Below are 113978 nucleotides of genomic sequence, written 5' to 3'. Positions count from 1 at the left end.
GGATAATTAAATCAACAAAATTAAAATATAACTATATTGGGAGGCCCCCATGGGTCTGTCAGTTTGTCGTACTGTGGGGACGTGCATGTTGCTGTGGTGCTGGAAGCTATGCCAGCACTATTCAGATACTAGCAGGGTCACCCATGAAGGGCAGGTTTCAGCTGAGCTTCCAGACTAAGACACACTAGGAAGAAGGACCTGGCAGTCTGCTTCTGAAAAGAATTAGCCAGTGAAAACCTTATGAATAGTAGTGGAACATTGTCTGATATAGTGTCAGAAGATGAGCCCCTGAGGTTGGAAGGCACTCAAAAGACAACTGGGGAAGAGCTGCCTCCTCAAAGTAGAGTCAACCTTAATGACGTGGATGGAGTAAACCTCTCAGGACCTTCACTTGCTGATGTGACACAACTCAAAATGAGAAGAAACAGCTGCAAACATCCATTAATAATCAAAACCTGGAATGTGTGAAGTCTGAATCTAGGAAAATTGGAAATTGTCAAAAATAAAAGGCATAAACATCGATTGAAATTGCTAAGGATTTAATTTGACTTGGATCCACGATCAATGCCCGTGGAAGCAGCAGTCAAGAAATCAAAAGACGCATTGCATTGGGCAAATCTGCTGCAAAGGACCTCTTTAAAGTGTTGAAAAGCAAGACGTCACCTTGAAGACTAAAGTGCGCCTGACCCAAGCCATGGTATTTCCATCGTATCTTATGCATGTGAAAGCTGGACAATGAATAAGGAAGACTGAAGAATTGATGCCTTTGAATTGTGGTGTTGGTGCAGAATATTGTCTTGGAAGAAGTACAACCAGAATGCTCCTTAGCAGCAAGGATGGCGAGACTGTGTCTTACATACTATGAACATGTTGTCAGAAGGGATCAGTCCCTGAAGAAGGACATCATGCTTGCTAAAGCACAGGATCAGCAGAAAAGAGGAAGACCCTCAACAAGATGGATTGACACAATGGCTGCAACAATGGGCTCAAGCATAAGGATGGCTGTGAAGATGGCGCAGCGTTTCGTTCTGTGGTACATAGGGTTGTTATAAGTCGGAATGGACTTGACAGCACCTAACAACAACAACGGCATATTGGGAAGGTGCTATTGGGCAATGAATGTGGTGTGCAAGCACATGTGAAAAAGCATTAGACCTTCTTCCTTCCCAGAAGCAACTCCACATATAATTCTTAGTCATCTAGTGCTGCTATAACAGAAATACCACAAGTGGATGGCTTTAACAAACAGAAATTTATTTTCTCACGGTCTAGTTTTTTTAGTAGGCTAGAGGTCCAAACTCATGGCATCAGCTCCAGGGGAAGGTCTTCTGTCTCTGCGGGCTCTGGAGAAAGGTCCTTTCTGTCAATCTTCCCCTGGACTAGGAGCTTCTCTGTGCAGAAACCATGGGTCCAAAGGATGCCCTCTGCTCCAGATGCTTCTTTCTTGGTGGTGTGAGGTCCCCCTTCTCCACGGGCTTCCCCCTCCTATTATCTCTTGTAACATCAAAGGTGGTGCAGGCCACACCCCAGGGAAAATCCCTTTATATAGGATCCAGGGATGTGACCTTAGTAAGGGTGGTACAATCCCACCCTAATCCTCTTTAACATAAAATTACAATCACAAAATGGAGGACAACCGCACAAAACAGGGAATCATGGCCCAACCAAGCCAACACACATTTTTGGGGACACAATTCAATTCATGACAAATATATAATATGATTTAGGAAAGCCCAAAATTACAGTTATCTAAACTGGATGCTTATTTCTATCTCATATCAATGAAGTCCAGAAGAAGGTTGAGCAAGGCTCCAAGTAGGTGGGGACTCAGATTCCTTCCAGTCCAAGACTTCTACCTATTGCCATGGAGTCGATTCTGACTCATACCTGCCCTGTAGGGCAGAGTATAACTGCCCTGTCTTAGTTACCTAGTGCTGTATTAACAGAAATATCACAAGTGGATGTCTTTAACAAACAGAAATTTATTCTCTCACAGCCTAGGAGGCTAGAAGTCCCAATTCAGGGTGCCAGCTCCAGGGGAAGGCTTTCTCTCTCTGTCAGCTCTGGGGGAAGATCTTTGTCATCAGCCTTCCCCTGGTCTAGGAGCTTCTCAGCACAGGGACCCCAGGTCCAAAAGATGCACTCTGCTCCCGGCGCTGCTTTCTCGGTGGTATAACGTCCCCCATGTCTCTCTGCTGGCTTTTCTCTTTTATATCTCAAAAGAGATTGATTTAAAACACAACCTAATCTTGTAGATTGAGTCCAGCTTCATTAACATCACTGCCTCTAATCCTGCCTCATTAACATCATAGAGATAGGATTCACAACACATAGGAAAATCACATCAGATGACAAAATGGTGGACAATCACACAATACGGGAATCATGGACTAGCCAAGTTGACACACATTTTTTGAGAGACACAATTCAATCCATAACATGCCCCATAAGGTGAATCACCAACCTTGCAGTTAGCAGCAGAGCACTTACCACTGCTCCACCAGGGCTCCTTCTCCAGGGTTCTTAGGGGAATTATTTATCTGTCTTCAGGGGCCACAGACTGGAGAGAAGGGAGAAGATGCAAATGGCGCTACCTGCTGTCCTGTAAGGGGGTTTCCTGGAAGTGGCCACACTACTTTCTACTTGCACTGCTATGATCAGAAGGGGGCTCGAAAAGGCAGACTTATTCTTGATACCCCTGTGCCCAACTAATGTTTGGGGTTTCTTTTACTAAGGAAGAGGGAAGAACTGATCTGAGAGTGGGCAGTTAGGGGTCTCTACCGTGATCTAAAAGTGAAGATCACAAAACAGCTTTTTAAAAAGAGTATTACTATAAAATATAAGGAGCCCTGGTGGCTCACTCGGAAACCCTGGTGGCGTAGTGGTTAAGTGCTATGGCTGCTAACAGAAGGGTCGGCAGTTCGAATCTGCCAGGCGCTCCTTGGAAACTCTATGGGGCAGTTCTACTCTGTCCTATAGGGTCGCTATGAGTCAGAATCGACTCGACAGCACTGGGTTTGGTTTTTTGGTTTTTGGTGGCTCAATGGTTAAAGCGATCAACTGCTAACTGAAAAGTTGGTGACTTGAAACAATCAGTGGCTCCGCAGGAGATAGATGTGGCAGTCCACTTCCGTAGAGATTTACAACCTCAGAAACCCTATGGGGTCCCTATGAGTTGGAATCAACTCGACGACAGTGGGTTTTATTACTATAAAATACACAAGATCAGGATGGTTCAACATTAGAAAATCAATCAATGTCATCCACTGCAGAAATAGAACAAAAGAAAAGAATCACATGATCATCTCAATGGATGCAAAAAAGGCATTTGATAAAATCCAACACCCATTCGTGATAAAAACTCCCAAGAAAATAGGAATAGAAGGGAAATTCCTCAACGTAATAAAGGGCACCTGTACAAAACCAACAGCCAACATCATTCTCAATGGAGAGAGGCTGGAAGCATTCCCCCTGAAAATGGGAACCAGACAAGGATGCCCTTTATTACCACTCCTATTTAACATTGTGCTGGAAGTCCTAGCTACAGCAATAAGGCAAGAAAAAGAAATAAAGGGCATACAAATTGGAAAGGAAGAAGTAAAACTATCCCTATTTGCAGGTGATATGATCTGTATATAAAAAAGAACCCCAAATATTCCACAGGGAAACTACTGGAACTAATAGATTCAGCAGAGCAGCATACATACTTGAGTTTGTATTTTAAGTATCCTCTTCCTGCCAGCACTGACACCCCAGTTTCTGCCAATCTAATAGTACATGCCACAGTCTGCCATATAATATGCCTGAGCAATCTGAGTATAAAGTAGAATCATTTTCTAAATCTTTCTGTGCGGTGTGTTGGATAGCTTTTGTATGTCCTTTCTCTCCAGGGTCTTGAAACTCACCAGATGACTAGGTGGAACTACGTAAGTAAGGTGTATGGCACCCTTGTGGGGGTGGGGCCATGCAAATAAGGTGGGGATTGGTTCGTTTTGCTGCTAGGCTTAAAATTAACCATCCCAGAGGCCGAAAGAGGGGAACTCACTACCAAGAAAGAAGAGCTAGGAGTGGAGCTCGTCCTTTGGACCTGGGATCCCTGTGCTGAGAATGTCCTAGACCCAGGAGATAGAGAGAGACAGAGAGAGAGCTGTAACATCAGAGACAGCAAGAGATGGTGAGAAGCAGCAGCAGAGAGACAGTGGCAGCAGAGGCAGCAGAACCAGGAGACCAGCAGGAGACAGAATGGTAGGCTTCCTGGTCTACAGAGCAAGGTGGTTACAGTGAGTGTGCCAACCCACGGAGTGAGAGAGCTGAGCGCCTGTAGGCCAAGGCTTGCTGGCAGAGTGGGGTGCCTCTGGGCACTTATTGTTGGAGCTTAAGAGCTTTGTAACATTGCCCAAGTAGGGCAGAGGCTGGGCCAACAGGCTGAGGGGCCAAGGGCCAGAGAGAGGCCTGCCTGCAGGCATGGCCGAGAAGAGGCTGTCCTGTTCAAAGAACTGTATCCTGAATTGTAATCTGTTACCTCCCTAATAAACCACGTAACAGTTAAGTATGGTTTGTAGTACTGTGTGGCCATTTCAATGAATTATTGAACCAGCAGAGAAGTAGAGAATGCCATAGGAAGGATGGCTGGTGTCAGAATTGGTAAAAAGGCTTGAGAGAGGAGGTCGGTCTGAGGTCCCCCTCATAAGAATCAGCTTTGGGCTGCTGATGTTGATAATGATTCTCCTCCCCCTACTGAAGTTAGAGGAGGTCAGATACTGCCGACGCCACATAACTTTACGTTCTACGTCTGCCAGAAATGTACAAGTCAATGCTGAAATTGGCCAAATTCCTATAAGGACTAAAATCAGGGTTAGCTCAGAAGAATGGTATTGGGTAATCTAACCAAACAATACACTCTTTGTTCTATGAAAAGGCAAATACTCCCTTTCACTACCTACAACCCCAACAGCATGCAACAAACATGAAATGCAAATCTTTTGATGAAATAATGGCCTTGGCTGTTTTAAAAGTTAGTAAGAACTTTTCTTTCTCTGGGAATGCTCTGAGGTGGACAAGTTAAACTAGCATGGTTAATGTCACTCCTATTTACCCTTCCAGACACAGCTCATATGTCCCCTTATGCCTTCCTCAAACATCCCCACCACAGTAGAAAAGAACCTCTAGAGGTTCCTTTGTAGTACTTCTATTTTATGAATTATGCTATTGTTTGTTCTGCATATGACTGTCCGGCGTTGGGCTAGCCTGTGGCCGTTGAGTTGATTCCGACTCACGGTGACCCCATGTGTTTCAGAGTAGAGCTGCTCCATAGGATTTTCTTGGGTCCCTGGGTGGAGCAAATGGGCTTGCGCTTGGCTGGTAACTGAAAGGCTGCCAGTTCGAAACCAGTCAGCAGCACCACAGAAGAAAAGACCTGGCAATCTGCTTCCATAAAGGTTACAGCCAAGAAACCCTAGAAAGCAGTTCTACTCAATCACACATGTGGTTGCCATGAATTGGAATTGACTCAACAGCACTAGACAACAACAACAATCTTTATGGAAGAGATCGCAAGGCCTTTGTTCCACAGTGTTGGCCTGGGAGCCCCTTATTCTAAATTGTGGTATGTCTGCTGTCTAATAAAGTGTTTGGAATATAGTAAGTGTTCACTTAGTAAATGTTTAATTGATGAATGAAAACTCTATTGTCACCGCATATATCCTGGAGTGATCTTGGTCTGTGAGGTCTTCACAGTGTTGCTGCGGTGTGATGGGTCATTGTTATTTTTATTTATTTATTTTATTGTACTTTAGATGAAGGTTTACAGAACTAACTAGTTTCTCATCAGTTAGTATACATATTGTTCTTTGACACTGGTTAACAACCCCACTCTCTATGTCAACACTCTCCCTTCTCAATCCTGGGTTCCCTATTACCAGCTTCCCTGTTCCCCCCTGCCTTCCAGTCCCTGCCGTAGGGCTGGTGCACCCGTTTAGTCTTCTTTTGTTCCATGGGCCTGTTCAATCTTGGGCTGAAGGGTGAACCTCAGGAGTGATCTCCTTACTGAGCTGAAAGGGTGTCCGGGGGCCATACTCTCAGGGTTTCTCCAATCTCTGTCAGGCCAGCAAGTCTAGCCTTTCTTTTTGAGTTAGAATTTTGTTCTACATTTTTCTCCAGCTCTGTCCGGGACCGTCTATTGTGATCCCTGTCAGAGTACTCAGTGGTGATAGCTGGGCACCATCTCGTTGTACTGGACTCAGTCTGGTGGAGCCCATGGTAGATGTGGTCCATTAGTACTCTGGACTAATCTTTCCCTTGTATCTTTAGTTTTCTTCATTCTTCCTTGCTCCCAAAGGGGTAAGAGCAGTGGAGTATCCTAGATGGCTGCTTACAGGCTTTTAAGACCCCAGATGCTACTCGCCAAAGTAGAATGTAGAACATATTCTTTATAAACTATGTTATGCCATTTGAGGTAGATGTTCCCTGAGACCATGATCCCCACAGCCCTCAGCCCAGCAATTCGGTACCTCAGGCAGTTTGGATGTGTCTATGGAGCTACCGTGTCCTTGCCTTCTACAAGTTGTGCTGGCTTCCCCAGTATTGTGTACTGTCTTACCCTTCACCAAAGTTTTCACTTATCTATTGTCTATTAAGTGTTTTTCCATCCCCACCCCTCCCCTCCCTTGTAACCACCAAAGATTGTTTCTTTTTGTATGTAAACCTTTTCATGAGTATTTACAGTAGTGGTCTCATACAGTATTTATCTTTTTGTGATTGACTTATTTCACTCAGCATAATGCCCTCCAGATTCATCCATGTTATGAGACGCCTCACAGATTCATCATTGTTCTTTATCGTTGCGTAATACTCCATTGTGTGTATGTACAACAGTTTGTTTATCCATGCATCTGTTGATGGGCATCTAGGTTGTTTCCATCTTTTTTGCTATTGTGAACAATGCTGCAATGAACATGGCTGTGCATATGTCTATTGGTGTGACGACTCTTATTTCTCTGGGATATATTACTAGGAGTGGGATTGCTGGATCATATTTCTATTTCTAGCTTTCTAAGGAAGTGCCAAATCATTTTCCAAAATGGTTGTATCATTTTGCATTCCCACCAGCAGTGCATAAGAGCTCCCATCTCCCCACAGCCTCTCCAACATTTGTTATTTCCTGTTTATCTATTCGTACCAGTAATGCCGGGGTGAGATGGTATCTTATTGTGGTTTTGATTTGCATTTCTCTAATAGCTACTGATTGTGAGCATTTCCTCATGTGTCTGTTGGTTGCTTGAATGTCTTCTTTGGTGAAGTGTCTGTTCATTTCCTTTGCCCACTTTTTAATTGGATTATTTGCCTTTTAGTTGTAGAGGTGTTGGATTTTCTTGTAGATTTTAGAAATTTTACCTTTGTCTGATTTGTAATAGCCAAAATTTTCTTCTCAGTCTGTAGGTTATCTTTTTACTCTTCTGGTGAAGTCTTCTGATGAGCATAAGTGTTTAATTTTTATAAGATCCCAGTTATCTAGCTGATCTTCTGGAGCGTGTGTGTTGTTGGTTGTGGTTTGAATCCTGTTAAAGCCTTGGGCCTCTAGCGTTGATCCTATTTTTTCTTCTACGAAATTCATGGTTTTTGGCTTTATATTTAGGTCTCTTTTTTTTTTAATCAATTTTGAGTTAGTTTTTGTATATGATGTGAGGTATGGGTCTTGTTTCTTTTTTTTTGCAGATGGACATCCAGTTTTGCCAGCACCATTTGTTAAAAAGACTATCTTTTCCCCTTTTGATGGGCTTTGGGCCCTTGTTGAAAATCAGGTGATCACAGGTGGACAGATTTACATCTGGGTTCTCAATTCTGTTCCATTGGTCAATGTATCTGTCATTGTGCCAGTACCAGGCTGTTTTGACTACAAGAGCTGTATAGTAGGTTCTGAGGTCAGGTAGTGCGAGTCCTTCTACTTTATTCTTCTTCAATAGTGCTTTACTTATCCAAGGATTCTTCCCTTTCCATATAAAGTTAATAAGTTTTTCCATCTCTTTAAAGAATGTTGTGGGTATTTGGATTGGTATTGCATTGTATTTGTAAATTGCTTTGGGTAGAATTGTCATTTTCACAACGTTGAGTCTACCTATCAATGAGTATGGTATGTTTTTCCATTTATATAGATTTCTTCTGGTTTCTTGCAGTAGTGTTTAGAAGTTTTCTTTGTATAGGTTTTTTACAGCCCTGGTTAGGTTTATTCCCAAGTATTTTATTTTTTTAGGGGGTACTATAAATGATAAATACCATACTGTAAATGGTACTATAAACATTTTCCTGATTTCCTTTTCATCATTTTCTTTATTGGTGTATAGGAATCCAACTGATTTTTGTATGTTTATCTTGTATCCTGCTGGTCTGCTCAATCGATTAGTTCCAGTAGTTTTCTCATGGAGTCTTTTGGGTTTTCTATGTATAGTATCATATCATCTACAAATAGGGAGAATTTAACTTTTTCATTACCAATTTGGATGCCCTTTATTTCTGTTTCTTGCCTTATTGCTCTAGCTAGGACTGCCAACACAATGTTAAATAGGAGTGGTGATAAAGGACATCCTTGTCTTGTTCCTGTTCTCAAGGGGAATGTTTTCAGCCTCTCTCCATTAAGAATGTGGAGGTCATGGTCACCAGACCTTCTGTTAGCCCAAGATAGGAACCATTCTCAAAGCCAACTCTTTTTTTTTTTATATAATTTTTATTGTGCTTTAAGTGAAAGTTTACAAATCAAGTCAGTCTCCCCACAAAAACCCAAATACACCTTGCTACATACTCTCAATTACTCTGCCCCTAGTGAGACAGCCCACTCTCTCCCTCCAATCTCTCTTTTCGTGTCCATTTTGCCAGCTTCTACCCCCTCTCTACCTTCTTATCTCCCCTCCAGGCAGAAGATGGCAACATAGTCTCAAGTGTCCACCTGATCCAAGAGGCTCACTCCTCACCAGCATCCCTCTCCAACCCATTGTCCAGTCCAATCCATGTCTGAAGAGTTGGCTTCAGGAATGGTTCCTGTCCTGGGACAACAGAAGGTCTGGGGGCCATGACCACCGGGGTCCTTCTAGTCTCAGTCAGACCATTAAGTCTGGTCTTTTCATGAGAATTTGGGGTCTGCATCCCACTGTTCTCCTGCTCCCTCAGGGGTTCTCTGTTGTGTTCCCTGTCAGGGCAGTCATGGGTTGTGGCTGGGCACCATCTAGTTCTTCTGGTCTCAGGATGATGCAGTCTCTGGTTCATGTGGCCCTTTCTGTCTCTTGCCAAAGTGAACTCTTCAGACAGGGATTGGACTGGACTATAAGATAGAAAATGATACTGGTGAAGAGTGAGCTTCTTGGATCAAGTAGACACATGAGACTGTGGGCGGCTCCTGCCTGGAAGGGAGATGAGAGGGCAGAGGGGGTCAGAAGCGGGCCGAATGGACACAAAAATAGAAAGTGGAGAGAAGGAATGTACTGTCTCATTAGGGGGAGAGCAACTAGGAGTATATAGCAAGGCATATATAAATTTTTGTATGAGAGACTGACTTGATTTGTAAACTTTCACGTAAATCACAATAAAAACAAAAAGAATGATGTTGGCCATTGGTTTTGCATATATGCCCTTTATTATGTTGAGAAATTTTCCTTCTATACTTATTTTATTGAGAGTTTTTATCAGGAATGGGTGCTGGGCTTTGTCGAATGCCTTTTCTGTGTTGATTGAGATGATCATGTGATTCTTTCTTTTTATTTATGTGGTGGATTACGTTGATTGATTTTCTAATGTTGAACCATCCTTGCATGCCTGGTATGAATCCTACTTGGTTGTGGTGTATTATTTTTTTGATATGATGCTGAATTCTATTGGCTAGAATTTTGTTGAGAGTTTTTGCATCTATATTCATGAGAGATATTGGTCTGTAATTTTCTTCTTTTGTGGTGTCTTTGTCTGGTTTTGGTGTCATGGTTATGCTGGCTTCATAGAATGAATTCAGAAGTATCGCTTCCTTTTCTACGTTCTGAAATAGTTTGAGTAGTACTGGCGTAAGTTCTTCTCTGAATGTTTGGTAGAATTCTCCGGTAAAGTCATCTGGGCCAGGGGCTTTTTTTAAATTACCTTTTCAATCTCTTCTCTTGTTATGGGTCTGTTCAGATTTTCAACATCATTTTGTGTTAGTTTGGGTAGGTACTGTATTTCTAGAAATTTGTTCATTTCCTCTAGGTTTTCAAATTTGTTGAAGTATAGTTTTTCATAATACTCTGTTATGACCCCTTTTATTTCAGTTGGGTCTGTTGTAATGTCCCCCATTTCATTTCTTAAATGGGTTATTTTCATCCTCTCGTGTTTTTCTTTTGTCAATTTGGTCAGTGGTTTGTCAATTTTGTTGATCCTTTCAAAGAACCAGTGACGGATCATTTTTATGTGGCCTTTCTAGCCATGGTCTTGTAACTCTCACCAAATAACTGTGTGGGGCTATCCAAATGGGGTGCTTGTGGGATTTGATAGCTTGCTAATAGTGCAAATAAGTGCATGGCACCCTTGTGAAGGTGGGACCATGCAAATAGGTGTATGGAACTATTACCAATCGCCAATCTGACACAAGGGTCCTTGTCTTTTCCTGAGTAAGAATACACGTGAAAGACAAACTTTATCTTCAGCAAGCTTATTTTGCTTGAGTCAAGCAAAAGGAGTCAGCGGGGGACTCAGCGTCTCCAAAAGGCTGACTCAAAAATGGAAGCAAGGCTAGGAGTTATATGGGTTTGGTGGAGAGAATAGAGTAATGAATATTTAATGGACTTCTCTCAAGGGGCGAGTACTTCTGAGAATGGGGTGCATGTTAATTAGGTTGCATGCACATCTGGAATCTATGATGTGACCCGCTGATGTTCAAGAAGCAGTCCTCTCAGGAGCCCTTGACATCACTTATTATGGGATATAGCACAAGTGCACTGATCTTTGGTACTACATCCCCAACTTCAGAGGGCTAAGGAAGGTTAAACAGCAGTCACACATTGTTCTGTGCATACCAGAGCCTGTAAAGGGGGAAGGGACTAGAAAAACACTAAGAAGGAGATAGTAATTCATGGGTTGTTTCAACCTTATCTCTTGTTGACAGGGTGTGGTTCCTGTTTACTCAACTTCTAGATGGTAATCCTTTAACAGCTCTTTTGTTCCGCCAGCACATTTAACCCTATCTGTCTCAGAGCCCTAATGAGGGGATTGGTCAGTTTTGCCATCGTGCTAGGCTTAAAATGAGCCATCCCAGAAGTGGACAGGGGAGACTTAACTACCACCAAGAAGAGAAGGAGTGGAGTGCATGGTTTGGACACAAGTTCCCTGTGCTGAAAACCTCCTAGACCCAGGAGACAGAAAGAGTTGTAACACAAGAGACAGTGCAAGAAAGTGAGAAGCAGTGCCAGAGAAGTATCAGAATCAGAACCAGGGGACTGGCGTGAGATGGCGTGGTGGGCTTCGCAACCCATGGAGTAAGGTGGTTACAGTGGGTGTGTTGGCCCACGGAGCAAGAAAGCTGAGCACTTTTGGGCCGAGGCTTGCTGGCAGAGTGGGGTGCCCCTGGGCACTTATTGACAGAGCTAAATAGCTTGTAATACTTGCCTGAGCAGGTCAGAGGCTGGGCAGAGGGGCGAAGGGCCAAGAGGTTGAGGGCCAGAGAGAAGGTTATCTGTGGGTGTGGCTGAGAAGAGGCTGTCCTGATTAAAGAACTGTATCCTGAGTTGTTCCTGACCTTGAATTGTAACCTGTTAACTTCTCTAATAAATCACATAACTGTGAGTATGGTCTGTGAGTTTTTGTGGCCATTGCAATGAATTCTCAAACCCAGCAGAGAAGTAGAGAGTGCTGTGGGAGGGATGGCTGGTGTAAGGGATTGAATTATGTCCCCCCAAAGTACGTATCAGTTTGGCTGGACCATGATTCCCAGTATTCTGTGGTTTTCCTTCATTTTGTGATTGTATTTTTATGTTAAAAAGGATTAGGGTGGGATTGTAACACCACCCTTAGTCAGGTCACTTCCCTGATCCAAGGTAAAGAGAGTTTCCCTGGTGTGTGGCCCACACCACCTTTTATCTCTCAAGAGATAAAAGGGAAGGGAAGCAAACAGAGAGTGGGGGACCTCATACCACCAAGAAAGCACCACCAGGAGCGGAGTGCATCCTTTGGACATGGGGTCCCTGTGCCTGAGAAGCTCCTCGACCAGGGGAAGATTGAGGAGAAAGACCTTCCTCCAGAACCGACAGAGGGAGAAAGCCTTCCCCTGGAGCTGACGCCTTGAATTTGGACTTGTAACCTACTAGACTATGAGAACATAAATTTCTCTTTGTTAAAGCCATCCACTTGTGGTGTTTCTGTTATAGCAGCACTAGATGACTAAGACAGCTGGTGTCAGAACTGGTAAAAAGATTGGAGGATGGAGGTATGTCTGACCTCTGCCTCATAGGAATCGGCCTTGAGCTGTTGCTCTTGATTCTCCTTCCCCCTTGTGAAGTTAGATGAGGTCAGATGCCCCCGCCATGCCATTTTTACAGTTGCAGAGGGACATTGCCACCAGGAAACTTTCTAAGAGGTCCCATGAAGGGATATCACCTTGAGGAATTGAGCGCTTGGCTTCCATCTGTACAGATTCAGAAAGCTGACGGATCATGCATTGATCTACTCAGAGGCTCTTATGCTCCGTAAGCATCATTGAGAGCCTTCTCTGGGCCTGGCATTTTGCTGGATGCTGCGAATCCAGGAGTAACACGGGCACAGTCGTGACCCTCACCTCCTTGGACACCTTGCTGGGAAGAAGAGTGAATTAACCAAGCCATTCCACTGAAGAGTGGAGACTGGAATGGTACAGGAAGTACATTGTGCTAGAGATGCATAACATGGGGCATCTAAGATACTCTGGGGGCCAGCGGGCCTTCTTGGAGGGACTCTCTCTTCCAGGGGCAGATCCACATTAACCAAGCTTTCGGGCCAGATAAATAAGGTCAAAAAACCCCCCTATCAACACTGGGCAATGTAAGTGTCTCACAGAATGGAAATGTACACATATCCCCATCTTCTCCCTGTGGTCAGACCCATGTGGGAAGCCAGAATATAACGGGAAGTCTTTTGGTGAGGAAGAAATCAAATAGTTTCCAGTGTTTGAAGACATCAGGTTAGGATAACCTGGGGCCTCCACCCCCACTCTAGGGAAAACCTTGTCAGTGGGGCCATTATTTGTGAAGTCCACTTTTTGGCCAAGATTCTGTCTGCCAACATTGCTCGGATGGGTTCTGCCAGCCTGGCCTCTCCGATTCTTTCTCTTTTCTAGGTTTCCATTCTTATGATGGACACATTGCTTCTTAAGATTTTCCAACCCCTTCAATCATGTTGGAGGGTATGAGGAGGTCTGTACTTGACTCTCAGCAAAGACAGTGTAGCATCATGTGAGTGCTAATTTAAAGGCTGGCATTGACCCCACTCAGGAGTTCACATTCCAGGGACAGTCAGCTAACATTGATCAAACCACACCCAAACCCATTGCCATTGAGTCGACTCCCACTCATGGTGGCCCCACGTGTTACAGAGTAGAACTGAGCTCTGTTGGTTTTTCTTGACTGTAATCTTTATGGAAGCAGATTGCCAGGACTTTCTTTTACGGTGCTGCTGGGTGGGTTGGAACCAGTAATCTTTAGGTTAGTAGTTGCGTGCAAACCACTTGCGCCGCCCAGGACCTTTAACTATTCATCAGGGAGTCCATATTTCAGAAGCGGCCACCACAAATGCTTTGCTAAATAGCAAATTGAAGGTTAGAAATGGGGTTTCATTGGTGACATTAGCTTGCTGACCAGTACAAGAGATGTTAGAAATGACCTCATATTGGTGAAATCAGTGATATTCAAGATATGTGGGGTGGCTAAAATATTTGAGACTCTCCCCATCCTTGCATTAACAGAGTCTAAAAATCTAGCAAGTCCGAAGTCTGTTTCTTTATGGATTATACTCTAGGCTAAACCTTTAAATGGTCCCGTGTCCAGCTATTAACTCTGAAGATTCCATTCCCTGATACTGGTTATAAGCCAAAGGCATCCTATCCTGCCTCTATCATAGTGGCCAGTTGGCTTGACTGAAACTTTCATGCAAAATGATGCTCAGAGCACCTCAAAGGACAAGAGAGCTGGGACATCGTTGAGCTTACAGTCCTATGCATTGTTTTGTGCCTGCTTGCTCATGACTATTTAATAACGATTCAAATAAATGGGAACATATTCAGGTTATATCCACAGCCCTTGAGGAGTCTAGGGAGAATATTCCCTTCCTCCTCCCTCTCACATTGAGCAGCTGTGTTTTCCTGTAGTCTTTACTCTCCTGGAGTCCCTGGGTAGCACAAACATTTAAGCAGTGGTAGGCTACCAATGAAAGGTTGGCAGTTCGAACACACCCAGAGGTTCCCTGGGAGAAAGGTCTGGCAATCTACTTCTAAAACTCGGCCATTGAAAACCCTATGGAGTGCAGTTCTACTCTGACACACAAGCTGCTGCCATGAATCAGAATCGATTTAAAGGCAACTGGTTTGATTTTTTTGCTTTTTTTACTCTGCTGGTAGGCATAGTTCTTAACAGGCAGTGATTCCTGCAGCAAAAGTGAGAGCAATTAATGTCGACAGAACAGAGTGTGCCCCTTAAAGACTTGAAGATAAAGAAATGATGGCCCTTGAAGACCTAAAACTGATTCAACAATGGTTCCCAACACCAATAATGGATCCCAGCAGAGATAAGTAAAGTGCTTCACAGAGTCTAGGCAACGGCTTGACAGTACCCTCTTTGAAGGCTGAAGATGAAAACCTAAAGAAGGAACGAGTCTATCAAAAATGAGGTTAGTCTGACCCAGGGAAGAAGAGAGTGATGGTGACGCAGAGAGCCAGGTAGAAGCTATTATTCTTTTTCTCACATAACTTTGGAAGTTATATATCTCTTCTGCTACACTGTATTCCTTAGAAGCAAGTCACTAAGTCTGGCCCCCATTCAAGGGGAGGGGCAGTAACTCCACCTTTTGAAGAGAGGAGAACCAAAGAGTTTGTGGACAGACTTAAAGCCCACCAGGTTGTTGTGTGCCATCGAGTTGATTTCGACTCACAGTGACCCTATATGACAGAGTAGAAGTGCTCCATAGGGTTTTCCAGGCTGTAATCTTTACAGGAACAGACGGCCAGGTCTTTCTCCCATGGAGTGCCTTGGGGGGTTTGAACTGTCAGCCTTTTGGTTAGCAGCCAAGGGCTTAACCATTTGCATCACCAGGGCTCCTAAAACCCACCATCCAAAAACCAAACCTGTTGCCATTGAGTTAATTCCGACTCACAGCAAGGCTATAGGACAGAGTAAAACTGCCCCCATAGGATTTCTAACTTCACAAGGTGAAAGGAGAACCAAGATCAACATCAACAGTCCAAGGCTGATGCCTATGAGGCGAAGGTCAGGCATACCTCCTCCCTGCAGACTTTCTAACCAATTCTGATACCAACCATCCTGCTCACTGCACTCTCTACTTCTCTGCTGGGTTCGATAATTCATTGCAATGGCCACACAAAACTCACAGACCACACTTAAAGTTAAGTGGTTTATTAGGGAAGTTGTTGTTGTTAGGTGCTGTACAGTCAGTTCCGACTCACAGCGACCCTGTGTACAACAGAACGAAACACTGCCCAGTCCTCTACCACCCTCACAACTGTGGCTATATTTGAGCCCATCATTGCAGCCACTGTGTCAATCCATCTCGTTGAGGGTCTTCCTCTTTTTCATTGACCCTCTACCAAGCATGATGTCCTTCTTCAGGGACTGGTCCCTCTTGATAACATGTCCAAAGTATGTGAGACAAAGTCTCGCCATCCTTGCTTCTAATGAGCATTCTGCCTGTACTTCTTCCAAGATAGCTTTGTTTGTTCTTCTGGTAGTCCATAGTATGTTCAATATTCTTCAACAAACCCATAATTCAAAGGCTTCAATTCCTCTTTGGTCTTCCTTATTCACTGTCCAGCTTTCACAAGCATATGAGGTGATTGAAAACTGGTCAGGAGCACCTTAGTCCTTAAAGTAACATCTTTGCCTTTAAACAGGTCTTTTGCAGCTGATTTGCCCAATGCAATGCGTCCTTTGATTTTTTTGACTGCTGCTTCCATGGGTGTTGATTGTGGTCCAAGTAAAATGAAATCCTTGACAACTTCAATCTTTTCTCCATTTATCATTATGTTGCTTATTGGTCCAGTTGTGAGGATTTTTGTTTTCTTTATGTTGAGGTGTAATCCATACTGAAGGCTGTAGTCTTTGATCTTCGTCAGTAAGTGCTTCAAGTCCTCTTCACTTTCAGTAAGCAAAGTTGTGCCATCTGCATAATGCAGGTTGTTAATGAGTCTCCCTCCAAGCCTGATGCTCTGTTCCTCTTCATATAGTCCAGCTTCTTGGATTATTTGCTCAGCATACAGATTGAATAAGTATGGTAAAAGGATACAACCCTGACACACACTTTTCCTGACTTTAAACCACAGAGTAACCCCTCGTTCTGTTCAAACGACTGGCTCTTGATCTAAGTACAGGTTCCTCATGAGCACAATTAAGACTCTGGAATTCCCATTCTTCTCAATGTTATCCATAATTTGTTATGATCCACACAATCAAATGCCTTTGCGTAGTCAACAAAACACAGGTAAACATCTTTCTAGTATTCTCTTTCAGCCGTGATCCATCCAACATCAGCAATGACATTCCTCATTCCATGTTCTCTTCTGAATCCAGCTTCAATTTCTGGGAGTTCCTTGTCGATGTACTGCTGCAACTGTTTTTTAAATGATCCTCAGCAAAATTTTACTTGTGTGTGATATTAATGATATTGTTTGTTAATTTCCACATTCTGTTGGATCTCCTTTCTTTGGAATGGGTACAAATATGGATCCCTTCCAGTTGGTTGGCCAGATAGCTGTCTTTCAAATTTCTTGGTATAGATGAGTGAGCGCTTTCAGTGCTGCATCTGTTTGTTGAAACATCTCAATTGGTATTCTGTCAATTCCTGGAGCCTTGTTTTTCACCAATGCCTTCAGCGCAGCTTGGACCTCTTCCTTCGGTGATCAGTTCTTGATCATATGCTACCTCCTGAAATGGCTGAATGTCGACCAGTTCTTTTTGGTACAGCGACTCTGTGTATTACATCCATCTTCTTTTGATGCTTCCTGCATCGTTTAATATTTTTCCCATAGAATCCTTCAATATTGTAACTTGAGGCTTGAATTTTTTCTTTAGTTCTTTCAGTTTGAGAAATGCTGAGCATGTTCTTAGGGAAGTAACAGGTTACAGTTCAGGTTCAGGAACGTTCAGGATATAGTTCTTCCATCAGGACAGCCTCTTCTCAGCTGTGCCACAGGAAGGCCTCTCTCTGGCCCTTGGCCCCTTGGGCCTCTTGGGCGGGGGGCCCACTCAGGCAAGTGTTACAAAGCTCTGCTGATAAGTGCCTGGAGGCATCCCACTCTGCCGGTAAGCTTTGGCCTGAAGGCGCTCAGCTCTCTTACTCCATGGATTGCATACCCACTGTAACGGCCTTATTCCGTGGGCCGGGAAGCCCACCATGCTGTCTCCTGCTGGTCTTCTGGTTCTGCTACCTCTAATGCTATTTCTCTGTTGCTGCTTCTCGACATGTCCCACCATCTCTGATGCTACAGCTCTCTCTCTTTCCTGGGTGTAGGAGCTTCTCGGCACAGAGAGCCCAGGTCCAAAGGATGCACTGCACTCCTAGCTCTTCTTTCTTGGTGGTAGTGAGGTCTCCCCTTTCTGCTTCTGGAATGGCTCATTTTAAGCCTAGCAGGATAGCTAAACTGACCAGTCCCCTCGTTAGGGTTCCATACACCTTATTTGCACAGTCCCACCCTCACAAGGGTGCCATGCACCTTATTTACATTATTAGCAAGCTACTCAATCCCCTTAGTGGGCCACAACACACAAGCACCTCATTTACATAGTTCTACCCAGTCATTTGGTGAAAGTTATGAAGGTTATGGCTAGAATGGCCATATTAAGTAATTCACTGCACCGCACCAATGCTGTCAACCTTTATGGAAGCACACTGCCACATCTTTCTCCCGTGGTGAGTTTGAACTGCCGACCTTTCGGTAAGCAGCAGAGTGCTTAACCACTGCAGGGCCAGGGCTCTTTAAAACCCATCAAACCGTACGTTAGAAGATGTTATAAGAAACAGACCTCTAAAATTCCTATTTCTCCCAGGACCAGTAATACGTACGCTTTTCTTGAGCAATCAGTTTGTTTTTATTTAGTGATGCTGTGAGTCACCAGGGAAACCCTGGTGGTGTAGTGGTTAAGTGCTATGGCTGCTAACCAAAGGGTCGGCAGTTCGAATCCGCCAGGCGCTCCCTGGAAACTCTATGGGGCAGTTCTACTCTGTCCTATAGGGTCGCTATGAGTTGGAATCAACTCGACGGCACTGGGTTTGAGTGAGTCATTCTGTTGCTTTCCTCTTTTTCTCAGCTATCAAGAAATCCAAAATGAGAAAAAGTTGGCTCACCTCCAGCTTGTGTACAAAACCTTAAGGCATGTGCTTCTAAATGTGCTTCTACTGTACCATAATTTAACTAACTACAGTGGATTTCGACAGTCAGTTCCCTAGATGAGTTAGGAGGAGCATTACCGATATATTTATTCCACATCTCGCTGGGACTTTTGCCCTTAAGAAGGTGTCATTCTGGTCTTTATATAGTCTGGGTATGGGTCCATCATCTACCGCCATGTATGCTTCAAGCTATGCTCTAGGTTTGAAATTTCAAAGCTGGACTAAGGTGTTCCAGCCATGAAACAAAACAATGGCACCTTTTCCAAATTTACAGAAAAAATGAAAATTAATGGATGGAATCTCTGGAATAGTAAAATTTACTATTGCTTATGCTCTTATATTTTTGGTGCCTGCCACTATTTTGCATTCAACTATAGTTTAAAAGAAATGGTAGGGGATTTAGAACAAGTTTTCACACTGAATTATGTAATAGGTCAGGATTTCCTCGGGGTCTGTAACTTTCAGAAGTGCGGTCATTGGAGATCTGGTTACATTACATGAAAATCGGGAATATTCCTGAGGAACACCCCTCACCCTATCACATCAGGGAAAAAATCGATTCAGCAGACCGAGTTTATTGAAAAATCTAAGTGATGAAATGCTTGGCGGAGAAAGCAGGATCCATTCAACAGTTTTTTGGTCGCCAACTAAGAGCAGAGGAGAACTGTGCTAGCAGCCAGGGAGCTGGCCAAGGTGAACGTACGCGGCCCCACCCCACAGGAGCTCCGGACAGGTACAGGTAATGCTCTGGTGGCGGGGCAGGACTCTGGCAGGTGTCTGAGTCCGGAAATTCCAAATGTGAAAGCCATTACACCTCCCCCTTGAAAATCGCGAAGTACTTCCCCTTATCCCCAAATCACTTGGGGTCTCTGCCAAAGAACGGCAGGCGAGGCCCCTATCGGGTAACACAACAAAAACAAAAACCCAACAACTTGTCACTGATCCCGCTACTTCCCAAACAACGGACTACTAAACTTTACCCACTGGATGATAAACTAAAACCAAACCCATTGCCATGGAGTCGATTCCGACTCACGGTGACCCTATAAGGACAGAGGGAAACCCCACAGGGTTTCCAAGGCTATAATCTTTATAGAAGCCGACTGACACGTCCTTCTCCTGCGGAGCTGCTGGTGGGCTCGAACCGCGGACTTTTCTGTTAGCAGCTGAGCGCTTAACCACTGCGCCACCAGAGCTCCTCCACGAGACGATAACTAGTACCTTTGGGTATCGGGACACCGCCCCACAAAACTACACGTCCAGGTAGGCTGCCCGCGCAGCCAACCGGCTACGCTCCCCTTACCGGAACGCCGCACTACGCTCCAATCCCTATCCGGCCCTGCAACCCGTGGCCGCATAGCCCACTGGGACTTGTAGTACGCTCCCGCGTCCCTTTTTCTGGTCCGCGCAGACTCGCGCGGCCTCTGTCTGCCCTTCGGTCCTGCGGAAGCCCAGCCCAGGCTTCAAGGCTCCCCACCCCCATTCCGCACCCCTCCCTCGGGGCCCAACCTCCTCCGGTCACGTGAGGAGACTGGCGTGCGGCGATTGGCCGTGGGGGTTCGGGGGCGGGGCGCGAGGTCCTGCGGTTCCGTGCCCCTTGTCGGGCTGCTTGTTTGGCTGCTGCCGTCACCTCATGGCGACTCGGTTAGAGGAGGCAGCGCGGGGAAGAGGCGGCGGCGCTGAGGAGGCGACTGAGGCCGGACGGGGCGGACGGCGACGCAGCACGCGGCAGAAGGTCAGTCCGGGGAACACCCTGGTTGCTGCCGGGCGGGGGAGATCCACGGGGTGCCTTTTTCGGAGGCCACCTCTTCACTCTCCCTGATTACCTTTAGCGACGGGACGAACATCCGGTCCTCTTCCCTCCTGGGGCAGACGGCTGTAGGAGCAGGTGGGGGGGGGTGGGACAGCTGGGGCCTGGGGGCGCGCGGCTGGAGGGGGAGGGCAGGCAGGGGGCGCAGCCAGGTCTGCGGGCGCAGGGATGCGAGGGGGGCGCGCCAGGTGTGACAGCCACGTGCGGTCAGGGCCCCGGCGCCAGGTGTCCTCTCCCAGCTCTCGCTGTCCCTGTGCGCCCCGCGCTGGGCGCCTCCGTCGAGGGGCTGCCTGGGGTGCCGGGCGCGCCCCCTTGCCTTCGGGCAGGTGCGCATGGCGCGCTTGCGGGGTGCGCGCGGGCCGCGCCGGCGAGGCTGTTGCGCAGTAAGATAACCGCGCGGGAGCCTGGGCTGCGCGGCGCCCCCTTCCCCCCGCCCCCTGCGCTCCCCGCCACTGCGCGGGCGGCCAGCGGGCTCCGGGCTGGGCTGCACGTGGGGCCGCTGATGAGAGGTGATGCCGGGGCGCCTTGGTCCTGCAGCATGGGGAGCAGCATCGCCTGATCACCTGTCTTCCCAATCCAGTCTTTTTTCCCATTTTCTTTATTTTTGATTTTTCTCCTTTTATTTCTTATATGTAATGTGTAAAATATTACGTATTATATATATGTTACGTATAGGGAAGCAATGCGTCGGAATTCACTCAGTGGCACACAGCAACAATGTATATATATATGTGTGTGTGTGCAGTTTGTGTGTAAGCTTGAGCTCCTCCCAGACCCTGGCCTTTGGTCTGTTAATCTGGGAGACAGGCTGGACCGTTCCCCTTGCCTTACTTGACCCATGTCAAGTTTTCAGCTTCTCCCTGGATACAGGAAATAGAGACCTCTTCTGAATGGAAGAATTACACTTGTTCTGGAGTTCAGTGGGTGAAGTTCGAAAAGGATTGCGCAACAAATGGGCTACAGGGTACAGGGCCCAGGAGTGGAGAACTGCGGGGAAAGGGCCTGGGAAGAAGGAAACCCGGTTTCTTTTTTCTTTGCAGTTGGACATATTGAAACGTTCAACTTGTTGGACATCCTCCTTGATCACTCAGGGCTATTTAATGTTACTTAATTATGCATTTGAATACCCTTAAAAATCACTCCTGTATGAAATTACGAAATAATATTTTTCTAATGTGGCTAATGAACTTCCAAACGGAGAGAGAACAAAGGGTCTGGTTTGCATCTGAGCAACGTGTCAAGAAAAAAAAAAACCCGTTGCTGTGAAGTGGAATCTGACTCATAGCGACCCTGTAGGACAGGGTTTCCAAGGGTCAGCTGGTAGATTCGAAGTGCCGACCTTTTGGTTAGTAGCCAAGCCCTTGACCACTGTCTGTCTCTCAGATCAGGTATTTTCATGCCTTTCTGCATGAGGGTGTTACTACTTCTCAGTTACCTCTGTTTTTTTTCTCTTTGTACTCTGAAAGAAAGATCCAGAGCTTGCCAGACTGAAAAAGAAGCTGTGGACCAAATGTACTCTAGGGATTCAGCATTGTCACTTTGGACACTTCACTTATTCCCAGAGAGTGGGGAGTCAGTCTCAGTGTTTGATTTCATAGTTCCCCCAGGGGAGAACTCTGATAAAAAGCCACTGCAATTCAGGACATAAGCTCCCTTTTATGCCACTGGGATAAGGACAAAAAGTAGTTGAATTAGGAACAGAAATTTAATCAACTAGCATTTTAAACTACCAGGATAAGAGGTAATGACCCTTTGAGGCTCAGAGCTCTGGAAACAGCTGGATATGAATAACCAGAACCTACTCGTATCTGTACTGTCTCATTTTGGTAGAGTGACCTCATACTCCTCTCGTCTTTGCTGATGCTGTTCTGGGTGCCTTTTTCCTTTGGATTTCTTCCTCATCGAACTAGCCGATGATGGAATGGAAGTACATGGTTAAATCAGTTGCTATTTTTTTTTTATTGAGTCAGTTCCGACTTACGGTGTCCCCAGGTACGTCAGAGTAGAACTGTGCTCCATAGGGTTTTCAACAGCTGATTTTTTTTGGAAGTACATTGTCAGGCCTTCTTTTGAGGCACATCTGGGTGGGTTCAAACTGCCAAACTTTTGGTTAGCAGCCGACGTGTTAACCTTTTGCACCATGGAGGAACTCCAAATGCACGGTTAAGTATTAGTTTTTGAGTTTTCATTTTTTAAAAAATTCGGTGAATATCTTGTGTCTGCAAACATCACTTTTAAGTTACTTCCTTGTGGCTCTTAATTTTTTATTTCCTCTGGGTCACTGCCTTGAAAAAATATCCCTTAATTCTAACCTAACCTGTTCCTTCTTTTTCAGGGAGCAGAAATAATGTTTAACAAATTGGGTTGTAATTTTAAAAAATATTGAAGGAATTAAAGAATAGTGATTTTTTTTTTTTACATGGTTTGGCTGCATTATTCAACTTGAAGTGAGGAACAATTGGAGATGGGCTTTATTGATTCCTGGTTGTTTTAACCATGTATTTAGTCACTTTTGACCTGCTTTAGTTAATTTTAGCATTGTTTCTTAACTACATCCATTTGAATGGTCTCTGGAGTGACTTTTTTCTTCTAAAGTTAATATTACAGTACATTTTCAGGGTTCCCTTGAAGAATTGTCTAAAACTACACTAATACGGTAGCTGCTGGCCCCATGTGGCTATTTAAATTAATTAAAATGAATTCCGTTCCCCCATCTCATTAGCCTCATTTCAAGTCCTCAATAGCCAACGTGGCTAGTGACTACTGTATTGGACAGTGCAGATCTAGAACATTTCCATCATTGCAGAAAGTTCTGTTGGGCAGCACTGGTCTAAAAGGGATCATTGTCAAGTACTCTGAACATCTTTTTGAACGTCAGGCTCATCCATATAACTTCTTAAATCCCTACTTAGAATTTATCTTATAAGGATTTTGTATTTTGCTTGGGAATGTTAAAAATTTTCTAACTACTATTAAATTTATGTTTAGGCACATAAACCATTTGTAAGGATAAAAATACGTGGAACCTAGGCCTAAATTAACAAGGTGTCTTGTAGTATTTACAGTATGTGTGCACATACATTAAGTCTTTCAGCATCACTCAGATACTGTGGAGAAGTCCAGGCTGCTGTCCTTGCCCTCATTAACAGGTGAGAAACTGCTCAGCAAGGTCAAGTGATTTGCCCAGGGGGTGAAGCCGAGTCTGGCCCCAGTAATACCCTTTCATCTACACTACAGTAATAAGTAGTGTAGTAATGGGTAAATAGTATGGATTTGGAGTCAAGACTCTTGGCTCTTTAGCCCTGCAACCTGGGGCAGATTTCTCAGTCTTTCTAAGCCTCAGTTCGATCATCTGTAAAGTGGATGATGCTAATACCTACCACCTAGGATTGTTACGAAGGTTAAGAGTTCAGGTAACACACTGGGCACAGTGAGGGGTGTGGAGAATTTTACTTGATTTGGAGGGGAGGATATATAAAAGATACATTTTTCTTTTGCTTTTTGGGTGCTATTTTCTAACCTTACTTTGTATTCTTCCTTCTTCCCAGAACCTCTACGTGATAGATGTAATGAGGAAAAATCAGGTCAGGGTTTGGCAGGAGTATGTGGGTAGGAAGAAACCACTTCATTGTCTTGCTTCTCTTCCCCGTCTGAGGATGCCCTGAGCTTCCAATCTTCTGGCACAGTGATTGATAAGAAACAAAGTGATCTTCTCTTTGAAAATTGTTGTCAAATTTTATCCCCACACTTGGGTAAATTTCATTTTTGCATTGAGCCAAAGGAAAAGCAGTAATGAGAGCAGGCAAGGTGCAGCACACTCCTCTGATAATGCCACATTTGTGTATCGTACTATGCCACATTTACTCATTATGTTGTTACCAGAAGATGTTCATGTTGTTTTGTGTATCGCTTCTATTGGCCTTGACTGGAGCAGTTTTATTTGGAAAAGTATACGTCAGATCCAGAGGACACAAAACGAGGCGTGTGGGATTTGCTTTCGTGGGATTTCTTTATGAAAGCATTCACTGTAATAGATTTCTTTTAAATAGATAGCTGTTCAGACTTTATACTTTTTGTAGAGTTATGTTTCAGAGGAAGGAAATTTGAGTCCTCGCTGTTTCATGTCCTGTGCTAGGCACTTACAGTGTACATGTGTTCTGATATCTCCTCTCTGCCAGGTTGATGGTATCCCCTATACAGATAAGTCTACTCAAAACAGAATAAAGCCCCCACAACTTCCATAGGTAATGTAGCTTCTAGGAGGTGAAGTTTGCCTAGAGTTGGTATATACAGGTAGTCCCTGAATTACGACAGGGGTTCTGTTCTCATGATGACTCCATCCATAGTTGGTTCCAGTCTAAGTCGAATACCTCTTTTTTTTTTTAGTTTTCATTATTATTGCCTTTTATCACCAGTGTCTTTATAAACCCAGCAGTGTTTTGAACAGTAAATCATAAAATTGAATATCTTCGAGTGAACATCTGTGAATGATAACATCAGCAAATTACACGCCGCAACATGTTATTAATGATAAGATGGAAAAAAAAACACAGTCGTAAGTGCAGTTCCTCATAACTAATGCATTGTAAGTCGGAGACTACCTGTAGTTGTATAATTGATAGTGCTTACCTAGCATGTTTAACCTGATAGCTTAAAGAAATCCCACTGCCTCCTTTTTTTTCTTCCCCCTAAAATACTTCCTTTTTGTTTGGTTCTAACATGATTACTGGAAACCCTGGTGGTGTAGTGGTTAAGTGCTACGGGTGCTAACCAAAAGGTCAGCAGTTCAAATCCGCCAGGCGCTCCTTGGAAACTACGGGGCAGTTCTACTCTGTCCTATAGGGTCGCTATGAGTCGGAATCGACTCGACGGCAGTGGGTTTGGTTTTTTTTTTTTTTTTGGGTTAACATGATTATTAGTAACTTTTAGTTAATACAACAGATGTGACAGTATGTAAAACATGTAAAGTAGTATACATATTTAGTTTTCATCAACATAGAGAATTAGCTATGTTTAATGTTTTCCTGGTAGAGCATTTGTAGAAGAGGATAAAGTAGATCGGGTGATCTTTAAGATCCATTCAGATGCTGAGACTCTGTCTTTATGATTCAATCTGATTCCTAGTTGAAATTCTGTTGACACTTATAACTACTTAAATTTTACTACTCGAAGGAAAAGACATAAAAAAAAACCAGTGTTGCCTTCCTGTGCTATCAAAATAATTTTGCTAGTATTTATTACTTAAGGTGTTGACTTGCATTCTATGTGACTTTTCTAGAATGTCCCGAGAATGACCCTTGCTGTCCTCTGTCTCTCACCCTTTATTTGCTATGAGTAATATGTACTTGCTAAGCAACCACTTTTTTACTTTTCTTTTTTCCCTACTTGCAGAAAAGTCAAGATAGAGTGGTTTGGCAAGTAAGATGTACCAGTAGCTTAGAGACAAGTTTCTTTAAAGAACTTTTCTATTGAAATGTGAGCTGTATTAAAGATGAGAATGTACGTATTTTATAAAATGTCCATGTTTAAATATAAAGTTCCCTATGCTAGCAATTTATATTCATTGTATCTAATCTTCTTACAACTCTGGAAGGTTAGATACTATTCATCCCCACTGTACAGAGAAAAAACTAAGAGGTCGACCTGCCTGTGGGCCACACAGGAGATGTAGTAAGTGTTACATGCATATTCAAAGGTTGGGCTCTTTTGACTCCAAAGCCATCATCCATTCCATGTATCTCGTGCTCTGTTAACACATTTCTTGAGGATAAACCCAACCCAGTGCCCTCGAGCGATAGTAAGGGTCAAAAATATGTTCCTTATTGAATGTGAACAAAGCTTGGTGATAGGTAAAATGAGTAATAGTTTTTGCTAAATGAAAATATGAAGGGTGAAGTTGGGTGATTAATTAGAAGGTGCTAGAGATCTGGAATCACCTAGGGACTAGGAGAGTTTTGAGCTTTATAGACTTAATACCTTTTGTTTCATTCACTTAAGCCCTTGCTTGATCTTCAGATGTGTGATTTAGGAGGTGTGCTGTCCTATGACTCCCTGCAAGGGTACCTCCAAGTGAATTTGGATAAATTGAAAGGTAGAGTGGAATAAGCTGCTTGTTGTTTCAGGTGCCAAGTTTACAGAGACCCGTTGTAACTTCTGTTAAATAAAGTCCACACAACATGGTATTAACAAAGAACTAAAGTGGTCTGAGTAAGTAGGACAAGTGAAAAGAGAGGGCTTGATGTTGAAAAGGTGCATCATGACTGGTCCAGCTGGGGCTGGGGAAGGGTGACTTCATAAAATTGGGACGAGGATGCTCCACTTAGGTAACTCAGAGAAGTAGAGGGCCATTTTACATGTAGGAGCCTGTGGCTTTAGGGTGCTCATTGTGCGACCCAACCCCTGCCCTCTGCAAAATAGATCAGGCCAGGCATATTGAAACGGCTTTGGCTATTAGAATCTTTGGATTTTCTGATCTTTTTGCTGCTAAAAAAGATAGGTTTATAGGCTAATACAGGTATTTTTCAGATTGCAGGTAATCATTGAATGATTGCTTTAGAGCCAGAAGTGATTTTGCAAATCATGTAGTCCAGCAGCCTTTATTTTTATGAAAGAAATAGCCACAGAAGTTAAATGAAATTCAATACAGTCGTTTTTTAATTAAAAAACAAATCATATATACAGTCTAATATATTACATGTAAAAATAGAATAGTAGAACCAACTGCTACTACCATAGAGTTGAGGAGACTGAGGAAACTATCCTAACTAGACGTTTTCCAGACCCTTTTGCTCATTCTTGGGTCCTTCACTAGTGGGGAAAATCAGGTGCCCTCATCCATTTAATTTAGCATTGGCTTACCCACCTTTTCTTCTCATTTCCCTATTAATGCCTCTGTGTTCCCCCATCCTCTGTCACACTGTAACAATCACTTTAGATTCTTTTGCTGCCAACCAGTAGTAGTTGGGACAACTCTTAGAATTTACTTGCCTCCAATTTGTGTCCCTCCCCAGAAATCCATCATGGCTGTGGCTTCACGCATTTATATTTAGCCTGTAACAGCTTCACTGAGAAACAGTCCACACACCATACAAATCACCCATTTAAAGCACACAGTTCTGTGAGTTTCAGTATATTCAGAGTTGCGCAGCCACGACCACACATTTATTTATTTTTTATTGTTGAGAATATACACAGCCAAACAGACACCGTTCAGCAGTTTCTACAGGTACAATTCAGTGACATTGATTACGTTCCTCTTCAAGTTGTGCAACCGTGCTCACCCGCTTTTCTGAGTTGTTCCTCTGCCATTAACATAAACTCACTGCCCCCTAAGGTTCCTACCTCATCTTTTGAGTTGCTGTTGTCAGTTTGATCCCATATAGGTAGATCTTAAAAGAGCATAATGCTCAAGGCAGACCTTTTGTACCAGTTAAGCTGAGCTATTGTTTGGTTTTAAGAAGACTACAGGGGATATTTTTGGTTTAAGATTTAAAGATTATCTCAGGGCAATAGCTTCAGGGGTTCATCCATGCTCCATGGCTCCAGGAAGTCTAGAGTCCATGAGAATTTGAGATTCCGTTCTGCCTTTTTCCCGCTTTTGATTGGGATTCTTCTGTAGAACCTTTGATCAAATGTTCAGTAATGGTAGCCGGGCACCATCAGTTCTTCTGGTCTCATGGCAAAGGAGGCAGTTTGTTCCTGGAGGCAATTAGCCACACATTCCATATCTTTCTCCTGTTCCTCACTCTCCTTCCTTTGTTGCTCCACACACACTTATTTTTAACATAACCTGGGGAGAACATACTCTTTGGGACGTAATAGATAAGAATTTAGTGTCTGCTTTGCATGTTCTAGTTCCAAGACTTTGGACAAATTACTTTAAATTACCTTCTCACAAAGGCTGTTTACTTATCAGCTGTAAGCCAGTTCTGAGGATTAAATGAGGAAATATATCAAGTAACGTTGCCATCAACTTCTGAGTGAGCCAAGAACAATGAAGGCCTAGGGAAAATGATTTCTTCCAGCTCCCCCTCACCAGCTATTTGGACTACACTGATTGGTACACAATCACTTAACAAAAAGGGTAAATGAGGCTTATGTGTTGGGTATAACTGGCCAAGGAGCAGGTGGCATTCTTTCCCCTATTCTCCCACCTGGTCTCAGAGCACTTTCCTCAGAGGTGGATCTGCCTGGTAATTGGTACCAGGAATGGGCCCCTTGTAGATCATGTTTTGTCAGAGCAGGCCTTCTGTTCTCTCTCTGTCCCTGTTCCCACCAGTCCCAGGGCAGCAGTTCTTAAAACTTTTTGGTTTCAGTATCTTTTTACACACTTGAAAATTACTGAGAGCCCCAAAGAGCTTTTGCTTATATGGATTGTAGCTGAAAATACCGTATTAGAAATTAAAGCAAAAAACTTTAATTTTTTAAATTAATTCATTAAAAAAATGAATTAATATATAGCTGTGTAACGAATCACCCCAAAACTTAGTGGCTTGGAACAACATTTATTATCTCACAGTCTCTGCGGGTCAGGAATCTGGGTATGGCTTAGCTTGGTTCTCTACTTCAGGGTCTCACGCAGGCTGCGGTCATCTCAAGGCTTGACTGGGAAGGCTCACAGTACAAGCTCACACATGAGGTTGTTGGCAGGATTCAGTTCCTCAAGGGTTGTTGGACTGAGGCCTCATTTCCTCATCAGCTGTTGGCCTGAGGCCTCCCTTGGCTCCTTGTCGTGTGGTCTCCATGGGCATCTTACGACACGGCAGCTGGCTTCATCTGAGCTAGCAAGAAAGAGTTAGCAAGAGAGAAGGAATCAGTTTTTTGTAACTTAATTATGGGAGTGACATCCCCTCAACTTTTGCCCTGTTCTGTTCCTTAGAAGCGAATCACTAGGTCCAGCCCATACTCAAGGGGAGGAGATAATACAAGGGTGTGAATAACAGGAGGCTGGGATGATTGGGGGCCATGGTAACATAAGTAACAGTTTTTGATTAAAAAAAATAACTTTTCCAAAATCAAAGTTAGTGAGAAGAGTGACCCAGGTTTACATTTTTGCGAATCTTTTTTAATGAATGGCTTAATAGAAGACGGTTGAATTCTCGTAACTGCTGCTGCATTCAATCTGTTGCCATGTGCTCTTTTAGTTGAAGTATATGAAGGTAGTCTGGCTTCACACATACATGTAGTTGGAACAAGGAGGAGGATGTTAACGTACTTTTTGATTAATTCTGGAAATTCTTTGGTGGTACACCAAAACTTGACGAGTAGTAGTGGTTCTTAAAGGTTAGTTGCAATGTACAATCTGAAACGCTGTCAATGAACTTTTTGGATGGCTTCACTAAAATCCATTGGTCCATTTGCACTTTGAATGGGTCTTGTTCCCATGCATCATTTTGTAACCTAATTCATTAGTTGTCTGAAAAATACTGCTTTACTGAATTGTGTTGATCTTCCAAATGCTGGCACATTTTGTTATACAGTGTAAAAAAAATCACATTAGTTAATATTGCCACTGATGGCATGAGGAAAATCTTTAAGTTTTGGGAGGCTGTCAAGCTCATGGTTGAAAGCTCAACCAGTTAACCAGTAAATACTGTGAGTTGTTTACCTTGAAGTGACAGACTCGCTTCATATATTTTTGAGAAAATGTCTGCCGAATAATCCAAGTCTGAATAAACAGCAATTGTTCATCTTAAAAAAAAAAAAAAAACCCAAAAGTGCTGGATGTGAAAAGTGGTAGGTTCAGCTCATCATTCAAACAACTGCACTAGCGCTCTCCCTCTGGACAGCCATCATCCTTCAGGGTGCAACAGAAGTGCTTTATGTGTATTTCCCGTATTATCACACAGAATATTAAGATGTGTACTCAAGGGTTGAGATGAAATAAAATTAATAATATGCATTGCTTTAGCAAGGGCATTCTTAAGAGAAAATGCCTCCCCCACCTCCTCATGAGTGCATGGTGGTGAAGAAAACCATGACTGCTCCTTCTCTGGTGTGGTGTTCTAAGGGGCCAGCAGGGTGACTCATTACTGTTTGTGTCCCATCAGTGCAAATACCAATACCAAAAAGGGCAGATAGCATCTTAACTATTATGAAGGAGCCCTGGCAGTGTAACGATTAAGTGCTTGACTGCTGATGGAAAGGCCAGTGGTTTGAACCCACCAGTCACTCTGTGGAAGAAAGACCTGGCAATCCGTTTTCATAAAGATTTAAAGCCTTGGAAACCCTATGGGGCAGTTCTACTCTGTCCTGTAGGGTTGCTATGAGTTGGAATTGACTTGATGGCACCTAGCAACAACATTATGAGAATAGTTTTTGACCTTGCAGACCCCCTGAAAGGGTCCACAGACCATACTTTGAGAACCACTGCCCCAGGGTTTATTACAAATGGGATCTGCTTTTCCTTGTTCCATCTTCTCTAAGGCCATTCTGTTTATTATTTTTCATGGGCCTGTGTACTCCTAACACTTGCTCTTAAGAGTGTAGCATCCAAATTGTTAATTGTCCAACTGCTTTCTCTTGTTAACTGAAGCAGTTCAGTAATCCTAGCATTGGGATATTTTTACATTTAATTCCCGATGACCAGTATAAAATTAGGTCTTACTTGCTAAAGGCTTGAAGAACATTCCACACTAAAAGATAGTCATCATGATTCTTAACTTAAAATGTGGTTCTTTAGGACATCCACCATAGAAGCATCAAGCTCCATACTAGGCTTTTAATAAATGTAGATCTCAAATAGTAGCTTTCTTCCCTTCACTACCTACTCACCTTCTTCCTTAACCTGGGGCAATACTCTCACCATTTTAGAATTGTAAGGCTAAACTACAGAACGTATTTAAAATAATATCTGGATGTAGAATAATTAATAAATGTTAGATTTTTTTTCTTCCTCCCTTTCACTCAGAATTTAGCCATATACATTATGTTAACCTAGCGCTCTTTTGTATATTTAAATCTCAGACTCGAGTATTGACCATCTCATTCCACATGGGAATAGTTAATTATCCATAGAATCCATTTTTTTTAAACTGATAAAGTAACTTGATACATGTCCTAGCTGTAATAATAGAGGCCAGATTTAAAAGTGATATTTCAATTTTCAGAATTGTTTTAAGAAGGATGTTATGGATTGAATTGTGTCCCCCCAAAATACGTGTTGTAAATCCTAATCTCTGCCTGTGGTTTTAATCCCATTTGTGAATGGGTTATTTTGGTCATGTCAGTGAGGATTAGGGGGTACTGTGTGGTTTAAAGTCAGGAAAGGTGTGCCTCAGGGTTGTATCCATTTACCATACTTATTCAGTGTGTATGCTGAGCAAATATAATCTGAGAAGCTGGACTATGTGAAGAACAAGGCATCAGGATTGGAGAAAAACTCAATAACAACCTGTGATAAGCAGAAGACACAACCTTGTTTGCTGAAAGTGAAGAGGAGTTGAAGCACTTACTGATGAAGATCAAAGACCACAGCTTTCAGTATGGAGTATACCTCAACACAAAGAAAACAAAAATCCTCACAACTGGACCAATAAACCAGCACCATGATAAACAGAGAAAAGGTTGAAGTTATAAAGGATTTCATTTTGCTTGGATCCACGATCAACACCCATGGAAGCACAGTCAGGAAATCAGATGATGGATTGCATTGGGCGAATCTGCAAAAGATCTCTTAAAAGTGTTAAAAAGCAAAGATGTCACTTTAAGGGTTAAGGTGTGCCTGATCCAAGCCATTGTGTTTTCAGTTGCCTCATGTGCATGTGAAACCTGGACAATGAATAAGGAAGACTGAAGAACTGATGCCTTTGAATTGTGAAGAATATTAAATATACCACGGGCTGTGAAAAGAACCAACAAACCTATCTTGGAAGTACAACCAGGAATGCTCCTTAGAAGCCAGGATGGCGAGACTATAGCTCACATACACTGGATGTGTTTTCAGGAGGTACCAGCCCTCGGAGAAGGACAGCACGCTTAGTGAAGTAGAGGGGTCATCGCAAAAGGGGAAGACCCTCAATGAGATGGATTGACACAGTGGCTGCAACAATGGGCTCGAGCATAGCAACAATTGTGAGGATGGTGCAGGGCCAGGCAGTGCTTCATTCTGTTGTACATAGGGTCGCTATGCAACTTGACTGCATCTAACAGCAACAACATTATGTTAATGAGGCAAGATTAGGGTGTATTTTTTTATTAACTTTTATTGAGCTTGAAGTGAACGTTTACAAATCAAGTCAGACTGTCACATATAAGTTTATATACACTTTACTCCGTGCTCCCACTTGCTCTCCCCCTAATGAGTCAGCCCTTCCAGTCTCTCCTTTCGTGACAATTTTGCCAGCTTCCAACTCTCTCTATCCTCCCATCCCCCCTCCAGACAGGAGATGCCAACACAGTCTCAAGTGTCCACCTGATATAATTAGCTCACTCTTTATCAGCATCTCTCTCCTACCCACTGTCCAGTCCCTTTCATGTCTGATGAGTTGTCTTCGGGGATGCTTCCTGTCCTGTGCCAAGAGAAGGTTTGGGGACCATGACCGCCGGGATTCTTCCAGTCTCAGTCAGACCATTAAGTATGGTCTTTTTATGCGAATTTGGGGTCTGCATCCCACTGATCTCCTGTTCCCTCAGGGGTTCTCTGTTGGATTAGGGTGTATTTTGAGTCAGTCTCTTTTGAGATGTAGAAGATTAAACAAGCAAGCAGGAAAAGAGGAGATGGGGAAAGAGATGCCAGGCCACATGAAGATCGCTTAGGAGGAGAAACTCAAAAGAGACAAGGACCTTCTTCCAGAGCTCACAGAGAGAAGGCCTTCCTCTAGAGGCGGCACCCTGAATTCAGACTTGTAGCCTTCAAAACTGTGAGAAAATAAATTTCCCTTGGTTAAAGCCATCCACTTGTGGTATTTCTGTTATAACAGCACTAAATCCCTAAGACAGAATTTTGGTACCGAGAGTGGGATGGTGCTCTAACAGATACCTAAAATGTGGAAGTGGCTTTGGAATTGGGTAATGGGTAGAGGCTGGAAGAGTTTTAAGGTGCCTAATAGTAAAAGCCTAGGTTGCTGTGAAGAGACTGTTGATAGACTTATGGATGTCAAAGGTAATTCTGGTGAGGGCTCAGAAGGAAATGAGGAGAGCTATAGAGAAAATTCTTATCATCTTAGAAAACACATAATAGCACCAGCAACAAAATGTTGCTAGAAATGTGGACAGTAAATGTACTTCTGGTGAGAGTTTAAAAGAAAATGATGAACCTGTGATTGGTCAGTGGAGGAAGGGTGATGGTTTTTTATGCAGTGGCAGAGAACTTATTTGAATTACGTTCACATGTTTGGTGGAAGGTAGCACTTCTAAGAGATGAACTTGGATATCTGGCTGATGAGATTTCTAAACAAGATTTTAAAGGGGGTCATTGCCTACATGATCTCAGAGAAGAGAAGATTATTTTCAAGCCTTGAGAGCTAATGCAATTTGTATTACTAGGTTTTGGACTTGCTTGGTGCCTGTTATCCTTTCTTTTCCTCCAATTTCTCCCATTATAATGGAACTACTGTCTACTTTGTGTCTCTTCTCCCATTGTATTTTGGAAGTAGATAACCTGTGTTCTAGATTTCATAGGTTCTCTTTGAAGAGGACTTTTACCCCAGGATGGAATACGCCTAAAGTCTCACCCATATTTGATTTAGATGATTCAGAAGATGAGATCTTGGACTTGGAGTTAAGACTTTTTGGATGATGTGATGGGGTCAATGTGTTTCACATGTGGCAAGGACATGAATTTTGGTGGGCCAAAAGGTGGAGTGTTATGGATTGAATTGTGTCCCCCCAAAATTTGTGTTGTAAATCCTAATCTCTGCCTGTGGTTATAATCCCATTTATGAATGGGTTGTGTTTGTTATATTAATGAGGCAGGATTAGGTTATGTCGGTGAGGATTAGATTATGTTTATTATGTTAACGAGGCAGGACTAGGGTATATTTTGAGTCAATCTCTTAAGATATAAAAGAGATTAAACAAGCAAGTGAGAGAAGCAGAGATGGGGAAGGTGATATGCCAAACTACAGGAAGATGGCCCAGGGCAGAAGAGACAAGGACCCTTGAGCTGGCACCCTGAATTCGGACTTCTAGCCTCCTGAACTGTGAGAAGATAAATTTTCGTTTGTTAAAGCCATCCACTTGTGAAATTTCTGCTATAGCAGCACTAGGTAACTCAGACAAAAGAAGTAAGTGAGGACTGCTACAAAAGTTTGTGCTTAGTAGATTGTACTTCTACTATAATCTGTGGAAGACATGACTGTAAAGATTTGGAGCGACAGACCAGACCCATAGATAGGTCTCATTTTGCTTCTTAATGCCTTTGGAGAGGTAGACACTTTCAAAATATGTTTACTTGTTAGTGTGTTTTCTATCAGAGTATTCTCATCCTGAACAAACTCAGACCTCTCCTTTCCTCTGTGTTTATTCGAATTCTATTGCCAGGACCATCTAAAAAGTCTAGAACTCTCCCTTTCTACTCAGTCGTCTACTGACTTACTTAAATGGAATTCACCTTTCTCTCAAGGATAACCTTTTCCTTATAACTGTGAGTAGGAATTCAGTATCTCTTGGGGTTAAAAGGAAGGAGGTTGTTTTCTCTGCTTACTTACTTACCTAATCTTCAATTTTTGGTGAACTCCCCTTCCTTTGAAGTCCATATTGTGCATTTATTTTATCCTTAACATCAGCGTCATCTGTGGTCCCTTTGAGGACTGTGGTCGTTGTAATGTAGTTATAGAAAGCAAGGGCTTTGAGCAAAACCAGACTGCCTCAGTTCAAACCCCGGCTCTGCCACCTATCAGTTGGGTAATCTTGGGCAAGTTGGGGATATCTGTTCTTAGTGGTTCTGATCATACTCTAAAAAGCCGAAACCAATCCCATTGCCACTGAGTAGATTCTGATTCATAGCGACCTTATAGGACAGAGTAGAACTGCCCCATAGGGTTTCCAAGGAGTTGCTGGTGGATTTGAACTGCCAACTTTTTTTTTTTTGGTTGGCAGCCGTAGCACGCTGTAGCCCTTGACCGCTGCACCACCAGGGCTCCAAAACCAAACCTGTTGCTGTCCAGTCGATTGCGACTCCCAGTGACCCTATAGGACAGAGTAGAGCTGCCCCATAGAGTTTCCAAGGGACAGCTGGTGGATTCAAAATGCCGACCTTTTGGTTAACAGCCGTAGCACTTAATCACTGTGCCGCGTGCCGGCAGGGTGGTTTTTTTTTTTTAATCATTCTTTTAAAGCTGTTAGGTAAAAAGATGGTGTCTTGATTTGCATTTTTATTTGTATCTGTTGAATTATGAGTGAGATTGAACAGCTTTTTATATATTGCGCATTTTTAGTTCTTCAGCTGATCTGCTTGTTCAGAACCCCTTGAACATTAGGTCTCTGACTAATATTTAATCACATTTATCTCCTTTTTTTCAAAAATAGCTTTTGAGTTCTGTGATTTCCTTAGAAAGGTCTTTTTCATGCCAAGATTATGGGGAAAAAAAATGACTAAGGCTTTCTTCTTATTCTTTTTGGTTTTCATTATTCATGTTTAAGCCTTGGTTCATCTGGAACAGTGAGACAAGATGCACTTTCCCCTGTGTGGTTTGGGAGAGATTGCAAATTTGTTTCTTTACCAATTTGAAACAATACCAGCTAGTAAATTTGCATATATGGGTCTGCCTGGTCTGTTTTTGAAGGCAAGTGCTGTATAATTAAGTAGTCTCAGACAAGTATTACATGACTGAAATAAAAGTACGCTCTCACCTTTGGGAGCTTATATTTTGAGATGGTAAGAATTTATTATTTTAGAGAATATAGGCACACCGGTCAGAATCTAATTATACACTAGTTCACAGTAATACATCATTTTATCTGTTAAAAATAAAACCTTTAATTTTATTTCACCCCTTTGTTCTAACACAGTAAAACAGGCTATTTAAGGAGGCATTGACTTATGTAACATGTATTAAAAAGATTTTGACCCAAAATGGTTAAAATAGAATTCTGAGATGAATGATTAATCAAGTGTTAGCTGCGTGGAAAACTTGGTTATGCAGAATAATTCTTTGAAAGATTAAAATAGCCTTAGTATATAAAACTATTTTAAATGATCTATATTAAGTTAAAGCGAGTTTTCTAATTTAAGCCCATGAAAATATAATGGTTTGTTTGTAAAATTTGTATTTGGAAATATAAAAGCCCCTCAAATTACTGGGCAAGCTTCGGAGGGGCGTTCTTATTAAAAGATAAATAGGCCAATAGCTGGTGTTATGAGAGCTCTAGGGTATCTCTGATATCTTTTTGTACTTTTCGGGGAGATTTTGCCTTTACTGGCCTGTCCTGGAATAGTAATAATAGTGGAGTTTTCTCTAAATTGTGTGTTAACATGTAGGTACTTTCTATGGCATTTTCAGCAGCCATTTTTCCCCCTTAGTTGTCCAAACCAAAAACCAAACCCAGTGCTGTCGAGTCGAGTCCGACTCATAGCGACCCTATAGAACATAGTAGAACTGCCCCATAGAGTTTCCAAGGAGCGCCTGGAGGATTTGAACTGCCAACCATTTGGTTGGCAGCCATAGCACTTAACCACTCTGCCACCAGGGTTTCCCTTAGTTGTCCATCAGTTGACAGTTGAAATGCATTTTATGCATAAGCTCTTGCTATCTAGGAAGATACACCAGTACATACCAACTAAGTGATAATGTAGTATGTGTCACCGGAGTTTAGAGGTGAAAGGAGTATCTGGAAAGACAAAATGAATAGTAGTGACTACAAATTGATGAGATAAAATTAGAGGGAAAATAGGAGATGTGGATGGTTGTACACTGTACAGGTGAATTTAATTTTAATATCCATATTTATGCTGAATGCCACTGTCTGTAATTTAGAATTAGGTGATTGTCCTGGCCTTTCAAAAGTTTCTAAACTCTTGTCTTTTTTTCTGTGTATGGTGGTAGTAATTGACCTATATGCCTTAATCTGAAAACAAGAATACCATTTAATAGATTCTACTTATGCCATTTTGAAATAGATGATTATATTGTGCCTTTTCTCCAAATTGAGGAACTGAAGAAGTCCTCTGGAAAATCAGTAATGAGAGAAAATCATAAGGGACTCGTATTCAGAATGTAGGAGTCCCTGAGTGGCATAAACAGTTAAGCATTCTACTACTAGCCTGAAAGGTTGGCAGTTTGAGCCCACGCAGAGGTGCATCAGAAGACAGACATCTGCTTGAAAACCCTATGGAGAGCGGTTCCACTCTGTACATAAGGGGCCGACATGAGTTGGAATCGAATGTAAAAAGAACTCTTAAAACGCAATAATAACAAGACAACCCAATTAAAAAATTGGCAAAAGGATCTCAGTAGACATTTTTCCAAGCAAGATATATAAATGGCCATAATATGCATATGAAAACATCATCATTAGTCATCAGGGAAATGCAAATTAAGACTACAATGAGATACCACACCAACACATACTGTTGCTATAATAACAAAGACAAGTATTAGCAAGGATGTGGGGAAATTAGAACCCTCATACATTGCTGGTAGGAATGTAAAATGGTGCAGTCAGTTGGGAAAACAGCCTGACACTTCCTCAAAACATTAAACGTAAGAGTGGCTGTATGACCCAGCAGTTTGACTACTAGGTATACTGGGTGTGTATATATATACCCAGTGCCATCGAGTCGTATACCCTGTGGAAATGTAAACATATGGCTACACAACAACTTGTACAAGAATGTTCATAGCAGCGTTCTTTATAATAGCCCAAAATAGAAATGACCCAAATGTGTACCGACTGATGAATGGATAAATACAATGTGGTATATTCATACAATGGAATATTATTCAGCCATAAAAAGGAATTAAATACTGGTATATGCTACAACATGGATGAACCCTGAACACATGTTAAATGAAGGAAGCCAAGCACAGATAACCACATATTTTATGATTCCATTTATGAGAAATGATCAAAATAGTCAAATCTATATTGACAAAGTAGATTAGTGGTTACCTAAGGCTAAAGGCTAAAGGGTACAGGGTTTCTTTTTGAGTAATGAAAGTGTTCTAAAATTGATTTGTGGTAATGATTGCAAAATTCTGAATATACTAAAAGCTAGTGAATTTTACACTTTAGTGGGTGAATTGTATGGTATGTGACTTGCATCTCAGTAGAGTTGATACCAAAAAAAAAAAAATTGATGGAACTGAAAAAACCAAACCAAACCCGTTGCCGTCAAGTTGATTCTGACTCATACTGACCCTGTAGGACAGAGTAGAACTGTCCCATAGAGCTTCCAAGGAGCACCTGGTGGATTCGAACTAGCGACCTTTTGGTTAGCAGCCATAGCTCTTAAGCACTACACCACCATGGTTTCCAGTGGAACTGGAAAGGGCCTCCTAAAATACTAGAAATGTAACCAGTTCCATTCCTCAGGCAGCTTTCTTATTAAAATTTATCTTAGGAGAGGCCTTAGGTTTTCCTTGATGACAATTCTTTTATGTTCCTCCCCCGCCCATGGCCAACAAATTGAGTACTCGTTGTATGTTTTAAGCTTTTCTTAAGTCATTTGACAAATTTTCTGGGATTATATGGGTTTTTTTCCTATCATTATTACTCTTCTGAAAAATTCTTAAAATCTATTAAGAAAACATTCTGCATCCCACTTTGGGGTCTCAACCCACCGGGAGCAAAGGAGAATGAAGAACACCAAAGACAGGGTAATTATGAGCCCAAGAGACAGAAAGGGCCACATAAACGGGAGACTACATCAGCTTGAGACCAGAAGAACTAGATAGTGCCCAGCTGCAACCGATGACTTCCGTGACAGGGGACACAACAGAGAACCCCTGAGGGAGCAGGAGAGCAGTGGGATGCAGACCCCAAATTCTCGTAAAAAGACCAGACTTAATGGTCTGACTGAGACTAGAAGGACCGTGGAGGTCATGGTCCCTAGATCTTCTGTTAGCCCAAGACAGGAACCATTCCATTCCCAAAGCCAACACTTCAGACAGGGATTGGACTGGACTATAAGATAGAAAATGATACTGGCGAGGAGTGAGCTTCTTGGATCAGATAGACACATAAGACTATGTTGGCATCTCCTGTCTGAAGGGGAGAAGAGACAGTAGAGAGGGTCAGAAGCTGGCCAAATGGACTTGAAAAGAAATAGGAGGAGGGAAGGTGTGTGTTGTCTCATTTGGGGAAGAGCAATTAGGAGTATATAGACAGGTGTTTATAAATTTTTGTATGAGAGTCCAAATTGATTTGTAAACTTTCACTTAAAGCACAATAAAGTTTTTTTTAATTCCATTATGTGTCAGAAAAAAGTAATTTTCTATTTTAAGTATGTTTTAATGGACTTTCATCAATATTTAAGGCCATTGTTGTAATTTCATGTAGTTGTATTCCTTTATACTTGATGGTTTTAAAGGAGTAGGTTTATAAATTTTTTTTTTAAATATTGGGGAAGATGGTGTTAATCATTTCTCCATATTGCTGTTGTGTAAAGGGTCTTCGTTAACATTATACATGTGCCCAACTAGTATTTGAAATACTGGTGGCATAGCTTCTATCATCACAGCAACATGCAAGCCAGTTTAGGATGACAGACTGTCAGGTGAGTGTGTTGGCTCTGTCTAATACAGCATTACAAATATTACTTGGCATCTGGCTTGTTGATGTTAATACTTATGGAGTATCTTATCTGGGCATATTAATGACATTTCTTAAAACTTCACTGTGGATTTTTTTAACTTAATATTTATAGATAACATTTGAAACTGCTCCATGGAATATATTACATAAAGACATGAATTAAAAAAATTTGGAAGGAATTTAAGGAAGGATCTTTTAATATTACTTTATAAGTTTTTGTATCTGAATAAGGCTTAAAGTGTGTGTCATCAAGCCAGAACTTGTGGATATAGACACTCATTTCCCCTTAATACATTAATTTTTAAAGAAATCAGTGTATTACATCTCATTAATTTAAAAGTATCTTTAAATGCGACATGTCTCTTGTCTCTCTCCCCATTGATTGTCTCCGTCCATTGATTGTATTTCTGTTGTTTTGGTTTTTTCTTCGTAACTCTTGAAAAAATGTATAAATTGCAACTTGTAAAATAAACTTTTTATCAAATAAAATATTCAGAAAAGTATACAAATCAGATGTACTTAGCTTAATGAATTTTCATGAAGCGAATACTTGTGTTTACCCCAACCACATCAACAAAGAGAATATTGCCAAGCGCCCCAAGAGGGCCTACGCCCACTGGTGACCGCTGTCCTGGTTACCAGCACCGTCCATTAGCTTTGTGTGTTTTTGAACTTCATATACGAACGGTTTACATTATGTACTCTTCTGAAAGCTTGCTCACAAAATTATGTCTGTGAGATTCATCTATGTTGTGTCTAGCAGTAGCTCATTTTCATTGCTGTATAGTATGAACATAACCATCGTTTATCCATTCTGCTGTTAGAAATGTGGGTTGGTTGCATTTGAGGGGTATTAGGAATAGTGCTGCTTTTAACATTCTTGGCCCTTGGGTGCACGTATGTACACACTTCTGTTGGGTAAGAGTTGGGTTTTAGTGGGTTCTGTTGGGTAAAATCCTAGCAGTAGAGTTGCTGGGTTAGAAGGTATCCATGCTGCCACAGAGTTTTTCAAAGTGGTTGTACCAGTTTAGTTTTTCAAAAGCTTAACTTGATTTACCAGTTTTAAATTATAAAAGATAAGGATTTAGTTCCATTGACCTCTCCATCCCTTCCCACTTTGATAGTTTAGTTCTTTAGTTGGATGCTGTTGTAATTTGAAATAATCTCTCATTAACTTTTGGGTGCGTGTGTGTATGTGTATGTGTCTGGTAAAAATACGTATAACGAAACATTTGCTGTTTCAGCATTTTTTACATGGACAATTCAGTGACATTAGTCATTTTCATCATGTTGTGCAACCATCACCCACTATCTGTTTCCAAATGTTTCCATCACCCTAAACAGAAACTCAGTGTCCCTTAAGCAATCATTCCCTCTTCCTCTTTCCCCCACCCCTTTGGTCTCTGTACATTTGCCTAGTCTAAATATTTCATATAAATGCCATTAACTTGTGTGTGTGTGTGTGTGTGTGTGCTTTAAGTGAAAGTTTACAGTTCAAGTTAGTTTCTCATACAAAAATTTATACACATATTGTTAATGTGACCCTAGTGGCTCTCCCTATAATGTGACAGCACACTCCTCCCTGCTTTCCACCGTAGATTTCCCATGTCCATTCACCCAGCCCCTGTCCTTTTCTGCCTTCTCATCTAGCCTTCTGACAGGAGCTGCCCATTTAGTGTCATGTATCTGCTTGAACTAAGAAGCTCTCTCTTCATGAGTATCATTTTATGTCTTATAGTCCAGTCTAATCTTTGCCTGAAGAGTTAATGCCATTAATTTTAAAAAATTTTTTATTGTGTTTTAAGTGAAAGTTTACAAATCAAGTCAGCCTCTCACACAAAAAGTTATATACACCTTGCTACATACTCCCAGTTGCTCTCCCCCTAATGAGACAGCCGGCTCCCTCCCTCCACTCTCTATTTTGTGTCCATTTTGCCAGCTTCTAACCCCCTGTACCCTTGCCATTAACTTTTGAAAGTAGCTTTTGTCCACCAGTGATACAAGAGAAGGATATTAGATTTTTCTCCCCTCAATTTTATTCAAAAGTGGTGGGTATATGACTTACACATTTGCCAAAACCCATGGGACTGTACAACACACAGAGTGAACCTTAATATGAACTGGGGACTTTAGTTAGTAATTATCAGGACCTGTCCAGTGATCGTAACAAATGTACCACACTAATGCCAGATGTTAGTAATAGGGAAACTGTGGGAGAGGCATGTATGCACACTTGCTACTTTCTGCCTGAGTTTTCTGTAAACTAAAGCTGCTTTTAAAAAATAGTAATTAAGAAAAAAAAAATAAGTCCTCTCTCCTACAGCGAGGAAATACAGAAAATTAAAATTTGTGCTGCATCTTGTGATGAAGTGTTAAGGGGGGGACCACACTTAAATAAATAGGGTCAACAATATAATGAAGGGCAAGTGAGGTAAAATGATTGATTCTAGAATAAAATACTAGAATAAAGCCATTTTTAGCATGCCTGCTATCTTTATGAGTTACAGCAGGGCTTGTTGTTGCCATTGAGTCAGTTCCAACTGATGGAGACCCTAGCTGTGCAGAGTCGAACTGCACCATAGGGTTTTTCAAAGCAGGCTTGCCTTCAGGGCCTCTGGGTGGGTTCAAACTGCCAACCTTTCGGCTAGGGATGAGGGACAGTCATCGCTTCTACCCACATTCCGTTGGTAGAAACATCACATAGAAGGCCCACCTAGGTGTAGGGGTTTCTGGGAAACGTCCTAGTCCACCCGGCCCAACTCTAGAGGATAGTGGGGAAGCTTGGCTTGTTGATGGCTAACTAGCCACCTTTCTTGCACCAGTTCCTTGAGGATAATAAGATCAGAATTCTTAATGTTAACCTGGAACACTTGAGTTTCTGTTAAAGTGCTAATTATTTTAAGTAGTTGAGTTTTTATATGAAAATAAGTTTAGATTTACAACCAATGACCACATTTCCTGCCTCCTTTGGTACTACTCATTTTTTTTTTTTTAGTTTCCTTGTACTTTACTGTTAGGTCACCTCTCAGTGAAACTTAGAAACCATGTTTACAGCGATTTCACAAACCACTAAGAAAAAAAAGCTGTGTAACTACGATGTGCCATTGATTGTAAACATTGATTACATTTGACTTAACCACTTCCTCCATCTTTTTTCTCTTCCCCCTTATAGTTTGTAATCGGCACAATGGAAGAAGCTGGAATTTGTGGGTTAGGGGTGAAAGCAGACATGTTGTGCACCTCTCAAGCAAATGATGTTCTTCAACGTCAAGACTCCAATTGTGATAGTACAAGTAACAGACACTCACTGGAAGAAGACACAGGCAGCGCCTTTGTAACAAATAACAGGAATTTGGTGAGCCCATCGTACTGCACACAAGCGTCCAGGGAGGAAACTCCTGGGCAAGAAGCTCGAACCGACCCCCCTGATGGGCAGCAAGATTCAGAATGCAACAGGAACAAGGGGAAAACGTTAGGTAAGAGTCTCTGCTCAGTGGTGCAGCGTTTTCACAGACCGCTTGTTTTCCTTGTATTTTCACCAGCACAGACGGTTGTAGAACCTGACCGGTTTTGAGGTTGATGTTGCCGAGCCAACACACCTTTTGTCTTTGGTCAGGTCACTCTGCCTGTGCTGCGGTTACCTTCAGGAGGTGAAAACAGCAGAGTAGGAAGCTTAGTTATTTCTCAGAATAATCAACAACTGGTTTTCTTGAACAAATTTGGGGCCTATTTGACTCACCTTCTTTGTATCTTTAAAGTAGTCTGACCGAAAATTATGTGAAAGCTGCATTTATTTGCTCAGTTTTATTTAAAAATTAGTCACAGAATGACTCAGTATTATCTGTAGTTTAGGAAGTGAGTTAAGACTGGTTTTCATGGGTATATTTTCTCCCTTCTGCTAGATTCAGGACTAAGAATGTAAAATCTGAACTTCCCTTTTATTTTAGCCTTGGTGGTTGCTGTTCCCACTTATTATACCTATTATATCTAAGATTTATATTGTTTGACTTGCATGGTTTCTGTACTTATTCAGTTCATATTTTATGAAATATCTTACACATGAGTGAACATTTTAAAAAATAAAAAAGGTACTTACCTCCCAGATTCGGAACTAAAACATTGTCACGTGTTTTGAAATATCATTTGTCTCCTCCTACTTTTTTTTTTTTTTTTACCTCAGCCATGTGCTTCTCCCTGCCAGAGTTCTTAAAATACTGTCCTTAAAGTCTTTTCATAAAGCATCAGAAAACAGTCATAAGTTACATAAGGTTTTCATACTAAAAGACCTGTTAATAAGTACGTGCATTTTAGGCAAGAGAACTGAAACTCCTTTTGCTTCTATATTTGTACTGGGTTAGGAAGAAGCTTTTTAAAATATTCTCTGCCTTTTGTCAAATGTTTTAACTCAGGTATCAGTGGTTAGGCAAGGGGAATTTTTAAACCTCCACCAAGTGTTCTTATAGTTAGCGTCAGTGAGTGAGTGAAGAAATCTGGGGTGATAGGGCTTGGGAGGGAGGAGTACCTGCTAATCCATAATTTAAAAAAGTTGTTCTGTTAATTTAGTAGGTAAATCTCTATTTCTAGTTATCGGGGTAAAATATCTTACTCGATGTCAGAACGTGGGAAACGTTCTGTAGAATTTACAGTTTAGATTTGATCTCATTCTTCTTCCGGGACTTATTTCTTATCTTGTTGATCATCAGGAAAAGAAGTTTTATTATTGATGCAAGCCCTAAACACCCTTTCGACTCCAGAGGAGAAGCTGGCAGCTCTGTGTAAGAAATATGCTGATCTTGTGAGTATTTAATCAAGGGAGCAAGGCCCATATAAAATACAGCAAAATGTGTGCGTGCTTGATAAACTTTTCAAACTGTAATATTGATATAGCTTTACATGTAAAATTATATTTTATTCCAGAATAGACAGGAAGAATCTGACTTCTTGGGCTTTTTGTTGGTTGCATCAATTTATGAGGTGATATACATAGAATATTCTAATGCTTTATAAGATGTGGCGTGGAGTTCCTATAACTCAGGCTGCCTTAGAGTATTTTACGTCAGCATCTGTGTTCCTGTTATGATACTTTCCAATGCCAGGCAGTTGGGATCTAGCGGTTCCCTGTTTGACTTTTCCCAAAGGAATTCTAGAGATGAAGACTTGAACCATTTTGAATGAAATCGTGTGTTAGATGAAATAGTCTAGTAAAGTAATATCACGTCTCAGGAAATACTTAGCATCTAATTACGTGCCAGCAAGGAGCCCTGGTGACCCACTGGATAAAGCACTAGACTGCTAACCAAAAGGTTGGGGGTTTGAACCCATCAGTCACTCCACGGGAGGAAGATGTGGCAGCCTGCTTTCATGCAGAGTTACAGACTTGGAAATCCTACGGGGCAGTTCTTCTCTGTCCTATAGGGTCTCTGTGAGTCGGCGACCGCTTTTGGGTTTTTTTTTGGCTCTAATTTAAATGCTATAATGATTGTCTTTTGTGAACGACTTGGGTGGATTATCACTGGCGGCCTTTATGCATCTGTTGTGAAAGCAGTTGTTCCATATCAGAAACATTTTTATTTTACCAGTGATCAGCTCTAAGAAATGAATTCTGTTTATTTCTTGCTGGAAAACTGACAGTTACTTTCTGTCAGTTTAAAAAGTGTTCCCTGTGTACTGCACTTAGCCAGCATTCATCAGTCCGACACCTTCTGTTAATCGGAACAGCAGGAAACCCTGGGCACCAGGGAGCAGGAAATGCAGTGTGCTGGATTGCTGCTTTCAGGAAAGGAATGCTTCCATTGTCCCTGGAAGCCAGCCCCCTATTGGCTGCCATTCACCTGAGAGTCTTGTGAGAAGAGATAGGAAAAGAGGACCTGAAGAGAAAAAGGACAAGCTTAGCTGCCTGCTGGGACAACAGCAGGCAGCCGGGAATGGATTCGGAGAAGCATAGTTGCCCAAGGCAGCCCTTTTCAAACTCTTACATATTCTTGGCACTTTGTTAACATTCTGATTGAGATGCAGACTCTGGGGTGGGGCCTTAGATTCTGCATTTCTAATTTGCTCCCGGGTGGTGGTGGTGATGGTGCTGGCAGCCCTGTTTGTTTGTTTGGTTTGGTTTTTGTGTGGATGTGGTAATCTGTCTTGGAAGTAGTACGGCCAGAATGCTCCTTAGAAGGGAGGATGGCAAGACTTCCTCTCCTCAGGTCATGTACTTTGGACACATTATCAGGAGGGACCAGTGCCTGGAGGACATGATACTTGGTAAAGTAGAGGCAAAAGGAAGAAGACCCTCAATGAGATGGGTTGATAGAATGGCTGCAACAATGGGCTCAAACTTAGCAACAATTATGAGGATGGTGCAGGACTGGGCAGTGTTTTGTTATTGTTCAGCATTCATTTTAGGAAGTGACACATTAACAACTTGCCTAGTGAGTAACCTCCCTTTGATTTAGTTTTACCTTTTGGAGATCAGTGATTATTTACATCGAATATATGTAAGATATGTACTGTTTTCAGAAAATGTCCTAAAGCTTTATTTCTTGAAACATGACTCATTTCTTTTAAAAGCAGAGTGCCTAGGTTATGTAGCAGTGAGATCTCCAACGGTTATTCAGAATGCCTCCGTGTGGCCATCGCTGTCCTCTGCCTTCATTGCCGCACTTGGCCACATCACTAGTGTAGATATTCTGGTGATCAGGTGGACTGCAGTCTTGGGCACTGTGATCTGGGTGTTGCTGGTCTTTTGGGGAGACCTTGTGGTGGTTGCCACGTTCATGAAATTGGAGTGTTTCCCGTTCTAGGTGTGGATAACATTCGACATTTAACATGATGGTGCAGTGGTTAAGTGCTTAGCTGCCAACCAAACTGTTGGTGGTTTGATCCTACCAGCGACATCTTGCTGAGAAAGCTGTGGCAGTCTGCTTCCTTAAAGATACAACCCTGGAAACCCCATGGGGGCAGTTCTACTCTGTGCTGTGGGGTTGCCATGAGTCAGAATTGACTCAGCAGCAACAGGGTTGTTTTTTTTTTTTAGGTACTTTATAGTGCTATTTTTCATTCCTTAGTCACTTTGTCTAAATGGTTATAGTGTAATAATACATCTTGATATCTTGTAGTACAGGTACACCCTTCTTACTTTCATTGTCACAGTTATCTTGCTGATTGTTGGCCCTTTATTCTGGTATAAAATTTTAGAATCAACTTGATGGGGAAAAAAAAAAAACATTTGGGATTTCGATCAGCATTTCATGGCCTCCACGATGAATTCAGGGGCATGATCATCGTGACGGTATTAACGGAGCTTAAGAAGTGGTTATCACCGTGGGGAAAATAAAGTTGGATCCTTAGACACCATACACAATGATCAATTCCAAATGGATGATGGATTTAAGTGCCAAAAATGAAACTTTAAGTTTTTTAAAGTTTATGATTAAGGTGAATATCTTTCCAGCCTTGGGCTAAGGGAGGATTTTTTTATGACACAAAAATCACTGTCAAAGATCACAAAAGTGGGCTGTTGAGATTGAGAATTTCTATTTATGAAAAGACACCTTGAAAGAAAGTAAGACACGTTACAAACCTCGGAGAACATATTTGCAACACATAGAACCAACAAAAGACTTAATATCGAGAATTGATGTAGGAAAAAAAAAAAGCCTATATAGAGAACACCTACAAATGAATACAAAAAGGACAGATAAACCAGTGGGACCCTGGGCAAGAGACATGAAGAGGCATTTCATAGAAGTGAAGAAACGTAAGGCTATTAAACATACATACAAAGACACGGCCAACCTTATTGGTGATCAGGGAAGCACAAATGAAGACCACAGTGAATGAGGTGCCCTTTTCTGCCCACTGTAGTGTTGGAGAGGATGTGGAGTCACATGACATCTTCTACATTGCTGTTGGGAGTATAAATTTGCCAGCCACTCTGGAAAACAGTTTGGCATTATCACGTGAAATTGAACATTTAGAAATCCTACGGCCCAGCAACCCGACTTCTAGATTTGCATCCAAGAGAAATTCTTGTACATGTACACGAGAACGGTCCTGTCACTGTAGTGACAAAACCTGGAAACAGCCCATATCCCCATTGACAAGAGAATAAATAAAATGCCCCCCCAAAAACAAACCCATTGCAATTTGATTCCAACTCATGGTGACCCTATAGGACAGAGTAGAACTGCCCCATAGGGTTCCTAAGAAGCAGCTGGTGGATTCGAACTGCTGATATTTTGGTTAGCAGCCATAGCTCTTAACCACTGCGCCACCAGGGCTCCAGATAAATTAAGGGGATATATGTTATTGTTTGTAAGGAGCCCTGACGGCGCAGTGGTTAAGTGCTGGGCTAGTAACGGAAAGGTTGGTGTTTCAAACCTAACTAGTGGCCAGATCTTCTGTAAAGATTACAGCCAAGAAAACCCAGTGTGGCAGTTCTACTCTCTAACACAAGGGGTCGCTATTGAGTTGAAAAATCGACTCGATGGCACCTAACAATGCTTTGTTTTCTTTTTAAAAAGCATAATAATATCTAGCCTGTGGACCAAATCTGGCTGATGAGTGTTTTTATACTTCCCACGAGCCAAGAGTGATTTTTGTATTTTTAAAATGTTTATAAAAATAAAGAATAATATGAGAGAGGGACTGGACATGGCCCTCAAAGCCTAAATATTACCTTCTGGCCTTTTACAGAAAAGCTTGCTGACCCCTTGTCTGTAGGCACATGCAAGGGTATAGATGACTCTCAGCAGTATAATCTAGAGTTCTCCTGTCCAAAACGGTAGCCACTAGCCCTATGTGGCATTTAAATTAAACAAAATTAAAAAATTCCGTTCCTCAATTGTACTAGCGACAATAAAGTTAAAAGAACTGAAACAACAACAACAAAAAAACACTTTCTTAGGACTCCACATTGATGAAATAAAATCACGTGGAAAGGAAAGCAACGGAATAATGAAGACAGGAAGAGGATATGGTTACCTTAAGTCAGGGAATACAGGGGGACTTGGGTAGATATAAGTCATTGTCCATGTTGACAGGTTTTGTATTGGATAGTAAATAAATAAACAAGGCCTCTCGCATAGACCAGTAATTGTGTCGTGAACCAAGGGTTTTGACGAATCCAATTCTGTGCAACTGAGGTCCAGAATAAAGAGAGAAATTACCCATATAGCCTATCACCCAGAGGGAAACTGTTCTATGAGTTTGTAAAATTTTCCTGTGTGTATAGGTGCCTAAGAGATTTATGTGTTTTATACAGATGGGGACTCCTTTTTGTATATATAATTTAGTATTTTCACCCACGTAAAATTATTTGTGAGCCTTTTTCTCACATCAACAATAATTCCTCAAAGCCCTCATTTCTAATGAAAATAAGCATTTAACTACTGGGCAGAGGAAACATTTTAAAGGCCGTTGGTGCATACTGAAAAATTGTTTTCCAGAAGGCACCGTGTGAGTGAGGGTCTTGGCGTACCTCTCCCATGCTGGACTTAAAACTGTGTGCTGAGCAGTGGAGCTAGCCCATGGCTTTACATTTGCTTCTTGGCTTGGCTGTCAGATACCTGTGTAACCTTGGGCCAGTTACTTAACCTGTCTGAAGTCTTGGTTTATACATATTTTCACAGCTATCAAGTATCTTAATTTCCTTTGTCTCCTTGCCCTTTGGGATGTTGTTTTGCACTTTTTAGTACAGCAAAAAGAACATTATTTTACTTCGTTGATTCGAAAGCCATGTTTCAAAATCTCAAGCCTAGCCCCCTACTCCCCTCCAAAAGAGAGAGAACAAAAAAAGATGAAGTAGACAGTCCCCCGAGTTGCCGTATCCCGTGTCTTCCAGTTTCTTCAGTGCCTCTTCCCTGCTGTGGAGGTGTTTAGGTGGCAGCAAGTGCCCTTGGGATTTTAATCTTCTCTGAGCGCCCTTAGGAGCTGTGGCGTGAGGGCCCTCCACTGTTGAGAACACTGGTTATGTGTCCGAGCTGTCTGAAACCTTGCAGAGTGCCTGTGAACTTAAAATCCTTCAGGCTGTCCCATTGCTGCTTCCTACGTGTCCTTACTACAGCTGCTGACGCTGGTTGTCTGTGAGAAATTTGGTTGCCAAACCGCTGCACCAGGCCATGGTAGACTTTTAGGTTCTGACTTGCCCCCTGCCCTTCCTTAAAGAAACCAGCATCTAGCATGCCTCCTGGCCAAAGTGTAAGCCGTGGTACCCAGCACTGTGGGGATTGGGGCTCTGAAGATGGGCAATCGTCTGGAAAGTACAGCCCCCGCCAAAGAAAAAAAAACTAAACAGAAAAGCTTCCATGGTGTTTTTTGACACTCCTACCCCATGAAATGCAAACTACAAAATCCACAACCATTTCTGTGATTAGTGCCTCAACTTCTTGTGTTTACTGAAAGCTGGCTCTCCCACAGGACCTTACTTCCTTTTTAGTCCTTTTTTGCTCCATGTATGTCAAGTCTGGGAGGTGAGTTTGGTACCCTTGCTATTTCCCTATTTTAAAACAAAAAATTCCCTGTATTTTTAAAGATCAAGGTACATTCAGCTGTCCTACCTTTTCTCCCTTCTTCTTACCAGTTACCAACTTTCACAGACTGCAGACTTTTGTCCCTGTCCCACAGTGGTCCTGTTTGCCCAAACTCCTTTCTTTCAGTCTAGGTTGCTTCCTCACTGTGGGCAGCCTGGCCTCTTGTTCCTTGGATGCCTCATCACTGTACTGTCCAGGCCACCCACTGCTCTGATCACCCCATGGGCCATAGGGCTCCAGAGACACTACCAAAAAAACAAACCCTGTGCCGTCGAGTCGATTCCGACTCATAGCGACCCTATGGGACAGAGTAGAACTGCCCCATAGAGTTTCCAAGGAGCGCCTGGCGGATTCAAACTGCAGACCCTTTAGGTCAGCGGCTGTAGCACTTAACCTCTACGCCACACTAGCACAGCCCATTTGGTCTGTAAACACCTTCAGTCCAGCGTCCTTGCTCAGGGATCCCCACCTGTGCACGGCCCTCTGCTTTCTGTCTGTACGACTTTTCTATCTTTCTGTCTGCTCTTTCCTTAGACTTCACACATCATCAGAATCATCCTCTTTGCAAATACCCTCTTCCCCTCCGATCATCCACGCCACCTGCCTGGCAGAATGCCAAATCTGAGCATTGAAAGAATGCAGCCAGGTAGATGGAAGTGCAACCAGGCCTTCAGTGCTGGGTGGTGATCTTAATACATTTTTCAAAATCAGTTGCTGTGAGTCTGTCCTGACTAGTCACCCCCTCCACAGTTGCCTGTTACATACCTTTAATTACAATGCTCAGCTTCTCTCTACCGCTTTACATCTCTCCTAGCAAACGACCAGGCCCCGTATTTCTTAGAGGAAAGAAAAGCCTGTCAGCATCCCACCAGCAAATCTACAGATGAGTTGCATCTGCACCCATCTTCTGGGACTCTTACTTTTGTATTAGTAGTGGTGAGCTGGGTGCCTGGTATCTAGTAAGGTTCGGCATAGTATAATATCACCATGAGTGTATTGGGACAGTCTGAGCTGCCACACCAGTAATTTATCAACGCGACCACGAAAGAGTGCAATTAAAATAGGCAGCGTTTAGGTTTTCCCCATGATGCCATTTTGACTCATGCTCGGGTCTTTTTTACTTGGAGTGGGAAAGAGAGGTGGCATCACAGAGCTGGCAGGAAGTCATGGGTAACGCACACGGAACCTGCAGTCCATTTTCACCGGGGGGCAGCTCACAGTCCATGGGAAGTTAGGAAAGCCAACTTATACTTTCCTGCAAGGATTTCAATAATGGTTTGGTTTTTTAATTTGTGCTTTAGGTGAAAGTTTACAGCTCAAGTTAATTTCTCATATAAAAATTTATACACGTATTGTTATGGGACATTAGTTGCAGTCCCTATAATGTGATAACACACTCCCCCTTCCACCCCAGGACAGTAGTGGTGTTTTTAATAACTGTAAGCAGATCGTGAGGATGCTTGATATGTTTTAATGGGCCACAAGATGTCACTCTTGCCCCTGACAGTGTGACTCATCATCATTTCCTTCTCCAGGAAAAGCTTTATTTGAAAGGTCAGTAAGGCTGCCATCTTATCTGTTAGTCTTGATTTAACCTTGAAATAGACTCATTTCTGCAAATCTGAAATTGCAGCCATTCCTCCCTCATGAAGAACCCTGAGTGCTGCTGATCGAGTTCTCATTTCGATGAGTAGTTCAGAAAAGTAGCCTTTGTGTGTTTTTAGATGCTGTTGATTCCTAAAATGGTTTTCTAAAATACCAGTTTTTATTTTTATTGAGAAAATAGGTAATTTTGCTGACTGTTTCAGGAAGGTAGCCTTTGTGTGCTTTTAGATGGTGTTGATTCCAAAAACATTTTCCTAAAATACCCATTTTTGTTTCTAATGAGAAAATAGATAGTTTTGCTGACTGTTTCAGGAAAGTAGCCTTTGTGTGTTTTCAGATGGTGTTGATTGCTAAAACGTTTTTCTAAAATACCAGTTTTTGTTTTTTATTAAGAAAACAGAGATTGAGATTTTTCCCCCTACCTGAAATCATTTGCCTGCTTTCCCATCTCCACTCAAAAAGAGAGGAGCAGGAAACGGGGGCCGAGCAGCAGCGACCAGGAACAACTTCAGTGAAATATCACCTGACAGTTCTGGGCCCTTGGAAGCTTTGTTCGCCAGGTGGAACTCTGGAGGTTCTACCCCTGCTTCCTAAATGTAAAGTGCTGCTTTGTTCTAGCTGGAGGAGAGCAGGAACGCTCAGAAGCAAATGAAGATTCTGCAGAAGAAGCAAGCCCAGATCGTGAAGGAGAAAGTTCATTTGCAGAGTGAACACAGCAAGGCCATCTTGGCAAGAAGCAAACTCGAGTCTCTTTGCAGGGAACTTCAGCGTCACAATAAGACATTAAAGGTTGGTTGGTTTTGCACAGGGTGATGAACACAATGCCATTGAACTGTACTTGTGAAAAATGTTGAAATAGCAGATGTTTGGTTACATATATATTTACCACAATTAAAAAAAGGTCAGTCGGTTCATTTTTCTGTTTTTCACAAAGTAATTACTTAGCTGGTTTTATAATCACCGCATATCTATTTGAAATCAGTCCTTGTCTCCACCTGCTTTAATGGGAATTAGCTGTGATGATGGCTGCTGGTTGATAAATCCCTGGGACATCTGTGCTGGGGCCCTGCGGGACAGAGTGCCTGGCTTTCTGTCTGCACGTGCTGAGGCCATGTGGGAGGTCGCCCTGAATCTGAGACCTCCTTTTAGTATGTAAGTTGTGGTTTTGCAGGCAAGGAAGAACTCGTTAATGGCCCACAGACTTGATCACAGGGATCTAGATGAGCTTGATGTTTGTGTCCCCAGCGCTCCCGCTGAGAGCCCTGGCTTAGGCAGCTCTGAGTGCTGGCTTTCTGCTGACCACTGACGTACTTGGTTACCATGCCTCCCTCAGATAAAGCATGAAAAGCTGAGCGGAAATGAGAAACTCATAGCAACAGACCTGAGTCAGAGTGAATTTGAGAAGGGAAAACAGGTTGCTGAGCTCTTGTGTGAATGTGAACTGGCCGGGTTGCCAAACTCCCCCTGCTCACCCCCATCCCCCTTCAGTTGCTCAGTACTTTGAGAATAAGTACTTAAACTGTGGCTGCTTGGAAAAGGAAGAGGGAGCAGGTAACAGAAGATTCGTTGGTTGTCCACAGGGGAAGACGGACAAAGACCAGAGACTTCCTGGCAAGACTGCTTCCTTCCAATAATGGGATCCGTCTTGTCCCGGTAGTGGCTAAGCAGGTGTACAGTTGGGCTGTGGTTTTGATTGAGTGGGCTTGCTGGTCAAATGCCCACCCCCCCCACCCCACGGCACCCCCCCAGGGCCCTGGCGTATAGGCTCACTTAGGAAATGAATCCTCAGCTGTTCTGAGGAGCTGCTTTTTCTTTGCCTTTGAAAGCTTGGATTTAGATATGAATAAAAGCAGCTGGTATTTTTTCCATAGCAGATCAACATTTTGATCGGACTGATAACTGTCTAGAGGTAAAGGTCTTTGACACTTGTATCCTAGCAAGAGTTGAAAGTAAGTTTTTTTTTTTTTTAAGTTTTATTGAGTTTTTGGTGGAAGTTTACACAGCAAGTTAGGTTCCCATTTGACAGTTTCCACACAGATTGTTCAGTGATGTTTATCATAATGTGTCAATATTCTTTGTGTTCAGTTTGTTTCCCTGACCTTTTGGTCTCATACTGATGGTTTGTAAGTAGGGCAACGATCTTACGGGTAATATCGTTTATTTTGTGTGCCACTCTGGTATCTCACTAAAAGGTGGTAGACTTGGTTCTAAGTTTAAAGAATGTCTCAGGGCAGTAGCCTCAGGGCGTCCTCTGTTCTCTACTTTCCTAATTTGTCTGGCTTTTTTTTTCTTTTTTAATAAGAATTTGAGTTCTCCGGGTTTTTCTCCCATTCTATCCAGGATCAACTGTTGTGACCCCGGTCAGAGCAGTCAGTGGTGGTACCTGGGCACCATCTAGTTCTGGTCTCAGGGTAGATAACGTCGTGGCTGGTGTAGACTTGTTTCTTCTCTGAGCTTTTGGTTACATTCTTACTGTTTTTCTTCTAGCAAGTAGAGACCTGTAGTTGTGTCTTAGATGACCGCTCACAAGCTTTAAGACGCCAGATGCTACTGACTGCCATAGGATGAAGATCATGATTTTTGTGAACTGTGTTATGCCAATTTACTGAGTTGTTTGATGTGACTATGGTCCTAAGCCTTCAAACTCGGAAAACCAGTGTTGGAAGGTGTTTGGTCATGTCTGAAGAGTGTCTGTATGTGTGTCTTCAATGAATATATGTGTCTGCAGCCACCTAATTGTACTTGCATGTACCTGTAGATACTTCTAAGGCACCCTGATGGTGCAGTGGTTAAAGCACTCGGCTGCATACCAGAAAGTCTGTGGTTCAAACCCACCAGCTCCTACACATGACAAACATGTGGCAGTTTGCTTCTGTAAAGATTTGCAGCCTTGGAAACCCTTGGGGCAGTTCTACTCTGTCCTATAGGATCATTCTGATCTGTTCTTACCTGTACGTCCCCATATACCAGTTTGCCTGTATCCATCCATATGTGCTTGAACACTCGTTTTTACTTTGGTTGTGCTGTGTTCACCAGGTCTACATTCGGTGCTACTTTCCGCATCACCAAAAATAACTAGCCTCTACAGTATAAAGTGTACTTTCCCCACATCATCGAATGACCATTGGTCACTCTCTATGTGCCTATTCTTGTCTTATAGAAGAAAAAAAAATTTTTTTTAATAGAAGAGGGATCATAAAATATTTGTCCTTATGTGCTTAACTTATTTCACTTAGTATTATGCCCTCCAGCTCCATCCATGTTATGTTTTCAGGACTTACCATTGTTCTTCATGGTTGTGTAGTGTTCCATTGTATGTATGTATGTACCACAATTTGCTTATCCATTCATCTTTTGACGGGCAGTTTGGTTGTGTCCATTTATTTGCTATTGTGAATAAAGCAGTAGTGAACATAGGTGTGGAAGAAGCTTTTTAAAATAAGTAATCCATTTGTCCCCCTCCCTCTAGGGAATGGTAGATGTGACCCAGAGAGTAAGCTCCAGTGGGGTTACATCGCTTCAGGCTGATCCAAGATGATGTCCTGTCTGGCCAGTGAGGAGAGTGCTTGGGGAAATCATGTGGAGGGAGAAGCCTCTTTGATTTCAGTCTAATGAAGTGTGAGATGGTCTGCTAATACTTGTTTTCTAGCAGGACACCTTGCACCTCTCTGCGTATTGCTTAGTCTTAGGAGAGGGTGCTTGTTTTAAACTGAGAGCCTCTGGTCATAAACTAGGAGGAGGGATTGTAGTCAGAAACAACATGTCAGGGCTGCAGTAAATGACCCCACAGAGCAGGACTGTCTTTGTGAGCATCTCTTCTATGGGTTCGTACTATTAACAAACATTATTTTGGATAATAAGGAAGAAAATATACAGCAAGCACGAGAGGAAGAAGAAAGACGTAAAGAGGCAACGGCACATTTCCAAATGACGTTAAACGAAATTCAAGCCCAGCTGGAACAGCACGACGTACATAATGCCAAACTCCGTCAGGAAAACATTGAATTGGGGGAGAAGCTGAAGAAGCTCATTGAACAGTATGCACTGAGGGAAGAGGTAAAGACATTTTGTTTGTTTGTTATTTAGATGGCTACCATTACTAGCAAAAACTTTTTCCCGTTCTTTACTCATTGAACTCAACATTCCCAGGGTTTTGAGGACTTGGGTGTATGCACATTGGCATCAGGCAAGGGAAGGCCCAGGCACCCAGTGAACAGAGGGACCAATTCCTGGCCCAGCCGTTGGCAGGTTTGGATATATGAGGGGATTTCCAGTAGACATGTCTGCTACCTCTTGTCTTGCATGTGATACCGGAAGGTTCCCTCATCCACTGAAGTAAAAAGTTTCCAAGCTAGTCTGAAACTTCAGAGGTGGCGTCTAGATTAAAAACAAAGAGGTGATAACCTGCTTTTTGAAGTTCCTCACTTTTAGAGGCGCAGTGGGGCAGGGTTAGAGGCTCGAGTTTTCTAAATGGCGTGTCCCTTGCTTTTCAAGCTGGTAAAATGTGCTTTTGTGTGCGTTGTACCCCGTCCATAAACAGATTTAGATGATTTAAAAAAAATTGTCACATGTCTGTGGGTTCGTTTACCTAGTTTTCAACTCAAACTTTAGATTATTTTTAGTTTTACATACAACCCTTTGAAAACCGAACTTTTTTTTTTAAGTTTTTTAAATGACCCTCTCCACATTTACCTTTTTTTTTTTTTTTTAATTTTTATTATGGAAAATTGCAAGTTGAAGTAAAAGTAGAGAGACCACGTCACCTCATCTGTATTCCCATCACCTCCCCCGGATCGTTCTGAAGCAAATCCAAGATGTTGCATTATTCCATTCATACTTGAGTGTGTGTATCTCAAAAAGATAAGGATTCTTTCTGAAGCATAACCACAGTGCCATTTTCACATCTAAAAAATTAACAATAATTATTTAAATATCTGGTCACTGTTCAGATTTCTCTATTGTCTCTGTTTAAAACTTGTTTTAATCAAGATCTGAATAAAGTCCATACGTTTCACTGGTTGATGTATCTCAGATCTCAAACATACCGGTTTCCTTCTCTCTTTTAGTTTTTTAGTTCTTGCAGTGCGTTTTTACTACAGAAGCTTTTTTTTTTTGTCCTATGTAATGAACTTTATTAAATTATAAAGGCTGCAACTTCCTTAAAATGATCTTTTAGCTTTCTTGACAGTCTGTCTAATCGTCAGTGTAGCAGATATGGAAATGATATATGTTCCAACCATATTACCTGTAAGTTGTTTCATTTGAATATTCTGGAACGTTTTTTTTTGATCATACTATAATAATGATCCAATGCAGATAAAAACCGGGTCATCTTTTCTCTCCTCAGTCCATAGATTACCTTATTAACCCACCCAGTGCCGTCGGGTCGATTCCAACTCATAGCAACCCTATAGGACAGAGTAGAACTGCCCCGTAGTTTCCAAGGAGCGCCTGGTGGATTCGAACCGCCAACCCTTTGGTTAGCAGCCATAGCACTTAACCACTATAATACCACCAGGGTTTCCGATTACCTTATTATCAGCTAGTATTTCTGCCTCCTACATAGAGTATTGGAAACCCTGGTGGCGTAGTGGTTAAGTGCTATGGCTGCCAACCAAAGGCTCGGCGGTTCGAATCCACCAGGTGCTCCTTGGAAACTCTACGGGGCAGTTCTATTCTGTCCTATAGGGTCGTTATGAGTCGGAATCGACTTGACGGCGCTGGGTTTGGTTTTTAGTTTTGGTATATAGAGTACTGCAACAAGAGGAGTTAGTAGTTCTCCTTTTGAGAAGTGATGTTCTGATGACTTTACAGGACATAAATAACCACTTAACAATGTCGTTTGGAAATAATAATGACCAAACGTCCAGTGTGTGCCAGGCACCAAGCACCTTCCGTAGTTTTACAACTATGCAAGGTATGTGTGGGCATCCCCCTTGGCAGACAGGAAGCTGAGACTAAGCAAGGTGCATTTGCCCAGGGCCACACGCTGTGCCAGGGTTTGACCCCGGCCCATCCCTACCGTTGTATCGTGCTGCCTCCAGCTAAGAAATGTCAGAAAATTTAATGGGAAGAAAAAATATTTATCAATTATGTGTGTGATGAAAGGGTTTAATAGTTTGAGCTCCTTATTTGTCTTTTTCTTGATCCAGTTTTAGCCTTATTTTTGAGGTAGGGCAGAAATAGGAAATAAAAAGGTGGCGGCTGCCAAGGCCGTCGATGAGAATAGCCCACCTCCCACAGGGTGGCCCTGCAGGGCAGCATGGTTGCATGGTGATGTCAAGCAGACTCTTGTGCAAGCAGACAGACAGAAGGACCCAGTGTTTGTAGCTCTGGTGGTATAGGCAGGAATAGCCAGGCAAGCAGGGTATTGTATCTTGTGTTATGTCCCTTCCACACAGAGGTCCTTTGTTCACTAAGTGATGGAAGACATTTGCCTTTTCCCGTAGCATATCGACAAAGTGTTCAAACATAAGGAACTGCAGCAACAGCTCGTGGATGCCAAACTTCAGCAGACGACACAGCTCATCAAAGAAGCTGATGAAAAACATCAGAGAGAGAGAGAGTTTGTAAGTTGTTTCTGAAAAAAGTGATGGTTGTTGAAATTGTAACCAGAGCCATCAAAACCCTTTAAACTTACTCTGTATTTAATGGAGCACGTGGGTGCACTGTTTGATGTTCTGCTCTAGATCAAGGAGGAAGTGTGTGTGAGGAAAAATTCAGCTTTGTATTTCTAATAGTTTATTTAAAAAATGCACTGGAATATTAGACCACATTAGTGGCAAGACCTGCACATGCTTGGTTTTTCTGTGCTTAGGATGTTTATTTCACTCCTTCAGTAATGGTCCCCAGGCTCAAGAATCGTGCCAGTTATTTGGCAAGTTAGATCTTGAGAGCTAGGGGCAATTAAATTTAACATGAAGCCTACCCTACACTGTTCCTCTCTATACTGTTACATTTTGCTTTTAAGCAAGTAGGCTGAAACTAGGTTCAACGATTTGTTTACTTACTCTGGTATAATTTTCTGATAAAATTTTAACAGAATTCCGTGTGCCCTAATCACTCAGCATTGTTCCCACAGTATATGCTCAGATTATATTGCCTGTCAGTTGTCAACACAGTGGAATCTCAGTGGGTATGTATACTCAACACGTGCAAATTCAACTCTGTGTGCTTAACCAACAAGATAATAAAAGTGAGACATGGCGATAAGAATGTGGACTCTTCCAACCAGCGTTTCACTCAGTAACCTAGGCCCTGAGGGGAGCATGGTAAGGAAGACAGTGCCCCAGTGACCCTCATGAGGGAGAGCATCTCTTGCTGAGTATAGGTCTAGGGTTTAGAGAGAGATTCTTTCCATAGCATGAGCCTTCTGTGCCAGCTGACAGCAGTACTCAGTGCTCAGCTGAAGAAATGTTTGCCATGTCCAACGTTGCAGTATAAATTATATATACAGCGCCTATATATTACGCACACACACGTGTTACATGTCTGTACTTTCTGGTTGGTTTAAGGACTTTTCAAGGCTAATTTGGACTGTGTGACTTCTCACATCAGGGACTGTATTTCACAGCTGCCAACTGTGCAGCTTCCCTATATATTTTCCTTGGAAACCCAGGTATATGAGTTAAAGCTCTGGTTCCTGCCGCCGGCTTTCTTAAAGTGATCAGAAACCAGATCTCTCTGCATTGCTTTGCCCTGTGCCCTTCCAGCCTCCTCATCTTGCCTCACATGGAGTGGAGGGCCTTCGAAACCATCCAGATAATGTCAAGATTCCTAGCTATGTTTTCTGCTGATAAAACCAGACACCTAATTGTTCTCACCCAAAACACAACAATTTAACCGTGAGTTTTGTAACCGTATAAGTTTCCAAGGTACTTTTTCCTACTTAAGCAGTAAAAGATGATTGCTGCCTTCCTAAGTGCTAACAAGGAGCAGACAGAAGATCTAGGTGATTGGCCGTTGATGTCACAGGGTATTTTATCCATAGAGCAGTGAGGACTCAGCTTAAGTCTGTGGTCATTTGACATAGTCATATTTCGTAATGACTATTAGTATTTTGCCAGAATGTTTCTGTTTTCTAGTTACTAAAAGAAGCAACTGAATCGAGGCACAAATATGAACAAATGAAACAGCAAGAAGTACAACTAAAACAGCAGGTAACTTGATGGCGGGGGCGGGGGAGGGGGAGTAGAATGTCTAAGGATCCTGTGTGGTGTGTTTGCTGGGTGTCTTGATTCCTGGCCAGAGCCAGCCAGAACTAGGAGCAGGTCACGTGTCCCTCTTGGAAGTCTCCTCTTTAGGGAGACCAGCTTGTCCCAGGAACCCCCTCCATCTCAGATAGACCAGGACATTGGTCACCCTCCCCTTCAATGCCCCCTTTCCATCAGCCCGGATAGCCCCTCCCTTTCTCAGTCTGTTTCCACATATAAGTTCGTTGTCAGCTCATTTCCAATTAAGGAAAAACTGATACATCTTCAGGTTTTAGTTCTTTTATATGAACTTGAGCCACATGAAATTGGTGATATTTGGCTTCTTTGACCTCGAAAATGGCAATTTCATACAGTGTAACCTAATACCTTTAGGATTTTGTGCTCTGAGCACATAATCTATTTAAAAAATGGTGAATCTCCCCCTGCCCCCCAGCTCCACCCCCAGGTGGAGCTGTGTCTGGTTGTGCTCTTTTAATTGGAGCCCTCCCTACTTTTCAAACGACCTTTTAGTGTGTGCTGTTCCAGTCTCTGTAGTTGCCTTGTGAGGAGTAAGGGGAGCAGATGCTGTCTCCTCACGAAAGAAAAGATAGAGGAAAGACTGGACTTCCCTGTCCTTACAGACAGGCGAGCTTAGGCTTTTGTCCCTAGAGCTCACCTCTTCTGAGTTAACTAGATTACATTGAAGAAGCCCTGGTGGCACAGTGGTTAAGCACCTGGCTGCTAACCAAAAGGTCGGTGGCTCAAACCCCCCAGCTGCTCCGAAGGAGAAAGATGTGGCAGTCTGCTTCTATAAAGATTACGGCCTCGGAAACCCTATGGGGCAATTTTATTCTGTCCTTACAGGGTCCCTATGAGTCGGAATTGACTTGATGGCAATGGGTTATGGGTAGGTTAACCATCGGACATGCTTTTTGTTGAAAAAAGTATTACTTACAAAAATAGTTGATTCTATAATGAGTTCCTTTAGCGTAAGGACTAAATAAAACATACTGTCTATCAAGACTGGCGTGGTCTTCAGGGTTCCCCCCCGCCCCGAGTGCTGTTGTCTCTGGGAATGTTTACAAGGCATTGGTGGTAATTTTCTATAAAGCGAGCCTAACTTACAGTAAGAATTCAAGAGGAGTTAAATGTCAGAAATCTTTTGAACTTTCCACCACAAGTTATGATCTTGCCAGAATGCTTCTAGAAAATTTGAACTCCTTTCTTATTTGCTCTGTAAATTCAATTCACCATATAAATGGAGAAGAGAATCAATGTGGAGAAGGTATATAAAGTCTATACATGGCTTCGGAAGATGTTCTTGAATAGCTCCAGAGGAGCCTTTTACCAAGCTCACGGTCCAGCTCAGGTTGTCATGGTGTTGTCCGTGAAACTTTTGTTACTGTCAGTCGTGTTCATCCGGAGTCGTCTTATCTAATCATTATTTTGTTTCCTTTGCCGGCACCTCTTTTTCTCCACGCTACTTAAATGTGCTTGTCCTTCCTGAGCCAGTTTCATCCCCTGCTCTTACCGTGGTGTTCTGGATCATTTGCTGCTGATACCATGGTCTCACTGGTGTGTGGCGACCCACTGTTTGGTAACCCAGCCGCGTGTGTCCCGGTGGGATGGTACTTGCCATTTCTGAGCTCTCAGTTGCGGCAGTCTCTACCTGGATGTTCCATCTGCAATACGAATGTACCTTGCGAAAAGTGCCATAACCTCTAACTTCCCTCGACTGCTACAGCTGCGCCCCTTGGGCCTACTGCCTGAGCACCACCATTGCACCAGGCCAGGAGCCTTGGAGCCATTGGCAGTGGGCGCCTCCTCTGCAGGCCGCCATACAGTCTCCTCCGCTTTGCCCCTACATCTCCGTTTCTGCTGCCATCGCCCTAGCCCGGACCCTCACTTCCTGCAGGCTTGGCTTGGCTGTCTCGTAGTTCTCTCTTCCAGCCTCGCGTCATGGGCCACTTGCTTTCTGTCTGTCTCCTCCTCCCACGTAGGGCAGGACTTGCTTCTCCTGCGCTTCCCGTGTGGCCCAGCCCGCCTGGCCACGGTGGGCTGTGCTCCTGATGCGTCGCTGCTGAAAGGCGGAAGCATTGTTTCTGCTTTTGTTCCGCCTCTGATGAGCTTTGATTCTCCTCTGCTTTTGGTCTGTGTATTGTGTGATCTTGGGCAACACACTGTTCCTCTGGGCCTCTGTTTCCTCATCCTGAAAATGTCATTAGGCATCTCTGAACGGTTCCCATCTGTTCTGGAATGCGTTAATTCAGCCCATCCTGAGGCCTAGGCCAGGCCTCACCGACATGAAGCTTTCCCTAACTGTTCTCACCCCTCTTGGGCCTCCCTCACTTCCCTGAACTCCTGTTCCAAGGGGTTTGAGAAAAAGGTGACTCCTTCTTTTTCTCTTAACTAGATTCCCACGGAATTCTTTCTTTCCCAACCAAACCAATTCTTTGGCTTCTGTTTTATTTTTCCTGCCTGTGTTAAGGAAAGAGATATCCTTGATACCAAGTTAAGAATTATGCACATGGTATTCTAAAAGAAAGATCTTTTTCCAAGGACAATTTTTTAAATGCAAGTGGGGGATAGTTCATAAAGCATATTATGGTTGTGTGAAATTTCGAGCCATACTGCTATACTTCAGCGTTTTATTATAATTGACGGAGCTAGGAAATGTCTGCAGTTTCAACACTTGCGTTGAAAGATGGTTACATCAGCAATAGTAAGTTTAAATGCATTTCAGCCATCTCTGGTGTTCAAGGATCGGGTGTGCCGTTGTTCTTATTTCTATCACTTATAACAGTGTTTAACCATATTGTGTTCTTTTGAACGCCTTTGGGGTTTTAAATTGCCTACCTGGAACTCAGAATATTTAATACTTTTTCCTGTAGCTTTCTCTTTATATGGATAAGTTTGAAGAATTCCAGACTACCATGGCAAAAAGCAATGAACTTTTTACAACCTTCAGGCAGGAAATGGAAAAGGTACTTGCATATTTTTAGTAGAATATTACGTAAAAGCAGATTTATATAAGAAACGCTTTTAAGCATGATTACTGTGTGGGCGAGTGTATGTTATGATGCTGTCTCAATTTTCTCTTCTCTGGTCTTCCATTGGCATCTTCACGCATCTTGCCCTCCGTGTACCCCACGTAGCTAATGACCCTTATGCTCTTGAAGTTCTATCTTTATTAAAGTTCCTCTGTGACATAAAATTTGTTAGAAATAAAGTGATGCTTTTTTTTGTTTGTATTTATTGTTTAATCACTTCAGGTAATTACTCCCCTGGAAAAACCTGCAAGCCCAGAAGAGTCATTACACATCTTGGTTGGTTGATATATACGTATCAACCAAAATGAATTTCGTGTCCATCCATCCATCTGTCCATATCCATCCATCCTTATTAAACGGGGGATTTTTAGAAATGGTGGTAACTGGGGATAAGTACAGTAGTGCCTGGCACTTTGTGAGCATTCAGTTGGTGTTAGTCGCAGGTATTATTAGCTCTTATTATTAGCTCTTACGGAGCGGCTGAGAGCACGTGCTCGGTAGTCAAAGTCCCTGGGTTAATAGCCCAGTTGCATCATTTAATGTATAACTGTGGACAAGTTGTTTAGCTTTCCGTGCCTTTCTGTTCCTTCGTCATTAAAGATGAGGACAACAAAAATACCCACTTTTCATAAAATAGAGTATTTCAAACAGTGCTTGGCACATGTTAAGTGCTCAAATTACCACCTTCAGGTATTTTTAGACCCAGTAATCTGGAGAATTCAGTGAGCAGCAGAGGCCTTCTGTCTGCCAGTCCTTCCGTTGAGGCCCCAGTCCAGTGTCAGGGGCAGTGGAAGTGTGTTAGCTGGACGCAGCACATGCTCGCCTATTGAGGTGGAACAGAATTTAAGAGAAGGACTGCCCAGTTAGCTCTCCTTCTGGAGAATCCTCTGGACTGGAGCATGCTCTTCTCTGCTATGGCTACAGAGATCACTGTAGGTCAGCATGCAGCCTTGATCTCCCCTGAGCTATCCCATGGCCTTTGTCCCAGTTTGCCTTGTATTACAGTTGTATGTGTAGTTGCCCAGGGCCCAGGCTATTGGCTCTGTCTTCTCTTTGTTTCCCTTAACAGCACCTGGCTCAGTGCCCCACTTTGAATGGTCAACAGTGAATACAAATATTGAAAACGAGGCTGATTGAAGGGCATAGAGATACAGCTTATTCTGAATTTCTGAAAATTTGGTTCTTGCAGCCTAGGTTTAGTCACGTTGCCCTTATTTTTGCACCCATTTTATCTTTGGCAAAATATGAAGTCAAACAGCCTTGGAAGTTATGAGGATAACCAAAGCTAAGGATGAAGTACTTTGTTTCTTGGTCACTGGAGTCTTACCTAAATTGTGCTGCCCCTAGTTGGGAAACTGATGTGGGCTTGGACGTTGTGGTAGAGCACCAATTCTTAATCTTTTTTAGGGCCAACAAGTCCCAAGATTCAAGAATCTATGAACTCATGTAATGGACCATCTCTCCAGAAAACTCACAAGCATGCATTTTTTTCACACAACTTGGGGAGATGGGGCTCTCGTTGCTTGCTACCCCTGCTGTAATGAGGGCTTGCATTCCAGCCTTAACTGAAAGCGTTCCAGAGCCTGGTGTCTGATGACTTTTCCCACAGGCTGCTTCCTCAGAGTTGAGGAAATCACCTTTGATTTTCTTATAATAGGAACCTTGCTTTGGTTCTTGCTGTGGTCAGCCGAGGAGCTTCTGAGATCGGCTCTGCTACCCGCAGCCGGGCCCAGCTCCTTTTACAAAGACCTCCACAGCTGTCAGCTGGGTGGGGCACGGACACTCACTGATGGAGGAGGGGAGGGACACACAAAATACTTGTTTTGTGGCAGGACAGGGTGTAGAAGTGAGAAATGGAACTTAAATTTGCAATCATGTTGATTTACAGATGACCAAGAAAATTAAAAAATTGGAAAAAGAAACGATAGTGTGGCGTACCAAATGGGAAAACAATAATAAAGCGCTTCTGCAGATGGCTGAAGAGGTGAGGTGGTCTTTCATGAATAAGGTGTATTCTTAGGGGGCTCGTTAACTTCAGGAATCTATCGGGGTAACGAGTTACCGACAAGATTGTGATAGGACTGTGTTAAAAGTAGAATTTGTGAGGGCTCAGGTAACTGCAGACTTGGTTATATGATGCCTTTTCCAACGGAAATTGAGGTTGTTGGTGCAGGGTACTGAGTGAGGTATTCAAGCTGCTTACTGCCCAGTTCCTTAGGCCAGATTTGGGTAGGAGACAGCTGGAAAGCATCTAGGTTTTGCTTGCTTCTGCAGCAGTGGTTTCTCAAACTTGCATCAAACGCTGGCCTGTTAAGATGGGGCTCACACCTGGAGAAACACTGGACGAACTTCCCAGTGGAGAGAACACAGCGAACAACCCAACTGATTATCTTGACTTAATCTTCTTAAAAAGGCAACAAAATACTTTTTGCCCCTCTTACTATAAAGCTGAAATAGGATGCATTTGCAATCACTAAATTTCACACATTCAGAAACTTGATAGGACTAACTAGTTCATAGCATCTCACAAGAGAAAATGCTGGGGCATATTTATGCAGGTATCTTATGCGCATCTAAAGATTGGCAGAACAGAAATTACATAGAAATAAGGTGACTCCTTTTTGTTTTTAATTCGGCCTCTAAAACTTAGTTCTGCTGGTCTTTGTGACTGACATCTTGAATTTCTTCAATATTCCATCAATACAAAGTGTTTTTTTAAAAGCTAAGTGGATTTTGGTTATTTTTAAGAAACGCAGCAAAGAGGTAACTTGTGTTGCCCTAGAACAGTATTACTATGTGAAATATCGATTGGTATACTCAGATGCGTATGCAGTGAAGCTACATAGAATGTTCAGAGGTGTTTTTAAAAACTGATCATGTTCACTTCGAAGGCTAGAGTAGCAGGGACGGGGGTTTGGGGACCATGGTTTCAGGGGATATCTAGGTCAGTTGGCGTAACAAAATGTATGAAGAAAACGTTCTGCATCCCACTTTGGTGAGAGGCGTCTGGGGTCTTAAATGCTAACAAGCAGCCACCTAAGATGCATCAATTGGTCTCAACCCACCTGGAGCAAAGGAGAATGAAGGACACCAAAGATACAAGGTAATTATGAGTCTAAGAGACAGAAAGGGCCATATAAATCAGACTACATCAGCCTGAGACCAGAAGAACTAGATGGTGCCCGGCTATAACCGATGACTGCCCTGACAGGGAACACAACAGAGAACCCCTGAGGGAGCAGGAGAGCAGTGGGATGCAGACCCCAAATTCTCGTGAAAAGACCAGACTTAATGGTCTGACTGAGACTAGAAGGACCGCGGAGGTCATGGTCCCCGGACCCTTTGTTAGCCCAAGATTGGGACCATTCCTGAAGCTAATCCTCCAGACACGGATTGGACTGGACTATAAGATAGATAACGATACTGGAGTGAGCTTCTTGGCCCAAGTAGACACATGAGACCATGAGGGCAGCTCCTGTCTGGAGGGGAGATGACAAGGAATGTGCTGTCTGATTAGGGGGAGAGCAACTAGGAGTACATAGCAAGGCATATGTATGTTTTTGTATGAAACTGACTTGATTTGTAAACTTTTCACTTAAACAGCACAATAAATAAAGTTTAAAAAATTGAACATGTTCAAGAGGTGATAGTTTGCAACATGGCTCAGATTTTTTTATTTTTTTTTTATACAATAACCTGTTTAACAAGGTTACAAAAATTGTTTTCCTTACAGAAGACTGTCCGAGATAAAGAATACAAGGCCTTTCAGATAAAACTGGAACGGTTGGAGAAGCTGTGTAGAGCTCTTCAGACTGAAAGAAATGAGCTCAACGAGAAGGTGGAAGTCCTTAAACGGCAGGTCTCGGTCCGAGCAGCAGACGTGGAGTTAATGGTGCCGGCGTCACAGCCCTGCGCTGCCCTGGAGCCCCACAAGGAGCCGAGCCTGGCCTCCGTCGGTGCCCCCAGAGCCCCTGTGGCGGCAGAGCCCGAGGCTGCCCGAGAGACCCTGTGCGCTGGCACGATTCCAGGCATTGATTCCCTTGACTAAGTGTGTGATCACTGTATCGAGAGAGATTTTGTGTATAACTTTCTCTGCTAGTAGTTAACTGTTGGTTTTGTGGTGAAAACTTTCTTACTTTTTCTACCATAACTGTATTTTTCTTAGAACTACTGGACTTAATGTGGTGGTACAGGAGGCGGCTTAGCAGTCTCTTTTGAATCTCTACCTTTTCCTCAGCTGTGTTGCACATCTGCCTCATTTTCCCCTTCACTGGAATGCATGCACTCATTGCCTGGTCCTTTTCCCTGCTCCTTGCCCATAATTGAAATTTCAGTCAGGACAGGGCCCACCATTACCAGGGAACTCTGTTCTGATAATGTTTCCTTGATGTGAAAACTATTAAATTTCCTGGCTTCCCCTTAATATGATTCAACAAAAGAAAACATAAAGATGATTAGTTTTGTCTAAACAGCCCATTTAAATGCCAAGTGAAAATAAAACTCTAGTGCTGGATCAGAAGCAAGCCAAGCGTATTTAATCTAAATTGGCTTTCTGTTAATATATCACTTGACAAATTGAGATGGCCACAAGCCTCAAACCCTTCAAAGCTGTGGTAGGGTATGTATATAAAGATGTCTCTTGTAAACCAAGTAGTACATACAGGCAAAACACTGGACAAACAAGCTTAGGTTTCAGGTGAGAACAGGTGTGTGGGATTTGCACCACCTGAAGGCTGACTGCAGAGGGTATTGGTCTTACTTGATTTCAATTTGGGATTTGGTACTATTCTCCACTTCCACGGAAAGCTGGTTATGCTCTGAAAACAACTGTTCACGTCAGTTTAAGACGACGGTAAATTCATGGGTAGCTTTCAACAGGCAAAAAGTCCGTCTGTTACCTTCTGGTTTCGTGCAGGTTGGTGTTCAACTGTTCTGAGAATGTTTTGCTAGTAGGAAACGAAATCAGTTTTCAGAAATCAGTTTCAGTTAGGAGGAAACTGATTTCATTTCCAAAACATAAAAGACTGGAACAAACATTTTTACTTTGGGAAAACTTGGCAGGGTGTCAGTCGTGATTTGTGTAGGCTTTCAGTCTATTTCTCACCCCTTATATACTGTGATTTAAAAAAAAAAAAAAAAGTATTATCAAGGTCCCTGCACTTGGAATGGGGGAAATGCTAAATTAAAGCACGTAACTTTTGCGTTAGTTCCTTAACTTTTGGCTTTTTTTCCCCAGTGTCGAATGTGGCTAAATTATGGAAATGATTAATCAGGCTGCACTGATGAAAGTTGTGTCCCTGGTATAATTTGCATTGAAATACTTTTTGTAAAAAACGTTCTGCTAGACATTCCACTGAGCAAAACTATCAAACTGACACTTCTTAAATTGATTACTGGAGTGAATAAACTGTTCTCTTCTGTCCAGTTAAAGTTTTCTCTTTGTTAAAGTTCTCTGTGAGGTCCTGTCACATTCATGGTCTAAACTGGGCTGAAAGAATTGAAAATTGCCAATACATGGCAAGCAGCACTGGAGTGGAGGATTATACCTCAGCTTCCACCGCCCATCATTTTCATCAAGGTCTAGAGAGCAGAGGGCGAGATACCTGCAAAGCAGGTTATCTCATTACTGTCAAAATGAGGCGGAAGCAGAAACAAAAACAGCCTCCTGCAGCCTTTTGTAAGTACTCCCCCTTCGGCTGCGAGAGGAAATACGGGACTCATCAACGAAGGTATATAGCAGAAGTGTAATCTACCTTAAAATTAGTAGTAATGATCAGTTTTCACAGGAACTCTTCGAGGTGTACAGCTTGTGGCATTTTATTCAGCCAGCTTTGTGGCCCACCGTGTCGCTCTGTGGTACTTGTTGTGTGTGGACGATTGTGAATCTTGGACCTGTGGCTTATTTTCAAGGGCTTTGTTAAGCAAATGCGATTAGTACTTGGCCTGCTGCTTACGGCTTACGATGTATTTGTAGCTAGACGCTATCATGGTGTTTAAAGGACATGGACTCTGTTGGGGATGCATTTGGTGTCCTTTCTGAATCTCTCTTCCCATTACCCTGTGAAGACTAAAAACACGGCCCTCCGAGGAGGACACTCTCCCAAAGCAATCACCTCACCAGCCCAGTGTTGTGGCTTTGTAGCACACCCTGTATCTCCCGTATTCTAGAACACTGTAATGCTACTAGGCTCAGAAAAGGTTTAAATGTTCACTCACTCAAACTGCATTTGTTGCACCATCACGGAATCTTGATTTGTACTGTTTATAGTGACAGACTCCAAGGTGTAGAACAAACCTGAGTCTTCGATAATGGACCATTTCATCCTCAGACTATAAGAATACATTTCTTGGTCTTGAGACCAGTGATTTTGAGTTATGTGTGTATGTATGTATGCAACTGCCTTTATTACACCTGGTGATCACAATTCAATTCTCAGGTGTTGCAGAAAAATCTACCTCTTTCAGACTGTAGATGGTAATAACTGTGAAAAAAATGATGCAGATATCTTCTAGTTTGTGCTAAACACACTGCTTTATTTTTACAGCCCACATCTTTCATGAGGATATGAATTAAGAGGCAGTCTTGTTTTGCTTTTCAAAGACATTTTGTAGAGATTTTTCACTGATGTGAATCTGATTTTATCTACTCAATTCTGTATAGCTTCAGTAAATATGTATGAGAAATTTCACAGCTTCTGTGTATTTTTTGTTACCTGTGTGTCCTTAATTCTATGAGGAGAATCAGGTCCTAAGACTTGTAGATAGCTGCTTTCTCAGGTTTTAAAACAGCTTAATTATTGTACGAACCAACAATCTTCTGCTTGGTTGAGGGAAATCTCATTTTATGTACCTGATTAGTACCTATTTTTCCCTTTAAAATAGAGGGCTCTAGAATTACAGAGCACAGCTTCTGTCAAGACTTTTGAAACCTACAGGGACTCCACATTTCCACAGTCTGAGCTGGCCTCAGCATACACCTATTTGGACAACAAGGGATACTTGAACATAGCAAGGGTCTTAGGCTTAAGCACATGTAATCCTATAAAGAGGGGTTGGCATTCCATATTTCTTTGTTAAATGACCCTTTAAAAATAAGAAAACCATTCCTACCTGGTAGGCCCTGCAAGAACAGGCCAAGAGGCCAAATTGCAGGCTGGCGTGTCCCCTTTGATGAGTCCTGCTATAGGAGCAAACAAGCTTTCATCTCTTGGGGAGAAAGCTAGTGTTTGTTTAAAACTGCCCAAGTGAAGGCACAAAGAGCATATGGGTTGAATGGTGTGTTTTTTTTTTTTTACAAATCAACCACCAAATAGATGACTAGCCCCTCTTCCCCCATTCTGGATTAGGACAAGCACGTGCCCTGGAAAGAAACGTAATAAAAGTTCTACGTGTATGCATTAACAGCTTCCTCACTTATAAAACAAGGAAACTGGAGACAAAGTCAAATTTGACCCATTTCTACTCTTTAGCATGCTCCTAAAAGAAGAAAACGAAATTTATTTTAAAACTTTATTTATGCAAAGCCAATCAAGAAGTATTGGAGGGAAAAAGTGTAAAAGTTATTCTTGCATATTTGGGAACAGCAAGCATTTAGTTTGAGAAAACAAGGACTTAAAACAGTGGAATCAAAGGCAGTACCCCTGCTACTTGTACTTTAAAACAAAGAAGATGCTTTCTCTTAGGCAACATCCCTTTCTTCCCTAACAGCTACAATATGATACAGTACGCAACAGCTCACTTGAAAGTGCTAGAATCAAAGGTAAAGAACGTCATGCCACCCACTCAGGTTTCCTACTATACAATGCCTTTCTGGCGCTCGATAAGGCAAGCATTCATGGAACATTTCATTCAACAGAAAAATCTCTTGGCCTTGGGGTTTAAGATCCTTGCCCCTCCAGTTCCGATGCTGTGACATCTGACTCTTCATCATTGTAGATGTTTTCAGCCTGGAGAAAACCAAATAAGTCTGTAGGTAAAACTCCCGTGGTTTTTATAAAAGCATCTAAAAACGGCATGTCATAATTCTGTCTGACTAGATCTTAGGATTCATTGAACAACGTGTTTCAGTATTAGAAATTAAATATGGGCACATTCCTAGGGTGATTTATTTACCAGTTTCGTTTTCGTGGTTCCCCCCCCACCAACATCAATAATTTCATGAGAAAAGGTAGGCCAGTATTCTCAAAAATTATTTGCAATTGTGTAATTCCACACACATACATACAAAGCTACCTACATACAACTTTTTTCAATTACTGTTCATAAAAAGTTTTCCAAAAGCATTTTGAAACACCCGGGGGGAACGATAGCCCTGATGCTGCTAAAAAGGTTGGTTAGCAACAAAAGATCTTCAAAAGGTCAAGTACTCAGTGCTCATCATCAGAAAACTCAGTGCCATTTGACTGCCTTGACATTTTCCTCCGGTATCCTTCATGGCCACGACACAGTAGAGATGCCACTTGACAAAACACTGCGCCAGTCACAAACAGTGGCGCAGAAGCTGCATCTACATCTGTGTGTTTATATAGAGATCTCTCCCCACCCACAGGTGATAGAAATGGTGGATAAAGCCCTAGTACTGAACTAAACGTTGTGCTGTCAAAATGGTTGAAATTCTCTTTTCTATAAATACTTGGTACAATATGCACCTAAATATTTGAAAAATGTCTGCTATATCACTGTAAATGTCTCCTATCCAGGAAAAACAATTTTTTTAGCTCACCATTTGCCATATTTGCATGATGTTATCCTCAGACACCGAGCAAATAACCCAAGGCTCATTGGGGTTCCAACTAAAATCTGAGATCTTGGCGGTGTGTCCTCCATGAATAAACTGTTAATAAGAACAACAACAACAAAAAAAAGCCTTCATTTCATATGCTGTCACGGTAATCTGACACTTGTATTCATTAAAGATTTTAAAAGTTTGTTTTTATACCACGGGTCTTTCAACTCGGAGATCCTGTTCCCATGGTTTGGAGGGAGGAGGTATAGGGTCAGTAATCTAGCCCTTACCACTTAGTATTTTGAAAATTTCCAAACTTTCAGAAAAGTTGATAGAACAGTACAATTAACACCCATATACCCTTCACCTAGTTTCACCAAATACTAGTATTTTGCTACATACACTTTCTTTTATCTCTATCCATCCATGTTCACACAAACATACACACACTTGCTGAACTACTGGAAAGTTGCAAATTGGATACTTCACCATTAAGTCCTCCAGCCTGCTTTCTCATAAGCCTAATGACATTGTCCTGCATGACCACGATGCCATTTCCATACCCAGTGCAGTAAGCATTAACTCTAGAGTCCTCTAACATACACAGTTAGGTGCAAGTGTTTAAATAACGCATTTCCAGATAGTCATTCCCTGAAGTTGGCCTACCCGAGGAGTCTCCGATTCTCTAACCCCTTTCACAGATTCACTTTCCCAAAGCAAAGGTACATCTCGCCCCTCCTTGGTCACCCACCCTCAATCAGCCAAGGTGCACTGGCCCAGGGTGAGAAAGCCCTTGGGGCTCCAAAAGCAGAGCTCCAGAGTCCCAGTGAGGGCGAAGGCAAGAGAGCTCTGCTGAGAAATGCTGAAGGAAGGAGGCTAGAGTTCACTGGAGACCACCTCATGGGAAAGCTCTGTGCTTTATTTACTTTAGGATTAAGATTCCAAAGAAACAGTTGTCAAAAGGGCAGTATTAATGCATTGTTTCAAAGTAGAAAGTCACACTTTGTGGCAGAAAGTCTGACTGCGTTCTTGTTCAACAATGGACTCTCTTGTCCAGTTGTATGCAATGTAACCATTTTACCTGATAATTTTATCAGTTCAAGAATGGAAGATGGATAAACAGCTTTTCATAATACCCTTAAGGGGGTACACAAGTGAAAAAATATGGTAAGCTCGCTGCCTTGGAATATATACAGAAATTGAATCATCAATACAACATATTGTTATATTAGTTAGAGTCAGCCTCCAGTTTATGGTATTTTCATGTCCCTTGATTTCAGGCAAAAAAAAAATTTTTTTTTTTTAATGAAAAGAGTCAACATCCTAGTGGATTTTATCAAGGACCATGATATTGTTGCAGAGCCACCACATACAAAGTAATACATTCTCCTCTCCTTGCAACAGCAAAGGAGCTGGAAACCTTGAAAACAGTATGCTAAAGGAAGAAGTCAAACAGCTGAGGAAAAATAGCTGGCAGCTACACCGTATCTAGAAAATACTTAAAAACCATCAAACCCTGCTTCGCAAAACAGATTTTAAAGAAGTCGCTCAGCGTAATGAGTTGGAACTGACTCAGCGGCAATAGGCTTTTGGTTTTTGCTGCCATCAGTACAGGGCAGCAGTGTGTTGAGAAACCTTGTTCTTTAAGCAGAAGAATAAAACTTGGGCTTACTCGCAAGGGCCTTCTTTACCTTTTAAAACTGGTGGACAGAGGACCCAGTGTACAACCAATTAAATAAAGGCCTAAAAAAACCCCACTGCCGTCGAGTCTATTCCGACTCACAGTGACCCTATAGGACTAAGAGCTAAAGAAAACAGACATCACAGAGCAATGACTGGTTATGTGCCAAATGACGGGTGAGACAAGTGTTGAATTTAAAGCAAGGACAAGGAAACCACTGCTAAGGCTGGCAACGCTTCAGAGAAAAGTGACTTGAAGTAGGCCCTGAAGGTCTCTGAGAGACAGACGGACAAGGATGGACACCATCAGGTGAACCTGGGTGGGGGGGCTTACACGCGGAGATAACTGAAGGACAAACAGGAGGGAGATGGCTGGGCATTGCTGACATCAGTCAGATGGATGAAGCATTCATTTTCTCAGTAGGAAACTTAAAAATCATGGTCATTAAGAATACCCATACTTTAAGTGTTAAGTATTGCTAATTCAGTATCAATACACTCCCCTCTCCCCCCCCAAAAACTTCAGAAATACTACAATTGAAATCAGTGCGAAATTACTACCCACTATTTTCCAGGATATCTCAAACTACTTTTAAGTGGAAAATTCTTAAAAACCTACTGGGCTGTAATTTACTAGTTCCAATAAATACTGAAACATGGTCAAGATAACCTTCAAGACTTCCATTTTGAAATCATCTTCAAGAGCTAGAACTTGATGTTCTGCTGCGTATATTCTCAACAACAAAAAAATAAACTAAAAAAAAAAAAGTTAGAACTTGAAGTTCGGACACGTTATCAAGATAAACAGACCCATTACAAATAACCCAATCTGCAGATGACATTTCATCTTGTGCAAGAAAGTCAACATGTACCAGGAGTTCTGGAGGCCCATCTTCTGCATCTTCTGCTGATTGTTCTTCTCCAATTTTACTGTTAAGAAAGAACACAATGCTTTTAGTACTGACATTTCCTATAGCACGAATGTACACAAAGCCTGTATCAGCTCAGAAGGCACACCCTAAAACACGCCCAAACACAAACATACGAACACCCATATTCAACTCACCTGAAAAACAGCTGCTTATTGCCACACTGATATCAATTAATTTTCATATAGTTTTGGTAGGAGGGTATAGAATGTTACTTTCTACAACTGGGCTAAGACTTGTTCATAATTGAATTCTAGAAATGGGGTAAGATGTTCATAACTGAAGCAAGAGGATGAGAAATTGTTAACAATACACGTTACCTTAAAATTCAGTCACTACTGTAACCGTGCTGCTTACTGTCTTAGAATGAAAGGTGAGAAGTATATAAAAGATCTAAACGAGACTAACGCGCAGTCTTTTTCATCCCAGCAGTGCGGTAAGACCACGCAGCAGTCCTACAGATCTAAGATACGGCAACAGAGCACGCAACTTTCATCACGGGTGGTATAAGCCAAAGAAAGGTTTTCAGTTTCACTTCGTTCTTCTCTGCAAGACTTCGGTTTGCAGAACTCACCCGCAGCCCAAGGTGACAGCACTCAATCAAAATTACACACCAATATCAGCCCTACCTTTTATCTAGCCCAAAGCTGAACCCTGCTAGTAAAAACTGTCGGAAAAAGAGCCAAAACACAGAACCTTCGAAATATTTTTTGTCCCTCTTCATAAAGCTAATCAAAGAAACCCAAACACGTGGGATTGCCAGTTAAGTTTCTCCTCCCTCTGTCATGAGTACAGTCGCTAACAATGACCACCTTGATTTTATCTAATGTAACAGCAAAAGTCATAAATGAATTTTAAGAATAAATTCCACAATGCCTCCAAGTTTATTACTGGCACATTTGGGTGCAATTCAGTTGCCAGGGCATGAGACTTCCAGACCTTGTTGTACCCTTCACATGACAACTATGTCTTTTTTAGATTTTTAATTTTACTATTAAAATTTTTTTCTAAATAAAATGGAGGCAGAATATACTCAAATGTCTGCTTACAGATTTTCTGTATTTTCAAGTATCCAACAGGGCCAGAGATTGTTCCGTAAGAACCCCAAACCTTCGATGTTTAGAAGCTTTATACTAGGACTTTATTCAGCAACGTCTCTGTCCCAGATACGGAAGGATGAGTCTTCTGTCTCTATAATTAAGGCAGCCTTGGTTTCAACATACTAAATTTAGTCTGCTTGAAAGCAATAAATTTAATACAGTGGGAAATTATTTTTTTTTCTAAGTTAATGATTTAAACTTAAGACGATGCCATGTTATGGATTAGTTTAGTTTAGTGGCTCTAAAGGCCCAAACCAAAAAAGGAAAGCAACCTGATATTCTCAGAACATCCACATCAACTCTGGTCAAGGAACTTGAAGAATTGGGAGAAACTTATATATAGAATTAAGCCCCCGGAAGAATCTAAGGTCTCTGACAGCATGGGCTGTGCTTGTCTGTTCACGAGGCTACCATCAGCCTTATACAACGCTCAGCAGGAGCCCACACCTGCTGAATAAATGGTGAGCAAATGAGTAAATCCTATGAAAGCTGGACCCTGTGTAAGGCAGAAACCTGTCAGAGAAGAAAACGCAAATATTCTGCAATGAAACGAGTGATAGAAAAGTGGTAAGACTGCACCCTGTCAAAGGTGAAAAACCTCTGAGACCCGGAAAAACAAAGCAGTCCCATCGAGTTCAGGCTCTCACAGGTTTCAATAAAAAACTATGACTTTAAGAACAATCCTGCCAGTACACTCTCAGACTCCAGACAGGAACAACATGGTGATGCCTTTTACAGCAAGTGTTTTAAATACAATCATTTGGATGTTAAAGTGCGCCCTGGATGGATACTCACTCGTGTGCGTGTGCACATGCATGAATATCACTAGAAAACAGAAATGCATTTTATAGTTGATCTGTTGACTCAGTGGTTCACCTCTATTTTATGGAGCAAAAGATCTTCAAAGTACTTAGTAGTTACTTTAATATTAGGTTTATTAAAGCAGATTAGTGAATTGCTCTTATAGTTTATCAACTATTGTGTAATCTGTCAGATTAGCATATTTGTGCAATCTCTTGTCAATAGATTCTAAGTTACCTTAAATCCCACACATTGAGGCGGCGATCGGTACCACTTGAAGCCAGAATGGTTTCGTTATGTGGAGACCAGTGGACCTAACAATACATATTTTGAAAATGTATTTCAGAAATCATGCATTTCTAGGTTTGTGAAAACTGTGCTTATTAGCAGTTTTTCCCATTCTGTGTCTTCTCTGGGCCAGGCCCACGGTCACAGCCAGGGCCCTCACCCCCTTCTCCTAGCCTTTCAGGTGCTCTGAAAGGGCCCGTCTCCTGGCCTACTGCCGTGAAGGGCACACTCCCCAGCTAGGCAGGCTCTCAGGAGGCGTCCCAATGAGCTTATTCAGCCCCATAACTATCGCAGAAGCACTGATGGTTCTCAGTGAGGTCTATCTTAACCTAAGCAAATCTGTTTGAAAACCCGTACAGGGCAGACATCTTTCCCCTGTGGACCCACCAACCTGGCATGCCTCAACTGAACAGTCCCTGGATTTCGCTTTTTAAACTGATCCTGTTTTGCAAGGCTTTTTCTTCTACTTCAGAACTGGCTTCTCAAAAAATCTCCACTAGTTTATTAATATAGTACAACTAAGAGTAGCTTTTTAAAAATGCAACGTCCCATGCCTGCCATATAGTTGGAAAAAATTAAAAATTTCCCCTACCAAATAGCTACTAAAATCTGACATACAAATACCAGAAAACTGTTACATACCTGGAAAATCTCATCTTTATGTGACTCAAAGGTATGGAGTTTTAATTTTAAATTACGCAGATCCCATAAAGCTACCGTCTGAAGAAAAAAAATAACAAAATGAATTTATTTCTGGTACTTTACGTAAGATAAGGTTAAAACATCTAAGTAAGGCCCAAAAACATTTGGGTTTGTAAACACCAAGTTTGCAAAAACTTCAGAAACCTTATCCGCAGAGCCTGTTGCTAGAATGAACTCGCTGTAGGGATTGAATGACAGGCAGTTGACCTCGGCTGTGTGAGCATCCACCAAGTGACTTGGCTTGGAGGTGGTGTTGGATCTGGTGTCCCATCTAAAAACACAAAGATACAAAGCCAGCACACGTGGGGAAGAGTACACCTCACCAGCTGGTCCCACACCCCTGCTCTTCTCCAAGACAGCAGCACCCCACAAGTGCCAGCACTGCTGCAGGAGCTCACCTCGATACCAAGGCCAAACACACAGGGAACGGGAAATTAGCACTCCCAACTGAAACGATCAACCCTAACCTCTGAACAAACTAAGAATTCTCATTAGAGTCCTCTGTTTTAACTACGAACTATTTCGAGCCCACACAAAAGTACAGACTTCTAGGAGATAATGAAACAATTTGATACCTACAACCTAGTCTTGTCCTTTTGGCCACAAGTATTTTCTTTATAAGGTTAAAAAGTTATCAGAGGCAGCTGAATCCAGTGCTGCACCATGCCCTGACTGAATCATTTTCCTCCCTCATCTCCAGCTGAAGCCACCCTGATCCTGACTTTGCTATCAGCCAAGCCCCGACATGTTTCTTCCCATTCACGTCTTTTTTTCTTTCTGTAAATAAGAAACTGTACTGGTTCATAGAGCACAGTGACTCTCCTGTCAAAAGGCCATTACATACATGTGTGCAGTTTATCATCAGGCAATTATACCACAATAAAACTGTTGCTGACATAACTTAAAAAGAAGAACTCAAACCAGAGTCCACAACAATCACTGATGGTCCCTCAGGGTACCCGTCTAACTCCCCGCTGAACCTTCCGCCTTACATCATAAGTTTCTGATCATCAGCGACGGATCCGAACAAAGACTCGTGGAGCAGATGCCAGGCCACATCCTCCACAACAGCCGAATGGCCAGTGAAGATTGCTTTCGCATCCACAATTTTGCCTTCCTTTGGTCCTGCATTTATATCCCATAAGCAGACAGTCTGAAGGAGAAGGGAGGGGAAAAAGAGAACAAAAGCTGTAAGAGAGTGAATTCAGATACTAACATCTTATTTAAAACATTTTTGTTAAAAACAAGACTCTATGAAAGTTACAAATAAACAGGAGGGAAAATATAAACCAAAGTGAAACTTCAGGAGCAGAAGGGAGTGTCTGAGTGCAGCTTCCATGGCTTGTGGTGCACACGGCAAGAAGATGGCACTGCAATGGAGGCGAGGGGACCAACCATGTGACAGGCAAGGGACACTCAAGCTGGAGTGCCTCCATGCAGACAGCCAAGTAGCCAAAATCCACAGAAATGGCACATCACTGAGAGCCAGGTGCTCGGTATCAAGTGAACATAAACACACATCCTAAAAATTCACACTGAGTTGGGACAAGTGGGAATTAAAACTAGGAAAATTAAAAGGCACTTCTTACAGAGAAAAAGTAGTTTGGATAAGCCTCTCACTTCAGGACAGAGATCACCACAGACATCAAGAGACAGCTGAATGGCCCTGGCCCTAAACTCCCTAGGCGACTTGGAGAGGCCAGACCTTGTGGCCTGCAGATCTCTACAGCAGGCTCCTGGAAATGTCAGCAAAGCCCCAGGGGAGGCCACAGGGCCTCCACAGGCCACAAAGATCACACTCCCACAGATCCCAAGGCTTCCACCTTCTCTTGGAATCCCATCGTAAAAGTTAAGAGAAAGTAGGAAGGAAGACAAAGGTAAATTTCAGGGTACCCAGAAAGGAAGTTAGCAAATTTACTCATCAAAAAAAAAAAAAATCATAAAGACTAAGTACACACAAAACCAACAACAAAGTAAATGAAAAGAAACTCCACAATCAAAAAGAACTCAGCTCAGAAAATTAAGTGGAAGAAACCACCAACACACACACACACAAAAAGCCTAACAAAATGACAGCGATAAACTTATAACTAGTGATAATCACACTGAATGTAAATGACCTAAAGGCACCAGTAAAGAGACGAGTCATAAAATGGATTAAAAAATACAGCCTTTTTTTTTTTATTGATAAACTGTCTGCAAGAATGCATCTTAGACACAAAGATATAAATAAACTAAAACCTAAAGGATGGAAAAAGATATATCAAGCAAACAACCAAAAAAGTGCAGGAGTGGCAATATTAATCTCTGACAATCGCCTTTAAGGCAAAATCCACCATAAAAGACAAGGAAGGACATTATACACACAATCCACCAAGAGGACATAATAATATATACGTACCCAATGACAGAGCTTCAAAATACATAAAACAAACTCTAAGAGCACTGAAAAGAGAAATAAACACATCCACCACAGTAGTAGGAAACTTTAACACACCACCTCCAGTGAAGGACAAAACTAGAAAGAAACTCAAAGACAAAGAAGATCCATACTCCACAAAAACCAACTCGACCTCCCAGACATACACATAACACTTCACCCAATAAGCGGCAAAGTATACATTCTTCTCCAATGCTCGTGGATCATTCCCCACAATAGACCACATTTTAGGGCTCAAAGCAAGTCTCAACAAATTAAAAAACTTGGAAACAATACAAAGCATGTTCTCTGATCGCAATGCTCTAAAAGTAGAAATCAGTAACAGGAAGAACAAGGAAAAAAAATCAAATATGTGGAAACTGAATAACGCCTTGCTTAAAAACTAGTGGGTAATAGAAGAAATCAAAGATGAAATTAAAAAATTCCTACAATCAAAGGAGAATAAAAACACATCGTACCAAAAGCTTTGTGACACACCAAGAGTGCTCAAAGGTCAATTTATAGCAATACATGCACACATCAAAAAAGAAAAAAGGGCAAAAATCAAAACATTAACCCTACAGCCCAAACAATTAGAAAGTGAGCAGCAAAAGAAGCCCAAGGTCGCCAGAAGAAATGAAATAATACAAATTAGAGCAGAAATAAATGAAACAGAGAACAGAAAAACAATAGAAAGAATCAAACTAAAAGCTGGTTCTTTGAAAGGATCAATAAAATCGAAAAACCACGGGCAAACTGACAAAACAGAAGGTGCAAATAATCGAGTAAGAAATGAGACGGGTGACGTCACAACAGAATCAACTCAATAAAATGGATCATAACAGAATACTATGAAAAACTGTACTCCAAAAAATTTGAAAACCTAGAGGAAACAGATAAATTTCTGGAAACACTATTTACCGAAACTAACACAAGCTGAGGTAGAAAATCTGAACAGACCCATAACGAGAAGTTCGAAGAGGTAATAAAAAAAACTCCCGAACAACAACAACAAAGCCTGGGCCCAGGCAGCTTCACTGGAGAGTTTTTCCAAACATTCAGGAAGAGCTGACACCAATTCTACTCAAACTATTCCAGAACACAGAAAAAGGAGGAATACTCCCGAATTCATTTAAGGAAGCCTGAATAATCCTGATACCAAAGCCAGGCAAGCACGTCACTAAAAAAAAAAAAAAAACAGACCAATATTCCTCATGAATACAAAGGTAAAAATTAAAAATCGTAGCCAATAGAATTCAACAGCATATCAAAAAAATAATACATCACGACCAAGTGGGATTCATACCAGGCACGTCAGGATGGTTCAACACCAGAAAATTAATCAAAGTACTCCACTACACATAAATAAAAGGAAAAGAATCACGTGATGATCTCAATCAACACAGAAAAGGCATTCGATAAAGTCCAATACCCATTCCTGACAAAAACTTTCACCAAAATAGGAACAGAAGGAAAATTCCTCAACATAATAAAAGGCATTTATACAAAACCAACGGCCAAAACTATCCTCAACAGAGAGAAACTGAAAGCACTCCCCTTGAGAACGGGAACCAGACAAGGCTGCCCTTTATCACCACTCCTACTCAGCACTGTATTGGAGGTCCTAGTTAGAGCAATAAAGCAAGAAAAGGAAATATAGGGCGTTCAAATCGGTAAGGAAGAAGTAAAATTATTCCTATTCGCAGATATGACCCTATACACAGAAAATCCCAAAAAGTTCACAAAAAACCTACTGGAACTAATAGAGGGATTTGGCAAAGTTGCAGGATACAAGATCGACATACAAAAATCAGTTGGATTCCTCTACATCAACAAAGAGAACCTTTGAAAAGGAAATGAGGAAAATACCATTTACAATAGTCCCCCAAAACATAAAATACTTAGGAATATATCTAACCAGGGACGTAAAAGGCTTAATCAAAGAACTACAAAACACCACTTCAAGAAACCAAGAGACCCACATAAACAGAAAAACACAGTGCGCTCCCGGATACGAAGACTTAACACTGTGAAAACGTCAATACTAGCCAAAACAATATACAGATATAACGCCAGCCCAATCCAAATCCCAAGAGCATTCTTTAACGAGGTGGAAAAACTAATCACTAACTTTACATGGAAGGGCAAGAGGCCCTAAACAAGTAAAACATTATTAAAGAAGAATAAAGCAGGAGGCTTCACAACACTTTCTGATCTCAGAACCTACTATACAGCTATGGTAGTCAAAACAGCCTAGTACTGATACGACGACAGATACACAGACCAATGGAACACAACTGAGAGCCCAGACGCAAATCCATCCACCTATGGACAGCTGGGAAACCCCAGTGGAATAGTGGTTAAGTGCTATAGCTGCTGACCAAAAGGTCAACAGTTCGAATCCACCAGGCGCTCCTTGGAAACTCTAGGAGGCAGTTCTACTCTGTCCTTTAGGGTCAGCTGGAGTCGGAATTGACTCGATGGCAATGGGTTTTTTTTTTTTTTTATGGACAACTGATCTTCAATAAAGCATCAAAGTCCATTAAATGGGGGAGAGACAGTCTCTTTAAAGAAAAGTTGCTAGCAAAACTGGCTATCTATCTGCAGAAAAATGAAATAGGACCCATACCTCACACCATACATAAAAACCACCTCAAAATGGATCAAAGATCTAAACCTAAAACTATAAAGAACATGAAAGAAAAAATATAGACAACACTAGGAGCCGTAACACAGCATAAAGAGGATACCAAACATAATTAAAAAATGCACAAATAGCAGAAGATAAACTAGGTAAATGGAACTGCCTGAAAATTAAACACCTATGCTCAACAAAAGACTTCTCTGAAAAAGTAAAAAGAGAACCTACAGACTGGGAAAAACTTCGGGCTATGACATATCCAACAAGGGGCTAATCTCTAAAACTCATAGAAAACTTCGACACCTCAACAACAAAAAGACAATCCAATTAAAAAATGGGCATGGATATCAACAAACACTTCACCAAAGACGACATTCAGGTGGCAAACAAACGCATGAAGAAACTCTCTCTGTCAACAGCCATCAGAGAGAGGAAAATCAAAACTACAATGAGATATCATCTCACCCCAATAATGGCAAGCATTAATCAAAAAAACAGAAAACGACAAATGCTGGTGACATTGTGGGGAGACTGCAACTCTTACACACTGCTGGTGGAAATATAAAACGGTACAACCATGGAAAACAATGTGGTGCTTCCTTAAAAAGCTAGAAATAGAAATACCATGAGATCCAGCAATCTCACTCTTAAGTAATACACCCTAGAAAAATAAGAGCCATGACACAAATAGACATATGCACTCCCACGTTCACTGCAGCACTATTCACAATAGCAAAAAGATGGAAATAACCTAAATGCCCATCAACAGATGAATGGATAAACAAACAGTGGCACACACATGCAATGGAATACTACGCAATGAACGATAAAGAATGATGATGAATCCGGGAAACATCTCACAACATGAATGAACTTGGAGGACATTACCCAGAACCCCAGTGCCGTCGAGTCGATTCCGACTCACAGCGACCCTAGAGGACGTTATGGAGGACACTATGCTGACTCAAATAAGTCAATCATAAAAAGACAAATATTGCCTAAGACCACTACTGTAAAAAAAAAAAAAGATCAGGAAAAGGGTTACACGCACACACACAAAATTCTGATAGTGAGCAGGGATGGAAGAGGGAGGGAGAGAAAACCTACTAAAAAGATATCGGTGAAGGGAAAGACATTAAGCTATTTTGCTCTGTAAACCTTCACCTAAAGTACAATGAAATATTTTCTTTTTAAAAGTTAAAAGAACACCTTAAGTTTTGGTGGAAAAAGACAGCAAGCCAGAAGGCAATGATTCTCATCGAATGGTTTAACTTAAGAGGTAACTCCATGAAGGAACATGAGCATTAATTATAAATTCCACTGATATTGGAGTGAGCTCCGTCTCTTTTAAAACGACTATCTTTTGTTGTTGTTGTTGTTGTTGATCTTATCTGAACGGGGTTCTGTAACAAACTGATTTCCCAGCCTTAAAAAAATAATGTTCTACAACACTTACGCTCTAATTAGCCACTGTTGTTGTGTGCCATCTAGTTGACTCCAGCTTATAGTGACACTATAGGACAGAGTAGAACTGCCTCATAGTTTCTTAAGCTATAATCCTCACACGACAGGAGCCCTGGTTGTGCAATCATTATGAGCTTGGCCGCTAGCCAAAAGGTCAGTGGTTTGAACCCACCCAGTGGCTCTGTGGGAGAAAAGACCTAGCGTGCTGCCGCTCCTGTAAAGATTACAGAAGAGGAAAACCCTATGGGGCAGGCAGTTCTACTCTGTCATACAGGGTCACTATAAATCGGAATCCACTCAATGGTGCACAACAACAACGTTTACGGAGCAGATCTTTTGAGGAGCTGCTGGTGAGTTCGAACCACTGACATTTTGGTTAGCAACTGAGCACTTAACCACCGTGCCACAGGGCTCCTTCTGTTGTTGCACACTCAAATATACAATTTACACGCACTGAACAGAAAAGAATGTGTACAGCTGCTCTTGTTTCTCCCCTGCTCCTCTCCTTAGAAGGATATTAGGAAGATCACCCCAATGCCTGCCACACAGAAAGCCCTGGGTAAGCTTCAGCTCTTATTACTAGTAATTCCCAGCTTGGTGTCTCTTCAAAAGGTACCAGTAATTGTTACTGAGTATAACGCCCTTCCCTACTGGGGAGCTCTGCCATACATACTTGGAGGAGAAGCAGAGGGAAAGTTTCCTTTTTGAGAACCAAGGCACAGCCTTGTGTGTCTGCCTTCCTTGCAGATCCCCACGGTGGATGTAACATGGGCTCCGACAGTCCAAGCAGGACTTTCAATTGTGAACAGCAACGGGAGAATCTGTTCTGAGGATGAGGTGGCAAGTGATGTCCTCATTCTTGCTTAACATGACTTGGGTCGTGGATCTGGCCTCTCTTTTTCTGGGAACTTTCCCAGGCCTTGTTCTCAAGCCATCACAGCAAGTCTATCTCTCAGCTATCCTACCCAATGTCCTTCTGATAAATTCCTTTTTTTATGTCAGCCAGTTTTGGGTGCTTACAACTAAAGAACCTAGACCAGGTGCAATCATCTACCTTCGATTATTTCCAACAGCTTAACAGAAACTATAATCAACAAAAATATAAACAAGATCTGTCATGTGACAGACTTCGGCACTGGAGAGAGAGACAAATGCTACAATCCATCCAAACCAAACCAAACCCAGTGCCGTCGAGTCGATTCCAACTCATAGCGACCCTATAGGACAGAGTAGAACTGCCCCATAGAGTTTCCAAGGAGCACCTGGCGGATTCGAACTGCCGACCCTTTGGTTAGCAGCTGTAGCACTCAACCACACCACCAGGGTTTCCTACAATCCATCAATCCACAATAAATTATCAATGTCACTTCACATTCATGTGGTACTTTCAATTGTTAAAATACTTTATGTACTAAGGCAATGAGGAATTCAACAGGAAAGAACAGTCTTTACAACAAACGGTGCTGGCAAAACTGGGTATCCACACGCCAAAGAATGAAGCTGGACCCCTACCTCACATCGTACATCAAAATTAACTCAAAATTGGTCAAAGACCTTTTAGGTAAAGGGTATACAGGACTTCTTTGTACGATCTTTGCAATTTTTCTGTATGTTTGAAATTATTCCAAAATAAATAGATAAAAAATCAAAAACTAAATAAAAATTTAAAAAACAAAACTAAACATTAAGAGCTACAAGCATAAAACTTTTAGAAGAAAACGCAGGTGTAAATCTTCTTGACCTTTTATCAGGCAATAGTTTCTTATACAGACACTAAAAGTAGAATCAACAAAAGAAAAAATAAATAGGGTTTCATCAAAGTTAAACTTTTGTGCTTCAAAAGAAACCATCAAGGTGAAAAGACAAGCCAGAGAATGGGAGACGATATTTGCAAATTATGTATCTAAGGCAGTTATATCCAGATACAGAAAGAACACTTACAACTCAATAATAAACACAAATAACCCAATTTAAAAACAAAGGATCTGAATAGACACTTCTCTAAAGAAGATACACAAATGGCCAGTAGGCACATGAAAAGATACACAATGTCATTAGTCATCAGGAAATTCAAATCAAAACCATAACGAGATACCACTTCACACACACTAGGATGGCTATAACCATAAACACAGATAGTAACAAGTGTTGATGAGGGTGTGGAGAAATTCCTGGTGGGAATGTAAAATGATAAAGCCACTGTGGAAAACAGTCTGGCAGTTCTTCAAAAAGTTAAAAACAGAGTTACCACATGATCCTACAATTCCACGCCCAGGTACCTACCCAAGAGAAATGAAAACGTATGTCCACACAAAAACTTGTACACAAATGTTCACAGCAGTATTCACAATAGACAAAAAGTGGAAACAACCCAATGTCCATCAACTGAAGAATGGATAAACAAAATGTGGTATATATCCATAGACTATTCTTCAGCCATAAAAATGAACAGAGTACTGATATATGGTACAACATGAACCCTGGAAACATTAGGGTAAATTAAAGCAGCCAAAAAGAAATGGCCCCATTTATATGAAATACCCAGAATAAGCAAATCTATTTTTATAGAAACAAGAAGATTAATGGTTCTCAGGATCTAGGGGGAGGAGCAAATGGAGGAGTGCTAATGGGCACAGGGTTTCTTTTTGGGACATCTGTTGAAATTGTTCTAGAATGAGATAGTGGTAATGACTGTACAACTTCGTGAATATATTAAAACTACTGAATCATACACTTAAACAAACTAAAATACACTTTATATTAATTAGGCCCCACAAACACACTGTAGACTTTCCATTATGATTAGGTCCTCAATGTCCTCTTTTAAATATTAGGACGCCTTTGGGCCACCCTGCCTCCATTCTAAGGCTGTTTCAAAAGAGCTCTGTGGACTTCTAAGGCTCCACTGGGCTGTCTGAAAACCACCATTGTAAATGTTACGGAAATGTTCTCACAGCCATCAGTGGTATCGTCTTGGAAAACCTATCCTCTACACATCTCTCCAGTGCGGAGCTGTCCATGACATTCCTTTAACTGCCAGTATATGAGTAGATTAGAAAGAACACATTTCTCACATGGTCGTCAGATGCACTGAGCAGATGTCCACTCAGATTAGAATTCCAGGAAAGGCCATAGCCTTCCTTCTGGTGACCTCTTAAGCGAAGATCAGGATTACATTCTCCACTTGGGTCTGAGGAAAAAAGAAATACATTAATTACTAAGTTACTATCTGTTTATTAGAAAGTTGAGAGCAAATTCTCAGTCCTTCATCGAGGGAGCCGTAACATTAATTGTACTGTGGAAAAAGCATTATACAGGAACAGGACTTGGTTTGACCCACAATTGCTTTGAAAAGCAATTCTTTATGCTTCATTTTAAATACTCAATGCAAACCAGGTCTCAAAACCGTTAAATTTAAGATTGGTTTCTTTGGAAAACCTAATCCTATTTCCAACACAGAAATACTAAAAACTATAGCTAGCCCACAAATTTGGATGGTGGCACTCCCCACCCGCCTCCACAGGTCAATTTTTGAAATATTTTTGTGAGGAATAAGTTAACATAGCAGGTCTGGTTACTCAGTCGTTACATGTCTCCAGGGTAGCCTGGAGCCTCAGCAACCCCAGGGAAAGTAGCCCTCAGAATGTTCTTCAATGTGATTAAGTTGTGTACGCCCAGAGCAATGGGACATGCTGTAGCAACTTGTCAAAACTTGTTAGGATTGTCTGGCAAGATTCATGAAGTGCCTGATTTCACTGTTGGGGTCCTGAGTTTCAGTTACTTATGGCTGGTCACCTCGCAGGTTGGGCCTATGTGGCCAGACCTCCATAAAAACGCCAGGTCCTAAGGCTCAAATGGGCTTCCCTGGACAGGGACATGCAGCACGTCTCTGTAGTTTGCTGCTCGAAAGAAGGCACGTACTATGCGGCCCCAGATAGGGAAAGACACAAAAGCTTGAGCCTTAACTCTCTGGACCCTGCCTGATGTGTTATCTTCTTCTTGCTGCTTTTGCTCTGTATCCTTTCTTGTAATAAACCTTAGCTGTAGGAATAATCTGCTATTGAGTCCTGGCAAATCACTGAGCTTGAGGACCCCCAAAACAATTAAAACCTTTAAAATATATATATATAGTACTTTGGCCTTAAATACTATCACCACCTTGAATCAAGAAAAAATTCTAGCAATGGCCTGACTTTACTACCACGTACCTACCTGGTTTAGCAGGGTGTTTTGTATAGTCAAAAACCAACACGTCAGAAGATGGAGTTTTTGTAGCAATAATGTGAGGATTCTGCGGCATGTAGCGAGCACGGTTCACTTCTCCTTCATGGTTGATTTTGATTTCACATTCAATTTTTCCTGTTACAGAACCAAAGCCGCCAAATTCTAACACAAGAGAAAGAAATTAAATACATACACTTAGGGTTAAAATCCACAAGTCAATTAGTTTAATCAACACAACAGATTTTACTCTGATGGTATGTAATGTTAACTGAACAGAGAAAGAAAACACAAAAATACGGGTCTGCTTGCCACTAGCAGGTAATTTATTCTCATAGCCCATTTTCCTGGAGGTAATTTATTCTCAACGCCCATATTCTTGGAAAATATTGATAGCTATTTTATGCCAGTTAATTTGGCTCTACCTTGGATGTAAAACAATTTGTTCTGCTTTAAAGATGATTCAGTTATGTAGTAAAATCTCAAATAACTGCACAATAAACACACCAACAGCTTCTTAGTTCAAATGTGACTCATTGGGAGCACTGTATTATACTAGCATCTTATTTGAGGTTTCATCAAAACAGGAAAGGTTTAACCACCAGGAGTACGAACATTCCTTGAGTCTAAAAGTAAAAAACATCCTCAAATCCAAAACCCACTCTCACCCAATTCCAACACACATACACACACACACTCTCATATTATGCTGGTTCTGATAAACTTGGCTCAACTGCCAGTGGGCTGCCATAGCTAAAACAAGGGGGGCTAACCCCTCCATCTGGTCTGTAAATAAGGCTACAGTCTTTAAAAAACAAAGAATCCTTGGTAAAGTAACAAAGCCTCGTAAAAAGTACACTAACTTCTGAGAAACAGCAAGATGTCAGCAAAAAGCCTAACAGTAGAGAACATCTAAGCAGATAACAGCAAACAAGACTTAGCATTTTTGCGCAAAGATAAAAACTTGCATTAGTTGCTGACAAAGTTAGGAGTTTTCAGATTATATTAAATTGTATCTTCCTTGCACGTTACTTAGCTCACCCTATGTCTCAGGCCAGGGATCACTAACTCAAAAGCCTAATGGAGCCAGGCAGGTAACAAGTAAAATATACTGGCTGGGGGCAAATCTAGCTGAAGAAAAACACACTGGAGTCAGTCACTCCTCAGTTCCAGCCAGCTCTTGCTATGTGGGAATGCTCAATGCCCACAACTCTCACGCCTTGATGTAGGCTAGGCATCTAGCCATTCTTCCCTGTGCAAGCACAGCTCACTACTTCAATGTGGCTGAAAATCCCATCCCATTCCACGCACCTCCTCCTCCTCCAACTCTTAGGACATGAGCAATGCCCCCGCTTCTGTCCCAGCACTCTCTTTTGCCATCATGTCAATGAAGTGTTTCAGCTTATAAGACCGCCTTCTTGATCCTACCATCTCCTAACCTCTTCTCAGACCCTGCTCCAAACCTACCCCCCTCTTTGAATATCCCACCTCTGTGGACTCCAGTGGTTCTAACCCTTCTGCTACAAAGATACTCAAGTTTCCCAATTTCTTTAGCTAAAACAACCTGAACAGCTCTCCTTTTTAAGGTTTAGTTTGAACACAGGGTTTGTAGTCTCAAACACAAAAAAATAAAAAGTTGAAAATCACCGTGTTAATCATCATAACAGTACTCATTAAAAAAAGACCATAACTGAAAATAAAAGCCGTTAACCAAACTATTTCAGTCACCGGTTAGAATGCACTACTACGCTGAGCATGTACCTTTGATAATCTGATGTATTCACATATTATGCGCAAAGACTGTTAACCTCAAAGTCCAATAAGTATATATTCCAAGACTAAAGCCATTTAAAATTTTTCTAATTACAATAATTTACAGAAATAATGCGTAAGGTTGACCCTAATGCCAAATATCAGCAAGGTTGCAGGGAAATGGAATGTAAATTGTGACGGTGGTGAACTGGGTAAATTATTTTGAAAAATAGTTTCATTATTATTTTAAGGTGACAATGAATATAACATACAGCCCCGCAATTCCACTATACTAGATAAATTCTCTCACAACTGTACAAAGAGACACGATAAGGATGTTCACCGCAGCACTGTTTTTAAGAGCAAAAAACTAGATATAATCTAACTGTCCCTTGCTTAAAGGAATGGATAAACAGATTTAATTGCAATGGAATACTATATGACTGTTAAAAATGAGGTAAACATCTAAATAAAAAAACATGTTGAATGAAGAGAGCTGAAACACAGTATTATACATACTCACTACTGTATTAGTAAAAATACAAACTGAAAAGGACACAATAATTTCAGGACAGTGACTAACTATAGAGGAAGGCAGGGAGGATTGGGGTAGTGAGCGCTGGAATTTTAGCTTTATTTTCTTTTCAATAAGAAAAAACCAAAAGCAAATATTGGGAAACATTAACCTCTATTAAATCATCTGGAGGTACGAAGAAAAAGTTAACACAGGAGATCTGGTTACCTGTCTCTCCCATCTTTGAAGGACATCGGAGCCATGATTGACCCTTGGCCAACTCCTGGGAACATGGGCCTCAGGATGTTCTTTACATCACTAATAGATTGGTGATTTTGTGGTATACACCTGGAGCAATGGACCATGCTGTACCAGTTTGTCAGGGTTGCTTTTCACGGACATCAAGACTGATAACGTACACCTGGTTTCATTACTGGGGTCCTGCGTTTCAGCTGCCATGGCTAGTTGCCAACAGCATGTGCCTAAGTAACCAGCCCCTCCGCCCCCCGCCAACCTCTATGAAAGCCTCAGACCCTGAGACTCAAATGAGTTTTCCTGGGCAAAAATATCCCATGTGTCCCTGTAGTTCACTGTCAAGACGGCAAGCACATCCTCTGCGGCCTTGGATGAGACTGTGCCAGACCTCCCCGTACTTGCCACTGCCTCTTTTTCCTGCTGTTTTTGTTCTCTATCCTTTGCTATACTAAACTTTAGCCATGACTATAATTTGCTATTGACTCTTCTAAGTCCTTCTGGCAAAATCACCAAACTTGGGGTGGTCACGGGAATATTAAAACGGGGTGTTTGACAGTCAAGGAAAAAAAAGGGGGGGTCCAACAGCTTCCATGATTAACCATAGCACTGCCTCCCATCCCATTCTCCCTTTCAAAAAAAAAATCACCCTTAACTGATTGGTATATACGTGTCCTGATTTTTTTTCCTACACTTACACCAACACTTTTACAAAAATTGGCTATTAAAATTATACATTGGATAAATTTCTGAAATTAGCCTGATGTGCCACAGAAGATATTAGTATGAAATTTTATTTTGTTGTTGAGAATATACACAGCAAGACACAGAACAATTCAACAGTTTCTTCATTGACATTGATTACACTCTTCGAGTTGTGCAACCACTCTTACCCTCTTCTGAGTTGTTCCTCCCCCATTAACATAAACTCACTGCCCCCTAAGGTTCCCATCTAATCTTTTGAGCTGCTGCTGTCACTCTGACTCCATATAGATAATTCTTCTAAGAGTACAATGCTCACGGCAGTTTTTTTAACTAGTTAAGTTAAACTATTGCTCAACTTTAAAATGACTTCAGGGGATATTTTTGATTTAAGGTTTATAGGCAGGGCAAGAGTTTCAGGCATTCATCCACCCTCCGTGGCTCCAACAAGTCTGCAGTCCCTGAGATCTCGAAATTCTGTCCTCCATTTTTCCCCTTTTGATCAGGATCCTTCCATGGAACCTTTGATCAAAATGTTCAGTAAGGGTAGCCGGGCACCATCCAGCTGTTCTGTTCTCATGGCAAAGGCCGCAGCTCTTCTTGAAGGCAATTGGCCACACATTCCATATCCTCCTCCTATTTCTGACTATCCTTCTTCCTTGTTGCTCCAGGTGAATAAACACCAATTGTACCGTGGATGGCCGCTTGCAAACTTTTAAGACTTCAGACACTACACAATGAACTAGGAGGTAGAACAGAAGCTCTAAACATGTTCTTAGGCCAGTTAACCAGGATGACCCATGATACCACGGCCCTAAACCTGCAAACCAAGGAACCAAATCCCACGAGGTGTTTGGCTACACATGGGTATAGTTTCAATCAAGTATATATGCTCAGAAAGAGACATACTCCCTTCAACGCCAATACTGGAAAATGTATGATATACCTACCGCCCTTCTCACTGTCACAGTGTGAAGCATCAAACTGTGCATCATCGTTCGGAATATGTACTCGAGCAACCACCAAATGATTTTGCTCATCAGACGTGTGGGTCCCCAGCACTAGCCAATGAAGAGCATAATCCTTTCCTTCTGGTCTGTTTGAGAGAGAAAAGTAAGTTACACTGATCCTGTAAGAAATCTTCAATTGCTAACAAATCAAGTTCAGTCCTCCCAAAATACGCTAAAATTTCTTCAACAAATATATACTGAGCATCAACTACGCACCAGCTCCCCACTCCATTTACCAACTTTATAATCCCCACATGTCCAAATGTAAGGAACTATTCTAGGTACAACATGCTTGCTTCTCTCCTCAAAGAGCCGTGCTCCTCTACCTCCAAGTATCAAGGTAAACACTACCTTTTGTACTGCAGCTTGCTGGGCAAGGCAGGCCCAACTTAGTAAACACAGACACACCTACACAGGGGTCCATTCACCAATCCCCATACTCATAAATCATGACTTCACACCTAAAATCTCTCTTCTGCCCATGTTGCTGTTGTGTGCCATCGAGTCAATTCTGAGTCATAGAGACCATATAGGGCAGAGTAGAACGGCCCCACAGGGTTTCCTAGGCTGTAATATTTCTGTCTTTCTTTCTTATTATACTTTCAATGAACCTAGGCTGTAACCTTGACGGAAGCAGATCCTCAAGTGTTTTCTTGCACAGAGCTGCTGGTGGATTTCAACCACCGACCCTGCAGTTAGCAGCTTAGTGCTTAACCGTTGTACCACCAGGGTTCCTCCTCCTACCCATAAAAAAAAAAACATAGTCCCATTTTAATACACAAGATGTTTCTGATTTCCCAATAAGAGCCAACAAGGTAGAATGGAAAGAATAAAGAGTCAGAAAAGTTGGGTTTAAATCCTGGCTCAAACTAGAATTAGTTATATGCAATTACTTAAAAAACTTCCCTGTGGGCCTCAGTTTCTTCACCTAAAAAATAGCTTATAAGTACAAATGACTTGATGCTGAAACCCCTTATTTATGTTTATGGTGCTTAAAGTTTATGAAATTTCTTTCTCAGATTTTACTGAGGGGTCTTTGTTACCTCATTCTGTGATAACTCAGGCTGAGGCTGAAGAACCTGCTAATACCTCCTGGTATCTTGGTCCAGATAGTAATTTGGCATCTTGACACGTTAACAATGTTTTTCACCTGTGGTCCATGGTCCCACCTCAGTGAGGAGGGCTGAGGAGTAGGGCTCTGGGCCCCAACACCAGACAAGTTAGGCCATTTATCTGTTTACATTTCTAAGTTTCAGTTGTACAAAGGATTCACTGATTAAAAAAAGGTCTGAAGGTTACTTGTAGGCATGTAGTTTAGTTAATAACTACAGGAACACAAGAGGAAATTTAACCAAATTAAGATTTGCTTTAAGGTAAAAAAAACCACCACACACATACAACTCTAAGAACTGAACAGCGCACCCATGGCTAAGCAACAGCAACCTGTTTGGAAAAAGCCTTGAGTCTTAGCCGATGCATGCTCAGTGGACCAAAAATATGATGTGTCTCTCAGAAAGGTAACCCCATCTTAGATGGCCTCAATATAAAGGGAGCGAGAACGTGTGCATGAGCGAGCAAGCAAGCGGGCAGACAACGGGCGCTCGCGCTGATTTTTAACTGGTAAAACCACTTAGGAAATTAAGCCCTAGGCAATGTATTTTAGGAGGGATTAGACAAAATGAAACATTTGCAGGGAATAGTGGCTTGAAATGAAAGGAAACTTAAACAAATCCCATGAGAAACATCTGAAAAACAAAACCAGGAATGCTTGAAAGAAAGGAGGCATCACAGCAACACTAGGGCTAATATAAGGGAAGCGGCTTTATGAGTGTGCGTGTGTGTGGGTTTAAGCAGTAAAACTAAGCCCAAGAGGTAGAAGTTACAGGTAGACACATCAGTTTGTCATAAGAATGTTCTAAAGAGCACTGTCCCAAAATGGACTGGAGGATCTTAAAAATTCCTCAACTCCAAAATTCAACTGGCCCCTTTTCCTCTGCCTCAATCATGTAAGGATTTTTCTTTAATACAAATCCTTTCACCTCCATCGTTAAAATACAAGCCTACTTTCCTAAACCGATCAATATGAAACTATTTTCCTCCAAGCTGGAGGCACCGAAAGGCTGCAGAAGCACTAACAGTAGAAGAAAGTGCTTGTCCCTTTTCAGTGCCAGAATCCTTTGGCCCAGTAACTCCCCTGCTAGGAAATTTACCCCCCAGTCACACGACTGTGTCCTATTACAATATTATTCTTGGGCAGCATTGTTTGTAGTAGTAAAAGACTAAAAACAACCTAAATGTCCATCAATAAGGAACCGGCCAACATAAATTATACCAGGTCCATAAACAGAATTCCATGTAGCCCTTAAAAAGAATGAAGCGTATCTAAGCATGTGGATAGGAATGGCTCCAACATACAGTCAATTAAATGACAAGTGAACAACTTGCCACAATAAAAAATGGTGGAGCTGAGACATGTATGTACTTCTGTAAGCTGGCAGGACAGGTAAGAAATTGAAAACAATTTAACTGCTCTTGGGAAGGGAACTGGAAGAACAGGGAATGTGGACTTATTTTTCACTACGCACTTTTTCTTAAAATTTTATTTTGTTGTTGAGAATATACACAGCAAAACACACACCAATTCAAGAGTTTCCACATGTGACACAGGTTATATTCTTGAGTTGTGCAACCCTTTTCACCCTTCTTTTCTGAGTTGTTCTTCTACCATTAACACAAACTCTCTGCCCCCCAAGGTTCCTATGTTTCAAGTTGCTGTTGTCACTTTGATCCCATATAATAGTTCTTAAAAGAGCATAATGCTCAAGGCAGAAATTTTTTACTAGTTAAGCTAAGCTATTGTTTGGTTTTAAGAAGACTTCAGGAGATAGTTTTGGTTTAAAAATTATCTCAGAGCAATAGTTCCAAGGGTTCATCCAGCCTTCACGGATTTGAAAGATTACTAAGCTTTTTAGGTAGAAAATTAAGACAGTCTCAGTACATTTATGATGTACGTATTAAGAAATACCAACAATCCACCAGTTTTTAAAAAACCATTTCTTAGAAATATTTAAATATTACATAACTCAATTTTAAGAACAGCTCAAAAAGTTCAAGTAATTGTAAGGAAGCTTCTTGTACGTAGGCAGAATCAACTCCCGCAAAAGAAAAAAAAAAAAAACAAACCTGTTGCCATTGAGTCGACTTCCACTCACAGTGAGTGACCCTACAGAACAGAGCAGAACTGCCCCACAAGGTTTTCAAGGCTGTAATCTTTATGGGAGCAGACTGCCACATCTTTCTCCTGTGGAGTGGCTGGTGGGTTTGAATCACCAACCTTTTGGTTAGCAGTTGAGTGCTTAACTACTGCGTCCCCAGGGCTCTTTATGTAGGCAGGAGGACCTACGAAATGGAGTAGGGTCTAGTTCCTCAAACAGCCAGGTAGTAAGATGGTAGCAGACATTGACATTCCCCCTCCCTTCACACCCCAAACAGAATCCTGCAAAGCACCACACACCAGTGCTCAACAGCTAAAATGTAGGCTGGCTGGAATTTTCTTGCATTCTCAGGGCCACTGCCCGGCCCACAACCATATCCCACAACTTCTTTGTATGCAAAGAACGCTATGGAATATGTAATTAAAAAAAAAGCATTTTCTCTTAAGTTCCTATGTGCTAATAGTAAAAGCAATAAGTCTGGGCTAAGAGGAACACACAGATTATTGCTAAAAAAAAATATAAGCAAAACACATTACAGGTAACATTTAACAGTTACCACCTAGTTTGTGCCAGAGGCTTTACCTCCAGTGCAGGCAGTCGGCACTATTGGCATCTCCACTCACAGACACCTTGGGCAGGTAGGGATTACAAACTAACAACTTGGCCCAGGCCACAAGGCTACCTGGAAGCAGGGGCAGGATTTGAACCCAGATCTCTGGCCTTAAAGCCCCTGTTTTCTCCTATTATGTTAGAGTAAGTCAAGAAATTCAAGAGGAAGTAAGTTGCTGAAAAGTTTTAAATTTGCTTAACAGGAAGATAGAGAGAGTCAAATTCACAGGATGCTCCAATCCAGCACCTGCGTATCTTTAAAGTATATGATGGTCACTCTATTTTAAAAATCTGTTCAAAGGCAGCTACAACTGCCAACGTTTAGAAGTCTCTATTATTTGGTTCGTGGCTACTCTTCCCTTATCTGTACATTTACACTCAGATTTTCAGGAGCACCGATGGATGCCCCTACCTGTGTGGAGCTCAATGTTTGCATATGGGAAATGTAGTTCTTATAGAAGTAAATTAATTTTAGATAAAATCATAACCTTTCAAAAATCTTCTTTCTAGGTTAGAATTTGATTAGATGTTCACTGAATTATATGCTCACAATATCCAAAGCCAATACAATTTTAAAAATATGTACATAGCCACGTTCCTGACAGAAATGGGGTTGAGTGAGGGTGTCTAGCGCAGGGGCTGCCTGAACTCTGGAGCCAGCCAGTCTTCTGAGTTTTTACATCTACTCCGGCACTTACCAGCTGCATGATCTCGGACGTATCACTTAAGCGCTCAGCCTCAGTTTTCTGATCAGCAAACGGAGACGATAAAAAGTGCCTATATCATAGTATTGCTGTGAGGATTACACCAAATAATAGGACATAAAACTCTTCAGATGCGACAGGCCCTGTTCTAGGTGCTCAGTAAGTGTCAGCAATTATTACCGATACCACTTGCCGTCGAGTGGATTCCGACTCATAGCAACCCTGTAGGACAGTGGAGAACTGCACCAAAGGGTTTCTAACGCTATAATCTTTACAGAAGCAGATTACCACGTCTTTCTCCCTAGGAAAGGCTGGTGGGCTTGAACCGTCGACCTTCCGGTTAGCAGCTGAGTGCTTTAACCACTGCTCACCAGGGCTCCCTATCAGCAATTATTACTCAGACAAATATAAGAACTAGCTGAAACGACCACTCTTATGAAGACTAATAGCAATCTCAAAGTGTATTTCACACTATAAGCCAGTAACAACACCCTTTCTTTGGTGGACTGTTGCCAAATTCTTTTTTCCTTTGCCAATTAAAAGGTATTTGTCTTGAGTGCCGGTTACATGGTGTGTTCACTTTGTAAAAATTTATCAAGCCATATGCTTCCAATCTGTGTGCTTTTTCTGTACATATGCCATTTTTCAATAAAATTTTACAGAAATGCACTAGTCTGAGGCCCAGATACTGCTCTCTATATAAACCCAAGAAATGTCAAATGCCTTGTGTTTCCTATAAACATTATTAATGTCAACAGATTCTTTCTCCCTTTTCAATGGCACATTTATACATCAGAAATTATCCCATAAATCACTTCAATTTTGAAAACACAACCTATCACCTCATTCAAGGGCCAATTCATTACCTCTTATGTTCTGTGTGTAAAACGCCAAAACTAGGAAATTCATGAGGACAGTTAAATTTATGCAGAATAAAAGTTGCCAGAAACCCTTACTTAGTCACTTCAGGAAGCCACTGAACCGTAAGACTCGGCCACTGAAGAGCATGGGTCATAACCAGGTCATACAGAAACGGTGTATTCTTCTTCCAGATTTTATATTCTTCATTGATGACACGCTCCTCCACAGTATCTTCGAACACTGCAATTTGGAGAAAGCCCACAGGATTAAGCTGAGAGACGACACTCAGAATCTGCACCCAGCGACTGGAGGTCGCCCCGAGATGGCCACACCTAACCTACTCTTTCCCCCCTCTCTCGAATTTGGACACGAACAACAAACTGCTCCTCCGGAACGTGGGGAAAATATTAACACCAAGCAGCTTATTTTTCGCACTGTGAGATCAGTATCTCCTGCGTCCACAGATCTCGGTAATTACACGGCCATCAAACTGCCGCTGACCTTAGAGATTGTTCGGTCTCTTACAGCTGCTCGCACCTGTGTAAAAAGGACGACCCGGATCCCGATCCGCTCGGACAGACAAATGCACACGGAACGGACAACCATCAGCCCCTGCCCTCCGGCCCCCGCCCCGCTAGGCCCCGCTCCCACGACGCCCGCGTGGACAGCCATAGGCCCGCCCGCTCCCGAAGCCCGCCGACCAGGGCCGCGACCCGAGGCGGCCGCCGCGCGCGCGTGGAGCGAGCCGCCGTTCCCGCGCCGAGGACGCCGGAGGGAGCGCCTCGGCCGGGGGCCCACCCCTGGGCCCCGCGCCCGGCTCCGGAAGTGCTCGGCGCCCTCAGCGCTGCGGCCCGTCCCGCGCAGGCCCCTCGAGGCGCGCGCCCCACCTCGCGCCGGCCCCGCCCCCGCTCCGCACGCCGATTCGCGCCTTTCACCGGCGCGTGCCGCGGCCTGGCTCGCCCGCCGCCCCCCGCAGCCCGGCGCGCGCCGCCCCGCAGGGCCTCTTACTCTCTTTACTCGCCATCTTGCGTCGGGTCGTTCGCCCCTCGCCGCCGCCTCGGACTCCCCTCACTAGCCAAGTGCAGCTCGACCGCAGACGCTCCTGCCTTTCCCAGGCGCGTCACGCACTTCGAGCTCTCGAAGCCTGAGCTCCGGCCTGCCGCCTGGGTCCTCCCCAGACGCCGCGTTCTTCTTTCCTGCCTCCTCACGCTCGCAGGTACCGAGGTCTGAGGCGCTCTTCTCTCTCTCTCCAAACTTGGAACGAGACTTTTCAACCCGCGCCTCTCAGCCCGCCCAGGCAGCTGAGCGCAGGCGCACCCGCTCTGGGAAAAGTGAGAGGCGGCGGAGAGGCGGTCCTGGGAGCCAACGGCTCCTCCGTCTCGACCAATGGCGTGAGGCGGGCGGGTCTCGCGCGGCGTTCGGGGGCAGGCTTCTGGGGGTGGGCGGGGCGCTCCGCGGCAGGAAGTTGGCGAGGCGCAGGCGCCAGGCCTCGCCCGGCACTCCCAGGGCCGGCCGCGGGGGCGGATGGGGGCGAGGGGGCAGGGCGAATGGAGGCGCGGCGTGCCGGGCTGCGCGGGGGCTGTGAGCCTTGGGGCAGCGAGCCCTGGGGCCGCGGGGCGTGGTTGTTTGAAGCGGCGGCTGGGGGGGGCGGGGAGGCGGGAGGCGGGAGAGGGGGGCAGGGAGCTTGAGGACCTTAGCGAAGCCAAGGCCCGAGGGAAAGAGGAATTCAGAGACTCAGGGTCGTAGTCTTAGGGAGTGTTTTCTGTTCTCGAGAAATTAGTGCACTCTCAAAAACCTCCCCAGTAGTCATCCCCTTGCAATTCTGTGCACCCCGAAAGGCTCCCCTTCAGCAGGGCCTGGCCTTTCCTGGAGCCGGCGGCGGACCCAGGCGGGCTGCGGTGGGCTTTGTGGGCGTCGAAGGGGCCTTTGGGAGAGGCCCCGGGCGTTTTCTGACTGCAGGGCCGCCAGGCCGCCCTGTTAGGCTGAACGTGCGGCCTGCGATGACACAGGCAGCCGAAACGGTGCCAAAGGAGCCAAGGCCGACTGGAATAAAGTGTTCGTTTGTTTGCACGTTTAAGTCTTTAAGTGCGGCCTCCTTGCACTGCAGGGGCCTCGGGCCCAGCCCCGCACCCTGCCGAGCCACTTTTCTTGCCTGCAGGGGTCCCGGGGCGACCTCACCTCAACCGGCTGGAACCGGGAGAGCTGGAATGAGCTGGCCCAGCTCCCCTGAATCCCGACGCGGGAATTTGGTAGTCCGAGGACTGTGTGGGGATGAGAACGCGGGCTGGAAAGCCGAAAGGGGAAGCTAGAGGCGAAAATCAGGGCCCGAAGCCGAAGTCGAGGGGCCGGGTGGGGGAGGCGGCTGAGGGACTGACAGGCAAAGAGAACTGCAGTCCCCCTTCAAGAGTATCTTCGGAGCACTGGTTGCCTTGACAACTTTCCAAATGCCTTCACGCGGGTGACCGCGGCGACGCTCGCATGAGACAGTGCAAGTGCTGGGGTGATGCTCAATTTTGTGATCGTAGAAGAAACCCAGAAATCACTCAAGTCGGTGGCAGAGCCACTCCTGTTACCTTATATAGAAATTTACTGTCCGGTGTTTTGGGTTGACTATACAATTCATTAATAAATCGCCCTCTGTCCGCGTCAGGCACAGGAATCTTTTCTTGCCTGAGGTGATGGCTGGAGAGGGAAGAGGATTGGAAGGTACTTTAAGCAGTACAGCCCTCACATTCTAGAACCCAGATCCGGCGAACTTTGTCTCCAAAGGGCCCGATAGTAAACATTTTAGGCATTGCAGGCATTTATATATGAGTCGCCATCGACTCGACCGCAAGGCGTTTGGTATTTTGGTTTGTAAACCCTGTTGCCATAGTGGTTAACAGTTCGGCTGCTAACCAGAAGGTCGGCAGTTCGAATCCACCAAGCACTCCTTGGAAATCCTATAGGGCAGTTCTACCCCGTCCTATAGACTCGCTCTGAGTCCGAATCCACTCCATGGCAGTGAGTTTGGTTTTTTGTTTTTTGGTTTACTCAGCTCTGCCGTTGTTGTTGCACTAAAGCAGCCATAAACAATGCGAATGAACCTGGCTATTCCAATAAAACTTTATAGACACTGACATTTGAATTTTATAAAGTTTTCACGTCACAAAATATTCTTCTTTCGTTTTGTTGTTCCCCAATCGCTTAAAAATATTCATAGTTCCTGGCCATACAAAAACAGGCGGCGGGTTAGCTTTGGCTCGCTGACTTTGCTCTGGAATAATTGGGTATTACTGCCTCAATGCGAACCTTCTCGTCTGTACAGCAAGAAAAGGCTTGGCAGAGATTTCCAGTCTCCCATTAAAATAACTTACTCATTTCTAATGGGTAGGCATGATTTCCCAAACCTTTTTTTTTTAATTAAATGTTTACAGGGTTGAAAGACAAGAAATCTTCCCAGATGATAGGGCTTTAAAATCTTTATACTGCCTACCTCACCGAGGGTCAGAGAAGGGACTATGGAACCAATAAGTTAGAAGTTTCTGAAAATATTCACCCAGTTGTTGTTAGTTGCCGTCAAGTCAGCGCAGGCAGTAGTCGTAAGTTTAATCGGGAAGTATGCACGACATAGTTGTTAGCTTTGGATTTTGCTGGGGGGTTTTTTGTTTGTGTTGTTAAATTGGATGTGTCAATTCATTTCTCTCTCTCTCTTTTTAATATTTTTCCCATCAGGTACTTTTAGCACAAAAAATGTGATACCAATTTTCTCTTTTGAATTGCTGGACTGTTCATTTTTGTTTTGCCTTTCTCCCCAGCCACTTTGCCCTGATCCTGATCTTTTCTCCCGCTGTTACTGTGGTAGTGTTTTTGTCTCTTTGGTACTCAGCTAGAGCTGTTAATTAAAACAGAAGCAGGTGCACACACAAGGTGAGGAGGGTCTTACTTCAGAGAGCCCTTGCCTCAAAATTGCTAAGTGTTAACTACCACTTTCTCCAGGCCGCCCCAACGGTGTTCCACGGAGAACTACACGTGTACATAAACTGAAACAAGTTATACACCAAACTGTGATTTGCTCTGGGGTTTTATATTTTCTTTTTTTTTTAAATATGCAGATCACCCTCAATTGATTTCATGATCGTAATCAGTCTCAACTTGAAGTGCACAAAAACACTAGGTATATTTTTGAAATCTTTAGCTTTCTCTGACCACCTTTTATAAAATAGCAACACTCCCCACCTGGCCCCACCCATGCTCACTCTGTAGCCCCATTCCTCTATTTTATTTTTTTCATAGCAGTTATCACCACCTGACAGAGGTTTGTTCTAGGCTATCTCCCCTACCCTAGAATGTAAATGTGAGGGTGTGGCCTTTGTTTTGTTAAATCCCCAGCACCTGAACCAGCGCTGTGCAGCTGAGGAAGCTGATGGGGGAGTCTGAGAGTCTGAAATTTCTGGCCAAGGTCACATAGCTACTGAGTGTTGGAGTTGAAATTGGAATCCAGTCAGTCTTAAATAAAGACAACAAGCTTATTGAGAACTGATTGTATGTTCTAGAATGAACTGTTTGCTAAAAGGAAAAAGAGAGGGAGCGAGAGAAATAATACCCATTATTTCTCATTAGCAACCCCGTCTCACTAGTTTTTTGTGAAAATCTTAGCCATTCACAAATATTTTTCCCAACACAAGCAGTGTGCTGGGAACTGGGGCACATGGATGAACAAGACATACAGAGATCCCGCTTTCTTATACATTCCTTTATTGCTTGTTTTTCTTATTACAAAAGCAAATCTCATTACAAAAAAATCTGAAAATTTAACGTGCAAAAGAGGAATGTAACAAATACCAATTTTGTTTCTGGTCATATTGTTTTCATCCAAATCATCAGGAGCTAAAGAAAATACGCTAAAATATTAATAGCCATCGTCTCCTGGTACCGGTAATATGGATAATGGTTATTTTATTTTTCATATATTGCTCTATTTTAAAAATTTCTCCAGTAGACAACATTACTCCTGTAAACAGGAAAAAAAAAAAGAACAACACCCCACACATTTTAGGAAAAAATATTTGACTAAATGGTAGAAGAGTAATGCAGACAAATGAAAAGAATTATCTTAGTGTGATAGAATTCTAGGTAATTTTCTTAAAATATTGTTTAATTGTGTGAGGGAGTTAAAGGAAAATTATTATAATAGAAAACATACTGTACTTGTTTGAGCTTGTACTTTGTTTTCATTTGGTATTATATTTTTATTAGGTAAACTGAAGTAATTGTTTTATACTTATAAATGTGTTAATATTTAACCTTCGTGGGGTGTCTGTCTGGATTCAAAAAGACCAACGTACGATGTTGTGCTAGCTACTTATGTTAAGCAACACAAGGTCCTCATTGGTGACAGTGAATAAAGGAAATGACCTAGACCAGAATCACTGGGGCTTAGACTTAGAATAGTAAATAAATATTTGTCCAACGAAAAATAATGAATAAGAAAGTCCTTCTGGGCTGGTCCCAATCCACAAGCGATGATGGGAAGGCTTCCTGTGGACAACCTTCTTTCAGAAAAATTGCTCTGAGTATCCCATCCCAAGCACGTGGTTCTTTTATTCAAAGATTTAGTATACACTGCATTCATTGTAATTTACAACTGAAGGCCTTTCCTGACGTTCAGGAGAGTGAAAGTTTTTTGTCCTTGCTGGCAACCATCCATTCTCCCTTCTCCAGTGAACGGCATGCTAAATTTCTTGTCAGTGGGTTACTCTTAACAGACTGGATAGTTTGGCAGGACTGTCCATCAGGATGGCCTGCTCTCCTCCAGCCAATGGATGGGCACATGACCCCAGCGGGGACAATCAGCCATGTCCTTCCTGGAATGTGGATGCCCTAGATTCTTGCAGGTAAAGCATTCTGAAGGGATGCTTCCTGGATATCTGGATGAACTCTGATTCCCAAATCTTCTCCTTGGATTCTGTGAGCTCCTTATATCCTTCCATAGATTCCCTTTTTTGCTTAAATTAGTTAGCCTGAGCCCACTTGTTGCTTGCAACCAAGAACTCAATATTCACCTAATTTTAACCACTCCACTCATGTCCAGGATTCAGCCACAGATTCTCCTGAGTAAGGAAGATGACCTTTGTACTTGATGAAGAAATAGATAAAATACTTAAAATTTTGTTTGGAATTGTGTAAAAGTTAAAACATTCAGGAAAACAGAAGTCATGTTAAATATTTCAAATAGAGCATATTTAACACAGGGAATTGTGTACGTGGGTATTTGAAAGCTGATAGAGGAGATAACCCAGATGTTTGTCACTGCTGCGCAGTCGCCCAGGGTTGATACTATTCATAACTGCAGGAAGCAGCTAGCACACCTAGAGCTAGGAGAACCAATGTATGGAAGTGAGGTGATCAGAACCTCTCTTTGAGCTTGGAGGAGGGGTGCTGTGAGGGCTGGCTTTGGGACTTCCGATGGAGGTGCTCCACACAGCCAGTGCTCAGATGGCCATGGGGTGGACTACTGGGCTCATGCTCAACCCATCAAGGCAGGCGAGGCTGGTGGGTGCTGGTTGGTGCCTCTGTCCCGGCATGGTCCTAGAGTGCTGGGGAAGCTGGAGGCTGTAGCCATGGGGGGATGGTGATGGCAACTGGTAGCAAGAAGTCCCTTCTCCCTCCCCCCCGATTTTCAGATAGCACTCCCCTCTCCCCACCATTGTCAAAACCCAACAGGAAGACACCCAGCCCAGGAGTCTGGAAAAAGCAGTTTGCAGAGTCCCAGCCCTAGCATCGCAAGAAAAAAAAAAAACATGCTGTTGAGTTGAATCTGACTCATAGTGACCCTATACGACAGAATAGAACTGTCCCTCATAGGGTTTCCAAAGAGCACCTGGTGGATTTGAACTGCCGACCTTTTGGTTAGCAGCCGAACTCTTTTTTTTAATTGTATTTAGATGAAGGTTTACAGAATAAACTAGTTTCTCATCAAACAGTTAGTACACACATTGTTTTTACAACATTGGTTAACAACCCCATGACATGTTAACACCCTCCCTTCTCAACCCTGGATTCTCTAGTACCAGCTTTCCTGTTCCCTCCTGCTTTCCAGTCCCTGCCCCAGGGCTGGTGTGCCCCTTTAGCCTTGTTTTGTTCCATGGGCCTGTTCAATCTTTGGCTAGCAGCCAAGCTCTTAACCACTATACCACCACAGTAGCTCGGAGCTAAGAGACAACAGGTAAATAACCACAACAAGAACATGTTTCAGTTTTAAGAGGATCAGTGATGGTTGTTGGAAATAGAATTCTCTAGTAGATTGGAAATTTTCTGTCTATCTGTGGTTGAATGTAAATTACATCATTAGTGTACATTATGCTGAAAGACTTAAGGGCACACATTTCAAACCTAGAACAAGTTCTCTGACCCTTAGTGATGGCATATGGATGTATCAGTTGGAAAATTAGTCTTTCCATACATATTTATGAGGTGTGGTAGATATAGCAAGATTGTTCAGTTTGATTATTACCAAAAGGGAACCAGCATTGATATAAAGCTATCTTAGTCATCTAAAGGTCTGTAATTATAAGGTCATTTACAGATTCCTATTGAGAATTGTTTTTCAAAATATTTCAGAAGAGAACACCAAAGACACAAGGTAATTATGAGCCCAAGAGACAGAAAGGGACACATAAACCAGAGACTACATTAGCCTGAGACCAGAAGAACTAGATGGTGCCTGGCTACAACCAAGGACTGCCCTGACAGGGAACACAACAGAGAACCCCTGAGGGAGCAGGAGAGCAGTGGGATGCAGACCCCAAATTCTCGTAAAAAGCCCAGACTTAATGGTCTGACTGAGACTAGAGGGACCCCGGAGGTCATGGTCCTTCTGTTAGTCCAAGACAGGAACCATTCCCAAAGCCAACTCTTCAGACAGGGATTGGACTGGACTATGGGATTGAAAATGATACTGGTGAAGAGTAAGCTTCTTGAATCAAGTAGACACATGAGACTATGTGGGCAGCTCCGGTCTGGAGGCGAGATGAGAGGGCCGAGGGGGTCAGAAGCTGACAGAATGGACACAAAAAGAGAGAGTGGAGGGAAGGAGTGTGCTGTCTCATTAGGGGGAGAGCAACTAGGTGTATATAGCAAGGTGTATATAAATTTTTGTATGAGAGACTGACTTGATTTGTAAACTTTCACTTAAAGCACAATAAAAATTTTAAAAAATGTATTTCAGAAGAAAAACCAGAGAAATTCATTTTATCATTGAGAAAATACTTTATACTCTCACATAAGAGAAATTACATGCTTCAAATGTATAGGTAGATTAAGCCAAGAGATTTTTATTGGAAAGTTTGCACAATTAGCAATCTTTTGAGATTACTTCATAGAAGTAGAAATTGTTATAGTAGTAGTGAAACAGAATGTTAGATGAAAAATGCCTCTATGAATGTGCGTAGCAGCTTTATTTGTGAGAGTCCAAAACTGAGATCAGCCCAGATGTCCTTCAGAGGGTGAAGGGTTAAACAAACCATGGTACATCCATACCAAGGAATGCTACTCAGTGAGAAAATGGACTGACTATTCACACACACGACAACTTATGAATCTCTAGGGAATTATAATGATCAAAAAAAGCCAATCCCGAAAGATTACATATGGTAAGATTCCATTTATAGAACATTTTTGAAATTTCAAAATTATAAAGTGAAAATCAGATTAGTGGTTGTCAGGGCTTAGGGAAGAAGTGAGGAAGGGAGGTGGGTGTGGTTATAAAGGGACAACATGAGGGATCCTGGTGGTGAACTATTCGTTATCTTGACTGGACCTACACATGTGGTAAAATTGCGTAGAACTAAACACATACACACACACAGAGTACAAGTTAAACGGGAAATCTGAATAGCATTAGTGGATTGTACCAATGACAACATTCTGGTTGTGATATTATACTATGATTTTGAAAGATGTTACCATTGGGGGAAACTGGGCAAAGTGCACACAGGATCTCTCTGTAATATTTCTTACAACTGCACATGAATCTACAATTAGCACAATAAAAAATCCAATTAAAAATGCATCTATGGTCTGCAGCAACAACAACAAAAAAAACCTTAGTGATGCTTTTAATCTTGGTCCACTTATTAATTGAGATAATAAAATAGCTCCAGTATGGGTGCTTTTTTTTTTTTAATTTATGGACAATTTCAAAACATATGCAAAAGAAAATAGTGGAAGGAGCCCCCATGTACCCATCATCCGGCTCCAATAATTTTCAGGTGCTAGCCAAACGTGTTTCATCTATAGCCCCATCCTCTCCTCTCATCCCTCATTACTTTGGTGAAAATATCAGATATATTATTTCATCTGCAAGTATTCCTATACGCATCTTTAAAAGATAAGGACTCCCTTTTAAATTGAAAATAACTATGATAAATTCTCACTCACAAAAAATGTAACAGTTCCTCGATATCAATCTCCAGATAGCGTTTACATCTCTCAATTTTACTTATCGAGGGGAGATACACTATTTATATAGCCACTGTGTCCCATGTTCCCTACAGATAGTCATACATGTTTGATGATGGTGTTCAATGAGTCAAGCAGAGGTACTAGAGAATTAGATTAAAAAATGTCAGCACACCAGAAGATAAGCTAGATAACTGGAATCTTCTAAAAATTAAACACTTAGGCTCATCAAAAGGCGTCACCAAAAGAGTAAAAAGAGAACCTACAGACTGGGAAAAAAAATTTGGCTATGGCACATCCGACAAAGGTCTTATGTCTAAAAGCTACAGGAAAATCTAACACCTCTACAACAAAAAGATAAATAATCCAATTTAAAAATGGACAAAGGAAATGAAGAAACACTTCACCAAAGAAGACATTTAGGCGGCTAACAGACACACGAGGAAATCCTCACAATCACTAGCCATTAGAGAAATGCAAATCAAAACCACAATGAGATACCATCTCACCCCAGCATTACTGGCACGAATTAAAAAAAAAAAACAGAAAATAACAAATGGTGGAGAAGCTGCAGGGAGATTGGAATTCTTATGTACTCCTGATGGGAATGCAAAATGGTACAACCATTTTGAACAGTAATATGGCACTTCCTTTGAAGGCTAGAAATAGAAATACCATATGATCCAGCAATCCACTCCTAGGAATATATCCTAGAGAAATAAGAGCCATCACATGAATAGACATATGCATACCGATATTCATAGTGGCATTGATCACAATAGCAAAAAGATGGAAACAACCTAGATGCCCATCAACAGATGAATGGATAAACAAACCATGGTACATACACACAATGGAGTACTAATGAACAGTGAAGAACAATGATGAGTCTGCAAAGCATCTCACAGCGTGGACAAATCTGGAGGGCATTATGCTGAGTGAAATAAGTCAATACAAAAGGACAAATATTGTATGAGAACACTACTATAAAAACTGGTGAGGTTTACACACAAAAAGAAACAATCTTCGATAGTTACAAGGGAGGGGAAGAGTGGGGAGGGAAAAACACTATATGGACAATAGATAAGTTGTAACTTTGTTGAAGGCTAAGACAGTACATAATACTGGGGAGGCCAGCACAACTTGTCCAAGGCAAGGTCTTGGAAGATCCGTAGACATATCCATACTCCCTGAGGGACTGAATTATGGGGCTTAGGGCTGTGGGGACCATGGTCTCAGGGAACATCTAGCTCAATTGGCAAAACATAGTTTATAAAGAAAATATTCTACATTCTACTTTGGTGAGTAGCATCTGGGGTCTTAAAAGCTTGTGAGCAGCCATCTAAGATACTCCACTGGTCTCACGCCTTTGGGAGCAAGGAAAAATGAAGAAAACCAAAGACACAGGGAAAAATTAGTCCAAAGGACTAATGAACCACAACTAGCACAGCCTCCATCAGACTGAGTCCAGCACAACTGGGTGGTGCCCAGCTACGACCACTGACTGCTCTGACAGGGATCACAATAAAGGGTCCCTAGACAGAGCTGGAGAAAAATGTAGAACAAAATTCTATCTCAAAAAGAACGACCAGACTTGCTGGACTGACAGAGACTGGAGGAACCCTGAGTGTATGCCCCCTGGACACCCTTTTAGCTCAGTAATGAAGTCACTCCTGAGGTTCACCCTTCAGCTAAAGCTTAGACACTCCCATTAAAAAAAAAAGACTAAAGGGGCACACCAGCCCAGGGGCAAGGACTAGAAGGCAGGAGGGGACAGGGTAGCTGGTAATAGGGAACCCAAGGTCAAGAAGGGAGAGTGTTGACATGTCGTAGGTCTGGGAACCAATGTCACAAAACGATATGTGTACTAACTGTTTAATGAGAAGCTAGTTCTGTAAGCCTTCATCTTAAAGTACAATAATTATAATAATAAAACACGTCAGCAATCGTCCTAAAGTATATCATAAGGCTCTTTAAGTTACTTGTAAATGTATTAAAAGGGTTCTGTAGGGTCACTATGGAAACCCTGGTGGTGTAGGGGTTAAGTGCTACGGCTGCTAACCAAAGGGTCGGCAGTTCAAATCCACCAGGCGCTCCTTGGAATCTCTATGTGGCAGTTCTACTCTATCCTATAGGGTCGCTATGAGTCGGAATCGACTCAACGGCACTGGGTATAGGGTCACTATGAACTGGAATCGACTGGACGGCAGTGGGTTTGGTTTTGGTTTTGGATGGTTCTTAAGGAATCACTTAATTCCTAAAAAGTCAGGGCAATTTGAATTGATGGAGCCCTGACCTTATGTAATATAATGTAAATATACGTTAACTAATATTTAGTATGGGAATTAGTATTTCTTTTCTAGGGAGTTACTCTTAACGCTAAATATTTTTGCTTACGTTATATTAATTGTTCTATTTTAGTTAAGAAAAATTAGCCCTGCCGCATGTACCACTTCACCTTTATTATAGAAAGGAATAAACCCGTTGCCATTGAGTCTATTCTGACTCATAGAGACCCTATAGGACAGAGTAGAACTGCCCCACAGAGTTTCCAAGGAGCACCTGGGGGATTTGAGCTGCTGATCTTTTGGGTAGCAGCCAAAGCACTTAACCATCATGCCACCAGGGTTTCCAATAGAAAGGACTGGTGAATATGTATTTAAATTGCTTAAAGCACTGGCTTTTAAATTTTTCTTGGCTACAACCTAAAGTAACACATACATTTTACATATCTGTGTGTGTGTGAATACATACATATATATATACATTCACACACACACATATGCGTGATACTGAAACAAAATTTCCGCAAAGTAGTGCCTACCCTTACTGTGTGCAGTACCCTCTTTTCTGATCTGTTCTGTTCTATTTCATTTAAAAAAGATGCTGGTCGTGACCCTCTAAATTGATTTCACTAATGGACCAAGAACTGTAGTGTGAATAACCTGGCTTCGAGACCTCCGGATGAAATGTGCAGTGAACAGACCAAATTATCACACGTAATGATAAAAATGCATTCAAAGAAGATTTTTGCCCCTCCACTTCTGAATAAATTCAAAAAATTAAATTGACACACCATAGACTATTTCTGGGGAGTGAAATTGAGAGAGCCTTTTTTAAAAATCTTCAAGATTGTTTAAAAGAAATTTTTCCTTTTTTTTATAGTAAATATATAGGCAACCCAACATTTTGCACTTCAACAATGTTCACATATATAGTTCAGTGTGATTTTTTTAATTGTTTTTAAAAATATAGATTAACACAGTATTTGTCAATTTAACATTGTAAAAAATTTTTTTCTATGGTTTATTTATTTTGCTTTTTACTGTTTGAAATATGCACAGCAATACATACACCAATTCAACAGTTTCTACATGTACAGTTTAATGACATTGATTACATTCTTCCCGTTGTGCAAACATTCTTGTCCTACATTTCTGAGTTGTTCTCCCTTCATTAACATATACTCACTGCCCCCTAAGATTCCTATGTAATCTTTTGAATTGTTGTCAGTTTGATCTCATACAGGTAGCTCTTAAAAGAGCAATATCTGATGGCAGCCCTTTTTTACTAGTTAAGGTAAACTATTGTTTGGTTTTAAGATGACTTTAGGGGATATTTTTGTTTTAAGACTTAAAGATTATCTCGGGGCAATAGCTTCAGGGGCTTATCCACCCTCCATGGCTCCAAAACGTCTACAGTCCATGAGAATTTGAAATTCTTTTCTGCATTTTATCCCTTTGAGTCAGTATTCTTCTGTGGAGTCTTTGATCAAAATGTTCAGTAATGATAGCTGGGCACCATCGAGTTCTTCTAGTCTCATTTCAAAGGAGGCAGGAAAAATTTTTTAACATGTATAACTTTTATAATAAAAAAGAACTAGTGTGAGCTAACTATTTATCCCCAAAGAGCAGATGTCATGCATTGTAAAAATTATATTTTACTTAAAAAGTGAAAATTTGGACACAACAGAAATGTGCAATTATAGGCTATTATTTGCATAAATTGTAGATTATCCATGGGCTGTATTACACAGACATTAAGAACTATGACATATGGCCTGGCTTGGTGGTTTTCAACCGAAGATGATTTTGCCTCCTACAGGATATTTGGCACTGTCTGGAGACATTTTTGGTTATCACAAATTAGGGGTGGAGAGGGAGGCAGTGCTACTCATATCTAGTGTTATTGGGCCAGGGATGCCGCTACACATCCTACAATGCACAGGTCAGCCCCTCCCCCAAGAAGGAATATCCCCCAAATGTCAATAGTGGTGAGGCTGAGAAACCCTAGTCTGCCTAATTAGCTACATCTACATGGAAGCTTTACCTTATTCCTCGTATCTGTAAGTAATCTTTTTTGTGGCATTTTATCTATACTTCTCTAATACTTGGAATACAGTTATTTATGTTTATGCCTTATTTCCCTTCCTAGGTAGAAAGCTCATTTTTACATATGGAATATGTGCCTGATTCATCTTGGTATTCATCCTGGTATAACCAGCAACCATACCGCCTTGTATCTTGTAATTGTTTAATGAATATTTGTTGAATGAATAAATAACAAAAGATGAAACTCTGTAATTATTGAAATGGAAAGTTAAGATATACTTAACTGGAAAAAAAACATTATCAAACAATGTGTGTGATCTACAGATTCAGCACAATCCCTACTAAACTTTCAACTACCTAACCTCTTTGCAAAAATTGACAAGCTGATCCTCAAATTCATATGGAAATGCAAGCGACCCAGAAAATCCAAACATGATCTGGAAAAACTTTGGTTGGACGACTCACACTTCCCAATACCAAGACTGATAACAAACCTACAGTAATCAAGACAGTGTAGTACTGGCATAAGGATACACATATGTATCAGTGGAATAGAATCGAGAGTCCAGAAATAAACCCTTACATTTATGGTCAATTGATTTTTGACAAGGATGCCAAGACAACAATGTGGGAAAGAATAGTCTTTTCAACAAATGATGCTGGGACAACTGGATATTCACATACAAAAGAATGAAGTTGGACTCCTACCTCACACCGTATACAAAAGTTAGCTTAAAATGAATCATAGACCTAAATGTAAGAGCTAAAACTATAAAACTCTTAGAAGAAAACAGGAATAAATCTTCATGTCTTTGGGTTAGGCAGTGGTTTCTTAGATATGACACCAGAAGCACAAGTGACAAAAGAAAAAATAGATGAACTGGACCTCATCAAAATTAAAAACTCTTGAGCTTCAAAAGACACCATCAAGAAGGTGAAAAGACAACCCACAGAACAGGAGAAAATATTTGCAAATTACATATCTGATAAGGCAATTGTATCCAGAATATGGAAAGAACACTTACAACTCAGTAATAAAAAGACAAATAACCCAATTAAAAAATGGACAAAGGATCTGAACAGATATTTCTCTAAAGAAGATGTACAAATGGCCAGTAAATCCATTAAAAGATGCTCAACGTCATTAATAATTGAGAAATGCAAATCAAAACCACAATAAAATACTACTTCACACCCGTTAGGATAGTTGTAATCAAAAAGGGATAATAACAACTGTTGGTGAGAATGTAGAAAAATTGGAACACTCATACATTGCTGGTGGGAATGAAAGATGGTGCAGAAGCTTTGGAAAACAGTTTGTCAATTCCTCAAAAACTTAAATATAGAATTATCATATGACCCAGCAATTCCACTGCTGGGTCTATACCCAAGAGAAATGAAAACGTGTTCAAGCAAAAATTTGTGTGCAAATGTTCATAGCAGCATTATTCATAATAACCACAAAGTGGAAACAACCCAAAGATCCATCAACTGATGAATGTATAACTGAAATATGTATCCATGCAATGGTTTGACAATAGAAGAAATGAAGTCCTGATACATACTACAGCATGGATGAACCTTGAAAACATGCTGAGCTAAATGAGTCAGTTGCAAAAAGAACAAGCACCGCGTGATCTCACTTAGATGAAATAAGCAAATATGTAGAAACCAAAGATTATTAATGGTTACCAGGGTGGAGGGAGGGATAAAGGGGGAGTTTTTGTTTGGGGGGCCATTGAATTTATATTAATGGTGGTGAAATGATTTAGAAAAGGATAGCAATAATGGTTGCACAACATGAAAAATGTAATCAATGTCATTGACTTGTAAGTGTGGAAGTCGTGTTGGTGAGCGTTTTGGTGTTTCTATTTTCACCACAATGAAAAAGAAAAATCAAACCTAGAAAACATTACGCTAAGTGAAAGAAGCCAGACACTAAAAGCCACATAATGTCTGATTCCATTTATATGAACTGTCTAGAATAGGCAAATCCACAGAGAGAGAAAGTAGATTAATGGTTGCCAGGGCTTGGGGGTCTTGGGGAGAAATGGGGAGTGACTGCTAACAGGTACAGGGTTTCTTTTAGAGAGGATGAAAATGTTCTAAAATTGACTGTGGCGATGATCGCACCACTCCATAAATACACTA

General features: G+C 42.0%; 2 protein-coding genes across 2 annotated transcripts; one reads left to right on the top strand and one right to left on the bottom strand.

Annotated features, from left to right (window-relative positions):
- The first annotated feature begins 20187 nt into the window (after positions 1-20187).
- TXLNG (taxilin gamma) lies at positions 20188-70155 on the top strand. Its single transcript, XM_049873386.1, has 10 exons — positions 20188-20326; positions 43269-43572; positions 44800-44891; positions 52843-53013; positions 56086-56280; positions 58674-58793; positions 60309-60383; positions 63308-63400; positions 65355-65450; positions 67200-70155. The coding sequence occupies exons 1-10, from the start codon at positions 20225-20227 to the stop codon at positions 67512-67514; spliced, it is 1563 nt and encodes a 520-aa protein (XP_049729343.1). The 5' UTR covers positions 20188-20224; the 3' UTR covers positions 67515-70155.
- Positions 70156-70961: 806 nt separating this feature from the next.
- On the bottom strand, positions 70962-99388 carry RBBP7 (RB binding protein 7, chromatin remodeling factor). Its single transcript, XM_049873387.1, has 12 exons — positions 99064-99388; positions 98151-98295; positions 92607-92752; positions 88428-88601; positions 87290-87405; positions 78684-78844; positions 77836-77962; positions 77632-77709; positions 76939-77015; positions 74744-74801; positions 72189-72299; positions 70962-71412 (listed from the first exon to the last, which is right to left on the bottom strand). The coding sequence occupies exons 1-12, from the start codon at positions 99077-99079 to the stop codon at positions 71344-71346; spliced, it is 1278 nt and encodes a 425-aa protein (XP_049729344.1). The 5' UTR covers positions 99080-99388; the 3' UTR covers positions 70962-71343.
- Positions 99389-113978: the final 14590 nt, after the last annotated feature.

This window comes from Elephas maximus, chromosome X (genome assembly GCF_024166365.1).
Source record: "Elephas maximus indicus isolate mEleMax1 chromosome X, mEleMax1 primary haplotype, whole genome shotgun sequence".
NCBI classification, from domain to species: Eukaryota; Metazoa; Chordata; class Mammalia; order Proboscidea; family Elephantidae; genus Elephas; species Elephas maximus.
This window is presented reverse-complemented; position numbering and strand designations above follow the sequence as displayed.

Coding starts and splice junctions, on each gene's coding strand:
- TXLNG (XM_049873386.1), top strand. CDS start 20,225: ATGGCGACTCGGTTAGAGGAGGCAGCGCGGGGAAGAGGCGGCGGCGCT. Junction 56,281..58,673: donor AGTATGCACTGAGGGAAGAG/GTAAAGACATTT, acceptor CTTTTCCCGTAG/CATATCGACAAAGTGTTCAA. Junction 60,384..63,307: donor AAGTACAACTAAAACAGCAG/GTAACTTGATGG, acceptor TTTTTCCTGTAG/CTTTCTCTTTATATGGATAA.
- RBBP7 (XM_049873387.1), bottom strand. Junction 88,602..92,606: donor CTGTGACAGTGAGAAGGGCG/GTAGGTATATCA, acceptor CTCTTGTGTTAG/AATTTGGCGGCTTTGGTTCT. Junction 87,406..88,427: donor AAAACACCCTGCTAAACCAG/GTAGGTACGTGG, acceptor TTTTTTCCTCAG/ACCCAAGTGGAGAATGTAAT.